Source organism: Rhipicephalus microplus, chromosome 4, assembly GCF_043290135.1.
Source record: "Rhipicephalus microplus isolate Deutch F79 chromosome 4, USDA_Rmic, whole genome shotgun sequence".
In the NCBI taxonomy this organism is placed as follows: domain Eukaryota; kingdom Metazoa; phylum Arthropoda; class Arachnida; order Ixodida; family Ixodidae; genus Rhipicephalus; species Rhipicephalus microplus.
In genome coordinates, this window is record NC_134703.1 from 75,059,924 (window position 1) to 75,204,102 (window position 144,179).

Genomic DNA, 144,179 nt, shown 5'->3' on the forward strand with positions numbered 1-144,179 from the left:
TGTGCTTGCTTTTAATATTCCTATCAGCAGTGGCGTGTGCAATCGTACGCATCAACTACAAAGGTGGCTTAAGCACTGCGTGTTTCTTCAAGTGGCTTGAAACGCATTCTGTACATCTGAGCAGGTCTCATCACCGGAGAACTAACGGTCAATTAACTTCATTGCTCAGTTTTGATTGATCGATATGTGGGGTTTAACATCCCAAAACCACCATATGATTATGAGAGACGCCGTAGTGCAGGACTCCGGAAATTTAGACCGCCTGGGGTTCTTTAACGTGCACCCAAATCTGAGCACACGGACCTACAAAATTTCCGCCTCTATTGGAAATGCAGCCGCCGCAGCCGGGATTCGAGCCCACGACCTGCGGGTCAGCAGCCGATTACCTTAGCCACTAGACCACCGCGGCGGGGCCTTCATTGCTCAGTAACGTTGAAAGTTGGGTGAGTTGGTGATAGTTCATGTTTACTTGTGATGCAGCGCACGGGGACAAGCGCAAAAACAGCCGTGTTCCTTCCGTTCTTTTTGTGTTTACATCCTTGCGCTGCATCATAAGTAAAAATTAACTTCGATGTGCTGCGTATGGCTGACAATGACCGCTATGCCGGATACACTGTCATGTTCATCGATCGATTGACATGCGGCGTTCCAGGACCGACGTCAAAAGTATCATTTTTCATTTGCTCAAAACGAATGCAACCAAAAAAAACAAACTGGCAATTCATTTTGGCAAGAGTAGCTGTTTTTTATGGAAGAATTGAAGCTGACTGATTTTTGAAATACTAGACGCCTCATCGCGCACTATAATTACCGTCAATTACTAAGCCTCACGGAAAACATGTAACTTTATATTCAATCTTGAAATGTAACATTTAGCACTTTTGAATTATACTTTGCGAATTCGATGCATTTCCCGACATTTAATCATAATTCGCATCTCAAGAAAATGTGCTTGTTCCCAGTGCAGTACTACAGTTGTAATCTAGAAGTATTGCGATTCAAATTCATATAAATCACATATTTGAAAGCTCAAAAGATCAGTCGAAGTAGAATCCCATTTTATTAAATTCTGATCGTCAATTGATTTAATGTACAAGATTCTTTGCACTTCATCTGAAAGGTGATGCCGAAGTGATGTGTCACTTCAAATGGCCCTCAGTATTCTTTCTCATTAGGAATATGGTCACAGATATGGGCTTCTGTAGAACCCAAAACGACGATTGCAACTAGCGATTGACTTTTAGCCGTTACTGACACCAGGTTCGTCGCAAAAATTACCCCACGAAACAACCTTCGCAGGATACATTTTTCAGAAATAATTTCTAACTCCCAATTCTGGTGCTTTAGATTCCTACGAACAGGTTGGTCGACATTTTTTCCAGCCCAATAAACAACGCAACGTTGAAATGCGGCCTCTTTCAGCCTATCGTGCTGTCAGTTAAAGTGGCTGTTAAAGTCAAAGTTTTGGTTTAATAAAGTAGAAATATCACTATATGACGCCCATTTACTTTATAAAATTACGTAAGCGCACAACATCATATAAAACATCCATAATTTTGCCTTTTATAATAGCGAAGGCAGCGCTGAAGTAGCTCGTATAACTTTCGCTGTGTTCAGGGAGTAATGTGAAAATCGGAAGGGAGAGATTTCGCAAATGGTCTAGATTTTCAGCTGTGCACTAAACCTAAATCGACTGCTAAGTTCCGAAAGGACACCCAATTTGATTTTGGGCTGTACTATACGAAAGAAAGCGTGATTTATACTACAGGCAGTTACTCCAATAAAAATTGACGATAAAGTTCGGAGGCAACCCCGATGCCAGTTAAAAAAAATATTGGCCCCATATCCGCATGTTACACTGCAAATGTCGTCGAAAGACGATAGTCTTGCGTCTGGGGAGAGGGAACAAAACATTTATTTGATGTTTTGCGCAAAAAATAGCAGCATATCCACGGAGTGAATGATGGAGAGTGTGGCGAAGCATTCGTCCGTCCATGCGTCCGTTTGTGTTACCGTCCATGTGTCCGTTCGTGCGCCCGTCCCTGCGTTCATTCATGCGTCCGCCCCTGCGTCCGTTCATGCGTCCATCCATGCATCTGTCTGTGTGTCCGTTCGTCCATCTATTCAACACTCCAAGTCCCACCATCTCGCATCTTTTTACCATATATTCCCCATATAGAAGCACCGCCATTCAGTGGACATTCCAAGGACTAAACGAGAGGTGGCACACGCACACTTTCCTACGGCTTGCGCTTCGGGTCTACTTCCCACCTTCAACCACCTTGAGTTCATGGTATATACTAGTTCACTGTGTTCATGGCACTGCGACCCAATGCTCGCTAAACCTTTCTAAAACCAAGGAGGTTACGCCCAGCGAGTATAACGTAGCAACTTTTTCCTGTTAGATAGTGCTCAATGTACATGCCAGTGGCTGCTAATGTGAAATGAGAGACAGGAGGATTCAGCTTTTAATTTCTTACGGCTTGCGCTTCGTATCTGCTTCCCCCCTTTAACCACCTCGAATTCATTCATGGTATATACTAGTTCATTGTATTCATGGCCCTGCGGCTCAACGCTCGCTAAACCTTTTTAAAACTAAGGAGGTTACACCCAGCGAGTATAATGTAGCAACCCTTTCTTGTCCGATAGTGCTCAATGTACATGCCAATGGCTGCTAATGGGGATCACAGCGTGCGCGTTGACTAAAAGCCGAATGCTCCTGTCTCTCATTCCCCATTAGCAACCATTGGCATGTACATTGAGCACTATTTTTTATTGTTCCACAACGCACAGAAGAAGTCTCTCACCGGCACCACCTTGGAGGTCAAAATGTTATGCCTATTTCGGGTATATGCCATTGGTGGTTACGTACTGCGAGGGACGCCCAAGCCACGCCATAAGGAGCTGTCCCTTAGGTTTGTTGCGTCCCATGAGAGAATAAACTTTTTCTAAACAGGAGCTTCGCCCCTAAAAAAAATTGGTGAATGGTATTCTGGAGGCGCTGCGATAGAGTGGTTCGAGCATGCAGCAGAGGCGAACTAGAGCATCAAGTCACGACACACGTGAGACAAGAGCGCTATCTGGCAGTTTTCTTGGAAAACGAAGTGCGTGCGCCCTGCACACCCGTCTGGGAGGCGATAAGGTAGAGAACGCAAAGCGACGGGTAGGTTCCGCCATAGAGTTTCTTAATATACACTAGAGGGAACTCTGGCACTGGTGTCTATGGGAGCTACAACGCACGGCGCGTCAGCAGGCATGGGAATGATGGGTAGTACACACATTTGTCTAATTTTTGTACTTCTGGCCTGCTTCTGGCTCCATGTGTGTTCGTATGGCTTGGGGCTGTTTTTTCGTGAAAAAAAATGCAAACGCTCAACGTTTGCGCTTCACAACCTTATTCCTTTAGGCTTACCATTTCGAATCAGGTCGCAAAGTTCTAAATGGTTCGTTCTTTCCTTCAAAACAAAACCGTAACCAGCAATAAACAAAGCCACAAGTACAATTTGCCGCCCGCAAATACGAAGACTAGGCGAATGTGTGTACTACCCATCATTCCCACGGTCGCTGAACGATCGCAGCGCCAGAGTCCCCTCTAGTTAATTTTAGGAAACTCTATGGGTGCCCCCACCGTGTCATCTTAGGAAAGCGTTGGAAACATTTGCCTTTTCGTGCAAGCGTTGCATGGTCCGCGCAACGTGATAAACGCTACGTTCTTTACGCCTTCTCTAGTAAGAGACACACATACAAAATATTGACGTGTTGTTTTGGTGCCTCAGATGCGCGTAATATTTGCTTTTTAATTGACAATCTCACAAGCATGAACTCTGAATCTTGAGCAATATTGGTGGGCGCTGCGGATGGGGTCAGCTGTTTGGAGTATCGTGGCCACTTTGGTGCCGTTAAGAGTACCGTTAAGGGTGGACGGACGGACGGACGGACGTACAGACAGACAGACAGACAGACAGACAGACAGACAGACAGACAGACAGACAGACAGACAGACAGACAGACAGACAGACAGAGACGGACAGGCAGACAGACAGACAGACAGACAGACAGACAGACAGACAGACAGACAGACAGACAGACAGACAGACAGACCAAAATTTTTGCGTCGAAGGTCTCCAAGAAAGACTATCGTCGTTAAAACGCTGATCACTCTACATGCCCACACTAAGACCTTGCGAAATATTTCGCGTTTCCGGTTGCAATGCAATGGATCTTCCGACGCATTTTGCTTTGGAAGAAATGGTTTCAGCTTCAAGCTCTTTTCCTTTGCGCCCCTCTCTTCGCAAGTACGTAGTAGAAACGCTATTACACTTGGTGCCTTTATTTGTACGTTTCTTTACTGCCAGACATGCCAACAAATATAATTTGAAAGTAACTTCACCACCTATAGCTGCGCGCAATAGTAACATAGTCACGGCAGCTTATATTCTTGTTAATGAAGTTTGTTCGCCATTCGGGTCACTTCAGCCCGAGTCATACATCCGACACATGAGAAGCACGGCCTATCTTACTGCGAGAAACTTGCTTCTTCTGGCATACGAAAGGTATCGTATATTTGATGGTCTTTTCAAGCGAGTTTTATAGAGTACATTCACCACCTTTCATTTTGGCACTCAACCGATACACTATCCGGCCTACCGTCGCGCTTCGACGCCGTTCTGCCCATCAAGAACAGACAGGAGGCACTGTCATCGCACGCACAAGTAAGGTAGCTCGAAAGAAATATACAAGCTCGCAAGCCGAGACAGTGTCTCTCGGTAACTCTCAGGCCTCGGTGTGTCTTGCTTGCGTGTCTTGGAGCGTGTTCCCAAGAGAACGTTTGCCTAGTCACGTATGCAGAGCGGGCCGTATTCGGAAGCACGTCAGATCGCTGCATTTGTTTGTTCGTCTGCTTCAGGCTGTCGTGGAGAAAAAAAATTCGGCAGATCCCACGTACCTGGGAGTTGACGTTATGCGAAGCACGCGCAGGGAAGGTGACCGTGTTGCAATTTATTTATTGAGTGACGTGTCATGAAAGGACGCTAATAATATGTACAAATGTTTTACGCAACGGTTACAACTGAAAAATGCGTATTAGCAACACCAGAAGCTGTTATGAAGCGCTGATACTCGCAAAGATGCTGGCCCTGGACACTGCTACATAAATCAACTTCACCTAATGGCAGCTGACCACAATTGACGTTAACCCGACGTGACGGCTGTATCGAATGTGTACATATGTAATGTTTATGAAATTGGGTAGGCAGCACTGCGACCACTATTAACGTTTTACAAAGACTGTACCTATTTGAAAAGTAGTTCTGAGACCTCGCGTAGCTCTGTAGAAAAATGCTTCGCTGCCACGCAGATTGCTTGGGTTTGATTCCAGCTCCAACCCTGGCCTTTGTTCTTGACATTCGTCAAATAGCGATGTCGGGTATTTCTTAACGTTCATGCATTAAAATTGCCCATGTGTATTTTCATCGTTACTGGGTAGATACTGTCAATCACCTGTGGCACAGACACGCATACCAGCGACACATACCCGCCCATGGGTATGTGCCACTGCCTGCAGGAAAGTGTTTGACGAGGTACGCGAGAGGATTGTATTATTCACGTCTTTACCAACGCGTAATATTCGTCCAACCATCTTACCCTCCCATGCTAATTTTAGTTCACGCCAAGTTAAGAAGGGTGACCACGAGAGTGCCCAAACGTAAGCGGATAGATAGATAGATAGATAGATAGATAGATAGATAGATAGATAGATAGATAGATAGATAGATACAGTCAAGGTGGCCGAAATTCGCTAAGAAATGCTTCGCATTAAAAAGAAAAAAAAAACGTGTGACATGACCGGGCAGAGGTTGTCTACCAATTGAGCGAATGCTTGGAAAAGTAGAACGTGCATGAGCTTTTAAAAACAGCAAGAGCTGTGAAGCTCGCTTCCGCCTCACGAAAAAAACCCAAAAAACTAGAGACCGAGAAACGCCACGTGATCGTCTTCTAAAGGTTGCACACATTCATTATTATTTCTTGCGGTAAAGAACAGACATGGTTGAGTTATTGAGCTTTGACTCTTTTGACAGATGTTTGGCTCAGGCACTTGGGCAGCTGACCAGGTATATCGTTATGTAATTCTATTATTTGTGGCGTAGCCAGCAATCTCTTCGGGAGGGGGGACTTGCATTATAAAAAAACCTTATAATAAATCTACTGTATTTCTATTTCACATGTTTGCGTTTTTATACGACCCTCCATGCATTCTTGCGTACATGCACGTTTGACAGAGCCAGAACCTCTGCTGGTTTCCCTAAAGCTGGGTTTGGTTGTCCATTGTTATTGTGCGCTGCATAGCCACTTTATATTAAAGCTATGTTTCACGCGTAGTAGCAGCAACGTCACCCTCATTGGGCCTAATTTCATTGCGTTTTGTTTTTCCTAAGCTGTCTCTAATAGTGATCTGGCCTAAGCAGTGGGAAATGAACAAAAAAAAAACAGGAAAACTTACCTTCTCGTTGATACAGATGACCATATAACGAAGGTATGCTTCACCGTATATTTTGGGTAGGGTAGCAAATATTCACCGAAAAGGAAGCCACTCAGTAGGACGGTGAATGCAGCGCATCGAAAGCTTGCTATTACGATTCTTCTCCGCCTGTGCGTCAAGCTTTCGCGCCCCGCTATAAATGGTGTGGTGTGCGAGCTTCATCGAAACACTTGAAAGCACTGGCGTCCGCAGTAAGTCTTCAGCACTCACACGACGAGTATACGCACACCCGAAGGCAGGTAATTCACTGGCTCATGCACGGAACACAACACATCACGGCGGTGGTGAGTGCTCCTCTAGACACCAGGCACGCCATTCCCGGCGCCACAATAGCCGTTGCCGAACCGTTCAAGACACCTCCGTAATAAATGCCTACCGTCACTGTCAAAAGAACGAGGTAGTGGCAGCCCAATTGATCGAGAAACTCCGTCACAGCGAGGCGGGTTCCTCCATGAACGCGATGTTGGCGCAGAAACTTCACTCGAGGGATGATTCAAGGCAGCTTGATTGCTTCCTTGACAATCTCGAGGAAACGCTCGAGGTTTCTTCAAGCGAACGAAGCGTTTCAAGTGAAGTGCGGTTTGTGAATGGTAAAACACCACTCGAGGAGTGTTTCGAGTGAGAAATATAACTTTATTGTACACTTAACTTGTACATACACAAACGGAACATCGAAAAGAAGTAAAGACAGTTTATACATCTTACAAATGAGTATACCAAAATCTAATTGATCACTGGGTATCCAAATTATACAAGACAAAGGAAAATTTCAATGAATCAAGTTAATCACATTTTACAGAACAACATGCATGCATGCGTACTAGAGTGGCTGCATGGCTAGTACGGAACAACTGGAAACTTCAGCTGTCCCTTCCTTACTCTGAAGAAACGTGTGTGCCATCGTCGAAGGAAAGCCTCATCGCCGTGCGTTTCCAGCTGCTGATCTAGGTAATTCCATACAATGAGCCGTATTTGCTAAGTGTGGGATCGAGTGAAGGTGTGTTTAGAAAAGGTGGTTAATGATTTTGAGTACTTGGTACTCTACTATGAGAGAGCATAGAGCCGTCCCGTGGGCCTCACAGCACCATTTGCCGCTACTGCATGCTAGTGAAGTGAATATATATATATATATATATATATATATATATATATATATATAAAGTGTTTAACGATTTTGAGTACTTCGTACTCAACTATGGGAGAGCAGCGCGCCGTCTTTCGCTAAAACCAAGGACGTTGAATGCTCGAGAGCGTTTGTGAATAAGCGGGTAAGTACGAAGAGCCTACGCTGTATACTGCTCACTCACGTACAATGTTTCGTCCCCCAACATCGCGCAAGTTCTCCGAGAAGTAAGCAACTTTTTTCTTTCTGAATCACTTTTACTTTGTACGCTACAAAGTACTCGTCACAACGAAGCAGCTTCACCATCGTCAATCTTTTTGGTGAGCTCGTGTTTCAAAGCGGCTTTTATTATATTTCTGAGAAATTTCGTGACAGGGTGCTGTTTCTTCACATTGCGATGAAACTAAAAAGTTTCATCGCAATGTGAACGAATCAGTGAACGAGTAAATGAAGCTTTTATTTCAAGTAGGAAGAGAAGCTCTCACCAGCGATATGTCAGGTAGTGGTCAGGAATTCGGTGTGGAAGGGATTCTTAGGTGAACAACGTGAGTATTGAGCTAGTAACAATACTTAATTTATCATGTGTGTAAAACTCTATCTGCCTTCGGTAAGAGTCGCTCTCGCATTAGATGAGCAACCTCTTCGAAGAAACACTTATGCTTCAGCTCAATTACCAGATTCCCTCGCATAATAGCAGCATTTTTAGCGGCATCAAATTTCGGCTGGCATTGAATAAATGACGGCTAAATTGTGGTCATCTGAGCGCCTTTGCTGTTCAGAGGACTTCCATCCCTTCAATCTTTCATGTTCCCCATGGACTTCTATATTTGGATATGCTATACGCAACCCTTTTAAATTACGACCTTTACATATTTATGGAAATCAACCCATCAGCTCTGGTTCTCTTTTGTCTTTTTTTTTTCGCGACCACATGAATAAAGAGTTACGCTGTTCTGCACAGTAATTTCGAGTTGAGTGATTTCGATGTCACGGAAGTACAAAAATACAAGTGAAGACGTCAAAATAATAAAAATAGTTATGGCGGCGTTACTTTTTAACAAGCTCACCACACATTTATGAAAGAATCTTCCCTGGTATATTCCGCACGCTCTAACCTCACAAGTATTAACATTAGTCTCCTAATTCCCAGATACATTGCGTGCCACGAGAAATGGGCTCTAGGTTGGCGTGCTCCTCCTGAACAACAACAACAACAACAGCAACAACAACAACAACAACAACAACAACAACCACACAGCATATTCCCGGAGTGCATGATGATGAGTGTGATGAAGCATCCGTCAGTCTGTCCACGCTTTCGTCCATCCGCGTGACCGTTCGTGCGTCCTTCCATCTGTGGGTACGTCCATCCATCCTTCCCTCCATCCGTGCATCCATCCGTCTACGCGCCCATGGATTTGTCTGTCTCTCCGTCCGTCCATGCGTGCGCCTGTATATCTGTCCTTCCATCTAGTGAACACTCCAACTACCGCCGTCTCCTATCTTTTAGATGCGGAGCATCTAATACTCGAGGCTTGTAGTGCGGCGCCGTCCGCAAGCTTCCTCCTCCTTCTTCCACCATCTGTGCATCCCTTCCTCCTCTACACACCGCGCGCGCTTTACTCCTCCACCATCTGTGCACCCTTCCTCCTCTACACACCGCGTGCGCTTCTCCTCTTCACGAACATTCGCTAGCTGTATAATGTAGCGCGCATGCGCCGTCACGCTTCGAGAACATCGGCAGCTGACGCGCGCGCATGCGCCGTCGCGCTTCGAGAACATCGGCAGCTGACGCGCGCGCATGCGCCGTTGCGCTTCTTCCCCTTCTCGAACATTCGACAGCTGACGCGCGCATGCACAGTCACCCACCATCTGTGCCGCGCGCGCTTCTCCCCTTCGAGAACATTCTACAATTCTCCTGATTCTCCAGTGGACGCGCATGCGCCGTCGCGCTTCGAGAACATTCAACAGCTGACAGTGCATGCGCCGTCGCGCTATATATATACTCAAGGTTGGCGCTCGCTCGCTCAGTTGCCGCTCGTCGGTTGGTTTGTACGGCGCGTCGACGTTCAAGGTCGCGGTGAAATGAATTCCAACGAATCCACAAACACAATGATCGACGTCCCTTCGACCAGCGCCGCCCTTTCGCATACGTGTGTACGTGTTCACTCATTCAACACCCCCTCCTACAACCACGTTAACCAATTTAGCCATCGACCCAAGTAAGTCGCAATTTAACACCCCATTTCACAACCACGTTAACCAATTTAGCCATCGACCCAAGTAAGTCGCACTTTAACACCCCGTTAACCAATTATATGCTCCGCATCCTCCTCAGTGTTCCCCCGAGGGAAGCTGCGGGCAATCTTTTTATTCATATATTTATCATATAGAAGTGCCGCCTTGCGCTTTACATTCCAAGGACTAAACAAAAGGTGGTACGGCTGGACAAGAGGAGCGGCCCACGCTGCGTGTCTAGTTCCAACCTTTCATCACCGCAAGTTCATGGCCCTGCAGTCCAACCCTCAAAAAACCTTGCTAAAACCATGAAGGTCACGCCCAGCGAAATTGACGTGGCAACCTTTTCTGGTCAGATAGTGCTCAAAGTTCGTCCCTGTGTTACTAGTTTTCTTTTTTAGTAAGCGTCATATTCAAGCCTAATTTTTTGGAGATTGAGTCACCAATACTCGTCTCCGTAGGTTATTTTATTAATAACAACTACCTTTTTATTTATGATCAACGTGCCAGGGTTTCCTCCTCAGTTCAAAAAAGAGGGCGCGTGCCGCTCCTCTAGCCCAAACGTGTAGGTGGTGACCTACTACTACTACTACTACTACTACTACTACTACTACTACTACTACTACACAGATAGCGGACGCACAAGCCATGGCTTAAGGAGCTTCGCCCCTAAAAGGAAATAGATAGATGGTTGAGAGACAACGGAATGAAAATAAAGCCCCATTATTACAATATACAGCGACGTCTACAGAAGCTGATGGTGTGTCTTCAATGGCTTCCATGTTGGCGGTAAATAGAATCAAAGCATTACCGTGGGAGCAACTTCTCAAAACAAAATAATTTCTTGGATCCACTTTAAGCAATGACAGGCACTGCCAGTTACTCAGTGAGGCGTAATCAAGTGGGGTCTGTTCTATGAGCTCCATAAAAGTTCTGAATAGCCTCATCTACCACTACTCATCACTTGTTTTTCGTATTTTTCGGTGAAAGTTGCACCGCATTAACTGATCTTGTCAGAATGGCTAGTTGTGTACAGGAAGCATTCTTGAATAGGGCTAAATAGAGTAATATAGAGAGACTCAAAATTATTGTTTCTGTAGATGGTGCTCAACATCGCAGAGCTGGAGTGAAATGACCTAATTTGGTAAGTAGGAGTGCTGGAGCAGCGCAATGCTATTCCGTTTTGCCTTTATGTTTCGAATTCGCCATTACAATATGTTTATCATTCTGAATAGTGGAAAATCATTGGGCCACGTTCATATGGCCTGTTAAAAAGCACTCAGTTAAAGCAACAAAAAAAAAGACTTGTGATTTCACGGCAAACAATTTTTAAAACACAGGAAACAGCCGGCGAGCACTCGTGTTTCGAAAGGGAATAGAAACCGGTGGCAAAGAGTTTCATTCCGAAGAAAAAGTCACAACTTTGCCGCAAAGGCTAAGCAATGAACGCGATAGCAACAAACTGGAAGGCCACGCGCAGAATGGCCAGCAGATCGAAACGTGCCGCGAATTTTTCTCGCACAAATGGCGCACTAAACGTACTCTCAGGTACAAATGAACGCGAATAAACGTCTCACTTGTTACTTCGCTGTTCTTCCCGTTGGGCGCCAAATGTAGGGAGTGTCGATGCTGCTCGGCCCAGAACCCCGCAGGGAAGACGCGGAGCCAGACCATGAACCGTGTTTATTCCGCTAAGTCTCAGCCGCAACTGTCCACTGGCAGTCATTCTCTCGTGCCACGAACGCACCCGCAATCCTCGTCCTCCTACTTCTGATCGGTGCGATCGTGGTCGCCGCTTACATAGACCTAAAAGCGCAGCTCTTTTTGCAAACGTAGACTGTGCAACGATTGCAGTGACCTTTGTGCACGCAGTAACTAAAACAGTATTGTTCCGATAAAAGTTGAACGCAAGCCAAGACGTACGATCCTCCCTATTACAAGTTGATGGAGCGTGAGTGAGCGTCGGCTTCTGCTCTTTGCGGGGCAAAGTATGCGTGAGAGATGAGAGCGAAGCCGCTGCGTCGTGACGATGTTGCTACGCGCGTTCGTTGCGCCATCTTGTTGGTAATGCTGAAAACACGATAGCTCCCACTACCCCCCGAGATGGCCGTCAGCAGTGGTAAGTAGTAGATATATATAACTTGCCATTTGAACGGTGAAAGATCTGCTCCTCTGTGGCTCAGTGGTCCACACCTCGCACTCACGGTTCAGAGAGCCCAAGTTCAATTTCGCGTGCCGAAGTATTTTTTCTGATTTTGTTTGCTTGCATTTTCATATATACAGATCCGTATGCATATACGGTGAGTGACAGCGACGCTGACGCTAGCGGTGAAATCCATCTGAGAGTCTTCATATAGTTGAAAAAAAAATGCATCTCCACGAAGTAAATGATGAGCAGGGGAAGGTAGCTCTTAAGGTCCATAATGTCTACGTTTAAAGTTACCGACTTGTATACATAAAAAACGAACACACAGTCGAATGGTTGGATTGACAGATGCACGGACAGTTGAACGGGAAAATAAACGGATGGATGCACGCATAGATGGGCGGACGGATGGGCGGGACAACTGCGGGGAGCACGCCTATAATGGCGATCCCTCCATGGGGCACTGAACTGTAACGTGGTTCATCGACGCGGTTATTAGCACGTACGCTATGACTGTTCACTACGATGCCAGAAAGAAGCCGAATGAATCTAGCCTTAATGCTTCACCCTGAAAAATGAATTCAGCTGCTGTTCTACAGCGAGAATATGCTTAACTATGCACAATTGAATTTGCAGTTCCTGGCAGCTACTACTCTAAAATATTCGAGGGGCAGCCATGTTTCATTTCGTTTAAGACAAGGCACCTTCTAGCTATTCCACAAAAAGTACCGGTGCTTTCTGTTTGTGTGTGTGGGGGGGGGCGGTGAGCATGCGTGTGTATGTGTGTGAAATAATACGACATTCGGCATATTAGTGAAAGCAGTGCATTTCAAAGTTTTCACGGCATCTTGAAACCAACAATATCGATAAGAACTATTCCACTCTCCCTCCCTATTATTATGAGTGCACCTATATGTGCTTTTATTACGCTATTACGCCCCAAGTACCTGCAGCGTAAGCTATGGTCCCATCGGCATGCGTATAAAGGCTAAAATATCCTAAGACAACGTTCATGACACTCAAATATTTCCAGCGGGAACCATATGAGCCCCGCAAGCCCCGAAGTAGTTCCATTAGCTGGGTTTTTCGGTCTTAGCAAGAGTGCATGTGTGTTAGTGTTGGTTTCTTGGTAGCATGCATTTCATTCCTTAGTGCTGGGGCACTTCATAGAGAACGTAAAACGCCGGATAGACTAATGCCTGTATGTCTGGATGCCAAAGTGTACAACCCTTAATGGCCCAACGTCAGTGCACGGATTCAGAAAGCAGATGCAAGCCGTCGTGACGCTACCTGAACAGTGGCCCGCACACTTTCTATTCAGAAGAAAAAATTGCAATGAAATAAATGAAGGGCTTTTTATAACATGCTGCATTTTACGCGGTGCTTTAAATTTCGGGAAAACCGGCCAACAATTGGGAGCCCCAAAAGAACTGTGATTTTTTCGAAGTATTGCTTTTTTTCGCATAGTAAACTTCTTTTCACCTTTAGAGGTTTCAAGCAAGCAAAACAACCTTTTGTCTAGCCGAAACATTCAAAAGTTAGTGTTTAAGGGTGATTTCTTTGCCCATAGTGGCAAGCACACCCTTTAGAAGTTAAAGGTGCGCTTGGTTATTCAAACATTCATGGCTCATATCGCAGCGTACCAAATTATAACCGGGACTCGCTCCTCAAAGAGCCGTTCTATTTTGGGTAAAAATATGTACCTCTGTTAAGACTGTCTAGAAGCATGTTATAAATTTACGCCTCTTCTTTTAAAATTTCTGCTTGATTTATACAGAACAAAAATATTACAACCAATGGCAGTCGTGGCACAGAGACATTTTTGTTGAGTTTATAATGTGCATTGGTGCTTTTGTATTGTGGAAGCGGAGGGGATTGGCATGTCTGCGGGGACGCCCTCAGAGGGCCATGTTTCCTCTGCTACATCACTTAAGAACCATGATGCTAACACATCTGAACGAACAGTTATTCATTCTGGGTGAGGAAGCTTTCCTCATGCGGTGGTAAACACGATTTATTATTCTCAGAAAAAACAAAGTGTCCATGCCTTGCCTTCATTACTGAGAAGGTAGGCTAGTGTTGGTGTATTCACTGAACCTGCATTTAGTATTGTATAAGTATTCATTTATTCTTATACCCATTTCTTAAATGTTGTTTTCCGTTCTTTTCCATGAAATGTACGTACCCCGGACCATAGTTTTCTTTATGCATGTTAGAATTTCTGTTTACAGGTACAAACAATTACTGATGTGTATTTGAATGTATATTAAGATATATTAGCATGTCGTGAGAACGAACAATGTAACACATAAATGTTTTCTGTGTATGTATGATTTTTTTAGAAATAAAATTCTCTTAAATAACCGTCTCTGAACGACGGCTTATGAAACTATGGCTGTATATACCAGATGTTCAGTGCAAACCGGTGTAGCGTGAGCACTGCGTACAATAAGGAAAAAAAAAGCAAGCACTTCGTTCATGGGAAAATTAGAATGGGCTTTGATGTGCGGTTGGCGCGTGCGTACCCCTGCTATGCTGATGTCATGCGTGAGTGCATGTCACCTGACTAGCAAAGTATATTTTTCATGTTTTTTCAGTAATAAGAGCTATAATAAGGATGTTGAGGTCATTGAAAACACCCCTTGATAAGGGTGCTAGGCCAGTGGCAACACCACAACCTCAGCCGGAGGAAAGAATTTTACAATGGAAGGCCTGAAAGCACTACTGCGCTTTTTGCGATTGACTGGCCTTTCTGCACGGTTGTAGCCAGAACGCCATCCCTGTGCGCGTTTTTGTTTCCTCATGAGCGCACGTTCGTTTTAGATGCGGAGCATCTAATACTCGAGGCTTGTAGTGCGGCGCCGTCCGCAAGCTTCCTCCTCCTTCTTCCACCATCTGTGCATCCCTTCCTCCTCTACACACCGCGCGCGCTTCACTCCTCCACCATCTGTGCACCCTTCCTCCTCTACACACCGCGTGCGCTTCTCCTCTTCACGAACATTCGCTAGCTGTATAATGTAGCGCGCATGCACCGTCACGCTTCGAGAACATCGGCAGCTGACGCTCGCGCATGCGCCGTCGCGCTTCGAGAACATCGGCAGCTGACGCGCGCGCATGCGCCGTTGCGCTTCTCCCCCTTCTCGAACATTCGACAGCTGACAGTGCATGCGCCGTCGCGCTGTATATATACTCAAGGTCGGCGCTCGCTCGCTCAGTTGCCGCTCGTCGGTTGGTTTGTACGGCGCGTCGACGTCCAAGGTCGCGGTGAAATGAATTCCAACGAATCCACAAACACAATGATCGACGTCCCTTCGACCAGCGCCGCCCTTTCGCATACGTGTGTACGTGTTCACTCATTTAATACCCCCTCCTACAACCACGTTAATCAATTTAGCCATCGACCCAAGTAAGTCGCAATTTAACACCCCATTTCACAACCACGTTAACCAATTTAGCCATCGACCCAAGTAAGTCGCACTTTAACACCCCGTTAACCAATTATATGCTCCGCATCCTCCTCAGTGTTCCCCCGAGGGAAGCTGCAGGCAATTTTTTTTCTCCTCTTTCTCTACCCCCTATTTCTTGCCCCTGTTTCTCTTCCCCCAGTGCTGGGTAGCAAACCGGATGCCAATATCTGGTTAACCTCCCAGCTTTCCTTTCTCTCTCTCTCCCCCCTCTTTCTCTTGAACACAGTATTTTTCTAGGATGCAAGGGCCTTAGTTATACATACGCCTTTTTTCAGCGGGTTTTTATGTGATGCAAGGGCCTTAGTTATACATACGCCTTTTTTCAGCCGGTTTTTATAGCAAACTGGCTTCCTATATGCTGGTTAACCTCCCTGCCGTTCTTTTCCTTCCTTCCTTCCTTCCTTCCTTCCTTCCTTCCTTCCTTCCTTCCTTCCTTCCTTCCTTCCTTCCTTCCTTCCTTCCTTCCTTCCTTCCTTCCTTCCTTCCTTCTTTCCTTCCTTCCTTCCTTCCTTCCTTCCTTCCTTCCTTCCTTCCTTCCTTCCTTTTCGGTTGGTGTCAACATAGCAATAGCAGGAGCATGTGATGCTTCCAAGGAAACTTCCGGGTACTTCAATTATCATTCTCTAACGCTGAAGAAGAAGACTCCTTTCTTTCAAGTGTGGCAGAGTAAGTAAAAACTCTTTTCCGCTTTCTGGTAAAAGGAAGACGTTTAAACTTAACAACTAACTCGTGTAGTGTTGTGTGTAGGTTAGAAAAAAAACATTTGAAACATTTGGCCAGACAAAGGCGAGAAAACAGTGAAAAATGAGCGGGATACTTATTAAAGCAATCGTTCCCTGCCAATGCTACTTGGCTACGCTGGTGCACAAAACCGGAAGCAGTCCAGCAACTGTGTTTGTAAGCGCAAGTTTAAATATCAAAGGATTTCAGAATAAGAAGAAAAGGCCCACGGGACGGCCTAGTGCTCTTTCATGGTGGAGTACCAAGTACTACAAATCATTCACTAGCTTTTTTTTTCTAAACACAGCTAAAGGGTCCTAATCCCCTTAATTGTGGTAAATGGTTTACTCCGAACGGCTTACAACATTCGTCTTTTTCATTCTAGTATATTCTAGTCTATCAAGACAAATATAGGGTCCTGAATATAATGTGGTCTGCTTTCCGCGGTTTTCCTAATTTATCTCAGTTCTAAATCTCTATAGCTTTGTAGACTCAATATTGGAAGTGCTAAACTAGTTTAAAATATAGAGCCTAATGCCACTCAGATTTTCACCGTACAACTTATATTACTTGATAGCTGTTCATTTTATTTATACAATATAAGAATTTCATGCCTTGATATGATTTCTCGTCAAGTCCTACCACAGACCAATTCAAAGAACTTCAATTTCCGTTCACTTAATTTTCTATAAACAAGACAAATGTTTTCTTTGCCGCCGTTTCTGCAATAATAAAAAGCGAATAACTGAGACAAAAAGCCCCAAGTGTATCTGTGCCCGTGAACTTAATTTCACTATATTCGATCACATTATGACAGAATAACAAACTACAATTACAAGTTTTAACCAATCTTGAAGACGTGCTTGCTCTTAATTATTGATTCTTCGACGTGAACCTCTTTGACCAACAAGGACTTCATTGCGTCGGTTATCGATGCGTGGCATACTGCGAACTTATTGCCAGATGAAAAATGACATCGTCATGTTTTTTATTACAAGCCTAATAGTAGTACTACGCAGTTGATGCAATATTCTGATTGTTGTAACTATTTTGTTATTCAGACGCTGGGAAAAAGTCACACGCGCATGATGGGAACGACTCGTCCTTGATATAGATCCACTCAGTGAGTTTGTTTTGACCGCAGAACGTTAAAGGCGACATGTGGACGTTGGCACAGCAGCTTGGCAGGGTGTGGAGCCACCGTTAATGTGCTCATGTCTGGGCACGTAGATAAAAATACGGGCTTCATGTCGCCATCACTGCACCGACAATATTTCGTAGTTCACTGGTAGCGACAATCATGTGAGCTATAAAAAAAACGACAAGCTCTTCCTCTCCAAATTTACGCACAATATGGATAGACAAATATTAGCGTAAACTCATCATCATCAGTCAATGTATAAAGTCATTCCACGTTTAGAGCCTTACCGGTATAAGTTACACCTTTAGGGCACTCTTTGCTGGAACCAGCTCATCGAAGAATTTTTTTCTTTCGGGTTAACACCGGGAACGGATAGGAATATCAATACCTCGCTTCGTGAAAAGGAGTGTCAAGAAGATTTCATAATGAGTATACAAAGCCAGTGAAGCTTGATACTCTTGTGGCGTGTCTCGTGTGCGCCGCACCAAAGGACTGCTTCACAGAACTACCATTCGCGTATACCGCTGAGAAAAGTATGCTGTTCATTTATGCTCAAGTCGCAAACATGCCGCCTAGAAAGAAGATGTTTTCTTCTCCAAGCACCACCAATTAGACCTAATTCCTGCACTTACACAAGGTGCCTTCTTCCAGGGCTACATCGTTATCATTATTCACCGTCTAGTTGCATTGGCTGAGCTCAAGTTTCAAGGTTTGAGCGTGCAGCTCAAAGAAAGAAGAGAGAAGGAACTTGTGGATAAGACGGGGGAGTCATCTGCCCACGTTCTTCAAACACAAACATTTTCGCTTCTTTCACTGCGTCATCAACGGCAGGATTAAACTCACTTTAAGACAAGGACCTTTTCCATGTTCTGCCAATCAGCCCGGTTGTATGTTTGCTGATGCCACAATATACCAGCAAATTCACCTAAATTTCTGTCTTCCCCTCAACCGCTTGCCTTCCCTTGGAAACCAGTCACTTACTCTTGAAGGACAGCTGTTAACTTGCCTATGTGGTACCTACCCTACCCATATTCATTTCTTCTTGATTTGGAGAAATAAGTCACTAATTTGTTTGCGATTTGTAAGTTTGTAAGCTTTGTAAAACTCCGAAAGAACTTCAATTCTCCTACCCTTGTTGTTAGTTACTTAGCCTTCCTCGTCGTTTTGTGGATACATGTAGTCGTTGACTGGGTCCATTTTTCGTGCATTGCTTCGACGTTTCGACTGTTCTTTAGAGCATGCTCAATTCTCTCCATGTGAAACTTTCTTATGTCGGCTACCTTTTACCTACCGAATAACTTCAAAAGCACTCCCGGTCCTATTTTGCCGCTTGAGTTTGAGGCTTTGGAGCTTTGGCATTCTGTATTGTGGGTTTTCGTCTGCTGCGTGTGCTTGCCAATATACTGCATAATGGCTCTTCCTCCGGTTTCCTTGCACACTTAGTAATAATACTAGCCAGATTATCATTCATTACGTTCCTCGGCTAGAGTAACATCTGCTGTGAAGTGAAACCATGAATTCCTGTATTTGCGTTCTCGGCGCTAGCTCTCTGATGAGCTTATATCGCAACAGTTTCTGCTGTTTCTTTCTAAATGTAGGTGAATTTGAGGAATTATACCGTTTTAAGGTCACTGCATTAAACCTTGCCAACTACTTCCAAATCCTGTACAATCGCCGGGTGTGCACAAAACATGAAGGTAATTTCATTCTTCGTTTCGCCATTAGAACTCCTCCTCATGCACTTACGGGTAGCTTGTTTTCTGTGCAAGGTATCCAAGATTCGTCAATTATTACATTCCGCGAACTCTACTAGTAACCCTTTTATGGCATTTCTACAGGCGGTACGTGCCATATTCCCCCACTGCATGGCCCCCCAGCCTACTTCTTGCCTAGCTTACTAATAAAGTCGCCCATCAGTAAATTATATAGGGTCTTTACCTTATAGGAGAAAGTTTTCAGTAATTGAAAGAAAAAGGACATGCTAACATTTTACAGTGGCTTCCAGGTCAATGTGGCTCAGTAGAGTGAAATTTTGGGCTAGTTAGTTTTGCGTAATGAAGATCGTACGGCGCGAGCTCAAGACGGGAATACGTAGCGCTTGTATGTGTCTCTTCTTTAGTATCCCCGTCTTGAATTCGCACTGTACGTACTCAATTCGTCACTGTGGCATTGAAGGGAACGAAGATGCCGATAACTCTGCCAGGAATGCTCATGAAAGATGCGTACAGGAAACCATTCCATTATTGAGAACCGATGCACTATCCAAGATGAACTCGCTCACACGCGATGTAACACATTCAATGTAGAACACGACCGGTTTCCCGCATACCCGTTTTCACCGTCTGGATCCATCACTCATACTTAGAATTCCATGCGGACTACCCGGATCCAAAACAACCATCCTCTGCCGCGTGTAGCTTGGAATGTCATTCACGAACAGTTTTTGTTCGTCTAATCAGAATGGCTCGCAGTGCTGCGTGTGATCACTGTGGCAGCAAGAAAACCACTGAACACTTTTTTTCTGATTATCCTCATTGCAGCTGCCAAACAGAACAGCTTTCGGCAACGTTAGCATGGCTCGATGACCAGCCGCTATAGGACCAGTCACCGTTTCAGTGCTGTAACGTCTAGAGCATCCAGTTAAAAAGCGAAGAAGGCGCTGCTAAAGTTTCTGTTGTCAACCACGATCGCAAAACGACTGACATTACCATGCTTCAGTGTGGGTGTGTTTTCTTTTTTTAGCGCCATTTCTTGTTTCCTTCCAATTCTTAACATTTATACCCCTTTGCCCTACCCCAGCGCAGTGTAGCAAACCGAATGTTCTTCTGGTTTAGCTCTCTGCCTATTACTTTATCTTTATCTATATTCTCTACCTTATTCACTGCCGATTTCACGTCTCCACAGACGCGTACGACTGAAAGTTCGTCACGGCCAGATGTAGGTGCTTAGGACTGTACCACGTTCATCTTGTGCCTCTTAGGAAGTTGAATAACAATAGTTCCCACCATCTCACCAATACCATAGTATTATTCTATGTTCTCAGCTATATATATTTATGGACGAGGAATTCCACTATGTTTATGAATAAGAATATCATTTTAAGAAAAAAGATGCATTTGATAAATGCACGATGAATTTTGCGAATTCGCACATCTTCACACTCATAAAAATTTCTTTATTTACTTGGTATCTTGTCATCTTCAAAAATACCTCCGTTGAAATGTCTTAGATCTCTTCAAAAACGATAGTATTCGTTATCGACACGACTGCTAATAATTGCGAAGCATTTCTTAGCGAACTTCGGTGACTTTGGGCGTATCTATCTATCTATCTATCTATCTATCTATCTATCTATCTATCTATCTATCTATCTATCTATCTATCTATCTATCTATCTATCTATCTATCTATCTATCTATCTATCTATCTATCTATCTATCTATCTATCTATCTATCTATCAATCTATCTATCTATCTATCTATCTATCTATCTATCTATCTATCTATCTATCTATCTATCTATCTATCTATCTATCTATCTATCTATCTATCTATCTATCTATCTATCTATCTATCTATCTATCTATCTATCTAGCTGCCTACGGCATTTAGCTCTCCTGGCCGTTTCGATAACGGTATCGCTACCAAACTTGCTATGGCATACCATGACTGTATGAAGAACATATTTGATTAGTCTTGACATGAAAATCATGACATGTAAGTCTTGGATGTCATGGTTTACATTTCATGGTCCCGAAACTCTTGCGGTGGTGTCGATGATGCGCTCGGGGTCGTTCGCAAGCAGTACATACGCGAAATTTAGCAATACGTGACGCCATGGATGACGAATGTATGTAGCTGGTGCAAACATGATAAGCATGAGATGCGTGTCGTGTGACAACATGACTACATGCCACAGTCAGGGCGCCAATACACTTCGACGTGACGTGGTGCGCGTGCTAGCTGGCGTTCATTTCGCCGGCGTCATCACTCCAGGCGCCGGTCCTGCCACGCAAGTGCGCGCCGCGCTGCGTTCATTTGTCGCATGCGTGTTTCAGCGCGTCCGGCGTCCCTCCGTCACGAAAAGAGGGAGACGCAGTGTTGTCTGGGTAACGCATCGGCGCAAAATGCAGCATGTCGCATTTCGCGTTGGCTGCTGTCGGACCACGCCGACGGTCACTGGTCGCGCCTGGCAAAGACTAGAGAGTGCTCGCGTTTTGCTAACGTAGGGTCGCTGTGCCCAGCGTGCGCGCGCATCAACGCTACATTGGAGTATATTGGGCCTTTTATGATGCACTTGCGACCATTTTGGTAGCTCCACATATACCAAATTTGGTGTTACGTGACGTCAATAAATGACGAAATATATGACTGGTGCAAACACGATAACCCTGACACGTGTGTCATGTAAGAACATGACAACATACAATGCTTGTAGCGTGCTCGCGGCAGTTTCGCTAGCTCCACATGTTCTAAATTTGGAATTACGTGACGTGAATAGATGACGAAGGTAAACGACGCATCCTAACATGATAATCCTGACACAAAAGTCATGTACGGCATCATATACATCCACTTCGTAACGTCGTGCTGATTTTTAAGTGACATATCACCATTTCTCATTTGTGCTTCCCATAGCATCGATTCGCACTGTGCGTGGGATCTGCCAATTTTTTGTTGTTCTTTTTTGTGATGAATTCTCGCCAGCGAGTCAACATGACAAGTGAGCGGCAAAGCCCGTGTTGCTTCTCAATAGTCACTCACGAAATTCGTTTTTTGTTGTTCAACTCAAACTGATATTAATTAAGGATATCAATGAAATAGCAATAAAACTCGGACACATCCCACCTACCTGCATTCGGCACTACTTTAAGCAAAAACAAGAAGAACAATAGTGTCCAGATAGAGTCAATGGACATGACCGGAAGGAAAGTTAGCAATAAGTCGAAAGCTTAACAATGTTCGGCTAGGAGCGCGCACATCGAGTAGCTGCCTTTCCACAGTGGCAACACAAGCTTCGACGTACACAACAAAAGAAGAATTGTAGCATTGCCTTACATTATGTGAAGCACAATATCAAAACAATATAAATGGAAGCCAACAAGCCACCTTTTCGACCATTCTTCGAGCCGCTTTATTCCCGCACTCCCCTGCGTTCACGTCTCTCCCCACTTCTGAATAATAAAGCGAAGTTGAACATTTTGCGAGTACCAGACTGTGCCACCAATCTGTTCAATTATGCTAACGCATTTCCTGCCTTGCGCGCACTGAGGTAAAACCAACAAGGAGCCACTGAACGAATGTCAGGGACCCGCCAGTAAGAGCAATAGAAATGAACGAGAGATCTAGTGCGCTCGCCGGGGAGCACCACGTTGGTTTTGCTCTGCTGGTTCTAGTCTTACGAACCGCCAATAGAGTTTGGTCATCACTATCGAGAAGAAAGGTACATGCATAGTATGTTAGCTGACGAGCTTGCTCTCAATGTGCCTTTGTTCGAAGAAAACGTTGTGGCGCTCAGCGTTAATTGTATGTAACATACTTGGTAAACATCGATCCAGTGCATATGCAAGTTATCACGCAAAAAAAAGCACATAGATAAATGTTTTACCTTTAACCTCCTTCCCCTTTTTTTTCTCTGCAAAACAATTAGTGTTCAATACGACTGGTTCCTGTTTGGCCGTAGTAGCATGTTTGCGAGAGGCCTAAATTGGTCGGTTCCTGGTGCGTGTTTATCGGAAGTGCACGCTGGGCAGTCTAACTTTACCTAGAGCTAATAAAATACGATATAGTGAGTACTTGTTCCGCGTGAGTTAGGAGACAAGCTGCACAAAAATAAAAGAAAATGAGGAAGAAAGAAAGAATATTGTCAGCCTCGTAGCATTGTGTGCGTGCCTTTCCTGTCATGGGGTAGCTGCTGCGCTGGTTGACCTGGCACTTTCCCTATGAGGTGCTACTAAACATGCGTATTTTGCTATTCTACTACGGACAAGCCTACAAAATCAGATTCTTCTCGCCTGACACGATTAGCAGTTGTTTCAGCACTCTATATTTTTAGCGAGATTAAGTGCCAAACAAAAGAGGACTCGTAGAAGGCACAACACTGTTGTGATTTCGATGTGTACACACGTTGTACCTGTTTCGGGTCACAATGTGACAGCAAAGCTTGCATCTCCTTTACTTGTCTATAGTTATTCATCTACAGTATTTAACAAACCTCGTTCATGATGTAGAATGAAAGAGTGAACGACGTTTTCTGTTCTCAATTCTTTCGTGCATTTTGGTGACGTCACTCAGCTTGCATACGTCTTTCAGTTACTTGAGATTACCACGCGTAATCTGTGTACCGGATACGCTGTGCGACACCACACAGTTGATTTGTCGTTCCGTGTTTGCTAATATAACTGTAACGACCATCAGATTGTAAAGGTATATATTAGCAAAGTTTAAGGTGCCACGCAGCTCTGCGTAATGCCTGAAAACGAATTCAACACATGGTGGTCGTGTTTAAGGGCACATGCTCTCGATAGACCACTGCTTTGAGAGTCCCCTTTCGGAGTAAATCATATTGTCGCGAGTTATAAAATACAGGGGGTTTATTAAAAAACTCTGACAGTGGGACTTGCAGAGACGCTCTCAGAGAAGGCCGCTAAGATTATCGTCTTCTTCACTCTGCTGCGCTGCGCCTCTCGAGCAAATCCGCGTTCTTCGTTGTCGTCGCTATCTCGCCGCTAAATTCAGCTATGCACGCGGCATTACCCTACCGCCAGAGTGAGCGTCGTCCCGACGCTCAACAGGTAGAGATGCGGCCATCTAGTGTTTACATCACTGAGAGTGGTAAAGTTTCATGCGGACCACGTGCACTGTCTCAGGCAGATGCTGGCGACGTTTCGAACAGGAGGAGGCGTCGGGCACGACTTCGTACGTCACGTCGCTAAGACGGCGCAAAACCTTGTAGGGTCCGAAGTATCGGTGTAGAAGTTTCTCTGAGAGGCCTCGTCGTCGTACAGGAAACCAAACCCAGACTCTATCTCCTGGTTGATAAATGACGAATCGATGGCGAAGGTTGTACCGTTGGGTGTCAAGTTGCTGCTGGTTCATTATTCTGACGCGGGCAAGCTGCCTTGCTTCTTCGGCGCGCTCAGTGAAGTCTGCGGCGTCTGTCTCTGAACCATTGCAATCGTAAGGCAGCATGGCGTCAAGCATTGTCGTAACTTCTCTGCCAGGAATTAGTGCGAACGGCGTCATTTTTGTTGTTTCCTGGCGCGCCGTAATATACGCGAATGTGATGTACGGCAATATTCGGTCCCAATTCTTGTGTTCTACGTCGACGTACATGCAAAGCATGTCAGCGATTGTCTTGTTAAGTCTTTCTGTAAGCCCATTCGTTTGTGGATGGTAAGCTGTCGTCTTCCTATGCGCTGTGCCACTGAGCGTAAGCACAGTGCGCAAAAGCTCGGCTGTAAACGCGGTACCTTTGTCTGTTATGACGACAGCTGGAGCACCATGTCTCAGAACAATGTTCTCAATGAAGAACTGGGCCGCTTCAGCTGCAGTGCCACTCGCGATTGCCTTGGTCTCCGCGTATCGGGTGAGGTAGTCCGTCGCCACTATAACCCATTTGTTGCCACTGTCCGATGTTGGGAATGGGCCCAGCAGATCCATTCCGATTTGAGAAAACGGGGTTTCTGGCACGGGCACAGGATGTAATAGTCCAGCGGGTTTGTTAGGTGGTACCTTGCGCCGCTGACAGTCAATGGATGTTCGGACGTAATGTTTAACCTCTGCTGCGATTCTTGGCCAGTAATATTTTTCTTTGATGCGTGTCAGTGTTCTTGTGAAACCGAGGTGGCCCGCAGTGGCTTCGTCATGGCAGGCTTGTAAAATTTCGCTGCGGAGAGCTCCAGGAACTACCAGCAGATAGCTTCTACCTGTCGATGAAAAGTTCTTTTTGTACAGAATTCCGTCCCGTAAACAGAATGACGATAAGTTCTTCGAGAACACTCTTGGTGCATTGGCGGCTCGTCCGTTCAAGAATTCTATAAGCCAGTTGAGCTCCCGATCATCTTGTTCTTGCCGAGAAATGATAGCTGCATCAACAACTCCTAAAAAACTTGGGAAATCATCATCCTCTATAGCCGGTGATTCAATCGGTGACCTTGACAAACAGTCGGCGTCTAAGTGTTGCCTTCCGGACTTGTAAACTATCGTCATGTCGTACTCTTGGAGCCGTAAGCTCCATCGTGCTAAACGTCCAGATGGGTCTTTCATGTTGGTCAACCAACAAAGAGAGTGATGGTCGCTTACGACTTGGAAAGCGCGGCCATATAAATACGGGCGGAACTTCGCAACTGCCCAAACGACGGCCAGACACTCCTTCTCCGTTGTTGAGTAGTTGGACTCGGCGCGTGTCAACGTTCTACTAGCGTAGGCAACCACTCTCTCCACACCATCTTGGCATTGGACAAGAACAGCACCTAGGCCCACATTGCTGGCGTCTGTATGGATGGCTGTTGGTGCATTCTCGTCGAAGTGAGCGAGGACAGGTGGAGTTTGTAGACGCTGTCGCAGCTCGTTGAATGAAGCTTCTTGCTCTTCACCCCATACAAATGCGATGTCTTCCCTTGTAAGGCGGGTGAGTGGAGAGGCGATGTGTGCAAAGCCTGCTATAAATCGCCGGTAGTAGGCGCAGAGACCCAGAAAACGCCTGACCGCTTTCTTATCAAAAGGCCTTGCGAACTTTGCGACGGCTGCTGTTTTATCTGGGTCAGGCTTCACACCTTCGCGACTGATCACGTGTCCCAGGAACTGGAGTTCTTCGAAGCCGAAGTGGCATTTTTCCGGTTTGAGTGTGAGTCCAGCGGACCGTATGGCTTGAAGGACTGACAGTAGCCGCTTTAGATGCTCTTCAAACGTGGCCGAAAAAACGATCACGTCGTCGAGGTACACAAGGCATGTTTTCCATTTCAGGCCGGACAGAATGGTATCCATAAGTCTCTGAAACGTGGCTGGGGCTGAGCATAGACCGAAAGGGAGGACTTTGAATTCATAAAGCCCGTCTGGCGTCACGAAGGCGGTCTTTTCTCGGTCACGCTCATCTACTTCTATTTGCCAGTATCCACTTTTAAGGTCCATTGACGAGAAGTAGCGCGCATGCCGTAGCCTGTCCAAAGAGTCATCGATCCGTGGTAATGGATAAACGTTTTTTTTGTAACATGGTTCAGCTTACGATAATCGATGCAGAAACGCAAGCTGCCGTCTTTCTTTTTCACGAGTACCACTGGCGATGCCCAAGGACTCTTTGATGGTTGGATAACGTCATCTTCTAGCATCTTCTTGACTTGCTGCTAGATCACCTCACGTTCTTTCTGAGCGACGCGATATGGGTTCTGTCGGATCGGTCTTGCTGTGTCTTCCGTAATTATGCGATGCTTAGTCAGAGGCGTTCGACCCACTCGTGATGTCGATGAGAAGCAGTCCTTGAACTGGTCGAGCAGCTCCATAAGACGGCATCTTTCAGTCGGTGTTCGAGTCGGACCGATATCAACTGGTGGTGTATGTGGAGGTGATTGAGCTGTGGCTTCCCCTTGCATTAGAAGACAGTCTTGAGAGTAGTCGAGCTCTTCGAGGTACGCCACAGCCGTGCCTTTACCGATGTGCCGGCGCTCATTTGTGAAGTTGGTCAGAAGCACGTCTGCGCGCCCATCCACTAAGCTGACGATACCGCGAGCGATGGCGATGCCTTGGTGAAAAAGAAGGTCAGTGATGCGTTCGGCTATGGCGTCTTCATTACAGTGCACGGCGCAACCCACGGAAACAAGACTACAAGATAGTGGTGGCACGCAGACGTCGTCGTCGACCACACGTAACACCCTGGGTTCTTGGTCTGGATCAGTGGTCACAGACTTGTCAGCGGCGAATGTGATCACACCGTCGCGTATGTTGACCACAGCACCGTACTCTCTTAAGAAGTCCATTCCCAGAATCATAGGTTTGCAGCACTCCGGTAGAATCAGAAATGTGGCTACAAAAGCCACATTCTCAATAGTGAGTCTTGCTGTACATTTTCCCGTGGGAGTCATTATCTGGCCTCCAGCACTTCGGATATAAGGGCCCGTCCATTCCATCCTGACTTTCTTGAGTTCGTCTGCCAATCGTTCACTCATTATGGAGAAGTCTGCACCCGTATCGACTAAGGCCGTCACTTCAACGCCATCAATCGTCACAGCGAGGTCGGCAGTCACAGTTTTCCCGGCGAAGTCTTCATCGTCGTCTCTCACGTGTTTCGGCAGCAGTGGGGGTTTTTCGGCAATTCGACGGCTTGCAACCTTCCCCCCAGAGGTCGCTGCTTTCAGTTTCCCCGCCGTGGGCTGGGAGACCGACCTCTGACGGCGTCAGCCAAACTACGGCGGCTTGGTGAAGCAAAGCGAGCCGGTGATGGTGAGCGCGTCCGGAAGGTAGAAGAGCCTTCCCGCCTGCCAGCCTGGTCGTCGTCGATGGGGGCACGGCTTTCGTCGAACTGTCGGCGCGTAGGTGTGGGTGCACTACCGCGGTATTCAGCTCGGCGATGTGGGCAAAAACGGCAAATGTGCCCTGGCTCTCCACAGTTATAGCAGAGTGGTCGACGATCCGCAGTGCGCCATATGTCGGTCTTCCGCATATAGGGTCGCCTGACAGAATCCTGCTGAGCCCAGGCTGCCACAGGATACGGTTCGATGTACTGCGGCGCTGGCATGGGCGTGGGTCGACGAACAGCGTCTGCATAGCTGTATCCGTTCGGCTGGTACGATACTTCTGGAGCCAATGGACGACGCACAGCGTCTGCATAGGTACACGAGTTTGGACGGTGCGGTGGAGAGGAATATTGCTGAGGAGAGGCAAACGCTTGTCGAAGTTCATGGTGAACGATTTCAGCGACGGAGGCTACCGTGGACTCCTGCTGCGGGGGCGCCTGTGACTGCAACGTGTATTTTGCGATCTCCTTCGCGATCTCTTCACGCACGATCTGTCTAATCAGGTGGCGTAGTGAAAACTCGTCGTTTTCGGTAAGTGCGGTGGCGCCTGCAGCTGCGCCGGTGGCCGGGCGGTCAGACTGTCGGTACCGTTGCTGTAGCGCACGCTCTATTGCGGTGGCCTCCCTGGTGAACTCGTCCACTGTTGTCGGCGGATTGCGCACAAGTCCAACAAATAGCTGCTCTTTGACGCCCCTCATGAGATGGCTTAGCTTTCGAGCCTCGGGCATGTTGGGGTCCGCGCGGTGGCACAAGCGCACCATATCCTCAGCAAACATGGCGACGCTTTCATGCAGCTGTTGGGTGCGTCCTTCAAGAAGGCGTTGTGCGTTTTCGCGTCGGTCCGCGTTACCGAAGGTGTCAAGAAACCGACGACAAAACTCCTCCCATGTCGTCAAGGTTGCCTCCCGGTTTATAAACCACGTCTTCGCGCCGTCTTCAAGGGCGAAGTATACGTGAAAGAGCTTTCCATCGAGACTCCAGTAGTTCGATTTAGCTACCCGTTCGAACTGCTCAAGCCAGTCTTGCGCATCTTCGTTCGGCCGGCCATGAAATGGTTCAGGAATACGCATATTCTGGACCGTCACCTGTGCAGGACTCCTTGCCATTTCTTGAGTAGGGGTGGTTGTCGGAAGTGTTGCTCCCTTTAAAAGGCCAAATTCTGGTTCAAGACCTTAAAGGCGACGGCTTGAGCGGTGCACAGGCGTCTCCACGCGTGGCTGTCTCGTAGGGCTGGACTCGGGGCTTCTCACAGGGGTGCGGATCATGAGGTGGTAGTACCCAGCTCCTCCACCAGTGTCGCGAGTTATAAAATACAGGGGGTTTATTAAAAAACTCTGACAGTGGGACTTGCAGAGACGCTCTCAGAGAAGGCCGCTAAGATTATCGTCTTCTTCACTCTGCTGCGCTGCGCCTCTCGAGCAAATCCGCGTTCTTCGTTGTCGTCGCTATCTCGCCGCTAAATTCAGCTATGCACGCGGCAATATGTCAAGCACTTGACCTACTTACTCTTGGGAAGCAATGCCGCCCATGATAACAAAAGTCTGGTTTTGAAGGAAAACAGTTACAGCCCAGGGAATGCTACCGACTTATGACAACCCATTCTTTAGAATTGTGAGCTCTTCTGAGTGGGTCCGAACGTTAACAAGGATCTGGCTATAACGCAACAGCCACTATTACGAGAGTTATCCTTTCCACTGTAGCTGAAAAAAAAACACGCAAAAGACTTTGCGTGCACAGCTGCAGAGTGTTCGAGGTGACCAAGAAGGTACGAACATTTAACAGAGAGGAAAGGTTTTTTTGCGCACAAGAACGGTAAAAAAATAAATAAAACACCACACATAATGCGGCTTCGACACAAGCAAGCTTTCTTGCTTTTTAACTGTTCGCAGTTTTAGCAGCAGCAACTGATATTACGGCAGCTAAGGCATGTTTGTGTGTTTTATTTTTACCCCACTTTTGTTGAAGCTGCCAGATTGTTTTATCGATTTCAAACTCAGTATGCAACATTTTCATGGGAACAACATAGGCCCACCCTTTCGCACCGCTGTTTTTTTTTCGGAGTTCACTAAGACTGTCGCTTATTAATTTCAGCAATTATCTAAAACAAACTATTTGTTTAATTTCTAGGCATTTGCTTCAGTTTTTTTTTACCTTCAAAGTCAATGTATACGTATATTCAAAATCCCTCCATGTTGAAAGGTGGTACACAAAATGGCAGGGCACCTATTTAAGCATAACATTAATACCACATTCCTGCAAGGAACGACGCAGATCAAAACACACAAGTTCTCGTAGAATCAAACACTATAAAATGCGAATAACTCGTTCAAAAGATGTCCTTGTTCGGTTGGTCTTTTTTTCTCAGAATTGTGGAATATATTGCACATTTGCGTGCAGTAGAGCAGAAAAAGCACATTTTCAAGATGTTGGATGCCGAGATATTGCGAAGGAAAGTTTTAATGATAGCAGCGCTGTTTTTGTTATGATAAGCAAGGACCACAGGTGTTGTGCCTATTCAATGAGTGTTTATGCTGTATTTCAAGTGAGAACAAGCCGCAAACATGCCTTTGATCTGTCGAATGGTGCCCTTGAGGAAGCTCGGAGACGAAGCATATCGATTTCCGAGAGTTGTTTATGCTTCGTATGGTTGGCAACCGTAAACACAACGAACTGTGTGCGTACGCGAAATCACAGTGAAAAATCGTACATAGTAATGCTACTGGTTGTGCTTCCAATGAATGTTGAATAAGTCTGATGGTATATACAGAAATGTCGCTCAGTTTCTTTCTCTGGCAAAACATATCTTCAGGGAATGAGTGTTGTAGGTGGCGTCATACATAGTAGGGCAATATTGATGCGATAAGAACAGTTTAACTTCAATAAAACGCTTCACGACCAGCAGGCATACGAAGACATGATTTTGCCTCCTCCTCTGCGAGACTGGCGCAACGTATTTATAAATAAAAACAGGCTAGAAAAACATCCATGCTATCCCGAAGTCCTGGCATCCCCTAGCCAACGTGAAGATACAAGCGGCCTAAAGTGGCCTTTTAACAAGCTGCTTACGAGCTAAATGTGACATTGTTATCAACGTTGGGTAATTCATTCATGCAAAGATTTCTCAAGTGCCATAATACATATCTGAAATTAAACCGCTAATTTAGTGTAGCCAACGTATGTACACCAGCCAAAGGCGGTGGTATGTGGTGGACTCTCTCTCTCTTCTCCATCATCCACGTCGGAGACGTTATTAGAAAAGAGTGATGGGAGGGGTGCAACAGCACCTACCATAACTCCCCCCAAGAACGATGTTTAAGCGAGGAGTCGCAAATGCTTGTCTGTGCATGCTGAATAGAAGACAAGCATGCAAAATATGCTCAGTAGACTTTTCGACACCACGAAGATTACCGCCAGTGCTGTCTGCTGCCATGATACCAACTGTAAATGACATTTTAAAGGCCGTTTTCGGACAAAACTAATAAATCATGGTAGCAAAGACAAAAAATGCTTCATTTTTCAGTTTACGAGTGGTTGATTTAAGTACTCACTCGAATGCAAAAATGATTTGTTTATTGTTCGAGGTTTCGAATATTTCGATGATGATTATGAGGATGGAATATTGCTTACGGACACTTTTGTCGGTTTTTTTTTGTGTACTGGACTATAAGTTGCACAAGACGAAACACTATTATGCAAAAGCGCCTTCCCAAAGTTTAGCTTCCCGCAATTCTTTGATTGTCACCAGCAGCAAGTGTTCAGTGTCCTGGCCTTTAACATTGATGGCAAACATGGACCATCCAAAAATTACAGACTGAGTGTACTGCAAGATTGCACCTTTGTTTACATCTGTATCTCTATGTTTACGGGGCAAGCAAGTCATATCTCGTTTTTTTCGTATTCTTTGCTTTTCATTATTTAGCGAGGTTTATGGCCTTACCTACTCGTATTTGCCCTCGAATAAATGGCGTATTATCAAAGAATAAAATGTGAATCGATTTTTTCCCTCAAAATCCTGCTGTGCCACGAGTTTACACGACTAGTTGTTATTGATACTGCACTTATTGATGACTGTAGTTCTTACGACGTCAATGTGTCACGGGTGAAGATAAGCATGACGAAAAATTTTGAGGTTTGAGGCGGGTACATTCAACAGCGCTTTCAATGTTAATTTATCATTTTCTTCGTAATGATTGATTTATCTGAGGGGTTTATTGTCCCGAAACCGCCATGTGATTATGAAAGACGCCATAGTGCAAAGTCCAGAAATTTTGACCTTACCTGGGGTTCTTTAACGTGCATGCCCAAATATGAGCACACAGGCCTACAGCATTTTCGCCTCCATCTTAAATGCAGTCGCCGCCGTCGGGATTCAATCGCGTGACATGCGGGCCAGCAGCCGAGTACCTTAGCCACTAGACCAACACAGCGGGACCATCTTCTTCGTGTGTAGATGATATAAAACAAAAAAAGAAGTTAACACAAATGAAAACGGCACACTCGCATCAATTGGCAGAGTACGAATAACCTTCGAAGTTCTAATAAGTGAGCATTTCAAAGTGCTGGCAGTAGAAATAATGCGAGTTGTATACCTTCAAAGTAAATGACAATAATAAAACATGTGCATCACAATATTTTAAGGGCTCAGAAAAATCATGCCACTGAACCAAAACTCCGGTGGCCAAATAGAACCACAGAAGGGCAGAGAGCCAAAAAAGGTAGCTGGTAGTCTAGTTGACATTAGGCTAAGAAAATGTACTGGGTGAGTTACGTTGCAATCAAGGCTGGTGGTCAGTCAGCGCAACGAAGGTGGTAGCTAAACCACATATAGCGCTTGTCCTTGTCTTCTGCGTGCTTGTCTAATATACGGTAAACTATGTTCTCGTTTTCCTACATTTAGAGGGACACTAAAGCCAACTATTTTAAGTCAACGTTGATTGTTGAAATGGCGGTCCATCCAGAAACCTCACAGTGTTTATTTTGTGCCAAGAAATGCCTATTTAGAAATAACATCACGTTTTAGTGCTCCGCATCGGGTTACCGCACTTAAAATTACCCGCCTTAAGAAGCGGACAGACCGGACCGACTCACGTCACAGTTGCCGCACACAGCGTTGCAAGGCTTCACTGTGCTGGTAGCAGCCGACCGAAAGCAGCCGCAGCAGCAACGACGGCCATTGGTCGATTTCTCGCCATTGGCTTTAAGATTGCAGACGCTTTTGTTTCAACTGCACCCCGCTAGATGGCACCAATTTTTGCGTGTAAGCACGCAAAAATTGACTTTATGAACCACTTGCGCCATTCCCCATAGTAAAGGCCGGTAGCTCATTTTTCCATGAATCAAACAGAAATGAACAAGCAGCACTTTATTGCGTCTCTTGATGCACGGAAGGTTCTTAACATAGTGCAGTTAGATTGATTGGATTGGATTGGATAAACTTTTATTTGGTCCATCACTGGTGATTAATTGTAGGCGGTCCGTCTGATGACATCAGGATCATTTTGAAAATGTCCTACTGCGGCGCTTGTGTTCTTCTGCTTTTACCTTAATTTCTGGGTAAGTAGGGCACTAATGTTAATAATATTGTCGTTTTAGATATTGTCATGCATTGAGCTTTCACTCTGACGTTAATTTTTATTCAACTTTAGTGTCCCTTTAAACGTAACACGTTAATACAAAAGTGTAAAATCCATGGTAGCTGCGATTTGGTAGCTTCATTTTTTTTTTCGCAGCTGCTCGAGAGTTCTCGAACTACCGTTCGAGTGCCGCCGTGGTTAGCTGAGCGTCTAACGTTAATTTACTGATGTTTAGAGTAAAAGTGACAATCATTGAATCATGTTTCTTATATTGGCCGAAAATCCCTGCATATCCACGGAATGAATGATGATGAGTGGGGTGATGCTTCAGAGGGTTTTATCGGTAAGCCGCGTCTGTCTGTAGCCCCGCCGCGGTGGTCTAGTGGCTAAGGCACTCGGCTGCTGACCCGCAAGTCGCGGGTTCAAATCCCGGCTGCGGCGGCTGCATTTCCGATGGAGGCGGAAATGTTGTAGGCCCGTGTGCTCAGATTTGGGTGCACGTTAAAGAACCCCAGGTGGTCGAAATTTCCGGAGCCCTCCACTACGGCGTCTCTCAAAATCATATAGTGGTTTTGGGACGTTAAACCCCACATATCAATCAATATCAATCACGTCTGTCTGTCTGTCTGTCTGTCTGTCTGTCTGTCTGTCTGTCTGTCTGTCTGTCTGTCTGTCTGTCTGTCTGTCTGTCCGTCCGTCCGTCCGTGTGTATGTATGCCTGTCCATCCGTTCATATAGTGACCACTCCAAGTACCGCCATATTCTATCTCTTCCACATATATCTTCATCACATACTAGTACCGCCATCTAATGGACATTCCAAGTGTAAGGCGGAAGAGCAATATGCCGCGCTGGGCCGCGACCTTAGCCCGAAGAGCCGAGTGCGAGCTCTTGTGATGCACGCTGTTGCCGTCGAAAGTAGCTCACGTACACGTCTTCCACGTTCCGTGCGGGAGCTGGACCACCAACGACTGCGCGCACACGTTCGTCGACGAGAGGTCTACTTGTATACATATATCGAGGACGTACTACCCACAGCTCGAAGAGCTTCACCCCTCCAAATTCGCAGCGTTCTCGTTAACAAAAAAGCGGACGGGGATGTCTGAGCCCGATGGGAGTGTTGTGTCTCTCATTGCCCATTAGCAGCGATTGGCATGCCCCAGTACGAAACACCGGTCCACCACTGCGTTCTTTGTGCCTCCCCATGTTTCTCCCCTAAGCAACGCCGCGATAAGCGCCCGCGTCAACGCCGTCGCCAGGGTAATGGTTAGAACCCGCTGCTTCACATCTACACATGGTTTCTTTTAGTGGGAGATGATGAATTTACTTATTTACTATTTATTTGTTTATTTTTATATATTTATTTATCTCGCTATTCGCTGTTTGTTTTACTCCTTGATAACGCTCTATTTCTCGACTGTCTCTTTATTGTCCCTTTAACGAAGCAAATTTTATTTGGAGGAAACAAGATGGTTTTAAGTACTTGTTCCTCCTTCCATGCTACTGTATAAATTATGATTACTCGTAATTACTAATTATCCAGGAGGCACGCAGTGAATTTTTATGCTGATTTGCTACCACTTCGTTTCTCCACTCGCAAGAACTTCCTTCTCTGTGTTGCATACATTCACTAATAGATGGATATGTTACGCATCCCGCCCACGTTGGAGGGAAGTATTTCTTTTGGGACGTGCATAGCAAGTCAAGAAGTGTGTCGCTCGCCGCAAAGCAATACTTCGTTAGCCATCATGCGTACAAGCGCGTAAATGGTTGCGGGGGGACAGAGTTTTTTTTTTTTGAGTTCCACTTGGCAAACTTGATTACCGTAAAAAAAAGATGAAAAAACTGCATAAAAACCTACAAAAAACAAATGTTTTACGCAATCTTTCATGTGCGGTGGCTCATTTAAAGTTGTGGAGGTACAAATGTTTTGATGAGAGACCAGTGAGTGTCAACTCCACTATAAGCACACGAAAACAAACGAACTGTTGTTGTCGACAACGCGGCGCCAGTTTCTTTTAAGTTTTCGATGTATAAACAAGATGAAATGTGTAGACAATATCAGAAATGCAAAAATGTGCAAGGTATGCTTTATATATAAAAAAGGACTCTATGCATATATGAAGCTCACAAGTATGCAAATAATTAAGGGAGAGACGACAAAAGTAAAATTACCATTGAAGCAAAATGGGGGCAAGTAAAATTACAATCAAACAGTTTGACAATGTTTCCAAGCTCATTAGTTACCTTGATACTTGATTCCTGATTTAAAAGCGCTGTAATGTATGTTATGCTTTAAAATTACGAATTCGATTACCTAGAAGGGATTTAGGGCAAAGCTCATTGTATGCTTTATGCATGGCAGATGGTGTGTTAGCCAGGGGTGTACATTTTAATGCAAAGCATTTCTTAGCGAACTTCGGCGACTTTGAGCGTATCCGTCCGTCCGTCCGTCCGTCCGTCCGTCCGTCCATCCATCCATCCATCCATCCATCCATCCATCCATCCATCCATCCATCCATCCATCCATCCATCCATCCATCCATCCATCCATCCATCCATCCATCCATCCATCCATCCATCCATCCATCCATCCAGCCGCCTACGGCTTTTAGCTCTCCTGGCCGTTTCGATAATGGTATTGATACCATACTTAGTATGGCACAACATGACTGTATGAAGAACATACATGTCTAGTCAGAACATAAAATCATGACATGCATGTCATTAATGTCATGATTTAGATTTCATGGTCCTGATGCTCTTGTCGTGGCTTCGTTCACATGACATGTCGCAAAACTTGAATGGTATGACACGATTGTATGGCTAACACAACCGACGGACCGTAACATGAACATATGGTGCAAACATGGCACCATATGCACCATGGCACTGGTGCAAACATGGCAATCATGAGGTGCGTGTTATGTAACAACATGACTACATGCTAGGGTCATGATGCGCTCGCGGTCAATTCACTAGCTTCACTTGTACCAAATTCAGTATTACGTGACGCGAACGGACGACAAGGGTAAATTACACATCGAAAGATGATAATCACGACATGCGTGTCATATAACAACATGACTACATGCCACACTCATGATGCGCTCGCCGCCGTTTTGCTAGCTTCACATATGCCAAACTTGGTATTACGGAAGTCATGCACGGCATAATTTAGCTCCAGCTCGTAACATTGTGCTGATCTTAAAGTGACATATCGACCTTCCTCATTCGTGCTTTGCATATCATCGATTCCTACTGTACGTTGAATCTGCGAATTTTTTTCTTTTTTTGCCCTGTTCCCTCTCCCTCATCTCGTAAGTGTACTCTTTCAGCGCATTTTGCAGCTATTTGACTTGTCCCGTTTCTTAACCTTGTTTTCACTAATAATACCTTCAAATGCATCATTAACCTCCATTTTCATGTCACTGCCGGACCCGCCGACATAACCTTCTTTTTGTTTTTCTGCATCATGCAAGACGACGTGCTACGCTTCTTTTAATATTGGGAATTACGCAATTTTCGAGGTCACCCGCATGCATTTTCGACATAAAATCAACAGGGGACGGCAGAAGGCTGAAATAACAAAGAATGGAATCTTTCGCCACAGTTGGTTGCAAAATCCTCGCCTGTTTTGAAAGCGCTTTATTCAAGTCGCCGAGCTTACGATATTGCCCAACGCCTGTAAACAGGCGATGCGCACCCCCTTGCTACTTTCTTTCTAAATGCTTATTATCGCTTTTATCATCGGGTAACTGGGACAACAAGCTCTTGACTTGCGCTATTTGAGGGCGGACAATTTGTGTAGGATGATATGAAACACTCTTGGAGCATGTAATTCCATCTTTCAGAACTCTGTCAGCTGAGAGCATATGGGTATAAACACATTCAAAAGTCTGAATCACAAGCGATGGTTACAGTGTTTTTTTATAAATATAGATGCTTATTTGCTCATGTGGCTTCGACACGAAACTATTTGTAGAATATGTAACACTGGCTCGAAAGGCTGATGCCACACGACCAATAAAGTAACAACCAACCCCGTAAGTTCTGATTCATTTTCTGTATTCTGTGGCAGGCAGCCATTCACCGGCCTGACCGCGCGTTGCAACTCTTGACACAGCGTATTGGCGTAACACCTCTACAAGGCACACAGCACCAGCCCAACTAATCAAAATGGTGGTCAGTGTCACGGCTCCATATTTACATACGTGGTAAACACGCATATCACAGATTCGTTACAGTATTTGTTCTCGTAGGTCTTGGGGGATAGCGTGATATGAATGCGCGATTGACAGCGAAAGAGGTCATGGCATCGGCGTAAACTCGACTAGATGCCTTTTCTGAATGAACGCAGTGGTGGTTGCCAAAGTACCTACGTCAAACACCTATTTTGAGTGATGAAGATTTATTTCATGGTCTCTCTTTCTATGTACAAATCATTGTCGTGATGATTATCATTTGCCGCGGGATATCTGGCGCATTCACTTAGAGTGACGCGTTGAATACAAGATTTTTACTGTCGTACGGGACGTAGTCCTATAAAAGTGGTAGAGGTGTGAGGTCTCCCCGTAGTCTTTCTTAGCGGAGTGGATCCACGTCGCTCATTGGCTTTGTTAGGACGCTGATAAATCGCATTGCACCCATTCGTAAAACACATTGATTTTAAAAAGAACAAAAGTGAATGAGATTTAACTTCTCGATGAAACGATTAGGGTGGTGAGAAGCCTAAGCAATGCTTTGAAATAAACGAAATATATTATTCCCTTGATGCATATCGCTAACAGAGCGCAGTAAGAGATAATGCCTGAGTGTTCGCTTAGTACATGAACGTAGAAGATATGTGTATGAAAACAAGAAGAAGAACTCATCTCCTCTAACATGCATCTGGGTTTACGGATAAGGAAAAAAGTATCGCACAAATTTAGCGCAACGCGATTAAAGCGTGTGTGCACCTCCTGTTTCCCTCAAAATAAGTGAGCGCTGGATGTATTTCTTGTTATACCAATCACGCACAATTTTCAAGCACCGCAGTATTGTTCTCTTGGTGCTTTTTTTTTTAAATAACGGGCCGAGAGGTTAAAACGCTGGCTTGGTAAAGGTGTTGCAAAGGCTCCTGCTGCACCGAATAAAGAGCATCACCACCAGCTGTCGCTACGAAAGAAGACAGAGGCAGCTGATGAGGACGATAGTCGGGAATGCGTGAGCGAAAAGACAGGCGTGTCTGAGCGGGGCCTGCGGGATGTGATGTCGTTACGACGCCGGGCCAATAAATAGCGCTGGCTGACGTGACCCAGATGCCCGATGAGCGCACCAGCGAGGCGCTCCTACGCGCCAATGTTCTGTCTTTAAATGGGAAAAATTTCTTAGTGAACTTCGGTGACTTTAAGCGTATCTATCTATCTATCTATCTATCTATCTATCTATCTATCTATCTATCTATCTATCTATCTATCTATCTATCTATCTATCTATCTATCTATCTATCTATCTATCTATCTATCTATCTATCTATCTATCTATCTATCTATCTATCTATCTATCTATCTATCTATCTATCTATCTATCTATCTATCTATCTATCTATCTATCTATCTATCTATCTATCTATCTATCTATCTATCTATCTATCTATCTATCTATCTATCTATCTATCTATCTATCTATCTATCTATCTATCTATCTATCTGTAAACTTTTAGAGCATATAATTGGTAAGCATCTTGTTGCGTACTTTGAAAATAACAACCTCTTTTACAACAAACAACATGGTTTTCGCCGACGCCTTTCAACTGTGACACAGTTATTTGAAACCATTCATCACTTTGCTGCAGCTATGAATTCGAAAGAACAAATAGATGTTATTTCATTAGATTTATCAAAGGCTTTCGACAGGGTATGTCATGCGAAACTTCTAAATAAATTACATGGTTACGGTGTTAATTTACAAATAATTAGGTGGATTCAAGCTTGCCTGACGAATCGTCAACATTTTGTGGAAATAGCCGGCGAATATTCATCTTTTTTGCCCATTCCTTCTGGTGTGCCGCAAGGGTCGGTTTTAGGCCCAATTTTGTTTCTGCTGTACATAAATGACATTGCAAGTGGTGTACATCCCAACATTGAAGTGCGATTGTTTGCCGACGATTGTCTTTTGTTTACACGCGTCAAGACTGTCTCTGACCAAACTTGTTTAAATGATGCCCTAAACATTATTCACAATTGGTGTGCAAAATGGGATATGGAAATCAACCCTAAGAAGTCTGCCTGCATGACAGTCTCAAACAAGAAAACGCCTTTAGTGTTTGACTATACAGTGAATACTAACCAAATAAAAAGATCCACCCAAATTAAATATCTTGGTATGACAATTACAGATACACTAAATTGGAATGCACATATTGACAATATCTGCGGATCAGCGCAGCGGAAACTTGGACTACTGAGACGTAAATTAAGAGGTGCTCCTCCTGAGGTTAAACTTCAGGCGTACAAAACTATTGTTCGGCCTACCTTAGAATACGCTAGTATGATCTGGGACCCCCATCACCAATATCAAATAGATAAACTGGAGCGTGTTCAGAGGCTAGCAGCGCGATTTATTTTTTCCGTTTATGAGAGGAGGCAGTCAATAACGGCCCTGCTCACTGGGGTTGAACTTCCTCAGCTTGCCATTCGCCGAAAAATCAATCGATTAAAGTTTTTATATCAGCTTTACAACAATAAACTCAATTTAAACCCTTCTCTCTATTTGCGTCCCCCAGGAAGAGTCTCATCAAGAACCAATCACCCACACGTATTTATGCCCTACACACCGAGAATTGACACATTTAAAAACACTTTTCTTGTCAGAACGATTGTCGACTGGAATTGTCTTGCCGCCGATTTCTTTGAGAATGTAGACACAGTTGAATCTTTTGTTGATAAATTAGAATTGTCATTGTATGATGTAGTTCCCACTCTGTAACAGCCCGACAGGGCTTACAGTATTGTGAATAAATAAATCTATCTATCTATCTATCTATCTATCTATCTATCTATCTATCTATCTATCTATCTATCTATCTATCTATCTATCTATCTATCTATCTATCTATCTATCTATCTATCTATCTATCTATCTATCTATCTATCTATCTATCTATCTATCTATCTATCTATCTATCTATCTATCTGTCTGTCTGTCTGTCTGTCTGTCTGTCTGTCTGTCTGTCTGTCTGTCTGTCTGTCTGTCTGTCTGTCTGTCTGTCTGTCTGTCTGTCTGTCTGTCTGTCTGTCTATCTATCTATCTATCTATCTATCTATCTATCTATCTATCTATCTATCTATCTATCTATCTATCTATCTATCTATCTATCTATCTATCTATCTATCTATCTATCTACCTACCTATCTATCTATCTATCTATCTATCTATCTATCTATCTATCTATCTATCTATCTATCTATCTATCTATCTATCTATCTGTCTGTCTGTCTGTCTGTCTGCCTGTCTATCTATCTATCTATCTATCTATCTATCTATCTATCTATCTATCTATCTATCTATCTATCTATCTATCTATCTATCTATCTATTTAACCATTTAGCTCTTCTGGTCGTTTCGATAATGGCATAAGTACCGAACTTGGTACGGCATAACATGACTATATGAAGAACATATTTGACTAGTCGAAATATGAAAATCATGATGTGTATGTCGTGAATGTCATGATTTACATTTCATGGTTCTGTAGCTCTTGCGGTGGTTTCGTTCACATGGCATGTTGCAAAACTGGTATGGTATGGCATGTTTGCATGTAGAACACAAGTGACAGACCGTATTATGAAAATCATAACATGCGTGTCATGTAACAACATGACTACATGCCACGCTCACGATGCGCTCGCAGCCGTTTCACTAGCGTCACATATACGAAATATGGTATTACAGTTCGTGAATGGATGACGAAGGTGTGATACTGGTCGAAACAAGATAAATATGAGATGCGTGTCATGTACCAACATGACTACATGCTACTCTCAAGATGTGCTCGCGGCCGTTTCGCTAGCATCACATGTACCAAACTCGGTATTACGTGACGCGAATGGACGACATTGGTAAATACACATTCAAATATAATCACGACATGTGTGTCACGTACCAAGATGACTACATGCCACACTGATGATGCGCTGGCGGCCAATTCGCTGGCTTCACATATGCCAAATTCGGTATTACGGGACGCCAGTGGATTACGAAGGTATGTGACTGGTGCAAACGTGATAATCACGAGATGCGTGTCATGTGAGAACAAGACTTTAGGCTACAATTAAGGCGCCAATACATTTCGATGAGATGCGGTGCGCGTGCTAGCCGGCGTCCATTTCGTCGCGTCACGCCGGCGTTGCCACGCCAGGCGCCGGTGCTGGCATATACTCGTAGGTGCGCGCCGCGCCGCGTTGCTTTGACGCATGCGCGTTTTCAGTGCGTCCGGCGTCCCTCCGTCACGAAAAGAGGGAGACGCAGTGTTGTCTGGGTAATGAAGCAGCGCGAAATGCAGCATGTCGCATTTCGCGTTGGTTGCCGTCGGGCCGCACCGACGGACGCTGGTCGCACCTGGAGTCAGACTATAGAGTGCTCGCGTTTTGCTAACGTAGAGTCGCTGTGTACAACGTGCGCACGCGTCAACGCTACATTGGAGTATATTTGGCCCTTCATGATGCGCTCACGGCTGTTTCGCTCGCTCCACATATACCTAATTGTGTGTTACGTGACGTCAATTGATGAAGAAATATATGACTAATGCACACATGATAATCTTGACACGCGTGTCATGTAAGAATATGATAACTTACCACGCTCATAGCGTGATCACGGCCGTTTCGCTAGCTCCACGTATACCATATTTGGTATCACGTGACGAGAATATTTGACGAAGGTAAACGACACATCTAAACATGATAATCATGACATGGAAGTCATGCACGACATCATTTACCTACACCTCGTAACATTGTGCTGATTTTAAATTGACCTGTCAACATTTCTCAGTCGTGCTTCGCAATCATCGATCCCCACTGTACGTAAGATCTGCCATTTCTTTTGAATAAAAAATGCGTGGCAGTCCTTGCAGAAGTAGTCAATGAACTCTTTGCTTGACTTTAAAAATGATGAGCCACCGTTAATTTTACGCTGAGATTTAGTAGTACTCAGAATACACTGTTTAATATCATTGCCTCATTTAGGCTTTGTGGTTTACTGAATTATGAACTCCTTCCGAGTGCCATTCGTTTGTACTACAGTCTAGTTTAGACTCAACGTGCCACGTGTTGCTGACAAGCAGCTGAGGATGGTTGTGCAGACGCGAAGTAAGCACAATGGCTGATATACGTGTCAGAAAAAAAAGAGCGCAGGGCAAACATTGTTCTCAAAAATTGGTTAGAAATTCACCGACGATTTTGGTACTGCCCATGCGAAGTCTGGCTGCAGCTTCGGGTTGGTGATGGTGGAGTGTTTGACGCCCACTTCGAGTTAAGGGGTACAACGAAGCACTGCGGCCAGTAGCAAATTATCTAACACGATGAAGGACGACGCCGAATAGTGAAAAGTAGTCTTAAAGGCACTTGAACTGGTTGCCAGGTTTATGCTACGTAGGAAACCTTGCACGCATTTGCCGAAGGTGAAGACAAATTTCGATAACTTGGAAGCGACTGAGCGAAATTATTCGAGTATATATACATTAAAGAATGAAAAATAAAGACAATAACATCTTTGCTCAAAGCGATGCTTCTAATACCGCTATTGTAGAAAAAAGTGGCACCTCTAGTTTTACAACTACGTGAAACAGCAATAGTCTCTCACACACAAGAATGAAAACTAAGCAAGAAAAATGTGTTCATAGGTAGCTGCGTGTAAACATACACATACATGCGTCATGGGGAGGGGCTTCAGAGAGGCCCTGTTCCATTTCAACAGCAGGGTGGATGACAGCCTGCTGCGCAATGGCGATCACAGAAAATCAACGCCCATCATGCTGCATGAGCACCTCAAAGCCACGTCATCTGGGCAGAAACGCTGCCAAGCTGCAGGTCGGAAGTTGAGAACTGCCTGCCGAGAAGAGCGCTCAAGGGAAACGTTGGCAGACATCGAAAGCCCCAGAAGTACTGCCTACCGTTAGCGTTTATGGGATTAGAAGTGCATGGCGCAGCAAGGGAAACGAAAGCATTTCGGCTACGGGATAGCATAGGCGAAAAATGAAAACACAAAAAAAAATTGATCATTTTAATGGGGCGAAGCTCTTTGGGGCGTGGGCTGTTCCCTTGTAGTAGTATGTTGTATTATTAGCCAATTTTAGTAAGTTTCAAATATTGCTCCCCAGATGGCATTGTGTGCATATATCCTTTGAGCTAGAGCTTGCTAAGACGCGTGACAAGCCACCCCGGAAAAGAAGACACAAACCCAAAAGTTGGTGGGATGAGGAAGTTAAGAGAGCCATAGCAAAACGTCAGGAAGCCTCTAGGGAACACAGACATGCTAAGCAGCGGGGTGAACCGACAGAAAATGTTGAAAGAAAATGGGCAACCTTTCTAAGCTGTAGAAGGGATGCATCCCTTCTGATCAATGAAAACATTAGAAGGAAGGGAGCTCAGCGGCTGGCAGAAGTACATAAAAAAGATAGAAAGGCAGCTGCGAAATTTCGGAACCATCTAAACTCCCTAAGAAATGAGACGAGCCTAGAGCAGAGTTTTATAACTACAGCCCAAGGTGCTGGGCTAGAAGGGGACGAAGCTATTGAATACATAAGAACAAGGGTGACAGAAAAATTTCAACAAAGAAGTACTTTATGCACTACAATAGACAAGGACGAATCAAGTGGTGCAATGGCTCCATTTTCACAAGAGTGGGAAAGGGCTGAGAAAAGGGTTCCTAGTAGTACATCAACAGGCCCAGATGGCATTGCTATTAGGCTGATAAAGACATTAGGTCCGAAGTCTAAGCAGGCTTTGAGAGAGGCAGTGAGCACAATAATAATCGATGGTGAAGTTCCCGATGGATGGAAACTTAGCAGGGTGAGCATGATCTATAAAGGAAAGGGGGACAAAGCTGACATAAACAACTACCGTCCTATAACAGTGACATCAGTGGTCTACAGGGTGGCGATGCAGATTATAAAGAAAAGATTGCAGGCGTGGATAGAGGATGAGGGGGTGCTGGGGGAACTGCTGAATGGGTTTCGGAAACAGGAGGTTGGAAGACAATCTGTTCTCACTGACGCAGTGCATCGAAATAGCAGAAAAGGAACACAGGCCCCTGTGGCTAGCATTTTTGGATATCAAGGGAGCGTACGATAGCGTGGTTCAAGAGGAATTGTGGGGAATACTGGACACACTAGGCGTGGAACATGTAGTCACTAATCTTTTAAAGGGTATCTATAAAGGTAACAAGGTAGTTATAATGTGGGAAAAACAGGTATCCAAGCCTGCAGAGGTAAAACGGGGGCTTAGGCAGGGGTGTCCCCTGTCAACCTTATTAGTCATGATGTACCTACAAGGATTAGAGGCCAAATTAGAGGGATGTGGACTGGGCTTCAACCTCTCTTTAGTCAAACAAAGAAAACTTATTGATCAGGCACTACCAGCATTAATGTACGCAGATGATATAGTGCTAATGGTCAACAACAAGGAAGATTTGCAGAGATTGATGGACATCTGCGGTAATGAGTGAAATAGGTTTGATTTTAGATTCAGTAAGGAAAAATCAGCAGTCATGATTTTCAATGACAACGAAGGTAGTGAGCTTAGAATACAGGAGGTCACGCTAGAGATAACAGATAAATACAAATATCTGGGCGTATGGATAAGCAATGGGACCGAGTATCTGAGGGAACACGAAATATACGTGACGACTAAAGGTAACAGGAATGCAGCAGTCATGAAAAATAGGGCACTGTGGAATTACAATAGGTATGATGTTGTGAGAGGAATATGGAAAGGGGTCATGGTTCCTGGGCTGACGTTCGGCAATGCGGTCTTGTGCATGAGATCAGAAGTTCAAGCAAGATTAGAAATTAAGCAACGTGGAATAGGTAGGCTTGCTTTAGGAGCTCACGGGAATACACCAAATCAGGGAGTACAAGGTGATATGGGATGGACATAATTTGAGGGCAGGGAAGCTAGCAGCAAGATAAAATTTGAGAAGCGATTGAGAGAAATGGGGGAAGAGCGTCGGGCTAGGAAGGTTTTCAGCTACTTGTACATGAAGAATGTCGATACGAAATGGAGGAAGCGAACCAGGAAGTTGACTGGTAAATACTTAGAAAACAGCAGGTGGTCAAACTAAAAAGAACTATCGGTTAAGAAGAAAGTGAAGGAAACGGAGACTGACATGTGGAGAATGGGCATGATTAAGAAGTCCGCACTAGAGATCTATCGAGCTTTTAAGCAGAAAATTGCCAAGGAAAGGATCTATGATAATACTCGGGGTAGTTCTCTACTGTTTGAGGCCAGGACGGGAGTACTGCGAACCAAGACATATCGGGCCAAATACGAAGGGGTAGACACAGTATGCAGTGCGTGTGGAGAGGAAGAAGAAACTGCCGAACACTTCATAATATTTTGTAAAGGGCTTCACCCTATAGTTCAGGATGATGGCGCAGAGTTTTTCAAAGCACTGGGGTTTATGGACAGCGAGGGCAAAATAGACTTCAAGTGGGTAGACTTAACTCGATGGAGGTTATCTGATTGGTGGCTAAAGTCAAGGCACGAGTGAAAATTAAACCCTTCATTGCGAAGTACGAATCTTCAGCTTCAATATTTAAAGGAAAAAAAATAAATGTAATGGTTATTTCACTAAGTATTTCGGCTAGGTGGCGTTAGCCGCCGCCCGATCTAAAGGGTACAGCCACATTCATCCATCCATCCATCCTAGACGGCGTTAGTAATTTTCGTATATAAATTCACAGCACATCCACCGAGTGAATGATGATGAGGGGCGTCAAGCGTTCGTCAGGCCGTCATAGATGGACAGACAGATAGACGGACCGACGCTTTGCCCCACTGATCATCATTCACTCTGCGGATATGCTATTTTTTAAAGTATAACGTGCGTTCGGCGAAAGCCTGTGATCATGGACTGATGGTGCCATGTTTTTTTGGTGGCATTTTTTTGTTTTCTTTTCAGTTTTTTATACTCTTGCAGCACCGTAATTGATAAGAGTGTATAAGGGGAAGAGACCACAACTGTGACGCTGCAACTGCTGAGTGCCGCCTACCCAAGAAGCAGCTACATCACTCAATAAAACTATCACTCTGATCCTGACCTAATGCAGCGCTGAGATTCTCAGACAGAACTTGACGTCCCTGAGTACAAGCAGGGGCGACAGCGCAAACTGAGGAGAGTGCTAACACTTTCAGCAACCTGCCTGCCTGTCGAGTTCAGAGACAAACACAGAAACCAGAACCGGGCTAAATCTCTCAAAATTTTAAAGTGTGTCTGATTATTTTTCATTTCTAAAGCAACTTGAAATAATATGGGGCAATTCATGATTTGTAACGAGAACTAAAAAAAACAGTTTTAAGCACAAGTAATCGAAATCTTTAATCGGCTTCAATTGAAGCGATCCGTATTAAGTTAACCAGTGCTACATAGAAAATGGTGACACAAACAAGCAACATGCTTTGATCCAATATGTTTTAAATGTGACCTAGGTGCTTTGCTATTGTCTTCAATTTCCACAATCAGTTTTCTTAGCACGAGTTGCCACTTATCATGGGACATGGTGTTATAGTGTACACATCAAGTATAAAGAGTAAGAGGCCGATTTGCCTACGTTTTTCGGCAACTTAATGTTTTTTTTTCAAACCTATTGATACAATAACGTGTCTTTTCACTCTAACGTGGTATAATATAAATAAAAGACATAGGAAACAAATAAAATGGGCTCGGATCTATTCCTTATTTGAGTGTTACTAAACGGCACTGCATAAAACAATAATCTCAGAAGAAGGGAATAAGCTCGAGTTCTTCTCAAGGCCTTCAGTTCATGCCAAGAACATAAAACTGCTCGCCGTTCATAATAGTGCGCGTTCAACTGCTTGAAGATTTCTCAGTCTTCAAGCAGTTGCTGTTGTGCTTAAGCTATTACGCTGCTTTTGCACGCCATGCATCGTCGTGAACTTGTCCACGGCGTGATTTTTGTCAATGGGGCCCCGTCAATACGAGGCCCACGGTACGGCTTTCTCCTCTCCCACAGTAGAGTAGAAAGGGCTCTAAATTGTTAACCATATTTTTTTAAACGAATGGTCTTCAAGGCTAGTAGTCGCCCTTACGCTCATGTGACGAAGGTTCAATCTTTATGAGCCAATACAAGCTTTGCTCCTGAATAGCGAAATCATTGGGCTGGCTAGATTTTAGAACTATAGATTTGAGATATTTAGACGAAAGAGACACACTGGTAAAAAATTTTTTGAGCAGGCTCAACAATACAGTCCATAGCAAAAAAGTGCCTTTTTTCAGTATCAGTTAAAGTGCATCAAGTTCCCTTGAACAAAAGGAAAAAAACGCCCACTATGGCAGTTTTACCTGTGTTGCTAGGTATAAACACAAAATATTACATGAAAGAAGTGAGTGCATTGCAGTTAGAAACTGAGCATGGCACCGAAGCACCATTGCAACGTTTCGCCTAGATCTAGATGAAAAAGTGATTGAAGATGAAAAAGTGGCGAAGAATTGAGAAGTTTGAAAGTGGGACAATGAACACAGTGATTGACTAGGATATTCTTTCGAAAGGGGCCCGTAGTAAACGTATCTAGAAATTCATAACAGCACACAAGACGCAGCAGCTGATATTTGCAAGGCATCCTGTGGGCTAACAAACTAACTGCACATTATGATTTACCTTGGTACTGCTGGTACCTTGATACTGCTATTCAAGCTCGTTAAGACGAGCCGTTTTGTAGCGCCACCGAAGACTAAAACCACGAGGAATGCATCCTACACGAAGACGTGTTGTCAATTCGGGTGAGATGAACAGATATGGGCACTGAAGCGGACTGTGTAGCTGGATCCCTACTTTTCTAGCAAGGCGTGGCACTGTCGGCAGCAACGAACTGTGAAAATGCCACCGACCAGTAACGTTTAAGCCCACTGACAAACGCTGCTTGACTCGACTTTCACCCTTCACTTGACATGGTTTAGCACTGTGCCACTGCTCGGCTGAAAATGACGGTGCGCTACTCTAGAATCTCAGCGGATCATCGCTGATATGCAGTGACTTGCCGTGCCTAGAGACGGCGCTCCCATCGGCTTTCCCAAGTGAAGGTGAAGCGTTGAGTTAAGGGGCGTTCTAGAATACGGGGGTAAGACGTTTAGCCTACAAGCGCCGGTGGCGCGGACACGTCATCCGTTGCCTTATCGTCGCGTCAGGACCTGGACGCATGCTGTAGCCAACGGTGCGAACCACATGTACTATTCGGCAAAACGCACAAACCGATGCAATGGTAGGTTGGTTTGGAGGCCACTCCGGCCTTTGTAAATAAGTGTCAGTGTGTAAATGGACCGAAGTTGGCCAGGAACTGAGCAACTGGATCTGTCCAATCCTCTGACGTGTCGTCGTGCGAGTGCCACACTACGCTTAATAACCGAACACGCAGTCCGGTTGACGGCAGGGCACCAATGCAATGCAGCAATGGACAGAAAACTAGGTTTTTTGGCTTAGGCTCATGGCTAAGCACGAAAAAGAGCAAGGAGAACAAATGACTCGTACACGATCCTTCAGCTGAGTGTTTATTAGGAATCTTAGGGAAATAAATATACCAGCTGTAAAAAAATCTGAAAAACAGTGAAAGTTGAATAACAAAGTGAGCTTGATGATTTTAGGTCTTAATAAAGAATACGAACTCTTGATCGGTTGAAGCGGTGGAAGCCTTGGGGACTATCGCTCGCTAGTGGACATTTAAGGTGCACACTTCAACATATGCTGTGGCAGTGTCAAGACATATTCGAAAGCCTAAAGTTTCCCTCTCCGGGTAAAGACTGGCTCCGGCTTCTTGCCAGATCTACCAAGAAACAGCACCTCAGGACTGTTCAAAGAGCCCGCGATGTCGTCGAGAGTCGCTACTTCCCGCCGCCATGGTGGGTGTGGTCCGCAGACGGTAGCCCCTGGCGGGAGTACTCTCGTCTTCTCAGTACAAAATAAGGTTCTTTGAGTGACCGACTGAGTGATGACTCGCAAGCCTTATCAGTGGTTGGGGTGGTTTTGTTAACGCAACTATTGTAAATTTCGATTTATTGACGGGTTTAGGTCGCGATACCAGATAACAACGGGTCTGGCACTGAACCTATTCTCTCAGTCTTAGTCCTGTCAGTCATGCTGCCTGTCAGAAGAACGACAACAAAACGCACCAAGAGAAGCCATCGCTCTCGCCTACCGAGCTGCTGCAAATTCACACTAACGGCAGATACGTGTGGTTAGGATTCTGGGCTTCATTACTGTGGGTATTTCCAGAAGCGTCGTCTCTACAATACTGAACGCCACTACAGGCCAGTGTAGCAGAGCCAGTATATTATGTCCTATGCCTGATTAAACCGAACTGGTGAACAATGAGTGTTTTGATATACCTTATTGCCTATCTGCCTGTAGCTGACAGATCAGAATGCTATCATGGAAGATAGCATTCATAAATAATGTCTTGATGATGACCAGCGAATTCAATACGTTCTGCTTGGTGCATTCGAAATGTTGTTGAAAGTCTCAGAATGTTGTCCTGTTAGCCTGCAGGTACCATATTTTCAAGTGTTGAATATGTTTCATGGAAAATTGCACCATCAGCACAGCTATGACGGCTATCGCACTTCTTTACATTGTCTCCGCTTTCGTCCTGGTTTCATTTTTCAGATCCACTGGCAGAATTGGCCCGAACTGACTACATTTTTCAGATCCATTGGCAGAATTTCTACGAACTGATTACATTTCTCAGTTCTACTGGCAGAATCCCTACGAACTGATTACATTTTTCAGTTCTATATACTCGAAGAATCACCAAGAACTGATTAAAGTCGTATACATTTACAACAATACACTCTGGTAGTAGCTCAAACAGAGCAACGATCTTTTTTAGTGCCAAAGCGTGGGCACAGTCATTGTATTGACGATAAACGCTGGTGATCATAAAAATGGGCAAATTGTTCATCCATTTAGTTGTACCCTAGAGAAAATGCTTCTATATGCTAGAAGCAAACGAGGTGCCTTTGTTTCTGAGAATTCGGTTTCTTGCATTCGTTCTCCCGCATCACCGCTACCAATCTGGAAGTGCATACACGATTGTCTCGCGGTGGCGGCGATCTTTTGTTCCCTTCTATTAGAGTAGCCCCTTCCTTCTTCAAGACGAGGAAAGCTAACGAGCCCCTCGCTATCTCTTCGTGTGAGCCAATTGCCTGGACTGAGTGTGCGCATGACATTATTAAATGGCTTGCGTGATTCGGTGAGCCGGGCTCGCTGAAAGATTGCCCGATAGCCTTGTATACTGCATGCATCCGGCAAAAATATTATTTGTAAAGTAACATATGAACGGAGACTTCTTCAGAGAAGCCTAATGTTAGCAATAATTTCTATGAGTTCTCCGGAAGTAGGATGCTAGAAGGGTGCTTGAACGTACGCTAGATGGTTGTCGATGAGGAAATTTGCTCTGTTCCGTTGGATACCTCATACGCGGCTTTACGTAAATCATCGTTAAGTGTTACAATATGCCACTACTGTAGCCTTCACGCCGACACACTCTAATGACTGAACTAGTAGTCATATCAGGGGTTTCATGCCCCCAAAGCGAGGCATCACTTTGAGGGACGCCGTAGCGAAGGGCTACGTTAAGTTTACCAACAGTTGCTCTTGAACGTGCATATACAACGGACAGTACACGAACCCCTAGCATTTTCCCCCATTTAAATCTAACCGCAACGGCTGGGATTGAACCCATGACCTTCTGGGAGAGCAGCTGAGCCTTGTATCTGCGACATTATCACTGCCAACCTATAATTAGAGAATTGTATGCTGATACCGCGAAGCTTAACAAAACCTTGCGTTAACTACATATAGATTATGGGAAAAGCATGGAATTGCATATATTGCCGCGTAATTGCATCCCACCTAAAGATAGCCTATATGTGTAACAAAAAAAAAATGTGCGCATATCGACGCACGTGCCATCATGCATCCGTAATGACCGGTCAGAGCACCACAGATCTTGCAAACAGAAGCAGCAGTGAGTGGCGATCACTTTTCCATTCAATTAAAATTTCGTAGCATCGCCGACTTGACTGAAGCTCGCTTGATGCGCAAAGCAATCATCTATTCATTTGCGCTGGACTTAGCCACGGTAACCTGCATTCTTCGCTGGATACGCCTCTGATCGTCTTCCATTTATGCCAATTTACTCTTGTAAAGGTAGAAAGAACTTCAACACCTCGCAGCCTTCGTACCACAACTTTTTGGTACGTAGGCTGCACAGGTGTGCATTTGATTTCTTGCTGTTGGGAGGCCATTTCAAAAGCATCGTTATTGCCAAGTAAGCCAGGGGAGGAAATCGGTAAAAAAATATTCAATCAAAATAAGATCATGAAATCGGCCGAGATACCTGGTTTGTACTATATACTACTGCCGCAGGCTCTGTACGTGTTAGAAGGACTAGCCATGCTTTTCTTCTTTTGTATTGTTACAGTTCTCTCTCTCTCTCTCTCTTTCCACGTTTGTCAATTCAAAAACGCAGTTCTCAAACAGCAATTTGTAGCAGGGTGCTTGCTATGGTGTTTTAAGTATTCCAGATACAAACTTAGTCATCAAATGTCGCGTTTTTTGTTTTGTTGATTGTTATGCACAATTATGATGACTACAATTCGGGCGTGGTTGACGCGACCAATAAAAGGGTGTATTTAGAAACTTGTTGTACGAAAATTTGTCACCCTATGTTTACTATTTGGCACTCTCATCAAAAAGAAGTAATATTACATCAACTTTTTTTTTCGAACCCTCTTGTTTCATTCCAAAAATATTCACTACAGAAATTTTACTAAGACCCATGTCTTAACCTGAAGAATAAACAACCTTCAGTACTTTTTTTAGCCCTCCACGGAGAGAGAAACCAAAAGGAGGCAAAGGAAACATGAGTACACACAATCTAGCTTTAAAGCATGTTACTTTGCAAATAAGTAAACCGTTAGTTGTGCTGAAAGTTGAAAGCAAACGCGTTAACCTTTTTATTCCCGCTCAGGGCTAGACCTCCATAGATGGCGTTGTGGCAGCACTGTTACTGACTGATTCTCGGAGAGTGCTGTTGTCTCTGTCACAACGTATTCAACGTTCGAATAGTAAGGTGTCAAGTTAGGCAGGACGCTTCATCCTCATGTTAATTATTCAAAGAAATACCGAAAGAAAAGCAATGACGACGTCAACAGCAACAGCAAGCAGAGGAAGCTGGATCTTAGATATTATCTCACATCCAGCTCACGTCCGGAAGAAGGTCTCTGGGAATTCTTCGAAAGCATTGCGTTCACGCAAACACGCAAACACACACACACGCACACACACACACACACAAAGAAATATTTCGGTGCCAAATTCGGAGAAGCCGTTTGAGTTCTTAGAAAGACCAAAACAGGCTAACGATTAAAATATATTACCGCAAAAAATGAAAGGCGAGGAAGCTCTACGTCGCGCTTGAAAAACGTGCCAAGACAGCATGTTCATCTGGAATACATCCCAGGACGATAGATGAGTGAGAGAGCAGATACGGGCATTGGAAAAGAAACAACAAGATAACGTTCTCCGACAACTTAAGAAAGTGTTCGTTTTCTTTGTTTTATTGATTCATCGCGGTTACAGAACGAAATCTGATAAAAATAAGTGTGATCAGCCACTTTAGGGGTGGCAGTTCATTTGCTTCGGCTGCACAACGAGTCGCACTTTCAAATCGAATCAGCGACGTTCTTGCAGCTTTCATTTCCTCCTATTACGATAGCATAAGACATCTAATATAATCAACCGACAACTCGAAAACTCAGCCGCGTGCATTTTCTTTCGTATCTGACTCGGTTAGCTGGTGGTCTGGCTTAGTACGGCGCGATTACGTGCACGGAGGATATTCGCCCGGGGGTTCCTTGCGCATAACAAATCTGAAGAGTTCGAAATTCTCCTTCTTTGAAGGCACGGCCTTTGTTTCTTCGTGGGGCTCCTTTATGGACTTGCAAGTGCTGCAATCATATTCAGAAGGATTTCTTTGTACCGTGTGCCTTTATAGCAAGCAATTTTTACGGCAAGATATTCGAAGCAGTAGTTTTTCTTGCATAACGACAGTGTTGCGTAAGTGACAACGGGAAACGAACTCGCGCTGTTTTGTATGGAGAATTATTTTTCCCCTAAGGCTGAGGTGCGTCCGCATATGAGGCGATGATCATCATTATTCGTTGGGATTTCCCCTATGAACAAGCCTGCAGAATAACGCACTTTATTTTGTTATTATTAGGTTCTTACTAATAAAACGTATCTCAGGCCAGAAAAAACGTAAGCATGCATGATCTTCCGTCCCCATTTGGATGTTTACCCCAGCGGACCTCGCATTGGTTTAAAGTGCTCGCGGCACATACTACGACAGTGACTAGAAGTCATCCATGGAAATGTTGCAGTTTGCCTGATGTCCTGAATTAAACAAACAACTTTTGCATGAAACGCCGCACGACTTCCATAAAATACCCAGCAATGAACTCGATAATAGGTTTAGCTGAGTGCCAAATAATTGACAAACAGCCGTCAGCAATAGCGCCGCTGAAGACAAAAGCGTGACTCGCCAAAAAAATTGCCCGCAGCTTCCCTCGGGGGAACACTGAGGAGGATGCGGAGCATATAATTGGTTAACGGGGTGTTAAAGTGCAACTTACTTGGGTCGATGGCTAAATTGGTTAACGTGGTTGTGAAATGGGGTGTTAAATTGTGACTTACTTGGGTCGATGGCTAAACTGGTTAACGTGGTTGTAGGAGGGGGTGTTAAATGAGTGAACACGTACACACGTATGCGAAAGGGCGGCGCTGGTCGAAGGGACGTCGATCATTGTGTTTGTGGATTCGTTGGAATTCATTTCACCGCGACCTTGGACGTCGACGCGTTGTACAAACCAACCGACGAGCGGCAATTGAGCGAGCGAGCGCCGACCTTGACTATATATATACAGCGCGACGGCGCATGCACTGTCAGCTGTCGAATGTTCGAGAAGGGGGAGAAGCGCAACGGCACATGCACGCGCGTCAGCTGCCGATGTTCTCGAAGCGCGACGGCGCATGCGCGCGCGTCAGCTGCCGATGTTCTCGAAGCGTGACGGCTCATGCGCGCTACATTATACAGCTAGCGAATGTTCGTGAAGAGGAGAAGCGCGCGCGGTGTGTAGAGGAGGAAGGGATGCACAGATGGTGGAAGAAGGAGGGGGAAGCTTGCGGACGGCGCCGCACTACAAGCCTCGAGTATTAGATGCTCCGCATCTAAAACATTTGTGACACAACTGCTCAAACGCACAACAGTTGTGACACAACTGATCTGTGTTTACTGCAGTATTGTACTGTTAATTTTGTTGTACTATGTACACCCACTCTGCTATCGCCCCATGTTGGGGCTAGCAGTATTGCTAAATAAAAAATGGATAAAAAAATAAATAAACTGCGTGCTTCACTGGCAAAGGTCGTCGAAAGACGATTTTTGTCTGTCTTAAGAGAGAGAATAAAATGTTTATTTGACGTTCTGCATGAATGGAGTGGCGAATAGGTGGTGCGTGAGGTATCGACACTATCTAGCAGTAATTTGGAGAAACGAAATTTTTCTAGAAAGCAAGGTCACTGGTAGGTGGCAGCTCGACGTAGTTATAATGAAGCGTGGGACACGCCCATTTTTTCGGTAATAGGGTCAAATTGTCAGCGCCGTGTAATTAACACTACAGTCTTATTACCTATCTATGCATTTTAGAAATAAAGTAATAGCTATATAATGACCCCCTACTGATGTTGCACCAAAATATGCGTAATAATTGTTTTTGACTGACAATTTCAGCTCCCTCTTCGTATTTTCAGAAGTTGTTCACTGACTGGAAACGATAGTAAGGGTCTCTGTGATGCATGTCAGTGAACCACACGACAGAGAAGCGCTAACACCTGAATGTCCCAAGGAAGTGGTATAAGCGCAGTGAAAATTAGCTGGGTGATTATTACGTGCTCCTCGTTAGCTTTCTTAGGCATATTTTCTCTTGCTTTTTGTGTTATTTCGCGCCACCATGGTGGTCCATCGATTGGCTAAAGTACTCGGCTTCTGAGCCGCAGGTCGCGGGATCACATGCCGGCTGCAGCGGCTGCGTTTCCGATGGAGGCGAAAATGCTATAGGGCCGTGCGCTCAGATTTGGCTGCACGTTAAAGAACCCCAGGTGGTCGAAGTTTCGGCAGCCCTCCACAACGGCGTCACTCAATCATATGGTGGTTTTGGGACGTTAAACCACATATATAATTTTCTGTTTTCTGTTCACCATTCTTCCCGCTGATTCTGTAGATAACAGAACTCTCTTTTGAACGCGCGAGTGCCAGAATAACGGCCACACTGATTGATATGATTGATATGTGGGATTTAACGTCTTAAAACCACCATATATGATTATGAGACACGCCGCAGTGGAGGGTTCGGGAAATTTCGACTACCTGGGGATCTTCAACGTGCACCCAAATCTGAGCACACGGGCCTACAACATTTTCACCTCCATCAAGAATGCAGCCGCCGCAGCCGAAATCCGATCCCGCGACTTGCGGGTCAGCAGCCGAGTACCTTAGCCACTAGACCACCGTGGCGGGGCAACCACCACACTTGAGTAACCAGTGCGTTTCTGCGTACTGGCGGCATACTGTACATACTTATCAGCGAAAGAAACGTTCGACAGGCGACCTGGCTCAGGCTTAGCGCGCGTTATTGAAAGACTAGCCAAAGACAGAGCCATAGCTTCTGGATTCGAGACTAGGTAAGGAGCGCGATGAAAGCGCGAGAGGTGTGGTGGTGTGGCCTTCACATTTTTTCATCAGTCTCGGCATTTCGTGGACGAGTACCTGTGGCTTCCAGCGTTGGCGAGGACCTTCGAACAAGCCCGGACACCGCAATAAAGCCAGTAATACCGCATCCACGCCACTGGCGCTATTGTGAAACATATCTTGAAAGTTATCGCGAGGTGGCGTTAGAACAATCTACCATTGGCCCCAATGCCACTCAGTGGGAAGCAACCCGATTTCACGATCTGCTTGCTGATCCACATGACTTCGCCTAATGCGTGCCTCGTGATCGCAGTCATCGGCGACGCTGCAAGGCTGCTTGCCGATACGAGCTCCGACAGCAGTTTTTAAGCACCAAGGTAACGCTTATTTCAGGTAGCTTGTCAGCCCAGATCTCATTGTAGCTATTGGTTCCAGTGTCCAGTTACATGCTGTCATGTAACTGGACACTGGAACCTGGATAACTGGACATCTGTGGAGCATGTTGGCGCTTTAGCCATCGTATGCTGTCAATGTATACTGTCATGTCATGTCCTCGCTTTGCATCCTGCAGCTAAAACCATGTAATCAGAGCCATGCATGACACGGTGGTGGGAAAAGAAAATGAGAGCGAGGACGAAGAGAAGTAAGCGAAGGGTGAAGCATAGAAAATCTCGTTATGGCATCGCGCAGACAAAACCATCTGTAGCTTTTGTAAAAAAACAAAAACAAAAATGAGCGATAGTGAGAGATGATGGCAGAAATATGTGAAGAAAGAGAGTGTAAACGACGAATATTTAGGGAAGGAGAAAAAGAAAGATGGGAAGACATAGACACAAAGAGAAAGGAAAAGAGAAACAAACAACGAGGAAGTATAGTACACTTGACAAGTACGCGTCAACATTGGCCAGTCCACATTTTCCCGAGGGAATACATGTTCGTGACTTTGATTGTTGTAGATCGGACGGCACCTTCCTCTTCTTTTTTTCAAATCAGGAAAGCACTGTCACCTAGCTGCGTTAGCTGTTGCTCTAAATTGCAGTCAGCTGGACGGACGCACGTGTGCTGTGTCCGTATTTGTTGCTTCAATAGTATCGCTTCCGAACAAGAAAGCTTAATTCCGTGCAAGAAGCAACCCATATTCTGTTCTAAGCTTTCCCTTACTGTGTTTTAAATATAAGAGAACCCTTTATTCTTGAAGACCAGTCTAATTCAGTACGCATGGGCCAATCATTCCTATATATTAGAAACACGTCCAATGCACTTTTGGTTTCATAACGACAGACGCTCCCGCAGAGCCCTAGGAGATATGACGTACATTGGGGATAATGATGATAATCCTAATATTATTGGTACCAACGCCCTCCAAGGTAACAAGTCCAGAATTATTTTAATATCTCTGTATTAGAACTGATGAAGTCAATATGACAGAAAGACTTTCATTTTTGAATATTAATAACATTATTTAATGACCTATTTTATGAAACAGCTAAACGAAAATAACGGAAAAAGTGAAAATACATGCACTGTGAAGGAAATGAAGAATTTTCCTTTGCAGTCATCTTACGGGAATGAATACTGTACATTTAGAGCTTTTCTTTCTAATAGTTAAACGTACTCCGAATAACCATGATCTTGTTTTTGTACGTTTCTCCTTTCTCTTATCCATAAAAATTATGACATTCCTTAGGAAGAAAAGGCATGCTCTATAAAGAGAAATAGTGCGTGATGCCTTCAGAAATTGTTTTGTTTCCAACGTGAAAAACGTTACCTTCTGGCAAAGGTTCGTATAAAAAAAATTGGCCTCGTATCTGCATGTTACACTGCAAATGCCGTCGAAAGACTATAGTATTGCGTCTGGAGAGAGTGAACAAAACGTTTATTTGATGTTTTGCGCGAGACAATCGGCGTATGGTATTCTGGAGACGCTGCGTTAGAGTGCCTTGAGCGTGCAGCGGAGGCACACAAGCGCATCAAGTCACATCAAACTTGAGACGAGTGCTATCTGGCAGTTATCTTCGAAAACGAAGCGGGTGACATGCGCGCCCGTATTGGAGGTTGATAAGGTGTAGCACGCAAGGTGACGGGTAAGTGCCACCACCATGTCGTCTTAGCAAAGCGTTCGAAACACTTGTCTTTTCGTGCAAGCATTGCATGGTCAGCGCAGCGTGATAAAAGATGCGGCCCTCAGAATTACTTTTTTATGTCTTTTCGAGTATAAAGGCACACATACAGAACATTGACATGTTGTTATAGTGCCTCAGATATGCGCAATAAGTGCTTTTCATCGACAATCGCACAATTATGAATGCTGAACCATGAGCATTATTGGTGGGCGCTGTGGATGGGGTAAGCCGTTCGGGGTATTGTCTCTGCCGGCCGTGTGAGGTACTGTTAAGGGCGGACAAACAGACAAATGTACAGACAGACAAACATTTTTGCGTCGAAGCTCCCCAAGAAGGACTATCATCGTTAAAATTGTTTCCGCGCACTGGTTCGGAAACATTTTCGAGTACGAGCACTCCGCGCTCTCATTTGTTTACTGCGCGAGTGCTTTGTTTACAGCACAGCCGTATTCATACCCGATCCAAATGCACCGCTCTACAAAGACAGACCAACACCTACGTGGTGGGCAATTCTTGTTTACATCCAGGGTATGCTGAACATGACAAGAAGCCAGCAACCCCAAGTCGGGCACCAGCGTCGATTACAAAATTTGAGAACGCTTCAATTTTGCCTTCGTGAACAGAACGCGATAGAATAATCGGGCACTGTGCGTATTGCCTTTTGAAATGCTAGCTTGCTTCGGTTCTCGGTGTATGTCTCAACCATGCTGCGAGAAAACGAACAACTTTGCGTGGAGTACTGGCTGTTTTAAGATATCATTAAACGCCTACTGCAAGTACAGTTGTTAATTGCCCTTTACGCAATAGTTATTCCTTTTGAGAATCAGTGAATGGCCTACTACGCCTCCACAGGGGAACGCGCTAACCTGCACGGCCGTTCACTTTGCGGGTGGTTCTGCTTCTGCTGATGTTAAAACGTGTCTGAGTGCTCCCCAAGTTTTCACACCTGGCGCCATTCTACGCTCCTGCCACGGAATATGTGAACCCCTTGCACTACATGATATTGATATAGTGTTTTATTTTTCGGAGCAGTTTGAACAATTATTGTGGCTTTCTGGTAGACACCTGCTTCTTATGGACGGCTTAGGTTTGATACTCACTTGGATACGAAGTTTTTTATCCTTTCAATTATTTGCAATGTTCTCTGAGTTTAGGTCACGGACAAGACAATTTTTCGCTCTCAACCCACAACACCGACGGTGAAGTCGGCGCTGGAATTGCCGCGAAGAGAGCTCTGTAACGTTACCCATTAAATGACACAGCGAGGAAGGGATCAAATTAAACGAGCTCAAGATGTAGCTAAAGCAGAGAGCAAACTGAAGAAAATAAAGAGAGAAATGTTCGCCATGGCAGATCAGTGGTTAAGCCTGCTGACCCACAGGTCAGGGGTTCAATCCTGGCCTTGATGGTTTCATTTCGATGGAGGCCGAAAGGTAGAGGCACGTGTAATATGCGATGTCAGTACACCTTAAAGAACATCAAATAGTCAAACCTTCCGGAGCCCTTCACTGCGGCCTCTTTCTTAATCATAATGTGGCTTTGGGACGTGAGGCCCAAAATATTATTATTATTAGAAACGAGAACAAGAAAAAGAAACAGAAAGAGAGTGAAAGAAATTTTATTGTTGTTGCACACTACCATAATTTGAGGGTTCCAAGTTTTGTTCAGTCAAGTGAGGATGCAGGACAGAAGCCGTAGTAAGTTTTGTTTTGTACTTCGAAAACGCTAACTGGCGCCTGAACTTCGCTGTGTAGCAGAAGAAAGACGAAGCGCAATGGCAAGAAAAGGCCAAAGGCAGTGGCCAACTAAGCGAATCGAATGGTAGGACAGAACCAAGGAGAAAATGAATAAAAGTGAACGTCCGCTGCTGCGTCACATTGTTTTCCTTTTGTCTTGCAGAAAAGAATAACATACTTCTGTTCTAAACAAAGTGAAGGTCATTTGATGGTGACGATGCGAACTCGGTTTAGAGTTTCCGAGCTGTGGCATGCGTGGTATAATAGTACGCGGCTGACAAAACAACGAGAGCCCCTCTGTTGGCCAATCAGCCCGGATTTTTCTCCTATTTCAACCGGCTCTTCTGACATCGTTACTCTTTTCGTTTTTTTTTGTGCTGCTAATGTTCTCTCCGCTCCTTTAAACTGCCATCTCAACTAAGCTTTCTCGGGTGGTCGTATATATCGCTCACCTGGCGGAACTCGCAGCCATCAACTTTGTTCATCGGAAGAGGAATATGTTGCCTCCATTCGGTCTATCCTCTGTTCCTCGCAAACAAACAGCTCCTCCCTGCTCTTTTTCCTGTTTTTTTCCTCCACGTTTTGCATGTTTCGCTAGAAAGAGCCCCAGTCCGTCATCCGCCTAAGGTCATATTTTATTCTATTATCTCACTTTCACATTCCATTCTATTCCCTGTAGTGATCATCATGGCAGCCAAGTTTATGCTGGGCGTGAGTTGACGTCTATTTGCCAGTCGTCACTCTCCATAGCTCCACGCGGAAACATTTCTTATGTGACTTCTGTTGTTTAAGGCGCCCGCTAGCAAAACGTAGAGTTCTCGTGGCTCCCTCCGGAAATTTTCGGATAATTTGAGAGGCCCATTTCTGGAGGCTGAATTCTGTTCAGATGCGTGGTCTTTTTTTTTCTGCATCGAAGGAAAAACCATGTCTTTGGAAATGCTTTTCTGTATACCTTTCCCGGAATTTTCCCCCATTTCCTTCATGACAGAAAACTACACATCCCTTCCTTTGGTTATTGATTCAAAAATAACAAAAATAAAAACAGCAGTTGTTACCATATTTCCTAACCCCAGCCACTAATTTTCCCTTTGTTGTTGCTGCTGTGAGCTCGTATCAGATAAGGTATCCATTAAATCTCTGGGAGAGCCCTTCCTCCGACCCTCTGAATAAAAGAGGCTGTAATTTGCCCCTTTGATCATAGCTACTGTGAAAATAAAAGTAACGAACAAAATGAAGTTGCAGTAGACAAGTCGACGGTATTTACTCAGTTGTTAGTTCTTCGCATGGCATATGCATGCGACATTGTAAGAAAATTACCACGTAAATCAATTATGTATCTTTACTTGCGAAACAACAATATGATTATTGAGGCCCACCGTCATGGATGGCTGCAGATTTATCGGGGCCTTCCAACGCACACTTAACTTAAACACATGGACATTTTTTGCATTTCGCCATAAGTGAAATACGACCACATGTCTGGGTATAAAACTACGCCCTCGAGATTAGGAGGACAACAACTCGATCGCTAAACTACCATGATGCGAGTGGTTCATCGATTTTCACCTTCACCTTTATGTTTATTTTAACTGTCTTTCATGCTGTCGTTTATGCTTTACGTGCTGAAAACACAGGCAATATACTGCCGTGCTATGTGGTCCCGTCGTCTTTAGTGATTAGCGTTATCTTAGTTCAGAGTCACCTTTTGCATGCGTTATCGCTAATCACTTATAAAAATCAAACCGCTTCAACGTGAGTCCGAATAATTTATGTACTGGCGCACATCTTAACTAATGGATGCTTAATCGAGGAGCGACGTACTAGCGGATTGTTTTAGCGAGTCAGGTCAACGTTATTGGGTACCTTGACTCAACTGTTTACTGGTTGTGTTCTTCATAAAATAGGTTTATTTTCTAACTGAAGAGCTTGTTTTATTTGACTGTATGTTACCTTTTTATAGGACTATTTTTATAAGTATACCACAAGCAGTAACTTAGACCTTGTTATTCTTTTGTTAAAAAAAATTGGTTCCGTATCTGCATGTTACACTGCAAATGTCGTCGAAAGACGATAGTTTTGCGTCTGGAAAAAGTGAACAAAACGTTTATTCGGTATTCTGCGCAAGAAAATTGATGAATGGTATTTTAGAGGCGCTGTGTTATAGGGCTTTGAGCGTGCAGCGAAGGCGAACGAGTGCATCAAGTCACTTCACACGTGCGACATGAGCGCTATCTGGCAGTTATATTGGAAAACGATGGACGCGGCGTGAGCGCCCGTCTTGGAGGTGAGAAGGTGTAGAACGCAAGGAGACGGGTAGGTGCCATCACCATGTCGTCTTAGCAAAGTGTTAGAAACACTTGCCTTTTCGTGTAAGCGTTGCATGGTCAGCGCAGCGTAATAAACGCTACTGTCCTTATGATTACTTATGTATACCTTTTCTAGTAAAAAGATACATATACAAAATATTGACGTGTTGTTATGGTGCCTCATATATGCCCAATAATTGCCTTTTAATTGAAAATTGCACAAGTATGAACGCTGCATCTTGAGCAATATTGCTGGGCGCTGCAGATGGGGTTGGCGGTTTGGGGTATCGTCGGGTGGCTTTTAGGGTACCGTTAAGGCCGGACAAACAGACAAATGTGCAAATAGAGAGACCAAATTGTTTGCGTCGAAGGTCCCTAAGAAAGACTATCGTCTTAAAACTGTCAGTTTTGCCCCATAGTGGTGCCAAGCCAGAAGGATGAACGCAGCTGAGTTGTCTTCCTAGTTTCTTTTTATTGTTGGCTTTATTGCTCTTTTTATCCATTTTTCGTATTTTAGGAGAGAAGCGGTTGATAACCTAGTCTTGTCTTGCGTTGTGATCACGATATAAAACTACTGCTATAGTCAAAACGCATATTAGACAAAAAAGTTTTACACTAGACTTCAGCATAGACATTGGGTACTTATAAGCTAAGAGATCGCTGTTTCTGATGATGATGTCGATGATCCGTCATTAGACTGATCGCGAATGTTTTCGCAGGCAGGCAGGCAGGCAGGCAGACAGGCAGGCAGGCAGGCAGGCAGGCAGACAGATAGATAGATAGATAGATAGATAGATAGATAGATAGATAGATAGATAGATAGATAGATAGATAGATAGATAGATAGATAGATAGATAGATAGATAATGCTCAAACTCTCTGAAGTTGGCTAAGAAATACTTCACATTTAAAACTGCCCTTGAACTTAGCTTACCACATCCCTTCTCTGAGGTGTTCTGTTGTCAGTGAAAGAAACTCGAATACGTTTTATTTCTTCTGCCGCTAAATCTGTGCTCTTGAGTCTTTTTCGGCATACGAGTCTAAGTAGCTCATTTAGGCGTGATCCACTGTGCTTCCTCAAACTATCATTGAAATTTGCGGAAAGCAGAGCGGCCGTTTCGCGCTCGATTACCAACAATAGCAAACATGAAAAATGCTCGGAAACTGAAATGCTTTCTCCATAGGCTTTTCCAAGAACAGCTCTGGACGTACAAAAGCCATTTGTACGACTTACTCGGACTTGAAATGCAGCGACAACCGTCAATTAATAGGCGCTGAGTACTGGATCTTTGGTAATCATCACAAAAGCTACGCTGCCACCCTTAGAACTTTTGCCCGCGATTTCTTAGCATTCAATATTTTGAACATATTCTTCTTTTTTCACGTAGCGCATGAAAATGTGCTCTTTATTCAGAAATGCTCAGACTACAGAATGGTCTAGCAGCGGAAAATTTTCGAAAACTTATTCTAATTTTTTTTACTAAATATTAGCTACTTTTATTGCATGAAACATTCATTTCTGAGCTGCGTTCGTCATGGCAAAAAAAGGGGGCATTGATGTTCTGCTTAAATCTGCGCTTTAGAATTCTGCAGGCTCATGTCTTCTCGTGGAGTACTTGAGAAAATAATGTTCGTTCAAAAAAAAAAAAAAAAAAAACAGATGCTGGTGCCAACAAAAAAAGTTGTTGGTTGTAAATCACGAATACGAGAACAGACGAGCAGTGTTAGCGATCGCAGAACAAGAGCCATTATGTTATGAAAATTTACCCCGGTATTCTCGGAAAAGCTTCGCATAACGTTGGTGAAATGATAAAGCAAAAATAGAATGACGACCCCCAAAGAACAGTAAAAAAAAAACGAAACAAATAAACCAAAACATAAGCTAACTTCAGTAAGCAATAAAAGTTCACTGGCTGCAGCTGCCACTTCAACGCCGCAAACAGTTCGAAACATGAAAATGTAGTTTAACAAAAGTAAACTTTGTCCTCTTGTGGAAGACAAGAACCCCTTTTGTGCCTGAAATATCCATTCTCACTGCTGGTCACTTCGAATGCTTATCAGCTTTGCTAAGTAGCCGCGCGCCACTTTCTTCCTACTTCTTCAAGAATTGAAGAAATAATAAATCATGGTATTCTTGGTGTTGTGTTATAGCGAGTCAGTTAATTGCTAAAGTTTCAGTCGTAACCTGAAAACTCACAAGTCTCAACAACTGCTTGAAATTAGCCTCTTCGACTCGGTGGGCTCTCAGGGCCGTTTCTAAAAACGCGACATGCCTTTTTCAGCGCAGCATTGCTTCGCGTCTGTCAGTAAATTGAAATATCCGATTTACCAAAAAAAAGCAGCTCTCGCGGTAGTAAGTATCGTGAGCGTGCGTGGTCTCACGTGACTACCGTGTGTTGCTCCGGTTTCCTGGTACTGCCCCAAACTGCGCTGAACGCTTGAAACGGTTTGTAAGAAGTGTTTATTGCGTCTGGCCCTTTCAGTTTCGCTGGAACACGTGGTGAGACACAGCTAGTACACTTCTTGCAGATTATTACCGGTGCCAGGATTGTGTGGGGCAATTTCGAATAAGTGAAAGGCCCATTTCCATCTGCATTCCAGTGGTGCAGGATGCGTGCAATCGCCTCTGGAAAACAGGCAGTTTAAGATTTCCTTTCTTCCTATTATGTTTGGCTATTCATCTGAAACACAAAGTTTAGGTGGTCAAAATTTCCGGAGCCCTCCACTACGGCGTCTCTAATAATCAAATAGTGGTTTTGGGACGTTAAACCCCACAAATCAATCAATCAATGAAACACAGAGTGCAAGAAAATCTGAAAATAGAGTTAGGCAACCAGAAGCTGCGTTCAGAAAAAAATGCGTTTAGAAAAAATGTTTAACAATTCCGAGTACTTCGTACTCACCTATGGCAGAGCTCTGAGCCGTCCCGCCAAAAGTACATAATTGATGACGTGGAACACGCAGGGACGTCAACAGACGCGCACGTATGGCAGCGCCTTACCAATTGAAAGTTTGTAAACCAGCACAGCAGTTGCACAACGAACAAGGAAGAATACACGATTGATTGATTGATTTGTGGGGTTTAACGTCCCAAAACCACCTTTGATTATGAGAGACGCCGTAGTGGAGGGCTCCGTAAATTTCGACCACCTGGGGTTCTTTAACGTGCGCCCAAATCTGAGCACACGGGCCTACAACATTTCCGCCTCCATCAGAAATGCAGCCGCCGCAGCCGGGATTTGAACCCGCAACCTGCGGGTCAGCAGCCGAGTACCTTAGCCACTAGACCACCGCGGCGGGGCGAGGAAGAATACACGAAGGTAAGCATTACTTGGATTAAATTAGTCTATCTGCAGTTCTTTTTCTTGACTTTGTGTAGCTGTAGCGCTGGTTCACCATAAATCTTTCGAACTCGACGAAATTCTGTAACTGCTAACGAAAGTCTCATTTAGCGATGCCTGCATGCCCTAGCATCATGCCAGCACCTACAACTGACAAGCCCAGTCCTCAGAAAAAGAGTTCTGAATTCCCCAGAAATTGGCTGTTCTTGCTTTATCAAGAAGGCAAGGGGTGATGGTGAGCAGAAATACGTAATATATTTCATACGTACACACTTGCACGAGCAGGAGTGCGGTGCTTACGTTCTGAAATACATACAATGAGCTACACGAGCCAACGCGCCTTCATCGACAGCTGAACGAACATATAGGGGCAAAGTTCTTCAGCCGACGATATAATACGTCCACACACCTTTGTTGGTGGAGACGCGAGAACGCTCTTGACGGCCCGTAAAGCTGTAACTGCAGTGAAAAACTCACGAGCCACTCCCCGCGAAAAGCACGCGCGATGTTCCGTTGACGTGTACTGCTTTCTGGCGAGTCGCTTACGTGTCTATTGTCTTCTTTCTGTTTGCACCCTAGAGGGCGTAATTGGGTAGATGTGCGCTGACATAATTGAGCAATACAATGGCTCACACTGGTACTCGAAAGAGCACAACTTTGATATATAAAGAATGTTAGATAAATTAATGAAGGAGAGGGAAGGGGCAGATGTGGTCAGAAGCATAGTCGAAAAAGTTCCCTGTCGGTCTCCATACATATTGTTTTGCCATGGGGCTCTGCATAATGTAAGGGAACGCACTGGCACTTCGTTTCTTGTTTACGTCGCATCTTGTTTTGTTTCAAACAAGAACTGGTGATGGCACCTCCAGCGCCCGCCTGCCGTCAAAGCACGCTTGGCTTTGTGACCACTCATTGCTTTCTTTCGTTCACTCTTTGTTGATCAGTTCTGTCACGACGCTTCTGTTGTCCTTGTTTTTAGCTTGAAAGGGCTGCTAAGCGACGATCAGGGAGCTGTGTAAAGAAATTACAGTTTTTCTTTTCATTCTTCTCGATAATAAGAACGAGTTTGTGTTGAACGACGAGATATCAATACCATGCCTAGCTATCCACAAACAATGCGGGCGTTGTGGCGCACGTGCAATGCGCACGTGCACACCAATACTTTAGCCTTAACCAACAAGTCTGCATACCAGCTGGAAAACTAACCGTGACTAGTTTTCTGAGTGCAGTTGGACAGTGTGCGGGAATAATTTATTAGTAATAGACATCGACAAGCCTGCACTGAAAGGCGTAGCGTATTCATTATGGCTGACGTTTGGTGGCAGTGACCAGCACTACCCAATATTGGGCAGGAGCTGGCTGACATTACCCATAACGGGGTTATTTTGTATCGAATGCATATGCTTGTAATATTATATTGTGTAACCCCTTCTTGGTTATTTTTTTGATTGGCGGTTTCTAAGTCTGACTGTATAATGCAAAGATTGTGAGCTTGGTCTACCCCAGTGGTTGTTTTTTCGTCCATGTTTAATATATCCACTTATGTCTTAGTTACCACAATTTAAATAAAATTTAACAAATGAAGACCCATATGCACTTGTTGGAATTACATAATAACTGGTAACACAAACAAGCTCCTAGATTAATTCACCTTGCTATGGTTTAAATATTTACATAAGTTTTTATGTCCTTTCACGGAATAGATTTTATGGTGCTGACCTGTGAATATTTTCTACAAATATTCCAGCTCAATTGCAACAGATTCCTAAAAAGTTACTGTTCATCTGATTTCACGGCATCTCTGCCCCCGCATATATTCCTGGTGTTATGAGTATGGAAGAAGTTGCCTTTGTCAACATATAACGGCCTGCTTTTCACCAGTCACGCCAAGAAAAACGACAGAATTCAGTAATGAGTTCGCTACGCAGCTACGTGAAACGTTAACATAGTCATCACAGCGAATATTCGTGCTCTAGAAGTTCGTACATCACTTGTGTCTTTTCAGCTCGAGTCATACTCATAGAAATGAAAAATGTGGACTCACTCCATGCGAGATGCTTGTCTCATACATGGCATGCTAATGACGTCGTGTATCAGAGAGATCCTTCCTCACATTTGTGGAGAGTACCACCACTCCTTTTTTTGTGTGTGTTACCATTGAAGGCTGATATGCCTTCTGGCTTCTTTGCACAGCCCAGCGCCATTCTGTACGTCCAAAAGAGATATGAGGCGCTGTCATCATCTTTGGGAAGAATAAAGGAGGGGGACGTACGATCTAGCACGGCCAAAAAGTACCAATGAAGGACTGACAGGCTTCGATGAATCTTGCTTGTGCGTGTTCGAGCGTGTCTCAAGAAAAAGTATGTCAAGTCACGTACGCAGATCGGGCCTGTCGGCGAAGGCACACCAGAATGTAGCATTTTCTGTGTTGGTGTGATTCGCGATGCGGTGACGAAATGAAAGGTGGGATGTGATCTGGCAGTCTCGCATTTGTACGAATGCTTGCAAGAGAAGAACATATACGCCAGTCAAAGAAGCGCGAGAACTAAACAAATATAATTGTGACTTGTGTTCAGAAGAAATGCTCAATGATTTAGAATACTATGTGCGGGAATACTATAGAGAGCCTCATAAAAAAGTGAGGACACCGCATCATGACCGTAGTATGCGTCTTCTAAAAGATGCGGGTGCCCTACATACGTATGCATGCATTTGATTCTGGTTCAGAGGCACGCTATATACAGGGAACAGTTGTGGCAGTGACATGCCTTGTTAACACCGCAGCTATATGGCAATGTGTAGCACGTAACATGCTTCAGGCGGCTCCTTGCTTAAACCAATCATAATCAAATTCCAGTCAACCCTTTTACACCCTGGAAAGTTCGCCCACACAGGCAAGTATAATGAAAATATGAAGAAAATGAAAAGATAAATTAATAAAGCCTTTCAGAAAAAAGACTAAAATAGCAACGACCACACAATGATGGAAGTTAAAAGCAGTGTTACTACGAAGCAAAAAAGAAATATTTCTCGAGAGACTTGCTAATGGCCTAGATTTTTTTCACTAAAAAAAATAAACAAGAACAATCAGCACTGCTCATGCCTTGTAGAAATTAGTGTCCTGCACAGCAGTCGTCGAGTAGTTGTCGATGGATGAATGCGAAACTGTATTTGAAGCCCTTAGGTGCACCAATGAACACACAGCGGGCAGCTCCCACGCTGGGGCAATCCGGCCAATTGAGCCCAACCACCGCTGCGATGTAAAGACGATAGTCTTTATTGGGGACCTTGGACGGAAAACTTTTGGTCTGTCTGTCTGTACATTTGTCTGTTGCCCTATCGATACTTCAAACGGCACCAAACGGCCAACCCCATCCACAGCGCCCACCAATATTGCTCAAGGTTTAGCGTTCATAGTTGTGCGATTGTCAGTTAAAAAGTAATTATTCCGGATACCTGAGGACCCACAACAACGCTTCGCTGTTTTCTATGTCTGCTTTTATACTAGAAGAGGCACATACAAGTAACTCTAAGGAGATGTATCATATAATCGCGCTGCGCTGACAGTTCAACGCGATGCTCTAAAAGGTGTTTCCAACGCTTTGCTACGATGTGACGGTGGTGGCACCTGCCCGTCGCTTTGCGTTCTACACCTCATCACCTCAGAGACTGGTGCGCATCTTTCTCCGCGGGCGGCACACCTTCGTTGTCGAAGATAACTGCTAGATGGCACTTGTGTCTAACGTGCCTAGATGTGTTCATTCGCCTCTGTCACACGCTCGAGGCACTCTAACGCAGCGCCTGCAGAAAACCATTCACTGTTTTTCTTGCGCAGAACATAAAATAAACGTTTTGTTCACTCTCTCCAGACGCAAGACTATCGTCTTTCGACGACATTTGCAGTGTCACATGTAGATTCGGGACATTTTTTTTTGCTTTGAGCGAAACGTTGCGAAAGGGATCTACATCTATTTGTAAGTGTACTAACTGCGTGCGCCTTGAGCTTTCCAGTAGTGTCGACTGCACAGGCCTGTAAAGGGTAACTTATCCTATGACTTAGCGTGAGCCAGACAAAAGCTGGTAGGCGAGGGTGAGAGAGTTTGACGAACACGTCTAGCTGGTTATGGCAAAAATAACTCGAAACTATCATCGCGTACGTTGTCGCACTATTTTTTGCAGATACGTGTGGCACATATCCGTAAACTATGGCCGCGATGTGCAGGTATGTGCCACAGGTGATTCACGGTTTACATCTACCCAGGAATGGTGAGAATAGACATTGGTCATCTAAGTGTCAGAACGCTAAGAAAAAGTTATGTCGGACACATTTGCTCGATTAATGCAAAGGGTAAATATCAGAGTCCCAGCAAAAATGGAACCCAAGCATTGTGCGTGGCAATGAAGTATTCCACCACAGACTGATGACGGGCCTTGAAACTGTTTTGGAAAAACACCCTCGCAGGGGCAGTGTTCGTAAAACGTAAAGTGTGGTTGCAGTGCTGGCTATTTATTTCATAAACATTGCGTATATACTCCTTACATATATGCATCAAATCAGGCTAAGGTGAATTGTCCTTAAGCGCCGTCCACTGAAGTCGATTTACGTATATGTACATCAGTCCAGGCCTGCAATCTCCACAAGCACAAGCGCTATATATCAGCTTACGACTTCTTGGGTTGGTAATACTCATGTTGCTGTTGGCATCGTTACACAAGCGTAAACATCTGGGTACATGAAACTTGTGTGACTGTTCGACATTTGTATGTGCGCCCTAGATGTTGACACGTCTTGCGCTGTATCGCCAGTAATTGCAAGAATGCAAAGCAAGTTTACTTGGGTAAAGCGAGGGGTAGCGGCATTAACTACAACTATAAACACTTCACTTGTTCGAAAAGTGGGTGTAACCAGCTGACAAAAGATGAAGGTCACAGCTGTTTTACCGTTAACAAAAGGAAGTCAGCAGGTGATCAATAGGGATCTAGACGTTATTTTCTGTTTCACACCAATCAACACATGGTTGCCGACGAACAACTATTTGTTCCGCGCCTTTTGAAGTGGTCGTCCATTTATGTATACAATATAGTCTGTATAGTGACCTGTGGGAACGAGAGACAGCTGTGTACTGTTATAAAGGCGCGAGCATAGAGCAAATAAACAAAGACCAAGAGCTGGAAAAAACTGTGTTTTGGTAGAGTTCGCAGAAGGGAAGACATCACGGGTGTTCTTGCAAATATGGAGCTTCGACTGAAATCATAACTTAGATTTATGTGCATGCTTCATAAAACGCATGGTTCTATGTGCAGAAGAAAACTAAAGAAAGTGCGAAGGAATAAAAAAACAAGGAAAATCGCCTCTGTAATACACAGTATTCACAACCAACTTACCCACATCACTAACTTTATTTTGTTTTGTTTTTGCTTGTGTTCGCGTTTACGGGCTGGTGGTTACGTCACGAAATGGGTGGGCAGTGCATTGAGCCTCACCATTTAATCACTAGTGGGCGCATGCACAAAAACGACGGTTTGGTTATCAGGTGTGCTATCCCGAACACCATAATTTTTTTATTATCTCTTGGTGTGAACAGTCTCGCGATACAGTTCAGCAGTTACATAACCTCCATTTCTCGATAAGAATGCTGAGCAGACCATCCCAACAATGGATATTTGTGATGGAGTGGTCACAGCCATGGCCGATAGACACGCAGTAAAATATTTTTTGTTTACCCCGCTTATGGCGGATCTGCTCCGTACAGGAACAATGGGTATAGCTCGGAGGTTTACTACAAAGCCTCATCGATACATATTTAAGAGTTGATGTCAGGCTGGGCGCTGTCATCACGGATAATTAACTCAATTGTCTGTGTCGTCATGCATCCGTGAACGCCACGACGGATCGCGTGTGCGCGACAGCGTCAAAGCCAGTTCGGTGAGAAAATAACCGATAAGTGCAGATGTTCGATTGAGTTAGCTGCGCCTGTTCTAAAAACCGATATTCGAAAATGAATAACGAGGCCTTGACGTTCCCTGACCGCAATAAATATCATTACGCGGATGTCCAGTAATGATAGTTCTTCCTGGTACGATACGAAGAAAAAAATGGGTTACATGGAGAATATAGTATCAGTGCACTCGCATCCCCTTTCAGGGTTATCATCAAAATATCAGCATTTTTGGTGGTATATATTCTGCGCGACTACGTGCCTGTCTCTGAACATTCACCTTTATTGTGCGTAGATAATGCTCCTAATAGGATGCTCTGTAGCTGCTTGTGATTAACTTCCGGAACAAAGACATATATTTGACACTGCGCATGATAGAGTGCATATTCAGGCACTCAATCAAACCTATAATAAGAGGCCCAATTTTTGCTGTTTTCTTTTACGTTTCTTCTATATATATTATCTTTTTATACTATATCTGTTTCTCTATTTTTTAAAATGAAAAAAAATGCAGTAATATCACCTAAATGATGCAAGAACAGCGAGGAAACGTTTTTTGATGATCTGCATAGCGAAAAACACGGAATATTTAGGCACACAAACTGACGGCAGAAAAATGGGACATCTAATTGCGATGTGTTGGTTTCATGGCTACAATGAGTACCCGCAACTGTCGATGTGTCGATGCAAATCTTCTTTATATCTCTGCGTGTTATTTTTTCGGTATAACTGCCGTTACGTCGACAGCAACAGGAACTTATCTCTCTTTCCTTTTCAAATTTACCCTCTTACCCCCTTCCCCAGCGCAGGGTAGCCTAACGGGCTCAGCCATGGTTAAGTTCATTGCCTGTCTATCATTCTTGTTCTCTCTCTCTCCAATTCTATTTCACGTTTTTATTGTCTCTCGTACAATCTTTTTTTTATTTTGGCTTAATTGGCAACAGCTAAAACAGCCATTTTGATACTGTACTGCTACCATTTGGAAGGAGTTTAGAATACTGCAGCGTGTTTTATTTCACAACTAAATGTTGATTTCTGAACACGATGCTCTGCGCTATTTGCACTGAATTTTAAATTAGTCATGCTTTCTGCGTGATCCTCAAAAGTAGCAGTTTAGCTTGCTTAACCCTCGCGTGTCATATTGATTCACTTTTTTAAAATGTCCGTGAAAATGTTATACTTGAATCCCGTCATTTAGTTTTCAATTACTTAGATGTGAAATACGGGACGTGAAAGAAAGAATTCCCTAATTTAATAGGAATTGAGAAACTGCAGCAAAGTGGATGGTGAACAAAGAAACAGGAACAAAAAATCTCAATACATAGATGAAGTACACACACATCACTGTAAAACTTCAGGGTACGTCAAGACAAAGACCCTTGCAGACATATGCTCTACAAGCGTTAAAGCCCTTGTTAGAAGACACCTGGTTTGCTGGAAAGTTATAAGGAATCAAGAATTTGTGTCCATATTGCATGTGTGTGCCCTACTTGTTATCTTTATTATTCCATGTCAGGCATTACAAGTGTGCGCTAAAGTCTATGAACTGCCCACTGTTATGATCACACATGCAGATTCATTCAACCAGGCGTGTTGACTGCTATGCTGTAGTTATTTAATTCAATGATAAGCAGAGACATAATCAGACACAAAACTAATTGCCTCTCAAACATATTCTACTATGTTGTGAGTAGCCAGGTGACGCTGAGTGCACTCGCGGCTGTTGTAGCCTAATAAAGTTGTTTCACTCACTCACTCACTCTACGTTTTGATGATTTTGATCAAATTACAACTAGAAGAAGACATCTCATTGGCTTGAGTGATTGCTCACATGGCTATGGCGTATGTGGTTGTGGTAACGTTAATACCGTCATCAAGGTGCTCAAAAAACAAGAGGAATAATAATTTTTTTTGGCGCAAGCCTGTGAACAATTGGCGCAAGCCTGTGAACAATTATTGCATTTTAGATGCGATGCAGCCTATTTTCCTGACAATGGCTGAGTTCAATCTGGGGTGCGTGCGGCGTGACCACTCCAACTTTCCCCTCTCCCTCTTTCGCGCGAGTGCGACCATCTTCTCGCGTGAGCGCCGAGAGGAGGAGGAGGGTGGTGTGAGTGGTGCCTTTGCTCGACACACCACACGGCAGCGTTGGCGGGAAACTGCTACGTATGAAACGCGGGCTTCACATGCCCAAACGCAACGGCAGAGTAGGCAAACGAGCCCCGCTGTACGCAACGGGGACGTCGAGGCCAACCAACCGTCTGTGTGGAGCCAACGCTTCGGATGTGGACGGACGATGCGCCAACGCCTGTGCAGGATGCCTCGCCAGCCAACTTCAACACCCAGGTTAAGATGGTGCCAACTCCAATAAAATTACGCCATGTACCGCTAAAGGAGACTATGAGGCGATGCGAAGCAGCACATATAGGCGCACACTGCGTTTGCATTGCTTTGACTGGGCGTCTGCGTTAACAAGATAAGCAGATAAACACAACACTAACTATAACACTAAACACGCAACATTACCGGAAACATTAACGGCAAGACCTATTCAACCAATGCAAAGACGGTGTGCCCTTCCAGCACGGCTTCGCATCGTTTCATGGTCCCTTTAGCGCGAGTTCATCTATTTCTCTCTGGATGCTATGCGAAGCGTGCGGAGGGAAGGTGTCAGTGTTGCGATTTTTACAGCGACAGGTGTATATGGCTAGGAGAAATGAAAATACGCTCGGCAGCGGTGTCATGAGCGGTCTCCAGTGGCTTTGTCACGGCCACCGTAGCTGTGCTATCAGTTGCGCCATTCCCAAGCAAGTGCTCCATTCACTGCTTTGTGAGCCACGGTGCCAAGCCCACGCGCAACAGCGTCTCCTGAAACCTCCCGCCGAATTGGCTCGTGATGTGAATTGCTTGAAGCAGCGCAGCGTTGCAAAGTCAGCGTGATAATTTCGGGAGTGCGTTCCGCTGGGCGAACACCGCTTTCGGTGGGAGTTTCTCGAGCGGCACATCGGCTTCGGCTGCGACGACTGTGACCGCCTGTAGTTCGAGAACAACCACTGTAATTAAGCATTTCAAAACGAATTTAACCGCTCATTACATTCTTCCATGACCATGATCACGAGACACACTGAGTAGCATGTGAAATCCACACAGCGGTAAACTCGAGCGAAAGGTGTGTGTAATTTCATTGAGAAACACGACCATGTAACCAGTAGTTGTGAAATGCGTCAGTGCCACGTCGGGTGAGCCTACTGCTAAACACTGGTGCCACTCGTTTTATCTTTCTCTGGTTAATCATTTTTACGGAGTGATACGACAATGATTTTTTTATTGAGCGAAATGTTACGAAATGACAACTCTCTATAGACAAGACTTCATCAGACAAAGGCTACATCGGCAAATGATACATAAACAACAACTACGGCGTTTTTATATTCAAACAAGCTTTAATAATTCAGTTACAGCATCAGTGTTCAGTTAACTTGATGAGTTTATGTTCAATTGAGAAGGAACAGAGAAAACAACTCAGCCGCTTGTGTCACGCAATGCGTCTGTGTCTTCAGCTCGCGCAACCCAATCATCGGCACTAACATTTTCATCGTGATTATCAACCTAACACTTATTGTCTTATGCTTGCGACCATGAATAGAAAGCTCATATTTTCGCGTTGTATGGACCTTATCGCTGTCTACAAGTACCGTACGGCTTCCGCTTTTTTTTATGCGAACGCAGCCTGGTTGCATTCTCTGGGAAGGAAGGCCTTAGCGAGTAGCCCACTCATATTCAAAACACTTGCCCCTGTGACTTGCCAAATATTTCAAATACAATTTCTTCTAAGCTATAGACAACAATAACAGACATAGCTTTTAACTTTCAGCGTCTTTATGTTACCTAAAACTGAAGAAGAGCTTTAACTTACTGGTTACAGCACCCCGATCGTCTTTTATGTACCCACAATGTAATTTATTGGCTCCAACCCGCAGCTGGCAAGCCCATCAACTCTGTAGCAATTATTAGCTCAGATCAAATAGAGACAGAGCAAAATAGCCTATTCATAAAATAAAGACAAGAGTAGTGGGGCACTTAGTGCAGCGCTCCGCTGCCGTGCGCGACTCTGCGAGCCCGCTGTTGTTCTTGCCAACCTGAGCTGTTGAGCAAATCCTGTCTCCAAAGGCGGGCTGTCACAGTGTTTGTTCTCCAGAAAGAAAGATTACGGAGAACATGCCTGTAGCTCACGTGGGAAATAACTTGAAGACGCTGTGTTAACACTAGAAGAACCTGAATCTGAAGCACCTTCAGCAGTGCTGGAGGTGCAGCCACAGAACACCTACGTGGAGGGGACAATGATGAAAAATTGGACACTATTTCAGGGACATATCGTTGCGATAGCTACCAGACCACTCTTCACCGCGCGTTTACGATTTAAACAATTACTCTCGCTGGAGGACGTTGAAAATGGAGTAGGGCACTGACATCGAGGTATCACAATACAGGGAAATGAACAAAAAAAAAAGAATTCGGAGCTCGCACACATTAAGTAAATATGAGCCAAATTTACGATCCGGATTCCTTTTTTAGTACACTGTCGGTTGCCGAAACATTGTCACATAACTCGAGTAGCAAGGGGTAGCAGGCCGCGTAATAAAGCGGACGCATACATGCATAAACTTGCCACGAAATTTTGACCAGCCACTAAAAAATCAGTGGAGAAAGAAATCATACGCTAAAAGGGCCCTTAAACACTTTTTGGCCGTGGGCAGAAGACGTTACCGATTAATTGGTAGTTGATGCTCGCAAGAACACGCGAGCCAAACAGTACAGCGCAGCACGCAGACCGGAAATTATAAGATCTCAAAATCAACTGAAAACTACCTTTTCTTCATCCGAGAAATTATGCTATAAGCTCAAAAATCACTCGTTAGCGCCATTGTATCAGCTATTCGCTGATTTGAGCGTAGCGCACTGAGCCAATACAAGAACCGCCGTGGGAGGCCGCTACTTGTGCACGCGTGTGCGCGCGATCGTGCTGAATAAAAGCTGCGTATTTAAAGAAAAAAAAACAGAAAAAGTGCTCAACGTCACGAGAAGTGCGTGACGCATTCTATGTCCCCGTGACTCCCCTCCTTCATTAAAGGGACGCTAAAGTCAAATAACAATTAACGTCAGAGTGAAACCTCATTGTATGATAACATCTAAACGACAATATTAACAACAGTACCATACTTACCTATAGATTAAGGTAAATGCACAAGAACACAAGCGCTGCATTAGGACATTTTCAAAATTATTCCGATGACATCAGACGGACCACCTACAATCAATCACTAGTAATTGATCTAAGTGCACAAAATAAAGAACCTTCCGTACATCACGAGACGCAATAAAATGCTGCTTGTTCATTTCTGTTTGATTCATGGAAAAAGAAGCGCCGGAGTTTACTGTGGGGAATGGCAAGAGTGGTTCAAAAATTCAATTTTCGCGTGGTTACACGAGACAGGTGATGCCATCTAGTGGGGCACACTTAAAACAAAAAAACAGTCTGAAGTCTCGATGTCTATGGCGGGAAATCGATTAACCATCGTAGTTGCTGTTGTGGCTCCCGCTAGTTTTGGTCTGCTGCTACTAGCGCAGTAAAGCCGGGCAACGTTGTTCACGGCAACAGTAACGTGAATCGGTCCGGTTGGTTGTCTTCGTGAGGCGTGTAGTTTGAAGTTCGCTAACCCAATGCAGACCACTAAAACGTGGTTTTATTTTCAAAATAGGCCCTTCGTTGGCCCAAAAGTAGCACTACGAGGTTTCTGGACTGCTATTTCAACAATCAACGTCGACGTAATAGTTGCCTGTGGTGTCCCTTTACCATCTAGCGCTTTCCTCGCGACTAGAGAAGATGATGATGATACGTGGGCTCTAACGTACCGAAACTACCATATTATTTTGAGAGACGCCGTACCGGGGAGCTTCGGAGATTTCGATCACCTAGGGTTCTTGAACGTGTTTCCAGATATGAGCTCACAGGCCTACAACGACTACAGCATTTTTGTCTCCATCAAAAATGCAGTCGCCGCAGTCAGAATTCAATCCCTCGACCTACAAGTCAGCAATCGAGTACCTTACGGACTAGATCACCACGTCGGGGCAAGAAAGAAAATGTATTTGCAGCTTAATTGCAACAAAACCTTCAAATCTGCTCGTATTGGATGGATTCTAAAAATGTTTGCGGCGATGACTTGGTGAGACAGTAAGCTCTTTTAGTGAGTCCATTTCATGGCAACTTAAGAAAAAAATTATCGGTCACCTCCCCGAAGGGAACTGTGTTAAGATTAAAAGCAGCAGAGGTGCGCACTGCTTTGACGTGGTTGAAACGGGTGTCGACCCAGATGCACGAAAACAGTTGGAAACAAAATCTGTGTTGCGTTTACTCGAGCAAACGTTTGTTGAAAACACAAGGACACGGGAGGCGGGTAGGGTAGGGTTTTTGTAAGTTTTATCGCAGGCAAACAAGCCAAAAGTGTTTCCATTTGGCGTACGGTCGAGCGTTGCGGATGGTAGAGAGGGTGAAGCGAGCGACAAGTGTGTTGCGAGCGGGCGGAGGAGCCGGCAGCTGCGTGCGCTGTGGTGAGCGCACTGCATATGAGCGAGAGAGTGACGTCAGCGCACACCTGCGAGAGAAGCGTGTGAGGGCAGCGTGACGTCAACGCGCAACTGCGGTGTGACCTACTGGGCACCGTTCCAACACCTGCGGCGTGGGAACAAGTTATAACGCGTTCGTACGAACACACGTACGTATGACGTCCCACAAGTGAGTAAAAGAGCTGTTTCGCATGTAAAAGTGCTGCGGGGCTCTTTTTAAATGTCAAATTTACGCGGGCAGGGCGCGTACGCCACCGCCCGCACTACCAAAAATTCAATGCTCCAACTTTCCCGGCATGCGGGTGGCTGTTGGCGAGATTGGCCTCACCGCATGCAAGCGCATGCAATGGCAAGGCCAAGTCGAGCAAGTCGCCTTCGTGATCGCGACATGCAAGCACCAAGTAAGTATGACCATTACACGTTACTGCTTACGCCCATCCACTTATTAGCCCCGAAGCATTGCGCAAGTTTTCGGAGAAAAGTAAGCGAATTTTTTTTCACGGGTAGCTCCGGCTGTACGTTACAAGTAACTCGTCACAGGGAAGTAGCTATGTTAGCGTCCATCTTTTTGCTGAGTCTGTGTATCAAAAGCTCATTTCATTCATCACGCAACACTCGCGACAAGTATCCATTGAAGTATGCTGAAGGTCCTAAATGGCATGTGTGGGGTTTTCACAGATGACACTTTTATGGACTGCTGCAATGTCTCCAAGTTGACAAAAACAGTAATAACTACTGCTTTCAGACGAGAATCCGCGAACCATGTTTGGAGGCTAATTTTTGCCTACAAAAAGAGCAGTGATTGAGGAATCAAGTATACGTTTGTTTTTAGGCGCAAAGCTTCCTAAAAAGTGGGCCGTCCGTCCCCTGTTTGTAATATCTACCTTTCGTTTTAGTCATTGAAATCTCCGCTAGATAGCGGTACTTGTGTATGATAAATATATGAAGAAAAGCTGCGAGATTGAGTTGATTGTAGTGTTCACTAGATGGACCTCATCACCTAATTCTCAAGCCCATGAACAAGCCATCGCTAGTAACACACTCTCGGCACCACTGTCTAATTCTGCAAAAAAGTGAAATATATACACTACCACCCGCGTGCCTTCTTTACAACAGTCTAAGCACCACACATAACAACAGTCTAAGCACCACTGGGCGTAACCTCCTTGGTTTTAGAAAGGTTTAGCGAGCGTTGGGCAGCAGTGCCATGAATACAGTGAACTAGTATATACCATGAACTCGAGGTGGTTAAAGGTGGGAAGTAGACCCAAAGCGCAAGCCGTAAGTAAGTATGCGTGTGCCACCTCTCGTTTAGTCCTTGGAATGTCCGCTGGATGGCGGTGCTTCTATATGGGGAATATATGATGATAAGATGCGAGATGGTGGTACTTGGAGTGTGGAATAGATGGACGAACGGACACACAGACAGATCCATGAACGAACGCATGGATGGCTGCACGGATGGATAGACGCATGGACGGACGCAGGGGTAGATGCATTGATGAACGCAGGGACGGACGCACGTATGAACGTGCGTACGCACGAAGAGACGCAAGGACGGTCACACAGACGGACGCATGGACGGACAGAAGCAAGAACGAATGGCTGGATGGACTCACTCTCCATCACTCACTCCGTGGATATGCAGCCATATTTTTATGTTTATGACACGGTTTCATCATTTGCGCGTAGACAGAATACTTACGCAGTACGCACCTTTACTCTTGGTAGTAGCTTAGCAGCAAAATCGCTTCCGTGCTGCCCTTGAAAACGCGGTTTTGACAATACCGGCCACAAAAGACGACTTTAGATGAGAAACAAACGTGAGAACACCCGTGCATCTATATTCATGACTTTTTGAGGCTGAAACGAAGGTCGAGCTCTTATCCATGCAAAAAATAGTTATGGTAAGTAAAATGTCATACAATATGTTTACTCACGCTGGTTTGAAGAAAAGCAAAGGTGATCTACAATTTTAGCAATTGCGCATTAAAAGAAAAAAAAACAGAAACCGTCGGAACATTCAAGCAGTGGAATGTTTGCACTGTTTTGCTGCGCCTCCTCACGTTGTGCCACTCTGAGCCAGTTGCCAGCTTGCTCACTTCCTCTTTTTTTTCTGTCCTTGCGTATTTGTCCATGCGAATGAAATAAATATGAATAAATAAATTTTTAATGTGTGTTATCTCTCCTATTCTCGCTGTGAAATGGCTTGATGATTCCACTGTACCAGCTCTTTCGACATCATGTCTTCACCCAGATGATGCCGGCTCATTTCTGAAAGAAGCCAGCCTGTAATAAAACATGATGATTTGCCCCGGTGAGGAAATGGCGATGTTTCTTGTTTTTGTGTACTGTATCAGGGAAGCGGTTCTTGCCACAAACTGATGCTGCACTTGTTATCTAAAGTAACGTCCATTGTTCAAAAGAAAAGATGCAAAAAAAGAAAGAAAAAGGTTGCACTCGTGAGAAGGTTTTTTGTTCGATGCCGAAACCTACGCAGTCAAGGAATATTGTTATGCTTTCGTTTTCAGTTGGCCCGGTACGCATAAAAGAGATAATTACGGAACTAACGTTATGCGTACTGTTATGCCTGCGAGTCCGCAGCGAACGTCCATGCCTCGGAAAAAGGAAATCTGTGTCAAGGCCAGCACGCGAGCCCGCCTGATGCGATGAACAACTCAACGGCGTCAACACGCGACGGCGCCTTTCTGATGCGAACGTGCAGTGAGTCATTTCAGCCAGCGAGCCCGTCGAGCAAGCGACTGGCGCCTTCCTGTCACGCGGGTCTGACGCAGTGCCTGGTGACGTCACTCGTCCTTGGGTGCAGCCACCCGCAGCGCAGCCTCTCCAGATTCGAAGAGAAAGAATGATGCGGCCCAGCGGCGACCCCATTGGAGAAGTCTGACCTTACGACCAGTGGCGCTTCTGGTTGGACATTTGGTTATTCAAAGAATCCACCCGGTGGATATATAAGAAGCCCTGCGGCGCGTCACGAGCAGCAGACCTATTGGAGAGCAGACATGTGTGTCAGAGAAGAGAGCTATGTGATAGAGAGTTGAGCTGTGTGTCAGAGAAGAGAGCTATGTGATGGAGAGTTGAGCTGTGTGTCAGAGAAGAGAGCTATGTGATGGAGAGTTGAGCTATGTGTTAGCAGACATGTGTGTCAGAGAAGAGAGCTTTGTGATAGAGAGTTGAGCTGTGTGTCAGAGAAGAGAGCTATGTGATAGAGAGTTGAGCTGTGTGTCAGAGAAGAGAGCTATGTGATGGAGAGTTGAGCTATGTGTTAGCAGACATGTGTGTCAGAGAAGAGAGCTTTGTGATAGAGAGTTGAGCTGTGTGTCAGAGAAGAGAGCTATGTGATAGAGAGTTGAGCTGTGTGTCAGAGAAGAGAGCTATGTGATGGAGAGTTGAGCTGTGTGTCAGAGAAGAGAGCTATGTGATGGAGAGTTGAGCTATGTGTTAGCAGACATGTGTGTCAGAGAAGAGAGCTATGTGATAGAGCGTTGAGCTGTGTGTCAGAGAGCAGTCCTATGTGAGAGCAGACATGTGTGTCGCAGTTGAGCTGTGTGTCAGAGAAGAGAGCTATGTGATAGAGAGTTGAGCTGTGTGTCAGAGAAGAGATATATGTGATAGAGAGTTGAACTGTGTGTCAGAGAAAAGAGCTATGTGATAGAGAGTTGAGCTATGTGTTAGCAGACCTCTTTGACAGCAGACCCATTAGAGAGCAGATCTATGTGTTAGAGAGGAGAGCTCGGCTCTTCGGGTCTCTAAGCTGTCGGCCCCAGCGCCGTATTTGTAAAGCCTCTGTATATATGCTGTACATAAACCTTGTTTAACTCACCGTCGTCTCGTCCGCTCGTCTATCAGCTCTGCGCAGAAGCAGTCGCCAGCTGAGAAACTACGCTACCAAACGGCTGGTGACCTTCCCGGCGGAGTTCGAAGCAGTGGCGCCTTCACGACCGTGTTGGCGTCGCCGTCTTTCGTAACAGTACATACACCAAAACCATTTCGCACCATACTGAATTCTTGATTTGTCTGTACACCACTTGTATGCACGAACGGTTCCAGCGTAAAATGCTGAAAAGTTCCGTGCAACCTCACCAAACGCGTTGACAGAACAATGACAACTGCTGTGTCCTCACATTCTCAGTATTTGAGAGAGTGAGCGCGAGTAGTTTCGGACAAAAACAAAAAAAAGTTTCACGGAAGAACAATAAAAGAAGTGGCATGTCGCCGATGGGCGTTTCAAATAGAGGTTTGCAGAGTTTCTGGAGATGTACCGCATGTTACGTTGTTCCGTTGAAGCAATGTGCGCTACATAAAGGATGTGCTGTCTTGCTTCAAAAATCGCCCCCAGCATCAATATTCAAAATCTGTGCACGCCGCAGGCATTTTGGAATATGCGTTTCTTGCGCCTAAGCCATTATTCTGACTTATATCTACTTATTTTGTATGGGGAGCTAATAAATTTGGATTTACGATAAAATGGCGTGCGTTTATAAACATTTTAATTGTGCCGCGCACAAGAAGTTGCTTAATCTTGCTTTTCGGCGTGACAGGGACCAGAAACTTGCATATAATACTAGAGTAACAGGCTCGGAATCATACTATTTGCTGCTGGTGTTTATTTACCAGAGGATATACATTATACGCGAAACTTTGGTCAATAATCACACTGGTGCTAAGATATTTGATTACTCTTGAGTTTCTTGAAGACTGTGCTCAACAAAAAAAAGTGTGAAGTATAATAACCAACTGCAACGATGTTGCAGTTGGCCGTTATGATTGGCTCCGTCCGGCACACTTCATTGCTTCTTTTCTTGATATATTACTACATAAACTAGCCGTATGAACCAAGCCACGACACTAGTGACATATACTACATAGACAGGAATGTCTATAGAACACTGAAGTTACGAAAATAGTCCAAGTCGGATGTCTGAGTCATTATTATTTTTGTATTCTTCAACTATGGGTTGCTGGCAGTATATGTTTTTATTCCGATTGCAAGAAATTTTACGAAAAATCCAGATGCAGTTTCGTCGTCCCCGTAATGTTTTGTGCATACGGAAAATAATTTATATTACCATACTGTAAAACCTCTTGCGAAGATTCTTACAGGGAGAGTAAAGTAAAAAATAAAATAGCGTAATGTTGGCCATTTTCAACCATTCTAGAAGGCCTACTGAAAAGCTCGTTTGAGACACTTCCACTATGCCTCCGTAACGTGACCCACGCCCCTGCACCGCTGTACACTTTGTTCATTCTGTAGCTTGATTTGAAGATTATAATAATGCCCGACGGGTGTTGGTAACACGTGGGAATTTAAAACACATAGTCGATCATTAGAGAATTCACATGCTTGATGTGTGATTATACGTTTCTACCACGGACTCGCTCACTGGACACCGTGATGAATGACATGGCACCCCCGATCTCCGACGCCAGCGTTGCTCTCATCGATGAACCCACCGTCCGCGATGTCCTCACGCTGTCTAGCCCTGTAACCGGACTCCTTCGACCATGTCCCCCATCCTTTCTATCTCTTCTCTCCTCTTTCTTCACTCGTATGCGACCAGTGCTCCGTCTTCTATGTCTTTCTCTTTCCACTAGTCATTTTATCCCCTTATCCCATCCCCTACAAGGTACTCCTCACTGTCGCCCATGAGGCATACAGAAATAAGGTGGCTTTTTTTCTTTCCTTCAAAAATCAATAATCATTCACTTTCTGACACAAGTTATCGCAATTACATGCGTTAAGGAGACATGACATTCGCATATTGTTTCGTTCGAAAGTACAGTTCTGAACATTGATGTGGCTCGGTGTTAAAAGACGTGCTTGACATGCAGACAGCATGGTTTTTTATATTACCATTCATAAGAACGTTTTTATTATTATTTTATTAGGTTTTTTCGTGATTTTACGGTCACGCAACAAAGCTGGTTTTTCACTCCCAACTAGCGACATCGACACCATATTTCCTGCGCAACAAGCTCTTGGTGCTATCGCGCTAAAAAGACGGTACAAGGAAGGGCACAGACCACGGCGCTGAATAATATTTGAACGTATTTATTCCTTAAGTCAACATAGACCGGCTTGAACTACAGGAAAGTCACTAAAACGTAGAAGAAGGAAACACTGAGAGGCAGAAGTGATACAGGGAACACAGACGTGGATAGCCACTTTTGTGCTTACTGTCTCGGCTTCTGGCTCTCAGTTTTTATTTTTCCGACTTCTTAGTGGCTTTTTTGAAGTTTAAGCATGGATTAAGAAAACGTAGTTTAAGGATTCAATTTTGTGAATTCGCAATTTTTTTGCACTGTGCAATTCCTGATATCAAAGTTGTGCGCTGTTCAGCGGATCACACTCAGTCCACCAATAGTAAATATTTTGAAGAAGTGCCCACCGCTAGTACATTGTTTTACAATTGTTTTTGGCATATTAGATAGAATGAAGGCACATGCGCGTGCGACCAAAGCACTCACGGCTGGATCAAAGGTGTCCAGGTTCAACCCCATACCCTGAAAAAAAAAAACTTATTTGGATCTATTTGTTCTTGCAATACCAAGGCGAAAATGCTTAAGGCTCGTGTTTTGATTTAGATGTACACAAAAATATCAGGTTATCCATAAATGTCCGGAGCCTTCAAATTTGGCTTCTCTCGTACTCACATTGCAAGTTCGGAACACAGAACACTTAAGAATAAATATTTTGTTATGTCGTACGTTTGCAATAGCTGCGGGTGAAGAGGGTTTTTCGGCACGCCATCGGCCACGAAAGTCCCTCAATACAAGCTTCGCTTGTAGAACTCACTAACAGGCAGCAATGGCTGACCCGATGAAGTGTTAGTCAGTGACCAATTCTAGATGTAATTAGTCTTACTGCATATCATCGGGTTCGCTCTGCCTTGCGTATTACCTGGGACGCCGGAGCCATTTATTTAATCACCTGGCAACCTTACATATTTGAACACTTGCATTACAAATACCCACAAGTACGCAGGCAGCATCCCCTCGAAGTCGACGAGATATATGCCCGCTTTTATGCAGCCGTACTAGCGGTGTCACACAATATGCAACGTGTTCAGGATAAGTAATTTAAGATTTAGAGTATTCGGTACTAATGCATTACAGAAGACGATTCCCACCCACTATGCACCATCAGTGGAGCCGCTTGTACAAGGGCACACCTAGATTAGGTCATCACAAAAAGCTTTCGTCATACATCTTGTTACGCAGTTGATTTCTGCTGCGTATTCAAATTACTATTGCAAAAAACATACACAGTAAAATTTATTGCTAAACAAAATTAAGCTTCAATTTTTTTCTTGAACCAATGGACAGCAACGTAACGAAAATCTCTGAGCGATGCCGTTTAAATATCTGAGGCGGATTTTTCAGCAAGCAAGCGGTAAGTTAAATAAAGAACCCACAACGTATGGTTGTAGGAAAAAAAAATCACAGCATATATATCCACAGAGTCAATGAAGGTAAGTTGGGCGAAGGGTCTATCCGTCCGTCCGTGCTTTCGTACATCCGTCCAACTGTACGGCCGTGCGTGCGTCCGTCCGTACTTCTGTACGACCGTCCTTTCGTGCTTCCGTCCGTCCATGCTTCCGTCCGTCTGTCTGTTTACGACGCGACCATCCATTCGTCCGTCCATGCATGCGTCCTTTTGTCTTTGGTCTGTGCTTAGGTCCGTTCGACCGTCTGTCTGTCTGTCTGTCGGTCTGTCTGCCCGCCCGTTCGTCCGTCCGTCCGTCCGTCTGTGTCTGTTTGTCTGTCTGTCCGTCTGTCATCTGTCTGTGTCTGCCTATCTGTTCGTTCGTCCATACATCTGTCCGCCCATCTGAGTGTCTGTCTGTCCATCCGTCCTTCCGTACGGTCATACGTCTGTCTGTCTGTCTGCTCATCCGTCCATTTTTATGTCTGTTTGCCATCCGCCCATCTTAGCCTGTCCATTCGTCAATCAGTCCGTCCATCGTGCGTCTGTCTGCCTGTCTGCCCGTGCATCAGTCTGTCCGTCTGTCTGTCTGTCTGTTTACCCATCCGCCCATCTGAGTCTATATGTCCGTCCGTCAACTATACGAAAACGTAAACTATATGAAAACCACTAAGGGCATCTAGTGATATTTCCGAGGATGGATGGATGGATGCTATGAGCGTCCCCTTTATAACGGGGTGGTGACAGGTATGCCACCAGGCTCGACGAAAAAAAAAAAAACCTTTTTTCTTTTTTGATGTTGGCCTAATGCCTCTACTTCGATAAATTCTATCTTAATGGAAAAAAAGGTAAATTTTCAGCTTAAGTTCTCTGCCATTTACGGCACACTGTCCATATTTTATTTTTCCAATATTTATTTTTGTCCTTTCTCTCTAATTTTCTGCCACCAATACTCTAACCGTCTCTTACTTATTTCAATCGCGGGTGTGTTCAGCTTTCCATTGTTGTCCCTAAAACCCAAGGCTTCCTGTAGGCTCGTGCCCAAACGCACACCTGGGTGGATATCTCCACATTCAATCAGAACATGCTCCGCCGTTTCCTTATCTTTCCCGCAGCATGTGCATTGTTCTTCTTCTTTACTGAATCTTGCTTTATAACTACGCGTTCTAAGGCAACCCGATCTCGCTTCAAACAGTAAAGCGCTTCCCCTTGAATTATCGTAAAATGCCTCCCTCCTTATTTCATTTTTGCCCTTACGGTAGTTACTCAAAGCCGGTTTTTTCTCCATAGCTGCCATCCATTAAATCCTCTCCGCCTCCCTGACTTTTTCCTTAACGCTCTTTGTTGACATATGGCTTACAATACCAGCCGTATATTTACTAGTGAGTCTTCTAGTTCTTTTTCTCCACTGTGTGTCCACGCTCTTCCTATACAAATAACGGAACACCTTCTCTGCCCATCTACTCTCCTTCATATTTCTTAGCCTTTCTTCGAACCTTATTTTGCTCTGCGCTTCCCTCGCCTCAAAACCTGCCCACCCCATATCGCCCTTTACAGCCTCGTTTGTCGTCTTCCCGTGAGCACCCAACGCGAGGCGTCCCACAGTCCTTTGATTTACATCCATTCCCGATTGCACCTCTGCCCTCATGCACACCACTGAGTTCCCAAAAGTAAGCCCTGGAACCATTACACCCTTCCACAGACCTCGAAGCACCTCATACCTATTGTATCCCCACAACGCTCTGTGCTTCATTATTGCCGCATTCCTCTTTCCTTTTGCTGCCGAGGCTTTTTCCTGTACCTCCATGTATCTATCACTCTCATTTACCCATACTCCAAGGTACTTGTATTCACTTACCCTCGGTATTTCTTGGCCTTGTATGGACACCGTCTGATCACAGGGATCATTGAATACCATCAATCCACACTTCGTTACACTGAATCCTAGTCCAAGAGCTTCACCTTCCCTTCCGCATATATTCGCCAGCTGCTGTATATCATCTCGACTGTCCGCAAATAAGACGATATCGTCCGCATAAAATAAACCTGGAAGCTTCTGCTCAATCATCATGCCGCCCTGTTTGTGTGACAGATTAAAACCAATGTTGCTACCTTCTAGCGCTTTTTCCATACTCACCATGTACAGCATGAATAACAGCGGGGACAAAGGACATCCCTGTCTCAGACCCTTGCTAACCTCAACGTTCTCTTTGCTACGCATTCCTTCCCACTCTATGCAAACTGTATTTTCTCGGTATATCTCCCTCAAAAGCTGTATACAGTCGTCGCCCATGCCCATTCCTTTCAATATATCCCACAAAATTTCCTGATTAACGTTGTCGTATGCCCCAGTGATGTCTAGAAAAGCCACGTACAAGGGCCTATTCTCTATTTTAGATATTTCTATACACTGAGTGAGAACAAACAGGTTATCGTCTAACCGCCTGTCGACTCGAAATCCGTTCTGAAGTTCTCCCAAAATATCGTTATGTTCGGCCCATGTTTCTATTTTCATTTTTACTGCTTGCATCGCCAACCTGTATAGTACCGATGTAATGGCTAGTGGTCTATACGAGCGAATCTTGTCCTTTTCTCCCTTGCCTTTATAGATTAAGTTCATTCTACTTTGTCGCCAACTGTCCGGTATTTGTCCGTCCTTTAAGCTTTTTTCTACTGCTTTTAACAATGCTTCTTTAGTGTTATGTCCTAGTTTGTTAATGAGGCTAACAGGAATCCCATCTAAACCCGCGGCAGTGCGCTTTGGAATTTTTCCTTCGGCCTTTTTCCAGTTGAAATTATCAAGTACTAGCTCTTCCTCTGTTGCTTTCTCCACCACACTTTTACTCACCGGGGAGATCCCCTGGACGCTCTTTTTAAACGAATCGGCTGTTACCTTTTGGATGTAACCTAGCGCTTCGTACCCTTCCAATTGATTTCCTCCTTCATCTAGAATATGTTGTTGCGTTGTGACAGACTTCCTACCTAGCGCCTTTATGTGGCTCCAAAAAATCCTAGGCGCGGCCTCCTTTTTTTCGTGTATCTCTGTCATCCAGCGTTCACTTTCACCTTTAATTTTTGCCTCTACCAATTTCTGTACAAGAGATTTTTTCTCTAAATATATTTCCCATATTTTTTTTACTTCGTCCTGCGGCCGCTTCTCCTTTTTTGCCTTTCTATGCTCCCGTGATGCTTCGCGTCGCTTCTCGATCGCCTCCCGGATTTCCTTGTTCCACCAACTTTTTGGCTTCCTTTTTCCTTTCCAGCAAACAGTTTTCTTCTCTTTCCCTATCTCCTTCGTCATTAGATGTAACAGCTCACTATACTCCTAGTCCTTGCCTGGTATTTCGCCTACTTCTTCCTCGACTCTTGCGGCTATATTTATTATTTGTTTGTCATTTAAATACGAGCTGCCAGACTTTGATTCCATGCTCATATTTTCAGTTTCGTATCCCATTTGTAATGTTATTCGTTTATGATCACTACCCAAGCTGTTAATGCCTTCCTCGTCTATCCTCATTTCTGTCAGTTTGTGGTAAATTCCTTCAGTCATGAGACAATAATCAATACTTGATTGCTTGTTTCCGACTTCCCATGTGATCTGACCGTCACATTTAGGCCCCGTGTTAACTATCTCCAGACTATGTTGCTCGCAAAGATCTAGTAATAACTTCCCATTGGTGTCTGAATATCCGTCAAGGTCATGTATGTGGGCATTCATGTCCCCTAGAAGGATGATTTCGGCCCCATTACCAAATTCCTTAATATCCGCACTCATGCAATCCACTATCTCCTGATTCTTTTCTCAGCAGTTATTCCCCGTCCACAAGTAGGCTACCCCTAGCCACGTTTCCTTTCCACCTACTGTGCCCAGAACCCAGAGGTGCTCTGAACACGTCTGTTTCACTCTAACCCATTTGGCTCCGCGATGAATTAGCATTCCTACACCCCCACCTTTCCTTTCCGATATGGTCCTGTTACACCCTTCCCAAACATAATTTTCAATATGTGGTGGCTCTTCCAAGTCTCTAAGGTGTGTCTCTGTAACCGCATACACGCCTATCTGTTCTTTGTTTAACTGCTCCTCAATCTCTAACCATTTTGCCTTCTTTCTGCCACCCTGCATGTTTATGTAACTAATTGCAACACGCGCCTTTTTCCTTTTTCTTTTACCTTTTTTCTGGTTTTTCGCAATTCTACCTGTCAAAGCGTCCTCCTGGTTGTTTTCCCTGTTACGAGCTACCCCGGACTCCGAAGGGCCCGTGAGCCCCCCAAAAAAGCTACTGCGCGTCCTGCCAGTCGCCAGCCCACCTCGTGTCCAAGCCTCTTATCGAAATGAATCCTGTCTCTTTGGAATCCACCCCACCTGTGCACTTCCCTGTTTAAATCCACTACCTCGAAACCCTTCTCTCGACTAATTCGCCATATCTCTTTGTTTGCGTCGACAACCGCTCTTTGTAGGTTGACGTTGCGCACTGGTACTTCCGGTACTGTACATACTACAATTTGCACCTGGGGGGACACGGCGCGCATGTCATCCACCCCTTTCGCCAAGGTCGTCGCTAGTCCTGACGATTCTTCTTTCAGGACGTCATTTAGCCCTCCCGCAATTACCACGAGGTTACGATTGTTAGCTTTAGCTGCGAGTTGTTCACCCGCTTGACTCATTACTGTCCCCAGCGTTTGTCCTGGGAACGTCCCTATCGCAACTCTCTTGTCGCCTTTCACCCTTTCTTTGATTGCCGCTGCGCATCGGACTAAATTTGAGTCACCGGCGATGATGACCTGTTCAGACATTCCTTCTGAAACCTGCACCTGGCTGCTGACTAGGTGACTAGCGTGAGTCACGGCTGCTGGTTTGCTCCCTCCCTCCCTCAAAACTACTTCCCGGTAGCTGGGCCCTGTGACCAATGTATCTGCCTTTGTCATGCCTGTTTCCTTCATCTCTCCCGCACGGGGGGTCGTCGTCATAATGCTTCCGCCGTCACCTGCGTCTTCGTTCCCTTTCACGACCTTCGATAGGCCCTTCTCGGCTGACCGGAGCCTTTCTTCCATGGCTGACGTTTTCTCTCGCTCCTTCGCCAATGCATTTTCCAGGACATATACACACAACGCCATCTATTGACCATTTCATAAACTAGAGATGGCTACATACTTCTACTTCTACTACTACTACTACTACTACTACTACTACTACTACTACTACTACTACTACAGAGTAGGGAATGACCCAAACCCAGAGGAGATGTGCCCCTAAAACAAAATATGCATGGATATCTATATAAGTTACTGACTGACTAACTGAGTGAATAAATGAATGAATGAATGAATAAGTAAGTGAATGGCAGAGTGAGTAAATTATATAGTAAAGCATAATTCAGCACAACTCACGTACCACGAGAATCGATGTCATGCGAAGCATAAGAGTGTGGTGTCTTTCTTTTTTTTTCTTAGCGAAACGTTTCGAAATGACGCTCAACATTTGTACAAATGCAATGCTCAACTCCGCCACGTTAGATAAGTGGATACAGTGCTCTGCTCCCGACTCAAATGTTGCGGGTACAATCCCGACTGAGGCGGTTGCATCTCGGTAGAGGCGGATTGTTTGAGGCCTGTGTGCTGTGCGATGTAAGACTAAGTGCACGTTAAAAAAACACGAGATGGTCGAAATTTCTGGAGCCTTCTACTACGACGTATCTCATAACTACGCCGCGGTTTTGGGACTCGAAATGTGAGATAATATTACTATATGTAAAAAGCACCAACGTCTATGTTGCATAATCACATATGTTCAATATAGTCGGTTGTTTGCAGTAGCATAATGATGCTTAGAGCAGCATGCCTGCGCTCCTGACTCGAGAATATTTGGAATTGCTGCCTCTATAATGTTTCAGTTTTTGTTCTTTACATTGGCGAAATATATGGTTGTGCCCTCTACAATAAAGGTAGAGGTCAAAGCTGAACAAAATTATTCTTCTGTGCCATTTTCCCGCGAAGTATTTCTCTTCATAGGGTAAACAATCGTCCACAATACGACATACCATAGCTACAAAAATAAATGCATTGTTTGAAGGATCTCTCGCTCCTTTGATCATGGTTGGTATTTGTACCGAGTAAACAAACTAATCAAAAGTCAGTTACCCAGGTTTTGTACCAGCGTGCCTACGTAGTATCTTCTGCGATCAATGTGCACAATACTTCTGAACTTCACGAAGTCTCGGGGCCAGTGCTCCAACCTATCGCAGACATATTGTCCAATATGACCGAAATACAGGTGCCATCACTCGAGGCTATATAATGGGTTTAATGCAAACGGGAAATATTGAAAACGAGTGCATATGGTTCTTAAAGTCTTCCATTGCGAAGCTAGCTTAACGACGCTTTGCGTCTTACGTGCTAGTTTATACCGCCCTCTTTCAAACATGTTTGTATCAGCGTTCCGCGAAACTAAAATTGATTTCGCACTAGGGAATAACTTATCGGCCTTGGAGCTTCCGAAGGACACTTTATTGTTCCATTTATTCACGTCACCATGCTCCCACAACTGCACTTTTGTTCTGTCACACTGTTTATTGAACGATGTGCATGTACCTATACAGTCGTTATTTTCTTGCCGTATAAGTGTGCCTTTGGGAAAGCTTAAACACTAGATTTCACCAGCCAATCTTTCAGACTGATTGCCGACTTAGGAACAAGAACGTCTGAGGATTGCATGAATTAATACGGCCTTAGTTGAGCGTCCGCAACAGCTATGTGTACGCTTTCTGCTATTGGAATTGGGTCGAAGAATTGATCCGCAGAGCTGCTGGCTAACTAAATCTGTTGTTTCCAACTATTTTGAATATATCTGTTATATGTATCAGTTAATGTGATGCCCTGGACGGCGTCCCACGTGTCGATTGTAGAAAAAAAAAGCTGAAACATCACAATGAATTCATGAGTAATTTCTATAACTCTGCCTTTTCATTTTGTGTTATTTTTGGAAAGAAGCTCAAAACACTCGTGAGAAAACAGACGCGATAGTAAATGTGTTTTCAATTAGGTTCATACCTAATTTTACCACCATTAGCGTAGTCTAGAAAAAAAAACCATTACACATATAAGTGATTTTTCATGTCATAAACAGAGTTTCTCGAGCTCAACAATTTTTTGGGTTTACATAAGCTATATATTGCGTAAATATTTAAATCCGCTTGCTACAGTAGAGGCATTAGGTAGTCGTCGTCAGCAACATATTACTGTAACGTAATTCTGGCATGTTGGAAAGAATACCTTTCGCTTGCAAGGGAAAAAAACAAAAAGTACTACTACATTAAGTTTCAGGATCACAAAAAATCAGAAACACTCGGAGCGAACGGCAAAGAATCAATGAAATTCATTCGCGTCAGTGCCTCGGATATTCTTGCGCAGTGGTCTACTCTCGTAACGCCAAATTGTTGTGCGGTTGTGGTCCATGCAACAGGACCCTAATGGCTCCATTTGCAAGTCTATGAGGGCAGCATCAGTTTCGTAACATTATTACCATTCTGCAAAAGCTTACAAAAAGGAGGCACTAGGAGTGTGGGCGAAACACACATCGAAATAGCCTGCAGCGTCCCATGAACTAACACAGTTGACTTGAAGGTGTATGGAAGGAGCACGCATTACTACTGTTCCCGGAATGAGACCATTGGCTTATTTATAAACCCTGTGCACTTTTGCAAGGCCAACAAAGAAGACTCGACCGCAGAATGTGAGAAAATATTCATTGGCCATTGTATCAGGCTGACTTAAATTCGGTCAAAGTCTAACTAAGGATTGGTTGAGGTGGTATTAGATGTGTTTCAAGTTTGCAACGTATACGCAAGTTGCTGCGAAAAAAAAATGAAGGGTCCTTTCTGCCATGCGTTTCATCCTGGAAAAGAAAATGAGAAGGCTTCATCAAGTCATTGCGTTGCCCCTTGTCGTTACACTCAGCCCCTACTGCGAGCCTGCTATGCTGCCACCGACGACTACGGCGGGCGGCCTTCCCGACAATGGCACAGACACAATAGCAGAACTGTAACCTATACAGTTTCAAGAACCAGGTCTTTTGAATAATGTACTGTTTATTGCTTTCTGCAAGTTCAATGTCGCATGCAGGCATGCACTGCGTCGATACATACATACATACATACATACATACATACATACATACATACATACATACATACATACATACATACATACATACATACATACAATTATTTTATTAGCACACACGCACATACAAGGGCGCGAAGGAAAAAGGGAGAGAGCAAACTTGCCACTGCCACTTGGGGGGCAGAACGCCTGCTTGCTTTTTTGGGAGGAGGGAAAAGATAAAGGAAACGAAGATAAAAGGAGAGAAAGAAGAAAAGGAAGTAAAAAATTACGAAGAACTAGACATGTATAAGTAAACTAGAAATAAAAAAAACGGCCCCGTATCTGCATGTTTCACGGCAAACATCATCGAAAGATGATAGTGTTGCGTGTGGAGAGAGTGAACAAAACGTTTATTCGATGTTCTGCGCGAGAAAATCGGTGAATTGTATTCTGGAAGCACTGCGTCCGAGAGTCTCGATCCGTGCAGCGAAGGCGAACGAGCGCATCGAGGCACGTTAGACACGACCGCTATCTGACAGTTATCTTCTAAAACGAAGGAAGGCGTGCGCGCCCACAGAGAAAGATTCACGCCTGTCTTGGAGGCGGTAAGGTGTAGAATGCAAAGCGACCGGCAGGTGCCACCACCGCGTCGTCTCATAAAAGCGTTGGAAACACTTACCTTTTTGAGTATCGCGTTGCACTGTCAGCACAGCGTGATAAGTGCTACGGTCCTTGGAGTTACATGTGTGCCTTCTGTAGTACAAAGCCACACATACAAAATATTGATGTGTTATAGTGACTGAGATATCCGCAATAATTGCTTTTTATTGACATTCACACAGGTATGACGGCTGAAACTTGATTAATATTGGTGCGTGCTGCAGATGGGGCTGGCCGTGTAAATTATCGTTTGGTGCCGTTTGGGTGGACAAACTGACAAATATACATACAGATAGACAGGCCTGAATTTTTGCATCAAAGTACCCCATGGAAGACCACCATCTTTAAATAGACAAAAACATCTATAAACGGATGGCCATGACCATTTCGTTCATAAAAGTCACTAGAGCTCGATGGGCCCGGTCGCGTCGAGAAACATAACCTTTCGGAAAAAGGTAAATAGTTTCTGTACAAACTTCGACAACTGTACCTCCTAACTTTACTTTCTTTGTCTCTTCTCTCCTCTCGAAAGAGTAAGCAGACATTGTGCCTCCCTGGGCGGCTGTTGCCAGCTTGTTCTCTTCTTTTTTCCTCCGTGTCCTTGTCATTCATTTTTATGCAAATAATATAAATAAAGGAATATTTCCGCGCGACACCACGCTCGCGTAGGTCTTCATCCTTGGCAGAAAAAGAATGTGTGGCCTGGAATTCGCTTATTCTTCATCGTCATACTTGTTGAGGGTACCTCGCATTACAAACAGTGTCCTCGCCACCGTGTGCACAGAAAATTCACAACAACGGGCAAGCCCATCAGCAACATTGTCGTCATCGTGGCTTATAGTGGGAACCTTACATCGTCATCAGCGTCATCGTCATACTTGTTGAGGGGACCTCGCATTCCAAACAGCGTCATCGTCACCGTGTGCACAGAAATCGCACAACAACGGACAAGCCCATCAGCAAAATTGTTGTCATCGTGGCTTATAGTGGCAACCTTACATCGTCATCAGCGTCATCGTCATACTTGTTCAGGGTACCTCGCATTACAAACAGCGTCCTCGCCACCGTGTGCACAGAAAATTCACAACAACGGGCAAGCCCATCAGCAACATTGTCGTCATCGTGGCTTATAGTGGGAACCTTACATCGTCATCAGCGTCATCGTCATACTTGTTGAGGGGACCTCGCATTCCAAACAGCGTCATCGTCACCGTGTGCACAGAAATCGCACAACAACGGACAAGCCCATCAGCAAAATTGTTGTCATCGTGGCTTATAGTGGGAACCTTACATCGTCATCAGCGTCATCGTCATACTTGTTGAGGGTACCTCGCACAACAAACAGCGTCCTCGCCACCGTGTGCACAGAAAATTCACAACAAGGGGCAAGCCCATCAGCAGCATTGTCGTCATCGTGGCTTATAGTGGGAACCTTACATCGTCATCAGCGTCATCGTCATACTTGTTGAGGGGACCTCGCATTCCAAACAGCGTCATCGTCACCGTGTGCACAGAAATCGCACAACAACGGACAAGCCCATCAGCAAAATTGTTGTCATCGTGGCTTATAGTGGGAACCTTACATCGTCATCAGCGTCATCGTCATACTTGTTGAGGGTACCTCGCATTACAAACAGCGTCCTCGCCACCGTGTGCACAGAAAATTCACAACAACGGGCAAGCCCATCAGCAACATTGTCGTCATCGTGGCTTATAGTGGGAACCTTACATCGTCATCAGCGTCATCTTCATACTTGTTGAGGGTACCTCGCATTACAAACAGCGTCTTCGCCACCGTGTGCACAGAAAATTCACAACAACGGGCAAGCCCAACAGCAACATTGTCGTCATCGTGGCTTATAGTGGGAACCTTACATCGTCATCAGCGTCATCGTCATACTTGTTGAGGGGACCTCGCATTCCAAACAGCGTCATCGTCACCGTGTGCACAGAAATCGCACAACAACGGACAAGCCCATCAGCAAAATTGTTGTCATCGTGGCTTATAAAGGGAACCTTACATCGTCATCAGCGTCATCGTCATACTTGTTGAGGGTACCTTGCATTACAAACAGCGTCCTCGCCACCGTGTGCACAGAAAATTCACAACAACGGGCAAGCCCATCAGCAACATTGTCGTCATCGTGGCTTATAGTGGGAACCTTACATCGTCATCAGCGTCATCGTCATACTTGTTGAGGGGACCTCGCATTCCAAACAGCGTCATCGTCACCGCGTGCACAGAAATCGCACAACAACGGACAAGCCCATCAGCAAAATTGTTGTCATCGTGGCTTATAGTGGGAACCTTACATCGTCATCAGCGTCATCGTCATACTTGTTGAGGGGACCTCGCATTCCAAACAGCGTCATCGTCACCGTGTGCACAGAAATCGCACAACAACGGACAAGCCCATCAGCAAAATTGTTGTCATCGTGGCTTATAGTGGGAACCTTACATCGTCATCAGCGTCATCGTCATACTTGTTGAGGGGACCTCGCATTCCAAACAGCGTCATCATCACCGTGTGCACAGAAATCGCACAACAACGGACAAGCCCATCAGCAAAATTGTTGTCATCGTGGCTTATAGTGGGAACCTTACATCGTCATCAGCGTCATCGTCATACTTGTTGAGGGGACCTCGCATTCCAAACAGCGTCATCGTCACCGTGTGCACAGAAATCGCACAACAACGGACAAGCCCATCAGCAAAATTGTTGTCATCGTGGCTTATAGTGGGAACCTTACATCGTCATCAGCGTCATCGTCATACTTGTTGAGGGTACCTCGCACAACAAACAGCGTCCTCGCCACCGTGTGCACAGAAAATTCACAACAACGGGCAAGCCCATCAGCAACATTGTCGTCATCGTGGCTTATAGTGGGAACCTTACATCGTCATCAGCGTCATCGTCATACTTGTTGAGGGGACCTCGCATTCCAAACAGCGTCATCGTCACCGTGTGCACAGAAATCGCACAACAACGGACAAGCCCATCAGCAAAATTGTTGTCATCGTGGCTTATAGTGGGAACCTTACATCGTCATCAGCGTCATCGTCATGCTTGTTGAGGGTACCTCGCATTACAAACAGCGTCCTCGCCACCGTGTGCACACAAAATTCACAACAACGGGCAAGCCCATCAGCAACATTGTCGTCATCGTGGCTTATAGTGCGAACCTTACATCGTCATCAGCGTCATCTTCATACTTGTTGAGGGTACCTCGCATTACAAACAGCGTCCTCGCCACCGTGTGCACAGAAAATTCACAACAACGGGCAAGCCCATCAGCAACATTGTCGTCATCGTGGCTTATAGTGGGAACCTTACATCGTCATCAGCGTCATCGTCATACTTGTTGAGGGGACCTCGCATTCCAAACAGCGTCATCGTCACCGTGTGTACAGAAATCGCACAACAACGGACAAGCCCATCAGCAAAATTGTTGTCATCGTGGCCTATAGTGGCACATTACATCGTCATCAGTGTCATCGTCATAATTGTTGAGGGTACCTCGCATTTCAAACAGCGTCATCGTCACCATGTGCACGGGTAATGCACAACAGACAAGCCCATCAGTGACATCGCAATCGTCGTGGCGTATAGTGGGCACACTACAACGTCATCAGCGTCACCGACATCATAACCGTGAATAGAGATAACGGCCAAGCCTATAGACCCCAGGGCACGTCACCCCTAAAGTTCATTATTTGTGCTGACGTACTGATGTCGCTTTGTTCTATAATTACGTAATAGTTTGAGGGCGTTACTACGTAATTCGCACTTTTCAAGTTTATCAAATAATTAGTTGTGGCGAACCGAAACAAAAGCTTTTCTGAGATCAACAAATAGACATAATGTACACCTTCGATTTTTAATATTAGATAAAATTTCATATTCATTGTTAGGAAGATCTTCTTCACAAGATTTATTTTTCTATAAACCGTACTGCATGTCATTAGTTATGTTGTATTAATTAAAGAATTTCTGTAGTTAAACGTTCAAGGCACTTTAAAAGACTTGATAAGACAGGTAACACATAACTGGGCTGGTAATTTCTCATGAGATGTTTATCCCCTCCTCTGCCAATAGGGCACACTCGTGCTATTTCTCATGGATCGGGAAATATACCACTCTCGAACATCCTGTTTTTGATATTAACTAAAACGGATGCGATAATACCCGCAGTATATTTAAATGGCGCTAATTTAACGCCATCATGACCAGCAGATACATTGTTGTTTTTACTTTCAGTAGTATTTCAGTAACTTAGGCAGGTGTAACAGGTGTAAATATAATCGAGCTAGAAAGCCGCGAAATGTTCGTGATAAGTGTGGTCAAATGTTTTTCCTTGTCAGAATTCAGGACACTAGAAACAAAATATTCATTTAAAGCAGCTGCTGTCTCCGTCCCTGTCAACACTCCTGTGGGTGTTTTTATGTTGATGTCAGTGCCCTTTGTCTTCTTAAAATTGGGGTCTGTGACTTCATTCAAACTTTCCTACAGTCATTAATTATTTTATCAAATAAATGTGCGTAATACCTATTTTTCCCTGCTTAAGTTCAGCATTAACCTTATTTTAAATGCGAAGAATTTCTTAGCGAACTTAGGCGACTTTGAGCGTATCTATTTATATATCTATCTATTTATTTATCTATCTGTCCATCGATCTAGCCGCTTACGTTTGGGTGCTCTGGTGGTCACCCCCTTAACTTCGTGTGGACCAAAATTACCATGGGAGGCTATGATGGCATGACGAATATGACGCGCTGGTCAAGGCATGAATAGTGTCACAATCCCGTCGCGTACGTCATCAAACACTTCGCGCAAGACAGCGGCACATACCCAGGGGCGGGTATGTGCCGCTGGTATGCGGGTATGTTCCACAGGTGATTTACACTTAGTATCTACCAAAGAATGACGAGAACACACATGGGCAATTTTAACGCGTGAGCGTTAAAAAATACCCGAAATTGGTAGCGTCGACCCGACGAATGCAAAGAATGAATGTCAGGGCCCCAGCTGGAATCGAATGAAGCATTTTACCACAAAGTTACGCCAGGTCTGCGAACTACTTTTCAAACAGACGCTATATCTTCGTGAAACGAAGATGGCGTCTATTTGTGGTTGAAGTGTTGCCTACCTAATGTTGTGAATTTTACATATGTACTTTTTTGATACAGCCGTCACGTCGGGTTAACGTCAATTGTGGTTAGTTGCCATACGCTGAAGTTGATTTATGTAGCAGTGTCCAGTGCCAGCATCCTGTCGAGCATCAGCGCTTCATATCAGTTTCTGGTGTTGCTAATACACATATTCCTGTTGGTATCGTTACATAATTGCAAACAACTGGTTACATAAACATCTGCAACTCTTCAACATATGTCTCTGCGTGAAACATTTGTACAAATATATAGCGGCATTTCATGACGTGTCGCTGATACAAAAATTGCAACATGGTCACCTTCACCTTCCCTCCGCGTGCTTCGCACAACGTCGATTCCCAGGTACGTGGGATCTGCCGAATTTATTTAATTTTCCGAGGAGGAGGAGGAGGAGGAGAAAGTTTAAGCGGAAAGACAGGGAATTTCCCGAAGTTACTAAACAGATAAGCACCTCTCCATTCTACAAATATCTGATGCAGTTTGTTCTTTCTTGTTATCACTTTTAACAAGTGGGCATTCATCCAAGGTTTGCATATCTTCCTGTTCTTTCGGTTGCGTGGTTTTAGCGGAAATGCATGGTAATAACAGTGGATCATTTCTTCAAAGAACAAATTGTACGCCAAATTTGGGTCTTGCTTTTTTAACACACATGGCCAATCTGTTGACAGTACCAAGGAACAGAAAGTTTCCAACGCTGCGACATGAAAGATACCTGCCAGTATTTCCTTTGCTCTTTCCCCTCGCTTAGGAGCACAAAAAATGAAGCAGAATAAAGGAAGGTGATCGCCTATTTCAGCAGATAGCAATCCCGCATCACAGTCATTTGGGTTTATGTTAGTTTTACAGATATCAATTAGTGTACACGTTTGTACAGTGAGCCTGGTAGGTTTCATAATAACGTTTGCACACATGAACCAAATAATTAAACCATAAATCTGTTTAGACGATATGTCATCAGCCAATATATTTATTTTTACGTCACCCATTATGACGAAGGTGGAAGAGGAATGACTGGGGAATTTCAAAAGTCGTTCTATGAAACTAAAAAGAAACGTGAGTTTTGCAATCGAGGCCGATATATAACCCTAATTGTGACATATTCTAAGCGTATTATTTTGCCTTCTACGTTGCTCGCTACATAAGATAATTCTTCAACTAGCTCACATGCAAGGCATTGTTTAACATAGATGGCTGCACCGCCGAATCTGCTCTTTGTCTTTACTAGACCGTTTTATTTATAGGTCTCACAATATGGGGGTCATCATGTGTTAGGTAACTACGTGAAAGTTTGAATAATTTATAAATCTTGCTGGGAAAATTTTTCACGTTGTGCTCGTTGGTATGTTCTGCAACTTCATAAAAAATAACGCATCACTGTACGTTTACGAGTGTGTTATTAATCTAAAACGTTTCGTTCTACATAATTGAATGTTCACTAAAATCTCATATCAAATCACGTTTAAAGTGTAGGGTTGTAAGTAAATTTTACTGTTTCCCCTAATTTATTATTTATTGAGAGCATCAGCGACGTAAATAAATCAGTTAAATCAAATGAAATCAAATAGTGTTAATATTTTGAAATTAGAATAACATTACGTATGTATCTTCGAGTCACTGAATTCAAGACATTGCGAATGAAAATTCCCATAGCTAATGATTCATTGAAGCACAATTTATGAAACTAATCAGCCAATTTTCTAATTAACAGGCAGACTAAAAAAGAAACCAGGCTTGCGCATATCGCACAGCAGATTCAAAGCGAATGCATGACGAGTGGCCTTTCCAGAGCCTTTTCTAAATAGGCTTTGAGTAAATGCTTGAAGCACACTTGTACGGTACCCACAACCCCATAAATAATCATAATGTCTGGACAGGAAGCCGACATTCAATATGTGATTTTTTGTCATTCTTCGCAGAAAGATGGTATGCGCTGAACACTAAGCAACGAATTTCGCCAGAAATTTTTCGTGTTGCATCCAGTGGCTGACGACAATGAAGAATAACACCTGAAGTTAGTATGTCCCAAAGTTAATAGTTGATTAATAACAAGCTTCTGTAATGTGTTGGAGCATTGGATAACCAACTCGTTATGTCATTGACATTGTGTGACGCCTGGTAGTCCTTTTGCTGCCCTAAAACACTTTATTGCTCATATTAGCGCGATTTCTTTCCCGACATCAAGCCTGTCTAAGGCAAGTTGCGAACGAGTCCCAAGCACCGGCGTGTCTCAGCGGTAGAAGACTGCGCTGGCACGCAGCGGACCGGGGTTCGAATTACACTGTCACCACATGGTACGGTGAAGTTCAATAGAGATTTTTTTTTTATTTCGTGCGATAGTGATTTCGGACACCTACGATGCCGCAGGTGACCCGTGTTAAGATCTAATGAAAGCTTTTGCCGTAAAATTCATAAATATTTAATAAGCCTTTATGCAAAACAAATTCAATCGATCTGCATCGAAAAAGATTTCAGCCCTGCAAATCTAAATGCTTTCTAACCCTCACTGTTTTGTTCGTAGTTAATTTTTTTTCTGTTTGCTCCACATCATGAGAGCTTTCATATTAATTGGACATAACACTTCTTCCACTTGCCTTGTTTTTGTGCAAATCAAGAAGTTCGCGAAAAACGTCGACGCAACAGTCATTGCTCCATTGGACGGTTTGCCACAAATAAACAAGTTCTTCCTTACCTGTTTGCATCATATGCAATCTTGCGGCAACCATTTAGGCGATTACATAATCGTGCATTTTCCATCATATATACTTTCGACAACGGTCACGTCGTTCGTGCACGCTAACAGCCCATATAAAGCTGAAATGTTCACGCACATTTGTGCCCATTATGAGCATTTCTCCATCTCCCGTGATGACCACGGCTAAGCTGTCTTGCCTATACTTTTCAAGTACCGTGCCCTGCATGCTGGATGTAAATGGACGTCATAGCTGGTTGGCTCGTAACAAAACATCTTTCACAAAACCACCGAGTGCATTTTAAACTGTCATGTAGTATATTACGCGAAGAAATTCTTTTGTTTTCCCAGTATGGTTTCTGGGACACCACTGTATCTACGGAAGAAGCTAGAATGCTTTATTAAGCAGACGACTCCCGCACGAAGCAGCCGAGATCATAAAAAAACTTTATGAAGTTAGGGAAGAGGACGAGCTCCATGTCATATAGTCCCGGCAATACAAGGAAACATCATGGCGCCGCATACAAGCCGTATACGGTGACACGTCTTGCATTTTTAAAGGACAAGAGCGCTTTGCAGTGTGAATCTCCGACTTTAATGTTTTCATGTGTTTATACACTATTGAAATAAAAGTCTCATTTGCGAACCACAGTGTCTTCACCAAGAATGTGGCTTTTATGGAAGAAGATTCCAAGGGTTTTTCTTTTTTCTGCAAGCATAGCAGTATCGTTGTATTGGCACAAGGAAGTAGTTTGGCAGGCTGCCTCGAAATGACGATAGAATTTTCGAAATATGTACAGATGTCCTTGGGCTCTGAAAGTCATTTACTCAAAGTAATGCTAGCGATGCTGCTTACGTCAGTTAGAGTATAGTACGTTACCTTTCAGTTGATGTTGATTTATTGATTGATATGTGGAGTTTAACGTCCCAAAACCACCACATGATTGTAAGAGACGGCGTAGTGGAGGGCTACGGAAGTTTAGACCACCTGGGGTTCTTTAACGTGCGCCCAAATCTGAGCACACGGGCGCACAACATTTCCGCCTCCATCGGAAATGCAGCCGCCGCAGCCGGGATTTGATCCCACGACGTGCGGGTCAGCAGCCGAGTACCTTAGCTACTAGACCACCGCGGTGGGGCACAGATAGATAGATAGATAGATAGATAGATAGATAGATAGATAGATAGATACATAGATAGATAGATAGATACATAGATAGATAGATAGATACATAGATAGATAGATAGATAGATAGATACATAGATAGATAGATAGATAGATAGATAGATAGATAGATAGATAGATAGATAGATAGATAGATAGATAGATAGATAGATAGAAATGTTGAAGGTGCCTTTGGCTCGCTACGAAAACGTTGACGTTTAAAAAGGAAGATTTGGTGTGGCTGTAAGCTTCAAATTTCAAGCTCTGATGTTAAAATGGGCAAAGCCTTTTTAAAAGAATAAGCGATGGAATGATTTTGGAACGCATGCTGACTTCAGGTGTTTAGCAGTTCACCATGAAAAGTATAAAGAGAGGACACGCTGGTTCATGATGTTGATAGTTTTTTTTTTTACTATGGAGCAAAAATTTCAGACAGCACATATATTTCTAGAGCAAACCAACTGCTCATTTTGAAAACAAAAAAAAATCTGCTAGACCCAGGATTTCTGCAAAACATTCATTAGTGATAGTTATCATAAATATAAAGTACAAAACTTCAATTGTGACAATAGTCGCAGTTCTACTAATCAATACACCAGCAAAACTTCCTTTACATAAGATCTTAACATCAGCACTCATACTTCACTTCGCTCACTAAATCAGCAACAACCAACGTCTTCGAAAGAGAGCAAGAGCTACTCATAGACCGTTAATTTCTCATCTAAATCTGATTGATCACGCTTACATCGCAACTTTTCGGCAATATCCTCACCCCAATTTTCAAGCCCGCTAGGGAAAAGTCATGCGCAGCTGTGTCATGAGAAAGCGAGTCGTCACCGAACTGCTGACGATACGTTTTCGGGCGTTAATCAAAACAACCGTATTGCGCGATTCAGCAACACTGCCTAATAAGAAAGGCCTGGGCCGATAGTCTTCTAAATGTTCCCATCTGGAAGCCCATTGTTGTGAGCTACAACAAGGGAGCATGTATTAAAAAGTTAGCGAAATAGTAATCAAAATCCTCTCAGTTTCTTGCTAATCTGATTTGCTCGGACATGTTGCCGTACATAATGGTTCGAACACGTTTTCACTAGTAAAGGAATAATGTTTCTCTTAAACCTGCGTAAAGTTATTTAAAGGCTTTTTCGGACGAAAAGAGATGTATCGCGGATTTGTTTCTTTTCTTCGGTTGAGGTTTTCGAGAAGAGCGAGAAAACGTGCTAGGCGGCAGTCGTGAGAATTTAAGGTACGGCATATATATATATATATATATATATATATATATATATATATATATATATATATATATATATATATATACACGAGAACTCATATCTGCTTTATTCTCAAATTGGCCGATTTACCTATCCACAGCTTTGTAAGTAAACAGGTGGTGAAAGATAACAACATCTCAACTGCGCAGAAGTCTTGCGGTAAATGGGCAACGCTCTGTAACTTATTCGTAAGCAGGTTGCGACAATTTAAAATATTGTAATAGGCAAGCTCTGCACGTACTCACGACAACTGCATTTGGAGAATGTCAATTGCATACGATACATTTCAAAAGAGTGATGGTAATTTTAACATTTTTGATTACGGCGCAAAGAAACGAGACCTTTCCTAGCATTTAAGCAAGTGAACGACGAGTGGATGACATCTTTCGAGGTCCGTAATATGAGGTGTGGAACGGTTACTACTTCCAACCTCTTTTCTTTATTATTTTTCATTTCCCCTTTAATGATTACCTATCAGGATCTGTTATTGCTTCTCAAATATGTTAAATAATATTATCAGATAGAAATAGTATCAGATAGAAAGGCGACGATATGTATTTTTTTGTTATTAAGCAGTTATGGGATGTTGGCACTGCCAGCGGCTCGAGCCGTTTGCAGTAACCGCCTATGTTATAAAGATTTCTTCAAAATCACTGGCTCTATCCCACGTATCTTTAATTTTGGTCGCAGTGTGATTGCGAATGCGAAAATTATTCATATACCACCTTTCGCAAGAGATGTAAATCGTATCAGCCTTAACGACAGCATCGCGATATTGTAAAGATTGCGAGCGTGGACAACTTGTTATTATTATTATTATTATTATTATTATTATTATTATTATTATTATTATTATTATTATTATTATTATTATTATTATTAGCTCCTTCATGGTTCGCTTCCTCGGAGTCAAAATGGCTGAAACGCGCGGGTTGAAAGTATTGCAGAATCCTTGAGAAATGATCTTCTCGTATGGCGAGTAGATGACCTTCGGAAAGCATTGAAAAGTAAAGATGGCGACTGCGGCGTTTCTAGACCGCATGTACCTACGCGTCAGAATAACTTACCTCGAACGCCCCACAAAAAGCGCGAGAAACGTTTTGACGCACGAGAATAATTTTCCTCGGTGCACTTATGTGAGCGTATGTGCAGAAATGTTTCTGCATATTTGAACGAAATTATGTTTGAGCATAATGGGCGTGTTTAAGAGAAGCACTGGTTCAATAAGCAGGAAACGATCCCCAACCATATGACAGACACGTTAGACGTATGTAGCTTTCGTACGCAGTTTCCATGCGCGTTCTGATACAGCTTCAATTGTTGTTCTAAAGAAGAGTCGCACAACTAATGTAATATATATCTTCAAAATCTATCATTGTAACAGTGGAAACTATAGCAGTAGCAAGTTCACGTGGTCTCTTTAAGTGGTCTTAGGCTCAGACGTAATGGGGAATTTTTTTGCCCCGTTTTTCGTCTTTTAGTGCGGTTTGTTTGTTTTGCTTTTTTGCTTACAGTAATAAACCTATGTTTTTACAATCTGCATTTCTTTGCCATAATAACGCCATTTGCTGTCATTGTGAACAAGGCTCCCTTGTAGGAAGCTGAAACGTATTTTTGAAATTTTGTGCATTTTTCATTGGATGCCCTTCTTTTTTTAATTTTATTTCAAAACAAACGAAAGGACAGCACAAATCAAGCTGACAGCCCTATGAACCAATAACGCCATGTCTAGTGATTCAGATAAAATTGTACATTAGTCATAACCTCTCATTACAAAAACCAAGCTAGACACCTTCAGCTTTCTGATTTGCACTGTTCATCTGTAGTCTCCTTGTCTTATTTTAAGGAATACATTACGGTTTGGTGCCACCTTATTCTGCTTCGAATGTAAGTTCTCCCATGAATCATGCGCATTTATGAGCTGTTTTCCATGCTGTCCTTTCCTAGACAAGCAATAAAATGCAGAGAAAAAGAGGACTTTTTAATATGAAAGGATCTCACGTATGCAACTATAAAACTAAAGAGTTCTATAAGGCTGAAGTAAGAATGCTGCTGCTCATGCATTGCTGCATTTGGACACATGTGTTGTGATATTGTTTGAATACGAGAAAAAGACAGATGAGGCACCACTGCCTTTTAGGCATGAAAAAAAAGAAGCACTAGGAAAAGAATTCATTGCTCAGTGAAAAGTCATAAAGACACATTGCATCAGATGGTGCCATTTCTTGGCACCTAAAGAAAAAAAAAAGGTTGTTATCATGAAGAAGGAAATGTAGCTTTTTGTGAAAGTAGCACGAGATTGACAGTACAACCGAATCAATGCTGAGAGACACAGCTCTTGATTTGAACGAGAGAGTGCGAAGTAGCGATGTAGCAGCCAAAACAGTGCAGTGAACGATTGCAAAACTGGGCAGAATTTATAACCTTGATCTATATCAACTAGTTCAATTTTCCTTTTAAAGTACATAGTTACTCGCCTTATTCTCGCGTCCAATTCAACCGAATGAGTGAGAGGAAATGTACTCCATGTTTCTAACTTATTTTGGAAACCAGAAACGTCAAGATGTCACAAGGTCCGGGTCTCTCCCAGCATCGCAATACACACCAACAATGTTGTAGAACGAGTAAACTCAACAAAAACGTTATCGTTCGCAAATGTCATTTGGTTTGTTTTTCACGGAAGGAACCGCTGTGTACTGAACACAGTGAGGTGGCACCCGTGACCCACTATGGTTTATGAAATTCGTGATTTCTTTTCAGCCCACCAAGGTCTTCTTGGAAACATTTCAAAAGTGACATTGCGTTTTTTTGCCGTCCAGTTTGGCTTGACCATATCAGGCCATAACATGTAACCCACAAGTCACAATTACATAAATAAAAACAGTAAAGTCCGAAGAAATCAGGGGGGATTCATCTTGCTGTGTTCAATAGAAATGTAGAAGTATCAACTTCAAGAACACGAACTTTGAGACAGGATAATCGGCCGCAGGTGCAACATCCTTTCGCAATCTGTCGTTATTGAAATAAAAAGGTGCATCCACCTGCGCCAAAGTTTTTTTTTTGCTGTAAACAACATACCAGCGCCCATAGCTTTTACAGGGAAAGTCATAGCATGCCCATAAAAATCTCATTTTTTGAATTTTTTTACGGAGTAGGCTGTACAGCCAAACCAGTGCTGAGAAACACAGCTCATGAATTGAACCAGAGTGCGCGAAGAAGGAGATTCGCTTGCTTGTAGCTCTATTATGATTTAAATAGACAATGCCACTCATGTAAGAGCAAAATTGTAGAAGAGGAACATTTGTAGAAGAGGAACAAAATTGTAGAAGAGGAACAATTGTAGAAGAGGAAATTGTAGAAGAGCAAATTGTAGAAGAGGAACATTTCTTTCTGCTGCACCTGTGCACTTGGTATTTATACTGAGCTTCACCCGAATAGAACGAGCGCAGGGGCAACGTCATGTTCTGATTCCACGTAAGATCAAACAAAGCATGACTGGTCGACCTCTTAGATTTCTTTAAAACTTCATATATTGTTGCCTGATGAGTGGAAAGAAGGGATCCGCAATTGATCTGCAATTTTTTTTGAAGCACAGTAAATCAATAACAACGAAGTGGTGGAGTGCCACGCTTACCTCAGATGCTATATTTTTCCGATTTTGACGTAGAGTTACACAAAATATTTTGAAGTTATGTACCTCAAATTCGTTTGCTAAATATAGGCGTACTTCCACTTGCGTTCAGTTATATTTTGACATCTGCGTACTGTAGATATCTTTATGAAAATATCTGAACTTGACCTGGAAACATTTTTAGAGAATTCGACAATTATTATAAATAATTTCCACTACGCAGAGAATTCGATTTGATTTCAGAGAGGCATTAATCTATACTAACATCATGAATATACTAAAATGTCCCCAAAAGACCTCTTTTATAAACCGTAAAGATTGCTGCACCCCCAAAACCACGATTTGTGGCTTCTTAGTGGGAGAAGAATTAATAAGAAGCGTCAAATTTTGTTACTAGAGAGTTAAATTTAATATTCCTAGCGCTCAAACATCATTGCAGCGGTGACCATAGCATAAGGAGAAAGTTAGAAAAGGGAGTGATACGATGACTTGGCCTAGTGTTTCAATGCACATGTATGCCATGCACTCTAAATAATTATTTTAAAATTGCTTTGGACGAAGTCTATTTGCTGTTCCTGAGCACAGGCGCACGTTCCGAATGTGAAATGTCGCAGCAACTTATACAAACACGGGGGGCCTTTACCAGATGTGCAACTATTACAGGTGTTGTACAAAAGAAAAGATGCGGTGCACAATAGCTACAAAAATCAGCGTCATAATTTGCTGCTAAAAATTGGGTTGGCCCTGTGTACGCCATGTCTTGTAATATCACGAGACGTCACATATTGACAGGGGCAAAAACAGCATTCCTGCCCTCAAAGAAAACATCACTGCCCTGCAAAATAATCCCGAGTACAAAGACAGCCACTGCCTTGTGAAACACACAAAATGTTGCCTTCTTCTGCTTGAATAAAAGTAGTACACTGAATACTACGAACGCATATTTCTCGTGAAAGGCAGAGTTTAAAATTTTTCCACAAAAAGGGAATTCCTGGATGCCCGACTACAAGGTCGAGAGCATGCGACGAAATTGGCGTGGTAGCAAGGCGCCCACGAAAATTTTAAATCGGGACTACCAAACAGAGCTTTTTCGAAAGTGTTTGGGCAGCCCTTTGTCGTTGAAGGCTACTGCTAAAGATGTATTTATATCTTTTTTATTTTTGCTGTGTTGAACACTAATTTGCATTTCAAGTGGCCTGTCCTCCTTTAGAACAGTGATATTCCCGCTGCTGTGATGCAGAAGGCCAAAAACTTCAAGTATTTGCATAGTTTTGTTCTCTTCTTGAAAAAAAAGGACTTCTGATTAGCATGCATTTGAGGTTCCAGTATGCTAAACTTTCCCCTTTGTACATGTTACCATAGAGATGCGAGATTCTTTAAACCTTTTCCGGAAAAACTGTCGTCGATGAACAGCCACGGAATATTTTTCTATAGCTATAGTAGGTGTGGCACTGGCAGGAACTGGCATGCGTTCCTTGTTCAAACCATATTTGTCTTTTATACGAAGCGGTTCCAACCTCTCGAAACATAGTTAGTGGTATTACAATATATTTGTCAGTTAACACATTGTACGTAATTTTACTCCCTATCCTGAAATTTAGTCTTCAAGGTGCATGGTTTGTGTTTTGTATTAAGCTTCATACATAAGTCGTTTTGGTTTTTGTTAATATTTAAGTCTATTTTTCCTCGGTGAACCTTCTAACATGGCTCTCCGGGGGTCCGCGGTATTAATCTGAACTATAACAAACAATCAGACTGGCAGATAAGTAAATAAGCAAACTCTGATAAAATATACACTGGCTGTGCACATTTTCTACTCGGACATTCTCAGATGCTGGTTTTTGTTGCTTCTGACGCACCAGAAATGGAAAGATTAACCTGCTTGTAAGTCTACTGAGACGAAAGTTTGAAGGGCTACTGATTATAGAAATTGGTTCGTCCCAAGGGTTGTTTACTGAAGCACCAAAATGAGCAACGTTATTTGAACGGCTTATCATTCACGTACACTGCGGAAGTCCTCCGTTCGCTGCGACACTTGGTCCACGCTCATTTATTTCCCTTGAATAAACCAGCTCAGAATCGGCCTGACCAAATGAATGTGTACAAAACTAGAGCTCTGCGAGGGCGAAGTTACATTGCGCTGATTGCCCTCGGCTCATCAGTGTCCTCTGCGTAATTTGTTCCATACACGAGTTCCGTCCCTGTGTATATACACGCTGACTGTCAAGTAAAGTCAGAATGTTTGTAACTTGAATATACTAAGATAGTACAACTACAGCGCGTATGTATCACGTGCAATTATAGTGCAGACCAACATATTCGAATCGGCGCAAAATGCATTCTCCACCAAAACTTTGCCAGGGATAATTAGAATAATCCTTGCGAGAATGAGACCAAAACTTGCCCGAGGCGGTAATCAACGCAAACCATCAACTTTGTCACGGAATACATCACCTGTCTTCGTACCACATTGAGCCTCAGATAGGTGCACCGCTTTGAAGAGATGAGCTCTCTTGGCAGCCATGAAGGGTTTGTCATCAAGAGGTAGATGGTGTGCCACGTTACCAAGGTTAATGAAGCGCAACGGTTAATTTATATCTCTTTTTAGCAGCGAAGTCGTTGTAGCTGCCGTAATATGTGTGCCATGTCACAATTCATAAACTGATATGTACCATAGAAATTGGGTAAGTATACTCGCATACATACCGCCACAAAACTGCCACACCTAACCCAACACTAAATAAACGGCAAGGGCACGGGGAGCTTCGAGAAACGAACATCATCATAAATGGGCGCGTGCCACAAGCATTGGGTGCATCCGACCAATCACCACTGGTCCACTAAGAAATGCAGAAGGCAACAGTTTGCCCAACGTTAAGGAACGGGAAATGCAAAGGCGGAGGCGAGAAAACGCCGAATTGACTCGGACCTCTCTTCTCTAAGCAATTTCTGTTCCGGTGGTCGTATATATATATATATATATATATATATATATATATATTGCAGCGATGTTGAAGGAACCGGGGGTATAATAAAACGTATTTATCAAAAAGGCGAACCTGTGCCCACAACTCAAAGTGACTGTGGTAGTAGAACTACGTATCAGTCGAACACCAAAGATGTCCTTCAGCTGCCTTCTTCTTCCTTTCCTTGATAAGTCCCGAGCACGCGGCGCACATCCGCCGGGTCTATAGCTGGGTGCTCGTGCCATCATCGTCTCTGCGCATCACAAGACGGCGCGCATTTTTGTCCTTGTGCGCCCGGTGATTGGCGCCTTGTTTGAATGCAAACAAGGTGTCGCGGCATAACCCCCTCATTCGCATCGTCCCGATGCGTAAGGCAATGAATAGTTTCCTGGTAGGCGTCACTGGTTTGCCGATGATCTCTCATAGTATTTCATCCGGACTACATGTACAACCTATGCGTTTTGAGCTCCCGTGAATAGCGCATTTGACTTGGTACGTTATACATCGATTACTCGATGGAGTACTTCGTAAGGCCCGAAGTATCAGCTAAGAAATTTTTCAGAAAGTCCACGGTGACACACTGGGGTCCATATCCATACTTAGTCACCGGGCTGATAATGTGCTTCAGTTCGACGCTGAATGTACCGGTAGGAGTCGATACGCTGTTGGCGGCGTATTCTGTATCTCGTCATCTGTCGTGCTTTCTCGGCTCTTTGCAAGAAGTCGTCTAGGTCGGGTGAATTGCTAATTTTATCATTCAGTGGTAACATGGCATTCAGGGGAGTGGTGACTGTTCGGCCGAATGCAAGTTCAAATGGCGTCCCTCACGTTGTTTCTTGAACGGCTGTATTATATGCGAACGTGGTGTAGGGCAATACTTCATCCCACAGTTTCTGTTCGACGCCGACATACATTGAAAGCATATCAGTCAGAGTGTTGTTCAGGTGCTCCGTTTGACCATTTGTTTCAGGATGGTATGCCGTAGTTCTTCTCTGGTCTGTATGGGTCATTTGCATCAGGCATTTCATTAGGTCTGCCGTAGAGCTGTTCCTCGATCTGTAATCACGACGCTGTGTGCACCATGCCTGAGGACTATGTTGTTGATGAAGAACTTGGCAACTTCAAGAGCTGTTGCATTGTACAGTGTGTCAGTCTCAGCGTAACGGGTGAGATAGTCCATGGCTGCGACTATCCACTTCTTTCGTGCAGTTGATGTCGGAAACAAACCTAGGAGATCCACACCGACTTGTTGGAATGGGGCATCCGGCGGTTCTATGGGCTGGAGGAGGCCTGCTGGTTCCACGGACGGAGTTTTGCGTCTTTGACACTCACGGCGTTTTCACATAGGGCTGAATTGATGCTAACAGCTTTGGCTAGTAGTATTTTAGATGAATTCTGGCAAATGCATGGTGGACACCCATCAGTCCAGATGTTGGCTCACCATGACATGCGTGGAGAATCTCGTATCGTAAACATGCAGGTACAACGAGTAAGAACTTGTCAACATTGAGCTCGAAGTTGCTCTTCTAAAGGACCCCTTCTGAAGACAGAAAGAAGGGAGCCCTCTGACGACACTATATATATATATATATATATATATATATATATATATATATATATATATATATATATATATATATATATATATATATATGTGTGTGTGTGTGTGTGTGTGTGTGTGTGACGTATGAAGCGATGGTTGGTAGAGGCAGAGAAGGAAGAAGTGCAGAGTAGAATAAACATGGCTTATGAGCCACGTTTCACGTCCAGACGAAGTTTCACTATCTCACGAAATCTTCAAGGCCGATTGAGCAGTCCGATGAATTTTATGACAACTCTGGTGGGCGAGGTTGACTGTTGCATTCTGGCCAACTGAAGCACGCCTTGAACGTAGAAATTACTGATGACACAGCGATTCTTGTCATGAATGAACGAGGGTCGAAGTACTTGTAGCATTTGAGAGTCGGATGTTGTAGGCACGAAGTTCTTCGTCGTAGACGCTGCTTTCTGTGTCGTGGCTGAGACAGAACGAGTGCTTGCAGCCTGAATGTGCGAGAACCGAAGCTGATAGTATGATGCCTTTGTTCCTTCATTGTACACATGGTAGCTGCACGTCTCTTTCGTAGCTTTCTGTAGTATTTTCTCAGTTTGTTGAATGGTAGACACGGCGTTGAGAACTGGTGCAGAAAACTTTGTCGACGTTGCTTTCTGCGAAGATGGCTTAGGCATCGACTTCGTTTTTGCTTCTTTAATTGATGTTGTCTGTGATGATATTTCAGCCACAAGTGTACTCGTGAGGAGGTTTCACTTGATCATTGTTCTTGTTCGAGTAGCCGTTGCAGTTCTTGGAGTTCGTGGAGTTGTCTTTGTTGAAATTGCTCGTCTTCTTGTGAAAGTTCGTCAAATGGGCCTCTTTCAGGAACATGGGTCTGCTTTTCTTTAGATGGTGATGTGATCAGTAGATTGTCCGTAGTCGACACTGTACTGCTAGGCTTGTCCTGCGATGAAAGCAGCGTGACAGGCTGATGAGAACGCTCCCAAGATGGTTGTGAGTCATCCTTGATTAAAAATGCTTCTGTCAGTTGACAATGCGCTGGCGTTGGTGGATTCGAAATTCCTGCAGTGTTTTGACTCATATGTGTGTTATCACTTGACGATGAGAGCACAACAGACATGGCTTCAGGTGGTTCTGATGGCGTATGTATTTCTTTTTGCAGCGTAGTTAGGCTGACAATGTCTGTTGAACGACCCTGGTCGAAAACGTCAGGGTGGGGGCTGGTATTGCGAGGATTCACCAGCTCGTCACACGTAAATTCCGTCACACGCTCGAAACCGTTTGGGCCTTGTGTGTGACACGATGCATCAAGACATTTGGGTGGTTCTGTAAAATCTGAAGTGTTGTGGTGCAGTGAACACGTTGAGAATGCCGATTTCATTGCACTTGGGAAAGGCGGGTTTAGGTTCAGTTTTTTGGAGAAATTTTCTAGATTTCTTTCGGTATACGGACGCTTTACCTTGTCTGTTGCGACGTGCACGTTACCAGTCGGTGTTCGAATGCGTGACGTTTTTTCGGAAGAGTCCTATGATGGTACAATGGTGGTATATTTTCTCTGAGATCTCGTTGGAAAATAGGCTTACTGCGGGAAGACTTCGCGTAACTGTGATGGGTCAGTTGAAAAGCCTTCCACTGATGAGGTATGAACAGGTCTTCATCGTATTCTTTGAAACGGTTGATCATTTCTTCTTTGATCTTTTCCCAAGACTCATCGTTCTCGAAGATGTGGGTGAGGTAAAACTTGAATGCCTCACCTGAGATGTAGTCGGTGAAGTTTATGATCATCTCCCGTTCCGATCATGATGCAGCGGCGGCATGGAGCTCGAACAGGTTGAACCAGTCCTGTACGGGTCCGTCGTCCACTGATCCGGTATACTTAGGGATGTCAAGGTCGCCTGATGCTGCTGTCATGATGCTTGGTGGTCTTGGTGGTCTGCGTTCGGTCACTGCGTCTTGCTGAGGTCTTCGATGATGATGGCCGGGCGATGAAGTGGTTGCGAGGTCTTCATCCTGTCGACTCGTGTGATGCTATGATGACTGGGTGACGTGGCCTGGATCATACGCCATGTTTATTCTACTCTGCAATTCTTCCTTCTCTGCCTCTACCAACCATCGCTTCATACGTGACACACACACACACACACACACACACACACATACACACACACACACACACACACACACACACACACACATATATATATATATATATATATATATATATATATATATTGCCGCGCGTATGTGCCAGTGGTGAGAACAACGAAGCAGCGCGAGTGTCCTTGGCTGAGGGCAAAAGACGAAGAAGTCGTTGCAGTCTGTTTCCTGCGATCGATAAATCGTATTTGTTTGAGGCGCTTTGTGTGCTCGTCAATCTCGCGTCGTCACACTGGTGGAGGAGCTGGGTACGTCTTCATGCTTGGCACCCCTTCGCGGACCCGACATTCGAGCCCGGAATCACTACCACCCGTCGACACACCAGTCCACCGTTCCAGCCGCGGTCTGCGAGGCCTAGCTCCCGAGCTCAATCCCTTTCCAGAAACTGCCAGCAATCGCTTGCCTCCTTCAACCACCATGGTCCCTGCAGCTACATCGCACATGACACTTCAGAATCCCATGATTCCTGACTGCTTTCATGGTGAGACCTATGAAGATGCACAAGACTGGTTGGACCAGTTCGAACGCTGCGCGAAGTACAACCAGTGGGCCACCCTAGAAGACAAGCTCGCGAATGTGTACTTCTACCTGAAAGACAACGCCCAGACGTGGTATATCAACAGGGAAAGAAGCATGGCTACGTGGGACGACTTCCGCAACCAGCTGATCGACACCTTTAGTAGTCTTGACAGAAAGGAGAATGCGCAACGTCTCTTGGAAGCTCGAAGTCAAAAACCAAATGAGAGCGTCATTATGTTCGCCGAGGACATGACCCGTCTTTTCGGCAGGGCGGATCCCAAGATGCCAAAAGACAGGAAGATGCGGTATTTAATGCGAGGCGTGGAGGAGCAACTGTTTGCTGGGCTTGTGAGAAATCCGCCAACAGTAGCTGAGTTCACGAAAGAATTCATTGATTGATATGTGGGGTTTAACGTCCCAAAACCACCATATGATTATGAGAGACGCCGTAGTGGAGGGCTCCGGAAATTTCGACTGCCTGGGGTTCTTTAACGTGCACCCAAATCTGAGCACACGGGCTTACAACATTTCCGCCTCCAAGTTCACGAAAGAAGCCACAGCTATTGAACGGGCCCTACAGCAACGGAACCGCCAGCAGAACCCGGTCAACGTTCGAGCAAGTAGCCCTGTTACGACTGCGGCGAGCCTCTGCGACAACGACAGGCCTTTGCGGGAAGTCATCCGGGAGATTTTGAGGGAGGAGCTTCGGCAGCTTGGTTTAATTCCAGCAGTTGAGCCGACGCCGGCATTGTCTTTTGTCGCTGATGTTGTCCGGGATGAGGTCCGCCAGGCTTTCTCTTCATCCGGCTATAATGGTGTGCGACGACATTTTGCTTATGCTGATGCAGTCCGACGGCCCGTCGTCGCGAATTCAGCACAGCAGACTCCAATGACTGGACCACCACCAACCCTGCAAACACAGCCGCTGTCACCGCCGACGATTTTCCCAACCGCACCAATCTCGCCGACAAGACGAATGCCTTTTAGCCGAAATGTGAAGCCCACAATGTGGTTCAATAGTGAGTCCCCATTTACCTACCAGCGTCGGAAAACCGATTTGTGGAGTACCGCTGACCGTCGACCGGTATGCTTTCATTGTGGCGAAACCGGGCATGTTTACGGAGTTTGCGTTGTCGCGACGCTCAGTACTCAATATTTCCTCGCTACCATGATTACGCTACGTACGACGATCGACGCACAAACAATGACACTCCTATGAACACACCGCCGCAGAATCCAATGAGGCCCGGGTCACGTTCTCCATCTCCTGCGCGGGGCACTTCACCTAATCGTCGCAGTATTGCCGACGTCACCAGCGGCAGGTCCCCTAGCCCGCGATGGGGAACTAGACGCAGCAACCTCGGGGGGTGAGGTTGCCATTAGTCGAACTTCCGAACAGCCCCCATTGCAGACATATAAAAGCTCGAAGCCACCTATGCCGAAGACGACGACAGCAACGACTAATCCAACGTCTGGAACAACTGCTGGCGTAACCGACGTTATCAGCGCTGACCTCGTCGTTCACATTGACGGCCACCAAGTGACGGCTCTTGTGGACACCGGCTCCCACTTTTCTATAATAAGCCTGCAGCTAGCCGACAGACTAAGGAAGGTCAAGATGCCATGGCAGGTACCCAATATAATAACTGCAGGAGGTCAGTTGATGACACCGGTTGGAAAGCGCATGACCAGACTCTTCATCGCTGGTTCCACCTTTGTCGCCACCCTTGTCATTCTTCATGAGTGCTGTAAACAGCTTATATTGCGAATGGATTTCTTGCGCGAATACGGGGCTGTGATTGACATCCGTGACAAAAGCGTAACGTTCACTGTAAGCTCGGAGACTGCTACAGAGGAGGAACACCAGCCACCTCGCTTCCGTATTGCCGATGACGACGTCATTCTGCCGCCACGAAGTTGTTCCCTCGTATTCGTGCACTGTGACAAGTTAAAAAACGGTACTGGCATCGCTGAACACATCAAGGAGCTCGCATTCACTAGCGGCATTTCTGTTGCCAGGGCTGTCATCACTGTTATTGACGGATGCGCTGAACTACTATTGACAAATTTCAGCAGAGAACGCCGACACATAGCTAAAGGCACGGCAATTGTCTATTTTGACGAACTCTCGCAAACAGAAAATTCTCATTTAGTGGAAGAATCAGCAGCGTCTACTATCACTACACCGACACCCGTCGACGTTGGTCCAATGTTATCTCCCACTGAGCGAGACCGCCTTCTCACGCTGATCAACAAGTTCGACGGCTGCTTTTCATCCACATCGAGAATTGGTCAAACGGCACTGACGAAACACCGCATCATCACGGATTCCGATGCCAGACCGATCCGGCAAAATCTTTATCGAGTCGCTCCAAAGAAGCGTGAGGCAATTCAGAAACAGGTGAAAACGATGCTAGAAGATGGTGATATTCGGTCATCTAACAGTCCTTGGGCATCACCTGTAGTACTCGTCAAAAAGAAGGACGGTAGCTTGCGTTTCTTCGTCGACTACCGTAAGCTTAATCAGATCACAAAGAAGTACGTCTACCCTCTGCCGCGTATTGATGATTCATTGGATAGACTACGAAACGCACGCTACTTTTCGTCTATGGACTTAAAAAGCGGCTACTAGCAAATTGAAGTGGATGAGAGAGATCGTGAGAAGACCACCTTTGTTACGCCCAATGGACTTTATGAATTTCACGTTCTTCCTTTCGGTTTGTGTTCGGCGCCAGCAACATTCCAGCGTCTCATAGACACGGTTCTGTCGGGACTTAAGTGGCAGACCTGCTTGGTGTACCTCGACGACGTGCTTGTCTTTTCGGCAACTTTCGAGGAACACTGACGAAGGCTCGAAGCAGTTTTTGAAGCAATACGCTTGGCCGGTCTTACTCTAAAACCAGAAAAGTGCCACTTCGGCTTCCAGAAACTTCAATTCCTCGGTCACGTCGTGAGCAGCCAATGGATCCGACCCGACCCGGATAAAATTGCCGCCGTGGCAAACTTCCCGACGCCATCAGACAAAAAATCAGTGCGACGTTTTTTAGGACTCTGTGCCTATTACCGGCGGTTTATTGCTAATTTTTCGCGCATCACATGGCCATTGACACAGCTTACTCGGGAAGATACCCCCTTCAAATGGGGCGAAGACCAACAGCAGGCATTTCACGAGCTTCGTCAGCGCATGCAAACACCCCCCGTGCTGGCCCACTTCGATGAAGACGCGCCAACAATACTTCATACTGACGCTATTAATGTGGGTCTCGGAGCACTGCTCGTACAGTCGAAGGACAACAACGAAAACGTGATCGCCCACGCCAGCAGCACGCTGTCCCGAGCTGAAGCTAATTACACTACGACGGAAAAAAGTGCCGCCATATCCACGAAGTGAATGATGATGAGTGGGCGAAGCTCCGGAGGTAAACCTGGTAAAGCATGAATCTTCCGTACATTTTGCCCACTCGATTTTATTACAACACTCCCCCTAGCGTACGTCGCCGCACTAAATCGAACGATTGCCTTTCACCAATGACACACGCCATATGTGACATCATTCCTATTTTATAACATCTCGCATCTTTCGTAATCAGCTACAAGTACCGCCATCTAGTGAACACTGCAAGAACTAAACGAGAGGTGGCTACATACTGGGGACGGTACCGCCATCTAGTGAACACTGCAAGAACTAAACCAGAGGTGGCTACATACTGGGGACGGTACCGCCATCTAGTGAACACTGCAAGAACTAAACGAGAAGTGGCTACATACAGGGGACGCACAGCCCACGCCTTAAGGAGCTTCGCTCCTAAAAGAATGTCTGGTAATGGTAACTTGAAAGATCCGTCTGGCCGCCTTGCACGATGGAATCTTCGGCTCCAAGAATTTGACTTCACTGTTGCCTACAAGTCGGGAAAACGACACACCAATGCCGACTGTCTTTCTCGGTCTCCTGTTGAGACGGCATCCCCGGACAACGACGATGACGACACGGCCTTTCTCGGAATTGTGGACACTGCCGCCTTTTCTCAACAGCAGCGTGGCGATGCTGAGCTGCTACCACTTATAGATTACCTACAAGGGCGAACGAATAGCGTTCCGAAGTTATTTGTGAGAGGGCTGCCGTCGTACTGCTTGCGAAATGACGTTCTTTATAAGAGGAACTTTTCACCCACCGGCAGCAGCTACTTGCTCGTCGTTCCTGCTTCGCTTCGCCGTGAGGTACTGCAAGCCTGTTACGATGAACCTACCGCTGGTCACTTGGGTTACGCAAGAACGTTGGCGAGGATAAGGCAGAACTATTACTGGCCAAGACTTGCCGAAGTTGTCAAAACTTACGTGCAGGCATGTCTAGATTGCCAGCGTCGCAAGCCACCATCCATGAAACCGGCTGGCCTGCTGCAGCCTGTCCGAGTGCCAGCGACACCGTTTGCACAAATTGGCATGGAGTTTCTGGGCCCCTTCCCAAAGTCTGCCACTGGAAACAGGTGGATAATCGTCACCACGGATTACCTGACCAGATACGCGGAGACAGGCGCTCTGCCACGGGCAACGACAGCTGAAGCGACGCAATTTCTCATCAAAGCTATCGTCTTAAGACACGGTGCTCCCGCAGTAGTCATCACCGACAGAGGTACAGCATTCATGGCCGAGCTTTTGGACACCATTTTCCGACTAAGTGGTACAACTCACAGGAAGACAACGGCGTATCATCCCCAGACCAACGGGCTCACGAAAAGCCTCAACAAGACCCTGGCTGACATGATAAGCATGTACGTAGATGTAGAGCACAAGAACTGGGACATCATTTTGCCCTACGTCACGTTCGCGTACAACAAGGCTCGTAGGAGACCACTCGGAAGACACCCTTTAGTCTCCTTTACGGACGCGAGGTTACGGCAACGTTAGACGCAACGCTCCCTCATAAAAATGATGACAATGAGATGGACGCCAAAGAGTTTACCCAGCTAGCAGAAGAAGCCAGAGAACTTGCCAGGTTGCGAATCACCAAACAACAAGACGATGATGCCATGTATTACAACCTCCGGCACAGACCCGTCATATACAACGTGGACGACAAAGTATGGGTCTGGGCACCTATTCGTCAACGTGGGCTCTCCGAAAAGCTGTTGCGAAGATACTTCGGACCCTACAAGGTTCTGCGACGCATCAGTGACGTCAACTACGAGGTTGTTCCGGACGGCGTGCAGTGTTCAATGCGGCGCAGACATTCATTCACCAGAAATTGTCCACGCGCTTCGGATGAAGCCTTACTTTCAGTGACTAACTGTGCAGTTTTGGTTTCGCCTTGCTTCTCAAGCGTTTAACATCGGGACGATGTTTTTTTAAAGGGGGAATAATGCAGCGCGTATGTGACAGTGGTGAGGACAACGAATCAGCGCGAGTGTCCTTGGCCGAGGGCAAAAGACGAAGAAGTCCTTGCAGTCTGTTTCCTGCGATTGATAAATTGTATTGGTTTGAGGCGCTTTGTATGCTCGTCAATCTCGCGTCATCACAATAATATATATATATATATATATATATATATATATATATATATATATATATATATATATATATATATATATATTCGGGTGTATTCTCATGTGTACACGGGTGCCCTTCTTACCAATTTTGCTGGTTAGCTTAAAGATATTTTCATATGGTGTTAAGGTATGCATGAGCACTCATTTTTGTTAGCAGTACCTGGCGATATAGCCACGGGTGTGACACATAGACCGAGCCATGTAATTATCTACGAGTAAGGTGAGTGTTGTCGACTTCAGAGAACAATTGCGACGAAAACACAATTCCCCGACTTGCACCCGGCGAGGACTTGTTCGTGACCACCCTCAGTTTGTTGCCAGGCTGCTCTTGTAGCAGTTTTGTCTGCTTACGCCAACAATGCTACCTTTTTCTTGAGGAGCACAAGCTTGAAGCAATTACATGGTTGCATTGTCCACAGCACGCTAGTTCCCCTGTTTGAAAATTGCGTGTTTATTGTTACCGAAGCATGAGCGGATAAAGTCCGAGGCACTCTCCAGATGTGTGGCGCCAGTTTATATATGGTATTTAGGCAGGCGTTTCAAAATGACGTTCAATTGTTCTCAAATAATGACGAGATATTTAATTATATGACGCCCTATAACGCTTTCGATTCGGTTTTGGGATTAGCGGACACAAAGCTGCAAAGCAAATAAAAAATTCGCAAATGAAATTATCTCTGACAGAGGTTCTTTAATTAAAGAAAGCGACGTCAGATGCTGTGGAAGCGACGTCAGATGCTGCTTCGAGGTCTGTGGAAGGGTGTAATGGTTCCAGGGCTTACTTTTGGGAACTCAGTGGTGTGCATGAGGGCAGAGGTGCAATCGGGAATGGATGTAAATCAAAGGACTGTGGGACGCCTCGCGTTGGGTGCTCACGGGAAGACGACAAACGAGGCTGTAAAGGGCGATATGGGGTGGGCAGGTTTTGAGGCGAGGGAAGCGCAGAGCAAAATAAGGTTCGAAGAAAGGCTAAGAAATATGAAGGAGAGTAGATGGGCAGAGAAGGTGTTCCGTTATTTGTATAGGAAGAGCGTGGACACACAGTGGAGAAAAAGAACTAGAAGACTCACTAGTAAATATACGGCTGGTATTGTAAGCCATATGTCAACAAAGAGCGTTAAGGGAAAAGTCAGGGAGGCGGAGAGGATTTACTGGATGGCAGCTATGGAGAAAAAACCGGCTTTGAGTAACTACCGAAAGGGCAAAAATGAAATAAGGAGGGAGGCATTTTACGATAATTCAAGGGGAAGCGCTTTACTGTTTGAAGCGAGATCGGGTTGCCTTAGAACGCGTAGTTATAAAGCAAGATTCAGTAAAGAAGAAGAACAATGCACATGCTGCGGGAAAGATAAGGAAACGGCGGAGCATGTTCTGATTGAATGTGGAGATATCCACCCAGGTGTACGTTTGGGCACGAGCCTACAGGAAGCCTTGGGTTTTAGGGACAACAATGGAAAGCTGAACACACCCGCGATTGAAATAAGTAAGAGATGGTTAGAGTATTGGTGGCAGAACATTAGAGAGAAAGGACAAAAATAAATATTGGAAAAATAAAATATGGGCAGTGTGCCGTAAATGGCAGAGAACTTAAGCTGAAAATTTACCCTTTTTTCCATTAAGATAGAATTTATCGAAGTAGAGGCATTAGGCCAACATCAAAAAAGAAAAAAGGTTTTTTTTTGTCGAGCCTGGTGGCATACTTGTCACCACCGCGTTATAAAAGGGACGCTCATAGCATCCATCCATCCATCCAATATATGATGAAAAGATGCGAGATGGTGGTACGTGGAGTGTGGAATAGATGGACCAACGGACACACAGACAGATGCATGGATGGACGCATGAACGGACGCAGGGGCGGATGCATGGATGAACGCAGTGACGGATGGGCGGATGGACGCATGGACACTCACACAGACGGACACATGGACGGACAGAAGCAAGAACGAATGGACGAACTAATGCTTCGCCCCACTCTCCATCATTCACTCCGTGGATATGCTGCCAATTATTTCGTCTGAAACCTTGATATAATTATTAAGGACGCCACGTCTGGAAATTTCGGTCATCTGGCGTTATTTAGCGTGCACTTAAATCGCTCAGTACATTGTCTTTTAGCATTTCTCTTCCATCGAAATGAGTCCGCTGTGGGTGGGATCGAACGCGCACGACCTTTGGCCCCGTTACCACTACACCACCGCCGTGGAGAGTTGACCTCTGTAGTTCAAGATTACTTGTTAAGATAATCGGTATAATGGTGCTATACTGGTAATTGTTAACTTAACGGCCTGGTGTTTATTGGCTATTATTGCTGTAGTTCCGGTTTCTGTGTCGGCGTCGGCATCATTGATTGTGAGCAATAAATTGGCGTTGTGCATGGGCGAAAATTCTAGATGAATGTAGATATGGTAATTACGAGTGAAACTTTTTTCGAGTGTTAATTGCATCCAGACCTTTTTGCGGGGCAAGCGGGTGTTCTACGAAGCCACGCCATTCCTAGGTGTGGATTCGTGTCTTTGAAAATACTACGCAAATGTCACTTTGGGGTCTCCTTAACGCATGTAACCGTTCGTGACGGAGGAGAAAAAGTGCACCTGGCGTCAAAATATGCGAATAGCAAAAGTGAGGCCTTTAAAGCACGGCCGCTGCAAGAATACTCAGGAATATTTAAACATAACTATGAGCAAAAAACACCTACATGTAAACAGCTGCATATGTTAGCGTATGACCGTATGGACATGTATTGAGTACTGCTCCGATTCATAAAAAAATTGTTTTAGAGGAGGCGCTTCGCAGCAGCACTTGTAGTAGACATTTATGTATTTATTTATTTAAACATACTGCAGCCTCGCTTCGCTATCGCAGGAGTGGGCAAATACATACATAGAAAGAAGGGCACAACAAGTGCGCTCTACATCAATGATTAGTAATATACAATAAAAATTCATTCAGTGATAAAGATCGAACGCAACCGGCCAAAAAATTCCACAATTCAATAGAATGAACAAAAAAAACTATATTTAAACGCCACCGTACAATGAACGAAAGTAGACATGTTTAACTCATGGTAATATCGGTTCATGGTAAACATTCTATGATTGTTTCAAACTACCAGTGTTACTCGTGCAAGCATTACTTTCCTTGCAGCACGGTTGAGGAGTCCGACAAGAAGCGAAGCGAACGCGGCAAACGATTACAACAAAATTTTTTTTTCGAGGCCTTCAGCCCTGAATTTGTGCTTCTCTCTCTCTTTCTTGTTGGAGGAGAAGGTTGCTGAAGATATGGACTATTTTAAAAAAGCGCCTATTTTATTAATTACTTATTTTTAGTAAAACACGCTCCTTCATAAGAACTTTGGAGGTCGGCGCGTGGAAAGAGGGGGGCTGGTGCACGCCCCTCGCTACTGGCCCATATTACGCTGTCGTGTTATACTTTTCACACGAATCTCAAGCGTCTTCTCCCTATTGTTCGGTAATCGCCTAAATTTTGGAGCCCTTAATTGTCGCGGTCAATCAGATTGGTTGTTCTACAATCGTTTTCATGCATATGAGCAAAAAGTATGCCCAGAATATCATGATTTGATAGATATGTGGAGTTTGACGTCCCAAAACCACCATATGATTATGAGAGGCGCCGTACCGGGGAGCTCCAAAAACTTTGACCAACTTGGGTTCTTTAACATGCCCCCAAATTTGAGCACACGGGCCTACAACAATTACGCCTCCATCGAAAACCCATGATATCCTACCACGGAGCTTGCAAGAGATAGTACAAATAAAATATAAAAAAGCACAAAGAAAAGACAGTTATCTCAAAGTTTTGCGGTGATCACTCGATGAAAAATAAAGGTTTCTACAGGGCTGCGAAGTATTCGCAATGTCAGCTGTACTTCAATAGGACTCTCGGTCATGGCAAAAGAACGTTTTTTTTATTCATCTGTGCCGTCCCTACAGCGATTCCTAGAAGGACGACTGTGCAGTCTTTGTTTTTTTTTGTGCCTTCCACAAAGCAATGATAGCTGAAAAGAGCAGCGTCTGTTCTTAGACTGAAAAAACTTACTCTGTTCCCAATGGGTTGCTGCAAGGGTCGTTATTTTGGCAATAGAACCTTTGGTGGGATGCACTAAATTTGTTCAACCGAAAGCCCTCGTTGAAGCGGGTGTGTCAAACCGAGTGTAAAAAGAGTGGGTGCCATATATAGTCGAAATGGGCTTTAACGATGGCATTCAAGCTCCGTGCAATGAAGTAACGAGGGTCGTTAAACTCTTCTTTCTGCAATCCGCTACAAAATGTGCACATTTTCCACCATTACTCCTAGGGCAAATCTGCATTTCACAATAAAGAAAGAAAAAGTGAAGCCACAACGCCAATTTCGTTCCACATGGCTTATGAAAAGACGGACGCTATTCGCTGTCTCGGCAATTACAACTGGCTAGAGCATCTTGACCATAAACGTAAACGAAGCCGCCCGCATCGCTATGTTCATTATGATGCACTTACTATGCAATATGCAATCGCCCAAGTTGCGACAGTGCCCTGAGTTCAGGATGCAAATCTGTGTATATGACGGTGCTGAGCTTGACGTGGTCATCCGACAACGTAATACGGCTGTTCGTTGTTCGTGAGCGACACTTGATGCAAAAAAAAGGGGGGGGGAGTCGCTGCAAAATATCTAACGACAAACTACCCCTTGTTTGAAAGCTGTTGCTGGAGTTAGAGATGTGATTTGCAGAAGATGTAATATAGAACACGTCAGTCAGCCAAGAATAGTATGTTGGCATTAGTTTCTAAAGTAAATGAGGGAGCATGTCTCAACGCCACAGGAAGGTCTTCGGAAAAAAAAAACATGAGTCCCACTTATCTCTCTGGTTACCTAATCTCCAATGTCCTAACATCTGGGTTTGTGACCGCTGTTTCTAATACATTTGATTTCCTGATTGAGATTCTAGCAGATCAGACGCAAGTATGCTGCCTAAAGGTGCAAGTGCGGCGACGGCCAAATGAGGCAGCCCAGGCAACCGCCAAAGTATGTGCATTCCTAACTCACAACAACGAGGCTATGTTCTAAACGTCGTTCAATACTCTGAGAATTCCGTAATGATTGCCAAGGTTATGTGCACTTGCCGTACCACGACAACTGTGACGTGACGTTGAGGGCATTCAAGGAGCAGCTTTCATAGCCTCTGTTGATTACCATGCTGTATTGATATAAGTGTTTGCAAACAACAGTGGTCTTGGAGAAAGTTCACTACAGCGTCAACAAACAGATGGCGTGTCACAAAAAGCTGCTGGAGCATGCTGGCAAAGCACTTTGATTCTCACAACTTGCCTATTACTTGTTTACGAAGCCGCTGATTAATTACCGCAGTGGGACACACAGTCGATCCAACACCACTATATGGCAGCGTAGAATATGTGAAAGACTGGCTGGATAGCTCTCTCCAGTAAGTAGTCATAACGTCGCTTCGACGTAGTTTCTCTAAGTGAGAACGAATCCCAATGCTCCCGTTGCAGAGTTCCATTTGTGCGGCCGCCCGTTCATGAGGCTGAAGTAGCGTGCGGGCTTGAACAGCGCGCGACGGATGGTCTGAGTGGTTGGCCTCGTCAAGACTAATAGAAATACAGAGAGACCGGGGATCTGCCGCTCCGATGTGGAACATTAAGAACTAATAGGCTGGGCTTTGTGCCATTCCTCATTAGCAGTTGAGGGTGCATTGCAGCAGCCCATCATCAACGACGACAGTCTCGGTCTGCTAGACTCCCCTGATCTTTTCCACCATCCAAATATTTTTAGATGGGACACAATGCAGATCATTAGGCGAATAACTAGAGGAAGCCTGTCATCTTTCCGCACGTGGAGGCAAATTCTTCAGTCTCGCCCGTAAAAAAAGAGAGAAAAAACGTAAATCCTGGTGCACCATTTCGACGCACGCTCGTTCAAGCGTAATGTCATCAGCTCTGCCCATGTTCTTTATAAAGCCTACTAGCTCTGCACGAGCCACAGATTTGGCAAGTCATTCAAAAACCAGCGCCGCTTGTTATTGTACTTGAAAGAATGTGGATTATGGGTATTTGAAGAGAGTTTGACAATATAAGCAGCGGAAAAGGCTTCCTTCTAAACTAACAAGGAAGACATGATGATCTTCCGATAAACGGAATCCTTAGTACATGCAGTAATACATTTGTAACCTTCTGCATTGCTGTGGCGGTCATGGTGAAGCCGTCGCAAAACCAATGTGATAAACAAAACTTACTAAAAAGAGAATCGGCAGATACCACGTACCTTGGGGATTGATGTGATGCGATGCATGCGGATGGAAGGTGCATGCGTCTAAGTTCTTTTTTTGCGTGTGTGTGTGAGCAAAGTGTAATGAAGCAGCCATAAATATATGTGAAATTCCACACACACACACGTTAAACAGCCTCGTATGTTTACTATTAGCAGTTCTTTACAGTTGTGTAACGATGATGACAGTAACTTGCAACACTCGAAGCGGTAAGCTGTTATGAAGCGCAGGTGTTCACGTTGGTGCGCACGAGGATGATAACCCTCAACGCTGATACACTAATAAACTTCAGTGATTGTCGCCTATAACTACAAACTACAATTTATGTTAGCGCGACACGACGTTGGTATCATAGGAGTACACATGTAATGGTTATAAAATAAGATAGCCAGTACTGCAACCACAATTGACGTTACACACACATTAGGGTCTATTTAAAAATATTTCCGAGGCGTGGCGGGGCTCTGTGGTAGAATACTTCACTGCCACGCAGAATGCCAGGATTTGATTCCTGCTGGGACACTGACATTTATTGTTGGCATTCGTCTGGTCAAAGCTGCCAGCGGCAACTTTTTCTTAACGCTCAAACGTTAAGTTAACCATGTGTGTTTCCGCCATTCCTGGGTAGATATGAAATGTCTATCACCTGTGGCACATAACCGCATACCAGTGACATATACTCGCTCCCAGGTATGTGTCACTGTTTATTGGAAAGTGTTTGACGACGTACGCGACGAGATTGTTGCATTATTCATGTCATCACCAGTGCGTCATATTCCTCAAACCACCTTATTCTCTCGTGCTAATTTTGGTGTACCCCTAGTTAAGAAGTTGATCATGAGAGCACACAGACGTAGGCAGCTAGATAGATAGATAGATAGATAGATAGATAGATAGATAGATAGATAGATAGATAGATAGATAGATAGATAGATAGATAGATAGATAGAAAAGCTTAAATTGCCTGCACTTCACAAAGAAATGGTTTGTATTTAAAAATAAACCAAGGGCTTTAGATTGAGCAATATTCGATGATATAATGACCTAATTTAAAAATACTTTCGTCACTCGTGCGCATTATATTAAGCCACGCGGCTTATTATAACGCTACATAAACAATTCATTTTATTAGGAAGCTAAAGGCGGCGCTGACTGATGCCGTGCTAAATTGAACTCCACAACAGCGTCTCTAACTCGACAGAATCGATTGCCCCGCTGCGGCGCTCGTTCAGATCCACCGGTTACGACACTGCCTATTCATCTTTATCTTGTCGTCGTGCTGCACAGAATTACCGCTTGCATTTGTATGAAGATAAAGACTGCAGATGTCACCGGGTGAAGGACGAAAACTTGATTCAAAGCGCAGAGACGCGCTGCTCTGCTGAGTGCAGCAGCTCCAAGAAAGAGATTGTCCGTGCACGCGGCAAGGTCTGCCCTTCTCAGAAGGAGTGCCCTTGACGGTACTTATTTGCTATCTCCGTCGGTCGCACTTGAGCGCTGCGGGTGGCGTCGCCAAGCCATCCAATTTCCGTGTTCCCTAAATGTCTTCCCATGCGCTGATGCTACTTACTCGTCGTCGCAGACTTCTGTGCAATGCACACTGCCGGCATCGGGTGCTTCCTTTCTCGACCATCAAATATGGCTGTCCCAAACAGATAATTCATTCCGTAGTGCATCTCCCCGAGGCGACACTACCAAGCCATAATATTCACATAGCTGTTTTCTCGCTCAGCTGCCTCGACATACCAATCTCATTAACACATTTATTTGTGAAGAAAACGCAGTATTTGCTCCTATTACTAAATATACCGGGAAAATTGTCTTGAAAAGTACTGATCTTGGAGACTTAACTGATGAGAATTGAACCCTCGGTGAGCTTGAAAGAGAGCGTAATGGGGAAATCAGCGAAAAAAATGACAGCCCAGGCACCCTATGCAAGCGGTTAACAAGCGAAAGCTGAAACGTGTGGTCCTGGTGTTCAGCAAGGAGATCAAGCCGACGTGGCACTGAACCTTTCACAATTATTAGACCACTGCAGGCCTGAACTATTCCAAGCCCAGTGATCTTGAATATCTGTTAACCAGAGCTCTATTAGTCAAAATGCAAGTTTTGTGAGGCCAGGACCACCCTGGAACATATGCTATATGGTAGTTTGACAGAAGTCAGAGGCAGGGCTTCAACCCGAACGCGATGAGAGACTTCATGTTCCCCTTCACCATCGAGGAACAACTGCGGGCTGTAGAGAGGGCCGAGACAGCCGCCAGAGCTCAACGGGTCGGGGCCGACACCTATCGCGGGGATTGTCCCTGCATGCCCACTTAGCCCGCTGGACTATTTACAATGAAGTTCCTACTTCTTCCTGTTCTACGACTATTAATTTTTTCTGGGCGTTACCCTGCTGGCGAAAAGCTTACAAAGCTCCAATGTAACATGGACAGGCCACGTTACGAGGACAAACTAAAGATGGTCAGTTAGAGCACCGGAATGAATGCCGTCACAGGGGAAGCCAGAATAGCTGGGGCCGCCAGGGGTTCGATGGAGATAAGAAATGGAACATTTCGGAGGAATAAAAAATTAGTAGATCTCATGCACAGAGGAAATTGATATGCGAAGCACGCATGTGGGATATTGATGTGTAATTTTAAAATAAGCACAACGTTACGAAATGGACGTAGATTGTGCCGTACTTGACTTTCATATAACAATATCATGTAAGCTCCTGGCATTTGTGCTCGTAGTCCATTCACGTCACGTAATACCAAATTTGGTACATGTGAAGCTAGCGAAATGACTGGGAGCATCCCATGAGCGTAGCATGTAGACATGTTTTACGTGACACGCATCTCATTATTATCGTGTTTAGACGTGTCATTTATCTTCCTCGTCTATTCACGTCACGTGATACAAATTCGATATATGTGAAGCTATTGAAATGACCACGAGCACATCATGAACATGGCATGTCGTCATGTTCCTACATCACACGCACGTCACAATTCCCACGTGAGAGCCTGTCACTTATGTTCACCATGCAGGCATGCCATGCCATACAAGTTTTGCGATTATGTCATGTGAATGAAACCACCCCAGGAGCAGCAAGCCTATATAATGTAAATCATGACATTCTTGACACGCATGTCATTATTGTCGTGTTATGACTAGTACCTTAAGCTCGTCATACAGTCATATTATACCATACAATCTTAAATAGATCCCCATATTCAAATGGCCAGGAGAGCTAAAAGACGTAAGTGGATAGATAGATAGATAGATAAATAGATAGATAGATAGATAGATAGATAGATAGATAGATAGATAGATAGATAGATAGATAGATCGACAGATCGACAGACAGACAGACAGACAGACAGACAGACAGACAGACAGACAGACAGACAGACAGACAGACAGATAGACAGATAGATAGATAGATAGATAGATAGATAGATAGATAGATAGATAGATAGATAGATAGATAGATAGACAGACAGACAGACAGACAGACAGACAGACAGACAGACAGACAGACAGACAGACAGACAGACAGACAGACAGATAATAGATAGATAGATAGATAGATAGATAGATAGATAGATAGATAGATAGATAGATAGATAGATAGATAGATAGATAGATAGATAGATTCAGACTTGTTGAAGTTTGTTAATAAATGCTTCGCATTCAAACTGAATCACTTCACGCAGGACTGGGTGAGCTGGAGGTCATTGTGGAGACCTTTTTTTCTGCAGCGCAGCGAGATAGGCAGTCGATCCTGATGGCCTTTTTAGAAGCTATGCATGACACTACAAGGGGGTACACTTCGATGTTATGCGCTTTCGTTTCTTTCAAAACGTAACATCCTTTCGCTTCGTTTTTTCCGACTGTTAACTAAAGTTATGGTAAGTTTCTTGGGGGCAACGTTTGCTGCTACTATCACGATCTCTGCAACGGCAGACTTCTGCAACTAAAGCCTGCCTTTTTGTGTTCTTTAGTGCCTTGGAGTCATCTTTGTACGAATTTCTTATTTGGTGACATACCTTTTTAGCTGTTCCTGAAATCGCCCCAATAATCATAAGCGCACTTATGTGTTCATTTTGTCACTCGTAATTATTGAAGAGAAATCAAGCGCTGTAGTCTCTCAGATCGCTTTAAACGAGAGGATCGACACACAATTAAACTTGAAAGGTTTCATCATTCTTTTTATCTCAAAACAAGCAAATTATAGGCAACGGCTGGTATAGCGCTTTCGCAAGCTAGTAGTTGCAGCCACAATTGATATAATTCAAAAAGAGAGAACACTAAACACATTTAACGTCTGTGGGGCCAAATTAATGCTTATGCACATAAATCCATCTTGTTTGCAGTGATTTGAGAGGACGCCATCCGCCAAACAAATAGGGAAATTGGTGCTCACATGGCTTCTGGCTTGCAAATAGTAGCCATAAGTTATGCCTGTAATATCTGTGAAGATGTCTGTAATGTCCTTTTGGACAGAGTCATAAGTCCCGTGTCATATTATTTTGCCTTACCACTTCTCTCCGTTTTTCTCCTGTTCCATTAGAGGTTAGGTTTTTAAGTAGCTGCATGTTATGCAATTTTATGTGGCGATACGATTAAGGATGTCGCTGTGTTTCACGGGCGCTCTTGAACTCAAGAGATGTTTTGATTTCATCTTATTTGATCCTCGGTACCGAGGGAGTCAGAGAGGCTCAACAAATATTCTCCACATCGTCATTGATTACGAATATGTTGGTCTTTCGCTGGATGTGCAATACTTGATGACTTTGAGTGCATGAAGATAGAAAAAAAAGTGAAATAACATTATGATTCGCCGACATGCCTGGTTGCCTGAAAAACAAAGCTATCGTTATGCGAACCATTTGCAAGAATGATTTAGAAAAACCAGTAATCATGCCTATGTGCGAAGACGCAATGACGACATTAGTTAGGAAGATTTCCTCCAACTGATCTAGTTTAGAGAGTCGCAGGGCTGCAAAACACTTTAAGCATTCACTTTTGAAATATGCCCTTGCTCCCGATAACTGTCAGATGCATTGATAAAGTTGATAAATATTCTATATTTAAAGCTGTTAGGCTTTTGCAGCTGGAATGGCCCAGCATCTGTTTTATTGCGAGCGATGACGAAAAAGAAAAGGCGATGGCTTCCCGTGTTCGTGAACATTCATACTTAAAAATGAATAAACAAGCAAAACACAGAAGTGAATGTGAAGGTCGCCTTGCTTTATTGCTTCTGAATGCCAGAAGATCTAGATATGCCATAGTTATATTTTAGGGCGAGTGTCCAAACAGAAAGTTTTTGTATTACAGCATCTACTAAAGGAAAACCTGGAGAAAAAATGCATCTTATTTCTCCTAAATGACTGTTTCATATTCGTATAATATGTGGCAAGGACTTAAGCAAAACCAAATTATACGATTCGCAAGGTTTACGCAAGACCGAGTCCGCAGCCTTAGGAATGGCTAACGACGTGACGATTGGCAGTGAAGCAGTAAACATATAAAAAAAACTGATTCCGGTGAATCAAATCAAAGTTCATGACGAGCAGAAACCTTTAAATGTTGTGGCTACAGCTTAAAATCACATCGTTTATGTAAAGGTCAGCATATTTGACGGAGATCTGTCTTGCTGGGTGAAAACTCATACAAATAAACTAAACTATCCAGTCACTTTCAATCAAAACTTCCTCAAGTTAAAATTTAAGAAATACATACCGACCCAACGTTTCGGGACCAATTCGGTTCCTTCTTTACTGTTCGGCTGGCTCCGAAGCTACAGACTTTTCTTGGTGGTGTCACCCTCACCATCGTCCTCCTTCCCGCCGTTCTTTTTGCTGCGGTGTTTTATTTACTGGTTCCGTAGAGCGTGCACGTACAGACCCGGTAAGGTCCCAGTTGACCGGCTAATGTATCCTTGCAAATGTCGGTTGAATATGCCAGAACTCTAAGAATTGCCTTTTTGTGCGGCTGCCTTCCGTGCCGATCACCCGGGCGACTTCGATATTGATGTGATGGTCCACCTTTCGCTGCGTACACGTGGCTTTGCGATCGAGCAGGTGATAAGAAAAGCGAGATATAGCTGCCCGAAATTACCTATATGAAATTATTCGGTGTATTAGCTAATCGGTATTATTATCTTCCTGCATGGACACATATATATATTTACATAAAATTACTATTAAAACAAAAAGCGCTTCGGTTAGTTTTCTTATATATATATATATATATATATATATATATATATATATATATATATATATATATATATATATATATATATATATATATATATATATATAAGATGGACCATCACATCAATTTCGACGTCGCCCGGGTGATCGGCACGGAAGGTAGCCGCACAAAAAGGCAATTCTTAGAGTGCTGGCATATTCAACCAACATTTGCAGGGACACATATAGGTGAGTCAGTTTTGAAATTGCATATAAAATTGGTGAAGTTTCTATTCTATAACCTTTCCTATTCTAATGTAATATAACATTTATACAACTCCTAAATTCGTGGCCGATTGCGGTAGGTACAGGCAGTGAAGAAAAGGGACAAGATTGGCACGAGCTGTTTAGTTCAGCAAGGCTGTCAACCTAACTACTTGTAAACACATCTATACATATACCTTCAAGTGTCTGCCCTTACCATAACGTATTTGGTGGAGCAGTGCGATCCCGGTCCTCGTGGTGGGAATCTGCAGCGGGCATCCGCTCGAGGCATATAGGGCGGTTCCCATGTAACACCGTATATAGGTCAAGGCGCGTGAGTAATCCATGAAAGAATGCTTTAATAAAAGAAGTTGCCTAAGAGCTGCATATAATTCTTAAAAGAATGATTTATTATATTTTTATTCTTTTGTAACCCATTAAAATATTGAGCTAGAACGAACCTCCATACCCGTACACTGCTCTACGTAAGTGTTAAATTTATGTACAGGTAAAATGGTCACAGACTATGTAACAGCGAGCACAGCACATAGGTTGTCCTTGAGCGTGTTATTCTTTAGAAAGGCAAAAACGAGATTACAGATTATGTATCGCGTACTACAATGAAATCAACCAGCGACGTCCAGATGAAATTACGAAATCGTTTTTTTTGTGATCATCGTTATCAGTAAAATATCTTCGGCCCACAGGCGGCCTGATATTAACTGAAATAACAACCTCATGTGACCTACTGATTACACTCATACCTCGTGTACCATTTTACGATATGGTTTTCCGGCCAAAGAATCGAAGAGGCAGCAACATTACAGTGTGTGAACGTGGCTGACTCTGCTGTTGTGCTTAAAATACCTTGCACCGCTTTTGGCACCGCTTTTGGCACACGTAGTCGGTGCATAATTATGTACTTTTTAGCCTAATATGATTCTTCTTTCTTTATTTTAATTATGATCCTCTGATCAAGCAGGGCAGCAACTTTTAATATAGTCCCGCCTTGCTTTCTTGCTCCACGCCTGCCTCTCTTTTGCTATAAAAATACTTCCAACAAACTACTGAGCCTTTAAATAAGCAAGCCTGCACACCATAATGACGATCCAAAAATTCATAATTTTGGTATCAGTAAGAGCCTTCAGAAAGCGCATAGACACTCTACCAGCAATCGCTAAGCATTCCTTGGTGCACCCATCAAAGGGGAATCAACAACCTACCGAATATATGCGCGGTCGCTTAATGGCATCGGTTTTTCTTATTACAATCGCTGAGCTCTTGGGAAACTGCTGAAAAAACAGCCATCGGGCATGCTCGTCTGAAATGCTCATGCACCCATTATTAATCCCTGTGGTACTCGGGGTGAGGTTAGCAATGCCAGGCTAATGTTTTGCACATGTTCTGATCGAAACGTGTGCACTCATGAAAGCAAACAACGGAAGCGCGAGCTCAAGACATCGATCGCCGGTTGCTGCGCAAACATGTCAAGTGCAATCCTTGATCGTAATAAACAACCTGGTTGCCCACCTTGCAATAGAGAATGCTTTGTAACAGAGTATCTTTTTTACCTTCCATTAGGAACGTCATTCGTTGCTCGAGACCTAATATTTGCCTGTGGCGTAATCAATGAATGATCCGCCAGGAGTGACCACCAATGTATTAACACGATTTCTTTCTTTTAAAAGGGTATTTGTAATCAATCTAGAAGGTTGCGAAAGTGTCTCAACATGAAAGCCTTCAAATACTGGCACTTAGTCCGATATGAGTGATTGAAATACCGTGACCCTTTCCCATCAATTTGCAGTGGTTCACTACGAAACCCTACTGAGGGCGTAAGTAGAGCTGTGTGAGACGTAAACATTCAATACACAAATGCTCTTAAGCGAAGCAATCGATAAATAATAAAGCAACCTCCCTGCCGACTTCAAAAAATTATTCTATTGTTTTTTTGTGTTTTAGGCGTTTCCACGTCAGCTCATGCTCCCTGGGAAAGTACATTTGCAGTTTTTTTTGTGAAACATGAAGAAATTGCCCACTGAATTTGTAAGTTTTGCTAACCCATGGCTACGTAGGTTGAGAAATCGGCTCCATTAATTTACTAATTCTAACATTTATTGGTGACTTCATGCAAATGATTGAATACAGGGCGCACATGACGTAACTCTTTATAATTTTTTTTTCATTTTAGAGAAATGTCGTAAACATTGAAGCGCTCTTTTCGGCCACTCTGCTGTCGTCCCACAACGTCAAGCCACATAGCTACGCCACCTTTATTGGCCCGCTACTACGGCATCTCTCACCAATATTGTTACTTTGGGTAGAAACCAACACTTATACACATTTACATAACATTTATTGTATCACATTTATTGCTGTGTAAAAAAAACTTAATGCATTTCTGGCAAATTCTAAATACCTCAAGGCCAACTAGCAATAAAGTGCAATTCACGACAAATGTCCATGGTCATTCCACTCTCGAATTTTATCGCAGCCAATAAAAAAGAAATTGGCCAGAGATTTCCAATGGGGCTAGCATGCTTTCAAAATCGTTCAAGTCATAAAATCAAAGTCGTAGAGGTTGAACGTTTTACAGCCGACAGTAAAATACGCTCGTCGGGGTGTACAGTGAGGCATGCTGTACGTAGCAAGTACGTCAGGCGGCGCTATCGAATGGCTGCGTGCTTGTAAGATAAAGATACTGGAAAAGAAAACACAGACACACACAGCGCAGGACAAAAAAGACGCAATACGAAGAGCACGTTTGCAGCTCCCCTCTGGGCGTGTTGAAGTGCGAAGAAATAAACGCCATTACAGGAGGTACAGGAAACAAAGTCACACACAGAAACCAAAGAATCTCTATGTCATTCTATAAACAGCTGTAGCGATTTCGGCACTTGCTGTGCGAGGTTTATTGATCCTGGCAGTTATAGCGAATATTTAAAAAAAATTTATTGTGATATGTTCGAAACTGCCTAAAGCTTTTATTCTGGTGAACTCCTTCTACAAAACTGTCCCACGCGTAAAAAGATACTGGAGCTAGGTGGAATCATCGTCACGTAGAACAGCTGCCCTTTGTGTATTCGTCCCGAAGTCAAATGAGTTTTACCAACTCTATCCCACAGCCTGCAAATTGTAGCTGTACGTCTGGGTCATGTTGTTTAAGGGTGTACTTTGCTGAAGAGCAAAGTCAGTTAGGCTTGCAAAGTGAGGTGCCAGCAAACTGCGCCCTCAGAATGAGACACTTTGCAAGCAAAACACGATCTCAACCCGCTTTTCTTTTCTTGTTATTGCTTGTTTCTTTTTCAATGATATTAACTCTTAGTATTTAGTGAGAACCACCAAAATCCTGTGCCTACTTCGTAACGAGAACGGAAGAGCTTATTCTTCAAACCCGTGCTATAAAATATAGTGGTGACGATGTGTTTCCCTTTCAAGAATAACCCCTTCACCGCCGTACCGCAGCATGAGAGAAAGCGTCATGAGTTAGCGCACTAATACAAATTACTTTAACTGGATGTCCATGAACTTGTCACTGCTTTCTTTTCTTGACGGTGACTATAGAAAACAATCAGATAAATATTTTAGGCGTCTTTTTCAAGGCAAAGCTTTCTTAACTAGTAGCTGGTAATACTGTTTTGGCACAGACAAGAAGTGTTCAACTGTTAAACTCTTAATATCCCGAAAAATAACTTACTTGTGTAAGGTAAATAGTTGCTGTATTGATATACATGCTTAATTAGTGAAAACCTTTCATTTTAGAGCAAAAGCTTGTTTTTCAGTGAAGAAAATACAAGGTAGCTGGATTTGTAAATTTCTCAAATCTTGAACCTATATACTTACTCTTACAAAGTCAAAACGCCAATTGTATACGCGTTACAATGTGCGCTGAGCGTGTTATTACGACAAACTCTACATCCCATAAAGAGAAAAAAAATTGTCTGCATGTGTATGCCTGCCAGAGCTATGAGACGGTGTCGTTCTTGCAGCGAATTTGTCCTTGGCAATAATTCTTGACTGGTATCAATATTATTTTGTCTACTTTCTAAAACGTGTTGATAACCTTATAGATTTCCTTCCAATACTCTCAGAGAAAGTTCGGTCGCCCATCTCATTGTCAAAGAGTGATCTCAGAAGAACCCTAGAACGAACTGCGAGGGGTTTGCGTACGTCGCGCCATTGTTCATAGTGGAAGCTTAGAGCAAATTGGGAAAGCAATGCACGCGCTTGATTTACTCAGTTGCCATTTTCGTTCGCCTGCGTTATACGTTCTAAACAACAACTATTCATGATCTGTATTTAATTAGTTTATTTTCTTTGAACCACTGTGTAAAAATATTGTGAATCATCCAAGTAAAAAAGGAAAGTAGGCGAAATTTTTGTGGCACAAGATCACGCTGCATTCGTATGAAAGAAGTAAGGAAACCTTCTACAGTGACGAACTAAAACTGATGAGCTTTGTAGTTTAATATCTGGTACAGGTGCAACCAAGGCCATCATGTTCGCTTAAGAAACGTAGGAAAGCACAGGAAATGTTCTGGGGGCCATAAAATACATTTCCTTGTTGAAACATGCTGTAGTTCGGTGCTTCACTACAGGTACATTCATATGTGTATTAAACTGCTTCTTTTTTATCAGCGTTTTTCTGATTCTTTCTTCCTTTTTAGATCTTTTTAGATTATTTCTTCCTATACGACTCAACACTGACCTAACGTCATCAAGTTCGAAAGTTTTACAATCGAATGGTTTTCAAAAAATGGCAGATCTCACGTACAGTGGGAATCGATTATATGCAAAGCACGAATGAGGAAGGCTGATCTGTCACTCTAAAATCAATACAATTTTACGAGGTGGAGGTGAATCATGCCGTATATGACTTCCGTGTCATGATTAACATGTTTGGATGGGTCGTTTACCTTCGCCTTCTGTTCACGTCACGTGATACCAGATTTAGCATATGTGGAGCTAGAAAAGCGGCTGTGAGCACGCCATGAGCGTGCTGTGTTTTTATTTTTTAAATGACACGCTTGCCAGCATTATCATGTTTCCACCAGTCATATACTTTCGTCATCCATTGACGTAACGTGACACCAAACTCGGTATATGTGGAGTTAGCAAAATGGCCGCGAGCGCATCATGAAGGGTCCAATATACTCCTATGTAGCGTTCACGCGCGCGCACGCTGCATGGGCACAGCGACGCTACGTTAGCGAAACGCGAGCACTTTATAGTCTGACGCTAGGCGCGACCGGCGCGACCAGCATCCATCGGCGCGTCCCGATGGCATCCGGCGCGAAATGCGACACGCTGCATTTCGCACCAGTGCGTTACCCAGACAACACTGCGCCTCTCTCTTTTCGTGAAGAAGGTACGCCGGACGCGCTGAAACGCGCATGCGTCAAGGCAACGCAGCGTGGCTCACGCATGTGAGTACACAGCAAGACCGGCGCCTGGCATGGCAACGCCGGCGTGACGGGACGAAATGAACGCTGGCGAGCACGCGCACCGCGTCATCTCGAAATGTATTGGCGCCTTGACTCTGGCATGTAGTCATGTTCTCACGTGGCATGCATGTCATGCTTATCATGTTTGCACCTGTCACATACCTTCGTCATCTATCGATGTCATGTGATACAAAATTAAGCATATGTGAAGCTAGCGAAACAGCCGCGAGTGCATCATGAGCGTGGCATGTAGTCATGTTGTTACATGACACGCATGTCATGATTATCATGTTTGGATGTTTCATTTACCTATGTCAACCCTTCGCATCGCGTAATACCGAGTTTATTATATGAGAAGTTAGTGAAACGGCCCCGAGCGCAACATGTGCGTAGCATGTTGTTATGTTTTACATGGCACGCATCTCAAATGTTTGTCATTTTTGCATCCGTCACATACCTTTGTCATCCATTCATGTACCATAATACCAAATTTGGTATATGTGACGCTAGCGACACGGCCGCGAGCGCATCATGAGTGTGCATTTAGTCATGTTGTTACATGACACGCATGTCATGATTTCCATGTTAGGGTCGGTCTCTTGTGTTCGGCATACAATCATGACATACCATGCCAGTTTTTCAACAGGCCATGTGAACGAAACGACCGCAAGAGCTGCAGGACCATGAAATGTAAATTATGACATTCATGACATAGATGTCATGATTTTCATGTTATGACTAGTCAAGTATGTTCTTCATACAGTCATTTTATGCCATACCAAGTTTGGTATCGATACCATCATTCTAACAGCCAGGAGAGCTAAAAGTCGTTGGTGGCTAGATAGATAGATAGATAGATAGATAGATAGATAGATAGATAGATAGATAGATAGATACGTTCAAAGTCACCGAAGTTTGCTAAGAAATGCTTCGCATTTAAAAGGCTGAGGTTATGAATCTTCTTAACCTAGTTATCAAGAACAAATTGTATGTTTGACTTGGCTTTGTAAAGGCTACGCACACAGTGCTTTATGTTAATGCGATGGTGAGCCTCCCCAATTTTTTTTTTTTACTGGCGGACACAGTTTTATAATCCGGAAAGTAGTTAGGCCCATCGGCAAAAAAGAGAGAGAGAGACGAGAAAAAAGGAAGGCAGGGAGGTTAACCAGATGCTAGTATCCGGTATGCTACCCTACACTGGGTTTAGGGAATAGTGGGTTGAAAGAGAAAGGGAGAGTTAAAAAACCCCATCGGCAATATTCCTATAACACGCTATAGTCTAGCCTCCCTTTGTTCGGCTGCTTGTGCCGGCTACCTTGCCTTTGCTAGAAAAGTCCTATTCTGTCATCTAGCTATTACTGCTGAATGATTTGATTCGGCTCGTCTTTTGCACACAAGAGCACGCACAGACAGCTCCGCTAATGAGCTATTCATGGTGAGAGTGAGTGACCAAGCACTGGCGAAGCCACTATTAAACTGTTACCTACTAACGTCACTAACGCAGTACAGCAGCGACGAGGCTTCGAGTGAGTGCAGTGGCGGTTCTCCTGACATGATACTACTTGCGCTGGGGTAGTTCAAGGTCAATGCGACACGATAAATGGCCTCACGAAACATGACATAGCAGGGTGTTTCCTGTAATAATATAGGCGGCGTTGGAGATAAAAGAAAAAAGGGGAAATACGTAAACAAACACACATCTGGAGAGCAGAAAGTTCGTGAAGTAAAACAGTACAGATCGGATGGAAGGAAGATTCTGGTTTTATCAAAGTTCGTAAGTTCTTCATCCGAGAGCCATTCCTGCAGACCCGAATGTCATTCGAACGCCCAACAGTGGCGACCATTAATCAAACAACCATGGCTTTTAGAGGCGAATACTTCAAGCAGTTTTTTTTTCTGGCGAAAGAAATATGAAGCTCTCTCGAGAAACTGTTCCGTGATGTTAGTGAAAGTTCCCTTTTCAGCCATTTATCTTTTTTTTCTATGAAACGCCTTCTACGTGTAATGGTAGTTTTGAAAATAATGATTATTTTTATAGTGAACAACACACGGTATACTTAGAAGTACAAAAACCAAAACAGTTGAAAATAATCACTAGTGAATCACTGGATACAAAAAAATGTGTTACACTGAATAACAAAATAGACTGAACCACCAAGGCGATAACGAAAATGTTTCTTCTGTTCCTGAAAACAGCAATCACAGCTTGCCGCCTTCGACCTTCTGGTTGATTGTTGGGTTTGTTTTATGGGTTTTTAGTGTTTTATATGCTAGAACGGAGTGGTTCTTCATCCTTTTGTTTTGAGAAAGCCCAAACGACTTTTCCACAGTGCCATGGAACCCCAAACTTTTCTTGGGCATGAAGACAACAGAAAGTGGAGGAGGCGCGGTGGATAAGGGGCGGGGGGGGGGGGTAGATCGTTTTTCAACGCTTGCAACCACAATGTCAGCACTGCCTCACTTCGCTTGTTCTCTTTTCTTTAATAACGAAGGCCATCACCATAACTGTAGAACTGAATTCCCCCTCCCCCATTCCTATGTAATGCCCTCCGAGCCTTTATGATATTCAAATAAATAAATAAATAAATAAATAAATAAATAAATAAATAAATAAATAAATAGATTGCCAACTTTAGATATCACCCCACTGATATGCGAGTAGCGCAATGGGCTGGACGACAACACACAGCATGCTTTAGGCATCGCGTAGTGTAAGGTATGTGTTCACACAAGCTAAGCGTCGGACTGATGCGCATCGCTTGCGTGTTCTATTTCTTCCAAAGCAAAAAAAAAAAAAGAGGCCAGCCTGTCACGCAGCAAAACGGCCATCGACTGATGCACCGGTCGTAAAGCTAAGCGTATATGAACGTGTCATCAACAACCGGCACGAACACAGGCGTCTCACGGGCATCAAAGCTCTTTTCGCACGTTTTAATTAAAAAACCGACATACAGTATAGTGTCAAAATACCCTGCATAAAAATGTGCCACCTGATCGTCGATGCGCCATGAACCACAAATATATCGCCAAGGATCCAGATAATGTCGCTTGAGGTGGTTTGAACGATTAAGAGCATTATTAACCACTGCTACTGCCATTTTGTTATCTCGGGCCCACAAATCGTAAAGGTTTCATGTCGCGCACTCAGAGACGAGTCTTTAGTGCAGCTACCACCTAAATATTTCGCTATCCGCAGACACCACGATGTGCGGATGTGGCGGGAGATTACTTTTTTAATTAAAAAATGAAGTGCCAATCGGATCGTCCAAAGAAAAAAAATGACAGTTCCCACGTACAGTGGGAATCGATGATATGAAAAACACGGATGAGAAAGGTTATAGGTTGATGTGGCACTTTCAAATCAGCGCGATCTTACGAGGTGGAGATAAATGATGCCGTACATGACTTTCGTGTCATGATTATCATGTTTGGATGTGACGTTTACCTTCGTCGTCTATTCCTGTCCCGATTGATTGATTTGATTGATATGTGGGGTTTAACGTCTCAAAACCACCATATGAATATGAGAGACCCTGTAGTGGAGGGTTCCGGAAATTTCGACCACCTAGGGTTTTTTAACGTGCACGCAAATCTCAGCACACGGGCCTACAACATTTCCGCCTCCATCGGAAATGCACCCACCGCAGCCGGCATTCGAACCAGCGACCTGCGGGTTATTCCCGTCCCATGATACCAAACTTAGTATATGTGGAGCTAGCGGAACGACCGCGAGCATGCTATGAGCGCGGTATGTTATCATGTTTTTACAAGACATGCGTGTCAGGATTATCATGTTTGCACCAATCGTATATTTCTTCATCCATTGACGTCACGTAACACAAAATCTGGTTTATCTGGAGCTAGCAAAACGACCACGAGCACGCACTGAAGGGCCCGTTATACTCCAATGTAGCGTTGACGCACACGCACGCTGGGCACAGCAATGCTACGTTAGCAAAACGCAAGCACTCAATACTCGGACGCGACGCGCAACCGACGTGATCAGCGGTCATCAGCGCGGCCCATGGCAGCCAGCGCAAAATGCGACATGCTGCATTTCGTGCCGGTGCGTTACCCAGACAACACTGCGTCTCCCTCTTTTCGTGACGCAGGGATGCCGGACGCGCCGAAACGCGCATGCATCAAAGCAACGCAGCGCGGCGTGTGCCTGCGAGTATATCGCAAAACCGGCTCCTGGCGTGGCAACGCCGGTGTGACGCAACGAAATGAACGCCGCTGAGCACGCACACCGCGTCACGTCGAAATATATTGGCGCCTTGACTGTGGCATGTAGTCATGTTCTCACATGACACGCATCACATGATTATTCTGTTTGCATCAGTCACATACCTTCGTCATTCATTGAGGTCACGTAATACCAAATTTGGCATATGTGAAGCTTGCGGAACGGCCGTGAGCGAATCATGAGTTTGACATGTAGTCATGTTGTTATATGACACGCATGTCGTGATTGTCATGTTTGGATGAGTAATTTACCTATGTCATCCGTTCGCGCCGCGTAATACCAAGTTTGTTACATGTGAAGCTAGCGACATGGCCGCGAGCGCATC

General features: G+C 44.3%; 1 pseudogene; it reads right to left on the minus strand.

Annotated features, from left to right (window-relative positions):
* Positions 1-78,785: 78,785 nt before the first annotated feature.
* On the minus strand, positions 78,786-78,962 carry LOC119173025 (U1 spliceosomal RNA; annotated as a pseudogene).
* Between the last annotated feature and the right edge of the window lie 65,217 nt (positions 78,963-144,179).